Source organism: Vanellus vanellus (genome assembly GCF_965231255.1).
Source record: "Vanellus vanellus genome assembly, chromosome: 12".
Lineage (NCBI taxonomy): Eukaryota > Metazoa > Chordata > Aves > Charadriiformes > Charadriidae > Vanellus > Vanellus vanellus.
In genome coordinates, this window is record NC_138917.1 from 9,278,945 (window position 1) to 9,418,675 (window position 139,731).

Consider the following 139,731-nt stretch of genomic DNA (forward strand, 5'->3'; position numbering starts at 1 on the left):
ATGGGACCCTCCTCCTGCAGTCCCCGGTGTGGGGTGGGCAGGGGGTTCCCAGGGGTTGGGGTGGAGGGATGGAGGGATGGAAGGATGGATGATGCGGTGCATGAAGAGACAGCAAGATGAGGGCTGATTGCCACTCTGAGGCATGGATGAGTGGACAGAGGATGGATGGATGGATGGATGGATGGATGGATGGATGGATGGAGCAATGGGTGGGTGAATGGATGGATGGGGGAATGGATGGCACCATAGATGAATGGATGGGTGGATGGATGGGTGGGTGGGTGAGTGGATGGATGGATGGAGGTATGGATGGATGGATGGATGGAGGCATGGATGGATGGGTGGGTGGGTGAGTGGATGGATGGATGGAGGCATGGATGGATGGGTGGGTGGGTGAGTGGATGGATGGATGGATGGATGGAGGCATGGATGGATGGGTGGGTGGGTGAGTGGATGGATGGATGGAGGCATGGAGGCATGGATGGATGGGTGGGTGGGTGGGTGGATGAATGGATGGAGGCATGGATGGGTGGGTGGATGGATGGATGGAGGTATGGATGGGTGGGTGGATGGATGGATGGAGGTATGGATGGGTGGGTGGATGGATGGAGGCATGGATGGGTGGGTGGATGAAGGCAGGGATGGAGAATTGGAGGGATGGATGGATGGGCTGATGAATGGAGGGAAGGGGCGGATGGGCGATGGTGGGAGTCTGAGCATGGGTGGCTGCACAGGGACAACTGCACTGACGGACAGACGGATGGCTGCCACTGGTCCCTGTGCAGGAGGGAGGGTGCACAGGCGGGGCTGGAGGGGGCCGGACCGCGACAGGACACCCCGGGCTGAGGGCAGCCCCCGGGGACACCCACCCACGGCCGCAAGTTCCCACGCGTGTCCCCGCGGGGCACTGCCTCTTCCGGCCGCCAGGGGGCGGAAGCGGCGGGCGCCGTGCGCATGCGCAGAGGGCGCGGGCGGGGGTGCTGAGGGCCCCGCGGCTCCCCGGCAACAAGTGCTGAGCGCCGATTGGCCGAGCGCCCCATGGGCGTAACGGAATTGGTCCCTCTGCGACCGACCCAGACCGCGGGGCCAGAGCCGGAGCGCGGCGCCAGTAGGACAGCCAATCAGAGAAGGGTGCGCCATGGTAACCAATGGCCGGCTGAGCGCCGCCTGTGGGTAACCAATCAGCGTGCTTCGAGCTGCTCCAGACCCCGCCCCCACGAGGAGACCGCGAAAACGCGCCCCGCGGCGGGAAGCGGGGCGCTGTGGGCGGGGTCTCGCCGCTGCGCAGCCAATGGGGAGGGCGGTCGCGCGGCGGGCCTGCTCCCGGTTCCGGTTCCGGTTCGCTCCCGGTGCCGGTTCGGTGCCGTCGCCATGGAGCCGGCCGAGGCGGAGTTCCTGGCCGAGAAGGAGCTGGTGACGATCGTGCCCAACTTCAGCCTCGACCGGATCCACCTCATCGGGGTCGGCGGGGCCGGGGGGCAGGGACAAGCCCGGGGGCCTGAGGGACAAGGGCTGGGGGCGACTTGGGGACAAGGGCTGGGAACCTGGGGACAGGGGCTGGGGGCTTGGGGACCGAGCTCAGAGGGCCTGGGGGGACAAGGGCTGGGGTCTTGGGGACCGAGCTCAGAGGGCCTGGGGGGACAAGGGCTGGGGGCTGGGGGGCAGCTCCTGGGGCTCAGGGGCTCTAGGAGAGTAAGGGCAGGGCTTGGGGACAGGGTTTGGGGGCAGGAGGAGGGGGGATTTGGTTTGGGGGATTGGGATTGAGAGGCAGGAGCTGGGGAGGTTGAGGGACAGGGGCTGAGGGAATTGGGGACAGGCTGGGGTGTTTCAGAACAGGGAGAGGGGCTGAGAGGCGGCGGGAAGGAGCTGGAAGGTTTGGGGAGTCTGGTGTGATGGGGATGGGGGAATTCAGGGATTGGGGAATTCAGGGATTGGGGGACAGGGGCAGAGGTAGGGGGGAGCAGGTTGGGTTGGGGGCAGGGCAGCCCCCCAGGAGGTTTGGGAGGGGGCAGCGCTGTCCCCCATCTTTCTGGTGTCTTTCCTCCTGGCATCTGAGCCTTGGCTGAGGGCTCAGGGGGGTGACCAGCTGCCCTGGGTGCTGAGCCCCCAGCTCTGGCAGCGGATACCAGGATCTGCCATGCTGGTGGTGTGAGCTGTGCTCCTCTGCCGCGTGCCTCTGAAAGCACCTCGGCCTGAGCCCGGGGGGCTGCGTTTCCAGGATAGATGTAATTTCTGGCTATAACTTCTGTGAAATGCTTTGAAATAGAAAATGCACTGGAAACATTAGTTATTACTTCTCAAGGGAGGGGTGGAAAAGTCTGAGAGCAAGAATTATGGAAGTGAGAGGAGGAAATTCAGAAGCTATTTGACTGAGGCTTTTCAAAATCCCCTGGAAGCTCACTCTCTCTGGAGATGGCTGAGGCCAAATTAGCAGACAAGTACTGCGGTGTCCTAGCCCTCAGTGCTGCCTTTCTCTCATCTTCAATTTGTCCTCCAGGGAGATCTGGGTCCTTTCAATCCTGGCTTGCCGGTGGAAGTGCCTGTCTGGTTGGCCATTAATCTGAAGCAGAGGCAGAAGTGTCGGCTGATTCCTCCGGAATGGATGGACGTTGGTAAGGATGGCAGCTTTGGCCCTGGGCTTCAGGGACTTGAGCAGAAACACAAAATAAAAAAAAGATCTCTGGTTTTCACCATTAGTGGGAAGCTTAATTCAACAAACACAAAGTAACTCTGAGAGAAGGGTCTAATGTTCCACCACTGAAATTCTTTATATTTACAGATGTAATCTTCCCAGTTAAGTCAGGTGTTTAACTTCTGTTCCTCTTGTGAGGAGGAAGAACAAGGGTTAGATTGAATCCCCAGTTCAGCCACTCATCCTCAGCAGCAGCTGTTGGTCTTTCTGAGCAACACTCGCATCTCTCACCAGGGTTGTTCAGAAAGAGCTTTAGGAACCTCTGGTGTCACTCTGAGGAGGGAGACCTTGGAGAGCATATATATGTTTTAATCACTGGTTCATTTATGCCATTAAATAATTTTCCTCAAGGGCATCAGAAATGGGATGTCGTCTCGCTCTGTAAAAAGTGAGAACCGTGGCACTGTCCCTTGTGTCATTTCAAGGGAAACTGGGAATGACAAGAAGTAAAGACTAATGGAGTTACAGTAAGAGGGAGACCTGCACCAAGCATTCCTGCTTTATTCATTTGGGGGGACACACTCTAATGTACGCAAGTGCTTTGCAGGTGAAGGGACCATCTCCTGACAGGTGATTGGTTTGAGGATCAAGCTGGTGTAGATCCAGCCTTCCGACATGGTGTGCTAAATGCGGCTTAGATGTCCCTGTGAGCATCCTCGTGTGCTTCATTACAGCAGCCTTTTTCTGTCTGCACACTGATTGAAGCTTGGACATAGAGTTGGTCCTACAGAAATGACATGTGGGTTTTCCTGCAGGGAAAAAATGTGCCTGGACTGTTGAAGGTCTGGTAATGCCTGACTGTTCCTGGTTATATTTTAGAAAAACTGGAGGAAATCCGAGACCGGGAACGTAAAGAGGACACCTTCACTCCCATGCCCAGTCCCTACTATATGGAACTCACAAAGCTGCTGTTAAACTAGTAAGTAGGAAATGTATTGTAACAGTTTCCGCCTGAGTACATGCTTGCATAGACAATTTTTCAAGCTTTCGTTGGCAGCAACCCCAGAGGGCGGTGGGAAAGTGAGAGTTAATGGAGGTTTATTTCACAGCGTGCCAAGATCTCGTTGCGGCAGTTTTCTCATGGTAACTTTGCATTTCAGTAACTTGGGGATTGCTTGTTCTGCGGCCTGATAATTGGGGCTGCGCCGCTTTACTGAGCGGCAGCTAAGCATAGAGGCCTTGAGGATCGGCAACACATTCCGTGGCTGCAATCTGTTCAGCAGCCTAAACCCTCCAGGCTTCTTCCTTGGCTCTCCTTCAGGAGGAAAGCTCCTCTTTCCTCTGCCTGAGAAGCAGGAGACCAGGGATATTCCGAGTCTGAACTCCTGCCTGCTGAGGCATTTCACTTGTAAAATGTGCTGGCTGGTATTATTCTCAGCGCGGGCTCTTCTGACTTTAAGCCCTCGATTACGATGGGGTGGTCATTTAAGCACTGGCTTTTCCTCTGGAGAAGACGCTATTGGCGTGCGGCTCCTTCCCTCACGCTAGAATAACTCTGACAGCTCTGTCCGTGTGAATTGATCTGATCTCTTGAGGTCCTTATGGCAGCGCTGAATTGCTTTAATGGGAGGATGTGGCACAACTCGTACAGTCCTTTCAACTTAATACTCTCTGATAGAGCCACAAGAGCACAGAGCGGGGGCTGTAATCGCAGCTGAGTCCTTTCAATTCCCTGGCTGCCAGTGACTTTGGCCGGGTTATTGGCCCTCCGTGTACCTTGTACCAGCTGGGCAATTAAAGAGCAGAAGGATTCTAGTGAGAACCAGATGCTGCATCAGAGCTGAGCATTCCTGGGTAAATAAACTATCCCAAAAATCCCAGCAGCAGAAGTACCAGGCTGGATTTTAATGTTGAGTTGCAGGTTTTTTCTCTGTAGCAAACTGCTCTGCTTATGCCTCAGAGGGCTGAAGAACTGCCAACATTACTTACGCCGGTGACATAACGTACGAGTCCCTCGCAGCCTGTTCTGATCCTTTCTCCTCCTCTAGTGCCTCAGACAACATCCCCAAAGCCGATGAGATTCGAACGCTGGTGAAGGATACCTGGGACACCCGGATAGCCAAACTGCGGCTGTCTGCGGACAGCTTTGTCAGGCAGCAAGAGGCTCACGCCAAGGTGCGGCGGGGACACGTGGGGAGAGGTTTGCCAGCTCTGTGCTGGGAGGATTCCAGATGCCGTGTGATTGTGTGGGCTTGTGACTGATGAGAGCTGCTCGTGAAAATGCTGGTTGGGGCATGTTTTTCCTGGGCTGTGGGTATGTCAGTTGGGAACTAAAGCCATATGCTGAAACCTCCCTTTATGGGCCGGTTGCAGCTCCCCGTGTGTTATGGAAATGGTGCTCTCGTTGCTCGTGTGCTGCTCTTGACCGGGGGTGGCAGCTGGGCTGGTCCCTTGGGATGTCACCGAAGGAAAAGCGTGGGCTGCAGAGCTGCTTTCTGAGTTCCTTGTCCTCTGCTGCGGCAGGCCTGTTTCCTCATATTCTGCTATTTTTCTCTTTTAGCTGGATAACTTAACCTTAATGGAGATCAACACAACCGGGACTTTCCTTACTCAGGCCTTAGATCACATGTACAAGCTCCGGACTAACCTTCAGCCTGGCGAGAGCGCCCGTTCCCAGGATTTCTGAGGTACGAGCCAGGCCAGCCCTCAAACCTCCCAGGAGAGGGCAGTGGAAGGGAGCAGGCTCCGTTCCTCACCCTTGGACCTTCATCTGGCCAGCCTCCACCTCTCTGCTCGCATCTCCTGAAGCCGCCTGAGCCTCGTCTCCCCTCAGCTGCGTGCAACCCCTCCTCAGCAACAGCTGCGCGCAGGCAGGGGAGAGAGCAGGCAGGGGAGAGAGCAGGCAGCCTCCTGGCCGGACAGGAATCGCTCCAGAACTGCCGACGGCACAGGAGCATCCCTGTACACTTACACGCTCCCTCTTAGCAGAGGTCGGCCTCTCTCTTGGGTTCAGAGATCTGCTTGGTGCAGGTGGTGGCTTGCCAGCGCTAGGCTGCTGTCTGATGATGTCAGGCGGATCTCTCTGCCCTGGAGATGTGGGTGTACTTCATAGAGGGAACTTCTGAGGGCAGCACAGGCCACACACTGGCTTGAAAGCAATAAATTTCTAGGCGGTGCTTCGCCATGAATTTTCTCAGAGCCTTGAAAAAGGGGAAGATGTGCCGGCAATGAGAGGTGTCTGCTACTCTGCTGGGGAGATCAGCTGGGAAGCAGATCCATCTGCTCTTTGGAGAAGGACAAAAGAAAATGGCTTTCCCTCTCCAGAGCCAGGCTGTCTTGTAATATCATGTGTCTGCCTTTTTTTTTTTTTTAATCTGAAACTGGGTGTATAAAAAATAAAAAAAATAATAATTGCAGCTGAGTGAATGGCATCAAATTAGTCCCTGTGTTCCGTCGCACGCTGTGCATCAAGCGTACACGGGTTAAACAATGCTTGGAAAAACCCGCAGCTCTCCTCCTTTGGCTCCGGCCCCGTTCCCCTGCGGCAGACCGACAGGCAAGGGCAGGATCCTCGCCGGCGTCGGGCTGCGTTGATGGCAGATGTAATTATTACGGGCGAGGGGGAAATGCCGGCTTGAACCCAACGGCGGCAAGCCGGGAGCGATGCCCTTCCTCGAGCATCTGGGCCAGCCTCGGCGCGGCTCCTGCCTGCCATCTGTGCCCTGCCTGCCTCCGCTGCCTCCCCCGGCGCTGCCCGCAGGCAGAGGGCTCTGACAAGGTGAGGATGGCAGGAGCTGCCCCCGGCGAGGCTGGGGGGATGCTCGGAGCAAGGCTGCTTTCCCATCGCCGCTGGGGGAGAAAGAATCCTTTGCCATCATTGTGGAAGAGTTTATTATTTTTTTTTTTTTTGGATGTTTTCAGAAATTACAGCAATATATTCATAAATACCTAATTACTACATTCAACAAATATATTACATTACAATTAATTCAAACAAGTACACTTAGAACATGTTTAGGGTTGTTTGTTTTTCTTTTTTTCTCCTTTTGGGGGATTTTTGTTTTGTTTTCTTTCACAGCATCTAAACTGCCCCCAGCGGGTTCTGCCTTGCCTTTCCCTCCTCGCCGCCCTCCCAGGCTCTGGCGCAGCTGCTCGAGCGATTCTGCACGGGGTACGTACAAACAGACACGACCGCTCACCATGGCCCCGGGGGGAATAATTCTGAGAAATTGGTCCAAAAAAACGTGATTATGGGCTGGTGAGGGAGGGAAGTCTCAGTACAGGAGCTGCTACGAGGCGAGGCTACATACCAGCCAGGCTCCTGCCCACGGCCTCGTCGCAGCACGGCGGCGGCAAGGGATAAATTGCTGATGATTTTCCATCCCTGGCTTCTTCCCTCCCCCAGCACACGGGAAGGGAAGCAGCAAGCGTATTTTGCCGTGTTAAAATTCATTGTGAAGCCCAGAGTTGGCAGCGGCGAGGCCAGAGGCTGGCGATGCAATTGGGGATTTAAAAAAGATTAAACTAATTTCTGTCACAAGGGCTTTTTTGCTTTTTAATCTTGCACAGCTTTTTTTTTTTTTTTTTTTTGGTGAAGCCAATGGGAGACCGGGGGGGGGCGAGGGGGACAAGGGGGGGGGCTAATGCTTTCTTTGCGAGTGCAACAAGGGAATTTAAAGCAGAAAGCAGAGGTCACCTTTTCCCATAGATGTGAGCTTGTCTCCTGGTGAATTAAAAAAAATTAATAAATAATTTAAAAGATTTTTTTTTAAAAAAAAAGCCTCCCTCGGGAGTTGGGGGCACGCGATGATTAGGAAGTGGCTAAAAATGGCACTGCGTTGGTGCCAAGCCTGAACCTGCCGCTCTGACCCAGCGCGGCCGTCGGGCTTCACCGCGGCGCTGCCGGCAGCGAGCCGCAGGCAGCTCCTGCCCCTGCCCGCCGGCGGGCACGCGGTACGGGCAGCAAGAGCTCGACCTGGCTTGTCCCCGTGGTGCCACCAACCCCCATGCCACGCCACGGACCCCACGGGCAAACCCTGGCTCCCCCTGCCCAAACTTCCTGAGCGCCGCTCTGATTGTCTCGGTATTTTGGGGGGGGGGGGAGGTGGGACAAAGACACCCCCGTGCCACCCGTCGTCCCCAAACCCTCCATCCCTCCCGGCGCAATTGTTTTCTATTTCTAATTTGGCAGACGGAGCCCACAGAAGGCTGAGAAACTGCCCGGCACCACGACACCCATAAACGCTCAGAGGGACCACAAAAAGACTCAGAAACCAAAGGAAAATGAGTAAAAAAAAAAAAAAAAAAAACAAACAAAAAACCCACAAACAACCAAAACCAGGAGGTTGAGGGTGGTGGAAGGACTTGGCTCCGGGTTCCCAAGGGGACTGGCAGAGGGACAGCATCTGCCCCACTGGAAAAGGGGATTTATTTTTCCTGGGTTTAAATTCTTTTAAAACACTTCAGTATCTTTTCTGTCCTGACCAGCAGCAGTACAAACACCAAAAGCTAGTTAATCTTTTCGCCGAAAAAAGAAAGAAAATAAAAAGGGTGAGGGAGAAGGGACGGAAAGGGGGGAAAAAAAAAGCCAAAAAAAAAAAAAAAAGCAGAAACATATTAAAAAAAAAGGCAAGCTTTTTATAACAATAATTAAAGTAATAAAAACATACAAAACTTTTTTTTTTAATATATATATACACAGTACAAGGCTGAAGCACCCTTTTTTTTTTTTTTTTTTTTTTTTTTTTCTCCTCTCAAATCACAAAACCAGGGTGACTGGCTCTGACAAGGAAACCCCGCCGGGGCCCACCGCCGGCGCGTGTCTGTGCCCCTTCCCCGCCAAACAGGAACAAAAAGGTACCTTCAACCAGTTTATTGACTTTATTGTTTTATAGCGAAGTGCATTTCCAGTGGAAAGCCCCGGGATAGGGGGTGGGGAGGAGGTCCCGGTGCCGTGCCGGGGATTGGGGGGGGGGACACTCAGCTACTGCCGGCCAGTGGTCCCGCACCCGGCCCCCCTCCAGCCTTAGTGTTGTCGGTGGAGTCTTTAATCGTAATTTAAAAAAAAAAAAAAAAAACCAACGAAAAAAAACCAACAACAAAAAAAAAACAACAAAAAAAACCCCAACCAACAAAAATTCAGCGCTATAAAGTGTGGGTGGGTGGAGGGGGGGGCCGCAGTGCCCTGTCCCCCGGGAGGAGAGCCCGAGCCGGGCTGGCGGTTGCTTGCAGAGGGCCGGCGGCGCAGGAGGGGACGGGGACGAGGATGGGGTCTGCTCGCCGTCGGGTGGGCTCCCGGCTCCCGTGCTCCTTTGCTTCATGCATGGCACATTCTCCGTTTTGTTTTTGTTTTTTTTTTTTTTTCTCTGTTTGTTTTTTTTTTTTTTTAATTTTATTTTTTTAGCTTCAAACCTCCCAGTGAAAAATATTAAATATTCAAGGTAATAAAATAGATTATTATTTCTAGACTATATGTTCGGTCTAGCCCAAGGAGCGTCACCTGGGATACCCCTTGAAATAACCCCTAGACCACTGCATTGCAGGCAAGGCAAGGCACTTCCGCAGGTGATCCAGCTCGGCTTGCAGGCGCTCGCGCTCCGAGACCATCTTCTGCTTCTGGGTCCTTAATTCCTGCAGGCAGCGAAGGGGAGAAGACACAGTCAGGGCAGGCAGCGGGCAGCCTGCGGGCCAGCGGTGCGGGGAGCTGGGCTCGCCTGGATACCCCATGGGGAATGTGGGGTGCCTGGGGGGAAGGGCAAGGGGGGGGGGGCACTGCAGGAGGATGGGGCACTGCAGGGGATGGGGCACTGCAGGGGATGGAGCACTGCAGGGGATGGGGCAGTGGAGGGGATGGGGCACTGCAGGGGATGGAGCACTGCAGGGGATGGGGCACTGCGGGGTTGGGACACTGCGGGAGGATGGGGCACTGCAGGAGGATGGGGCACTGCAGGGGATGGGACATTGCAGGGGATGGGGCACTACAGGGGATGGAGCACTGCAGGAGGATGGGGCACTGCAGGGGATGGAGCACTGCAGGGGATGGAGCACTGCAGGGGACGGGGCACTATAGGAGGATGGAGCACTGCAGGAGGATGGGGCACTGCAGGAGGATGGGGCACTGCAGGGGATGGGACATTGCAGGGGATGGGGCACTACAGGGGATGGAGCACTGCAGGAGGATGGGGCACTGCAGGGGATGGAGCACTGCAGGAGGATGGGGCACTGCAGGGGATGGAGCACTGCAGGGGATGGAGCACTGCAGGGGATGGAGCACTGCAGGGGATGGAGCACTGCAGGGGATGGAGCACTGCAGGATATGGGGCACTGCAGGAGGATGGGACATTGCAGGGGATGGGGCACTGCAGGGGATGGGAGCCTCTGTGGGAAGACTGGGTGCCTCTATGGGAGGACTGGGGTGCCTCGCCGAGGCCAGGTGCTCAGGAGGTCGGGTGCCTCTCCGAGGCAGGGTGCCCTGGCCCCACTCACCGCCATGCTGTGCGAAAGCTGCTCTGCCGTCAGGCTCAGGCTGTAGTGCTGGGCCTCCAGCCGCCGGCACTGGGTCTGCAGCACTTGGCGCTCCAGGTTTTGTTCTGCAAGGCCCGAAGGAGAGGGGGGTGAGTGCCAGGTCCTCCGGCTCCCTGCACGGCACAGGACCATGCCCAAGCACGGCGGAGGATGCCAGCCCTACGCGCGGCTCTGCCCAGTGAGCGGTGACTGCCTCCAGCACCCCAGAGCATCCCCAGCCCCTGCACTGCTTGCGGGGAACCTCCGGGTCCCCCTGGGAAGACGCTGGGCAGCTGTGAATACATGGATTTTTCACGTATACATCAATTTTCACCAGCGCCTGTTGCTTTCGTGCTGCTCCTGCAGTGCCAGGGAGCCACCAGTGCTTCCCCAGCCCGTCCCAGCAGGACCCGGAGATGCCTGGTCAGGGTACGGAGTGGTTTCACCAAAGGGAAACTGAGGCACGAAGTGGGGGCTTACCCTCCCTGCCCCTCCCCGGAGCCCCTCGCATCCTCTACCTTCTATATGTTCCTGGTAAGCTTCAAAAATTGCCTCGATCCCTTGCCACTTGGGCCTGGGGTAGTCCTCCTCCTCTTCCTCCTCCTCCTCCTCCTCCTCCTCCTCTTCCTCGGAGGCTGAGTCGTGGGGCAGCGGGGGCAGCGCCCGGTGGGGCAGCGGCCCCTCGGCCGTGCCGTTGTGCGGGGGGGCAGCCAGGCGGCTGGACGCCTGCAGCTCGGGGATGTTGTAGTGGATGGAGGCGTCAAGTTTGTGGTTCTGCTCCGCCGTCAGCGCCGCCGTCCCCCCTGCGGGCACCGAGCGTCAGCCCCCTGCCCACCCTCCACGTCCCCCTTCTCACCCACTGCATCCCCCTCCCCAGTGCTGCCCTCCCTGAGGCTGCATTGAGAAAGATGCTCACCTTTGAGGTATGAATTTGCCACCCCCGGGCCATTTTGGGGGTGGGGGGGTGTGCAGCATCTTCCATGGGTTTTTCATCATCCCCTGTGCGCTGGGGTAACTTTATTTTCCTCATTTATTGAAACAAATGAGTTTAGAGGGGGGGATGGAGCCGTATTAGCCCAGCGCCTTATTTTTAGCTTCTTCAATATGCTCCTGGGATTCTCCAGCAACAAGGCTGCTGGTGGTTTTCCCATTCCCAGGGGAATACGAGGGGGGGTCTCCTGCCTGTAACCCGCCCCCCGCCAACCCTGCTGGGATGCTACCCCGGTGGTACCCACCCCGCTCCCCCCATCCCTGCCCGTTACCTTTGTGCTTCTGCAACGCCTTCTGGGTGGACTGCAGCACCGACTCGTGGAACTGGTGGGCGAACTCCTCGGCGATGAAGGGCTCCCAGGGCTTGCTCTTGCCGTTCATGCTGTGGGACAGCGGCACCGGGATGTCCTTGGGGAGGGGACCCCTGACGTAGCTGAGGATGCTCAGTGCCTTCTTCCCAGGGTGCCCATCGCTCAGCCGGGGCTTCTCTGCCAGCACGGCGGCCGACTCCTTAGCCCTTGGTAGCTCTTGGGATCTCAGCTGGTCTAACCTGCCGGGCTCTGCCGTCTTCTGCACCTCCGGCACGGAGACAGCAATGCCCACGGGTTTATCCGGATCCAGCAGGAGCGGCGGCACCGGTGGCTCTTTGGGTAGAGGAGGAGCAGAGTCGGTTACCAGTGGGGCTCCATGTCACCCGCAAAGCAAAGCCGTGCCCCCCATCCCGTTGGGCAGGGGATGCTCCCAGCCAGCCTAGAGCCAGGGGAGGACCAGGGGGTGCTTACCGGTGGTGGGGCCGCTGGGGCTGTCCCGCGGGGAGCTTTTCACCACCACAGCGGCTGGCGTGGTCTTCTGCTTCATGGCCTGGAGCATCTCCACCAGCTTCTCCTTGTCTGCGGCATGGGAAGCTGAGGTTTAGTGTAGCCTCTGCTCAGCAGAGCAAGCTCACGGCCCCAGGTGGGACCCCTCCATGGCACCCCCAAACCAGGGAACCCCCCCCCCAGCTGGGGCCAGCCCCAAGCGTGCGCGGGGCACAGCTGTTACCTTTCCTCTTCTCGGCGCTGATGTGCGTGAGGTTGAAGATGGTGAGGAAGCGCTTCTTCTCCTCAAAGTTGGGGCTGTTGTTCATTTCGTCGGGGCTGTAGCGGGTGGAGAGCGGGAGGCGCGGGGAAGGCGTGCGGCGCTTGTTCTGCACCGTCGGCGGCGAGGGGCTCCTCTCCCGCAGCATCCGCCGGCGCTTGCGCCGCTTCTGGCTCAGCAATTCCTCCTTCTGCTGCTGCGTGGTGAGGCCGAAGAGCTGCAGGAATTCCAGCTTCTGGAGCGCCGAGGGGGAGAGCAGAGCAGGGTCACCCCCAGACTGGTCCCCATCCTCATCCTCATCCCCATCCTTATCTCCATCCCCATCTCCATCCCCATCCCCATCCTTATCTCCATCACCATCCCCATCCTCATCCTCATCCCCATCCTTATCCCCATCCCCCTGGTGCCGCTGCAGCCGGCTGGGGATGGTGGCTGCACCGCAGTGCCAGGGCCGGGTGCCCAAGGAGGGGCTGCTTCCCAGGGGGACAGGGGACAGTGAGTGCCAACGGTACCTCAGAGGACGTGTCCAGCTTCAGCGGGGGCTGCTCAGCCACACAGCGGAGATGGGCCCGCACCTCCTCCTCGTCGCTGTCGTCGCAGGAGTCATCCAGGTCGTAGTAGTAACCTGGGGATGGGGAGAGGCTGATGTGAGACTGGGGAGACCATGAGGACCCTGGCAGGGACCCCAAGGACCTGCTGGGACCCCAGGGAATCTGCTGGGACCCTGGGTGACCCGCTGGGACTTCAATGGGGACGGGGGCACAGCAGGGCGATGGTGCAGCAGGGTGGGATGCTGGGGGTCCAGTGGGGGTCCCAGCAGGGTTGGGGGTGTAACCCAACGGAGCCCTGTCCCCCCTCCATCAGCTGTGGGACCCTGAGGGGCATCGCCCACCCCTGCTTCCCCGCTCAGCATCGTTGTGGGGTGGGTTGTAGGGGCTCAACTGGAGGCTTAATGGGGCACAGCCAAGGGAAGGCTGCGGCTGAGCCCCCCATCCCTGCTGGAGGGGGGATGGCAATACCTGCCCCCCCGCAGCGCTCCGTCTCCTCCTCGCCGCTGTTCTTATCCCCGCTCGCTCAGTCCCATTAATATTTAAAGCCCGCTTATTAGCCTCAGTTCATCATTTATTAATTGGGCATGTCTACAGCGGAGGATTTACCGAGCTGCTCGGCTTGCGGGAGCGTTTGCATCGCGGGCTGCCGGCATCCCCAGGAGACCCACCGGCCGCCGCCACCACCACCGCCGCCGCCACCGCCAGGTCCCGGTGCTGGCTGGGGGGTGTCCCCCCCGGCGCGGTGCAAACCTGGTACCTCACCTTTCTCACGGGCTTCCCGCCGCCGGCGCTCCTCCAGGTCGAGTTTGCTGACCAGCCTGCGGTGCTGCTGCACGAACTCGTCGTAGATGTACATGGGGTCCTGGGCGCGGGGTTGGGGGGGCCGGTAGGGCGAGCTGGGCTTGGTGGCCTCGGCGAAGGGGGCGGCCGGGGGTCTTTGCTGGCTCAGGATGCTCTGCGTGGACTTCTCCAGCTCAGCTAGGAAGGGGGCGTGGGTGAAGCTCCCATGCTCCGAGGCGCTGGGCTCCCGTCCTGGGGGGTATTTCTCCAGACCGTCCCTCTTCCTTGCCCCCTCCTCCAGCTTCTCGGGGCAGAAGACCCTCTCCACCTTCACCAGCGGGACGCTCTGACGGCTGGGCTCGAAGGGGGCCGGGTGGCCGTGGAGGGCGTGGGGCTCAGGAAGGCGCCGGGGGGGCTCGGGGGGGCTCTCCATCAGCGAGACGGGGTTCCAGAGGGATGTGGTGACGGGGTGGTGCTGGGGCTTGGGGGAGATGAGCGGTGGGGGCCCACCAAAGTGCTGCCCCGGCTCCCGGCCGCTCGGCTCGTGGCGGCTCGATCCCGACCTGCGGAGAGAGGAGAGGAGCAGAGAGGTGAGGGGCTGGTACCACCACCGGAGAGCTGGCTACACCCTGGCACTGGGCTGCTTTTGGGGAAGAAACGTGCTGGTTAGGGCCACCCAGAGGTGTTTTTGCACGTGTTGTGCCACCACCCCTGAGGACCCCAGGCTCGACCCCCCCCCCCACGGCTGCCCACCATGGGGACAAGAGAGCCACCGGTCCTGGCACATCCCTGCTCTCCCCGCAGCAAGGGCAGCACCTCGGTGCAACCCTCCTCCGACAGCCGAGAACGGAGCCAGCCCGTTAGTGGGATAAATATTTAATGCGCCCAAGCTGTGCATTTAACGCTTTTCTGCTCCAGCGCCCCGGACCTCCGCGCACAGAGCAGCGAGTTCAGCTCAGCGCCGCCGTCCGCCGCCCCGGCACCGCGTCAGGAAGCATCGCCTGCCCTGCCGAGGATCGGTCCCTCTCCATCCCCGCTGGATGCGGGCAGCCCCGGGATGGGGATGAGGATGGGGATGGAGCATCATCCCCTGGCTGCAGGTGTTTTGGGGTGACCTTGCTCTCTCCTCTCCGGTTTGGGGCGGGAGGAGCGGGCAGGGAAGGAAGCCTGCGGCGGGCACTCGCCTTTGTGCCGCCCCGCGATCTGCTCCTTATTATCCTCGATGAGCTGCGCTAATCCCCTGGATACCCAAAAATAACAAAGGGAGACAGCAGCAGAGACAGCTGGATGAGCCTGCACTGCTTAGAGCGCTCAGCAACGGCGCTGAGCAAGCCCCCGTCAATCGCGGGGTGCGGGCAGGATCCTCCGCTTCCCCCCCCAAAACTGACTGCAGTCGGGGTGAATGCCCCCCCCCCCCATCCCCCAAAAGGGCATCCCACCGCCGGGGTCTGCTGCACGGCAGGGAGGTGCAATTAGCGGTGCTGGGTGCCCGGGCAGCACCTGGCCACTTGCCGCTGGCCCCTGGCCACCTCCCGGGCTCGTCGCCTGCCGCCGCGCAGATGTCGGGCACCGTAACGCTCGGCGCTGCCAGCGCAGCCGGCCTGGCTGGCACCGCACGATGGGGACCTGCTGGCGCCGGCTGAGCGTGGCGGCTTCTGCTCCCGGGGATGTGCTCACGGGCACGGCGAGGGGATGCTGGCTACCAAACTGGGGGGGGGGGCTGGAGCTGGCTAACGGGGCAGGGGGGGAGATGCACAGCCACGGGGCAACAGGGGAAAATCCTATAGATATTACAGCAGGGATGGGTGGGACGTGGGAAAACGCAATTAGGTTTTAGGGGGAAACTGCATCTCCGGTGCGGGGCTGGCAGCATCCCTACCTGGGGTGCTCGGGCCGATGCTCGGGTTCAGGCTGGCTCGGGGTGCGCCCCATGTCGAGGTGCTGCTCCAGCACTTGTTGCCGAAACTCCGAGACTTGGGATTGCCGATCTTCCTTCTCCTGGCGCAGCCGGCGCTGCCGGGCCAGCCACTTCTCCTCCTCGTTGGTGCGGTGGATGAGCAGCGCCGTGGCCGCGCTGCTCCCCGGCAGCGGGAACACGTTGTGGTTGGGGATGAGGCTGGGCACGGGGTGGTGGGAGGTCGGCGGTGGGTGCAGCGGGTGCTGGATGGGCTTCGGCGTCGGCAGCACCGAGTCCTTGAGTTTCTCTGGAGCGGAAAAAGGGTGCCGGGGAGTCAGGGTGCAGAAAGCCGGGGGGGGGGGCTACCCGCGCCCAACATTGGCTATCAGGGTATTTCGGGGTGCACAGGGTGTTCCCCCTCCCCCCCCCCAACCTCCCAGCATCCCTGCCTGCACGGGGTTGGGGGGGGGGGGCGCCTGCTCGCTGCCAGCCCAGCTGCCAGCCCTGCCGCGGCACCGGGCACATCGCCGCCCCGGACCGAGTCAGATGGCACAGGCAGCGCGTGCGCCGCCTCCCCGGGAGCCGCGGCAGCTGGGCTTTTGGCGCAGCGAGCTGGCAGCCGGGAGAGCCCGGCTCCGTCCTGAGCCACCTCCCGGGGCCACTGACCCCCGCGGCTTTGCCATCTGGAGGGGAAAGGGGACTCGTGGCAAGCTGCGCCGAGGGCGGCATCCCCCCCAGCGTCACCCGTGGGGACGTTACCTGCTCTGCTGGGCACCAGCGGCTCCACCGGCTTGCCCCGCTCCTCGGCCGGGTGCCCCCGCAGCCCGTGCAGCTCGGCCACGGGGAGGAAGGGCCCCTCCATGGCTTTCACCATGCTCAGCTCCTTCTCCCGGGCACGCTCCCGCTGCCTCTCCAGCTCCCGTTCCCGCTCCTTCTCCCGCTCTCGCTCCAGCTCCTTCTCACGTTCCCGCTCCCGTTCGCGTTCCTTCTCCCGCTCCCGGTCAGCTTCTCGCTCCCGCTCCTTCTCCCGCTCCCGCTCGCGCTCCCGCTCCCTCTGCCGCAGCTCCTCGTCCATTTGCAGCCTGCGAAGAAAAACCAAAAAAAAACCCAACCCCCAAACAACCCCCAGGCGCCTGTTAGCATCCCCTGGGATGCCCCGTACGTCCCCCCGCCCCGGCCATCGTCCCCCCCATACCTCTCGGCGGCGAGGCTGGAGATGCGCTCGGACTGCAGGGCGGAGAGGGAGGAGTGCGAGAGCTCGGGGGGGTACCGGACCCCCGAGAGGTGCAGGTGCATGGCCGAGGGGTGCAGAGGTGGCAGCGAGCCCGGCGCCGGCAGCGGGTAGAAGGGGGACCGCAGCGCCGACAGGCAGTACGACTCGTCCATCCTGGGGAGACAGGGATGCTCAGCCGGGATCTGCCACTCAGGGGGAGGAAAGAACACCCCCCCCCCCCCCAAATCCCCCCCGCCGGGAGCGATCCCAGACAGGATGGGGGCTGCCTTCTGCTGGGAGAAAGGCTTGGGGAGCCCCAAAGCGCCCTCAGTGCAGCCCAAACATCCTCCCCGGATCAGGCTCCCACCTCCCCAGCCCCTACGGCTCGTCCTCCGGCCACCGGCATCCCCCGGGGACCCCCAGGTCTGAGCTCGGTGATGCCCACCTGAAGGCGGGGTGCGGGAAGGGGTGATGCGTCAGGTAGCTGGGGTGGTAGTAAGCGGCAGCGGTGGCCGGATCCAGGCCAAGGGGTGGCAGGGAGGACATGCGGAGGTCCTCGGCGGTGTGGTAGGGACGGAAACTACGCAGGTAGTCCTCGGTGACGGCGCTGGGAGGCACCACGTGGTGGACCGGCCGCTGCAGGCTGGGGGAGCAAGGAGATGGTCACCATCCCACCCTGTCCCCCTGGGGAGACTTCACCTCCCCTGGGATGCTCGGTGCGACCAGACCTCGCAGGGGATGCCTGCATCCTGCCACACCCCCCCCCATCCATCACCGCCGGACTCACTTGAGAGGAGGGAAGCGGGAGTCCTGGACCACGGAGCTGGGGGGCAGCCCGAAGGAGTAGGGTGTCCCCAAGAGGTGGGAGGGGACGGTGGGGCCCCCCGCTTTCTCCTGCGTGAGGGGGGGCTCCGAGATGAGGCGCTCGCGGCCGGCACTGCTGCTGCTGCCTCGCGACCCTGCTTCTTGCTGGAAGGCAAAGAGGCGGAAACGCCGAGCCGGGCGTTAGGGGACGGCAGGGACCCCACAAAGGACAGGGGGGGGTCCCTGCTGTCTCCCCACCCCGCGACACTTGGCGGGTCCCCAGCATGCCCGCAGGGTCCCTGGCTGAAAGTGGTACCCAGGGGAGGATGCATCCTCCCGCATCCCCGCTGTCGAAGGGTGGGCCGGAGGGGTGTGAGGGTCTGGGGGGGTTGAGCTACACTGGTGGGGGGGACCAGCAGGAGAGGGGATGCTGAAGCCGGAGCAGCGCTGACGGCAGGACACGTTACCTGCCTGGAGATTTACAGGCTGCTTTGTTCTCCAGAGCTATTAATCATCCGGGGAGGATACAGACACAGCCGGTGGAAATCCAGCTGCCCTTTGATAGAGGTCATAAACCAGGGGTCAGCCCGGCACCCCACCGCCCCGCGGACAGGCCGGCATCAGCACCCCTACCCTGCCGCAGGACCTCAGCCATCTTCCATCAGCCCCACATCCCCGGTGCCGGGATGAAGGTCGCTCCCCGCTGGCACCTGCGCCAGCAGTGGAGGGACCCCCTGGCAAGGGGGGGGATCCCTTGGGGTGATGAGGGACCCTGCAGGGTCCGACAATAAGGTGGGTGACCTCCAGCAAGGCAAGGTTGGGTTTAAAAATGATTATTTTTCATTGCATCTTCTCCATTTAGCAGCTGGAGGAGGAGGAGGATGGCGGCAGCCCGTGGCATCCCCCCCGTGCCGTGGATGCCCTCCCCATCCAGTCCCGCTGCCCGGGCCACGTCACAGGTCGTGTCCCCCCCCCCCGGTCATCGGGGACTGTCCCAAGGTCACCCAGCCGGCACAAAGGGCGTCCCCCACCTCCTGCCGCCTCCGCCGCCTGCATTAAGGCTTATTGTGCGTGCCAGGCGCTGCTCTAATTACCTTCCCGTCTCGGGGCGTCACGCTGCGAGCGTGGCTCTGCCAGACAATAACCCACGCTCGGTTAACCCTCCCCCCCTCCCCCCCTCCAAGGGGGTCACTGGGGAGGAGGTGACACGGGGGACACGGGGGTGGGCAGCACCCAGACGCCCCACGCACCCCTCCGAGCGCCCAGAGATCGCGGTTCAATTTATTTTTCTCCCCCCCCCCCCCCCCGCCCTCGGTGTTTCTCATCCCCTCCCATCGCCTCTCCGCTTTGTGGTTTAATTAGTCTTTCCAAGTGGCGTAATCCCCCCGGGAATCTGCTTGTAGCGTACGGAGGAGAGGAGAACCACTAACGATGCTTCTTAATTAGCCAACCTCCCCCCCACCCACCCCCACCCCGCTCCCTGCTTCTTCCTTGCGCTGCTCCCCTCTGGATGGCAGCCTGGGGACGATGGCAGCCCGGGGACGATGGCAGCCCAGGGACGATGGCCCCCCAGGGACATGGCAGGGAGGAGAAGGGACAACATAGGCGGGGGGGTGGGGAGCAGACCCGTGGTCCCTCGGGAGCAATGTGGCAGTGCGGCTCCTGGCACCTGGGACCACAGTTGGCACAATCAGTGCCGTGCACTGCATCCCACACCCTCCATCCTTTGCCGGGGGGGGGGGGGGGGGGGGGGGGGCACTGGGCACCCCCCAAACACCGCCATACCTGTCTGCCCTCGCTCCGCCAGACCCCGTTGACCGTCTTCGTGGGGGCGATGGTGACGACGGGCGGTGTGCTGGGCACGCTGTGCCCCCCCGGGGGCACGATGATGGGGCCCATGGGGCCGCGCTTGGGCGTGCTGGCGGGGGAGCTGTGGTTGGTGGCCGGCGAGGAGACCGGGGATGACTCACTGCTTATCGAGGAGCCTGAAATTAAATTAAAAAATAAAATAAGTAGGGGGAAAAAGGCAGCCCTTAACCAGCTGAAACAACTCCCTAAACAAGCTGAAGCCATCCCACACCATTGCCGGTGGGATGCCCTGCTGCAAGGAGCAGGGATGGGGCACAGGGATGCACGCAGGGCAGTCAGCATCCCTCCAGCCCCCCAAACTGGACCGCCACCCTCCCATCCTGGGGAGCCCTGTCCCGAGGGAGGTTCCCTCTGGTGCTAAAAGGCTTTGTCTCGTTTGGTGGGACGGGCACCCTCTTGCTCCCATCTAATAGGGACTGCCAACCCCCCCCCCACCTCCTGTAAAGCCCTTTACGGGCACGAGCCCTGCCCGCGCCCTGGCACCAGTGACACCGATGCGATGCCAACCCCGGGCGGCCGTACGTTCTCGAGCCGAACCCACAGACTCCTTAATCCGGCTGCAAAAGTCGCCGTGCACAAGCCGGGGCACTCGGAGACGCTGGGATGAAGGAATCGCTCCCGGTAACCCTTGGGCAAGGCTTTGGCTTTATTTGCATAATACATCTGTATTTTAAATTATACCCACCCCGGGGATGCCGGCGGTATTTGCAAGGGAAAAATAAAAACAGAATTAAAGCGGAGAGTGAGATGTGGGCAGGAAAGCGGAGCTGGAGCAGAAACACAAATTCAGCGTCAACGAGGGCACACGGTGCTTGGTGCCTGCTCCCGCCGCACGTCGTCTGCTCCTAAAACCCAACCAGGCAGCTTTGGGGGGGTCCTCCTGCCCCCCAAACCCCTGCTCCCACCAGCCTGGAGTCTGGACCAAGGGAAGGTTTCTGACATGCTGGCATGGACCGGCTACTGGCCATCAGGGGGATGGCCCGTGGCCACCACGAGATGCCAGCGGAGAGGTGACGATGCTCCTCATCCCGGCACCGAGCGTGCAAGGCACCCGCCACCCACCTGCATCCCCCTCCAAAAGCCCCACGCGCTCCTCGCCCCCAGCGCCAGGGTACCACCGGGAGGGAGCCGGGACGCGGCAGGAACCAGGAACGCCGCAGGGAAGCAGGAGCGTCCCCCTGGCAGCGGGAAGGGATGCTCGGCATCGCAGAGGGGCCGAGCGGAGCAGCCCGCCGCCGGCCGCCCTGCCTCATTAATTATTCCCGAGTCGCTCCGAATCGCTTTCATTTCAAGAGCGGCAGGACTCGGGGAAAGAGAAAGGCTGCCCGCGACAAAGGAGGCCGCCGATACGGATTTGACACCCACTGAAGTCTATCTTGTCAGCGCAAGGCCAACAACAATTAGCAGCCTAATCCCCTCTGAGCTGGGAAGCCATTACTCACCACGCGATAGCGTTAACAATCAATACCATCACAATGAGCCCGGCAATTAATGAAGCTAAAGTCTTACTTCAGAACCTTAATTCTCGCTGTGTGGCTTTAAACGGGAGGGTTTGTGATCGTTATAATTAACTGGTGGTATTCAGCCAGGAGTTAGTCAATGAAACTAATCTGGATTGGAGATGACAAGAGGCACAGTGTGATGGTGTCACCTTTGTTTTCTGACCTCCCGCTTTCCGCTCGGCGATAGCAGATTAGCAGCCCAGGCTGACAGGCAAATGTAATTAACAGCTGAGACCCTGAAGGAGGAGGGGGGGGGGAGGAAAGAAAGGAAGGTGGGGGAATAAAACCCACCCTGCAGACAGCCCGGGGTAGGACGGGAGGCAGGAGCCCCCCGGCCAGGCGATGGCTTTGGTGGCTTCTTGGGGCTTCGCTGGGATGGAGTGGGTTGGGATGAGCCCCTGCAGCTGGGGATGCTGTGGGGGAGAGGGACAACCCTACGGACACTCCAGCTGCGGTACAGCCACCGGCACCTCCGGCAGCGAATCGGTTACTAGTCCATAAAGCCGGAGGAAAAAAAAAAAAAAAAAAAAAAAAAAAGCCGGCAATCCAGTGGGCATCGCCCCATCGGCTGCATCTGCCACGGCGGAGCATCTTCCCGTTGCGGGAAGGGAAGCGGGGTGAGGATTTGGGGGCAAAGCAGTTCATTCCCCAGGGCTAAAAAACACGGCGTGGAGAGAAACCCCCTTCCCGACACCCACCCCTGTTAAAATCCTCCAGGATGAGCCATTTCAGGCACCCAGATGGGTGAGAATGGGGTGGTTTGGGTTTTTTTTGCAAACAAACTATGCAGTCATTAAGGGGAAATCCAAAGGGAATGTGGCTGCTTCTCTCCAGTGCCACGAAATCCATGCCAAAACCCACTGACGTCCCTTCGGATGGGCTGAGCAGCACGGTGGGGGCACAAGCTGTGGGGTGGGGTGGGGGGTGGGGGAAGAAAAGGCAAAATAATCCCCCAAACCCAACCGAGCGCCCCGAAGGAAGCGGATGGGCTCCGGAGGAGGCAGCCGGGGAGATCCGGGAGCTCCCAGCGAGGCTGAAGCATCACCGAGACCCGGTCCCCTGGACATGGTGGGGACCCACCATCCATCCCCACATGCTTCCTTGGGACCAGCTGATGCCCAGAGGCTTCGGGTCACAGCCGCGCCGGGCTATTTTGCGGCTGGTGGGGCAGGGGGGGGTGCGAGGAGGGTCTTGCAGATGGAGTTTGCTAAAAGGGTCTTCCAAAAAGAGCCCTGCAAAAAGGGTCTTCCAAAAAGGATCTTGCAAAAAGGGTCTTCCAAAAAGAGCCTTGCAAAAAGGGTCTTCCAAAAAGGATCTTGCAAAAAGGATCTTCCAAAAGGGATCTTGCAAAAAGGGTCTTCCAAAAGGGATCTTGCAAAAAGAGCCTTGCAAAAAGGATCCTCCAAAAAGGATCTTGCAAAAAAGGTCTTCCAAAAGGGATCTTGCAAAAAGGGTCTTCCAAAAAGGATCTTGTAAAAAAGGCCTTCCAAAATGGATCTTGCAAAAAGGGTCTTCCAAAAGGGATCTTGCAAAAAGGGTCTTCCTAAAGGGTTCTTGCAAAAAGGGTCTTCCAAAAAGGATCTTGCAAAAAGGGTCTTCCAAAAGGGTTCTTGCAAAAAGGGTCTTCCAAAAGGGATCTTGTAAAAAGGGTCTTCCAAAAGGGATCTTGCAAAAAGGATCTTCCAAAAAAGATCTTGCAAAAAGGATCTTGCAAAAAGGATCTTGCAAAAAGGGTCTTCCTAAAGGGTTCTTGCAAAAAGGGTCTTCCAAAAAGGATCTTGCAAAAAGGGTCTTCCAAAAGGGATCTTGCAAAAAGGGTCTTCCTAAAGGGTTCTTGCAAAAAGGGTCTTCCAAAAAGGGCCTTGCAAAAAGGATCTTCCAAAAAGGATCTTGCAAAAAGGGTCTTCCAAAAGGGATCTTGCAAAAAGGGTCTTCCTAAAGGCATCTTGCAAAAAGGGTCTTCCAAAAGGGATCTTGCAAAAAGGGTCTTCCAAAAAGAGCCTTGCAAAAAGGGTCTTCCAAAAAGAGCCCTGCAAAAAGGGTCTTCCAAAAAGGATCTTGCAAAAAGGGTCTTCCTAAAGGGTTCTTGCAAAAGGGGTCTTCCAAAAAGGATCTTGCAAAAAGGGTCTTTCAAAAGGGATCTGCAAAAAGGGTCTTCCAAAAGGACCCTGCAAACGGGGCCTTGCAAAAAAACATCTTGCAAAGGGTCAGACGACTTCCCCCAGGGACCAAAGTTCCTGAGCGGTGGGCAATGACCCAACAGGGAGCACCGCGCAATGGAAATACCAGCGCTAAATACTATTTCACTGCAAATTGACAGTGCCACCAGTCTCCCGGTAAAATGCTTCGCATCCCAGGGACAGGCTGCCTCCCCCTGTGCGTACGGGACATTCCCAGCGATTCCCACCATCCCCACGGCAGGAGGGACCTCGGGGTGCCCCAGCACTGAGGCAGCGGCTCACCCTCCCCCATCAGGAGCTGCACCCCCGCATCCGAGCAGAGGAGGAGGATGCGGTGGCCGTGCCCCATCCCGGGGGCACCCAAATTTGCCATTTAGCTGGGCAATTTGGCTGGGGAAGGAACAGATTTGAGGAGCCTCTGGAAAAAAACAGCATTTCGGTGAAGCGTGGTGGGAGGGAGCGGGGCTGGGGGGGGGGGGGACAGGGAGGGGGCAGGAGGGTTCCCCCCGCCGCGCTCTCCCAGGCTTTCTCCCGGGGTACGGCAAGTGATACGGCATTTGGATTACTCCGGCTGAATTGAATTTCTAAACTGCCCCCTCGAGACATGACGCCGGGGAAAGACATTAGCTCGGGAAATGGCGAGAAAACGCCGTCCGCCGGCTCCCGGGTGGCCGCGGGGAAAAGCACTGATGCTCAGCATCCCTCCAGCTCCTTGTCCCCGTCCCCATCCCTCCGTCCCCTACCTCTGGGCTCCTCGGCTTGCTTGGCGAGCTTGCGGAGAGCGGCGGCGAAGCTGGAGGAAGGTGCTGCCTGGACGGACAAAGTGCTGCTGGCGGCCGGGCTGCCATTGGGGACGATGGAGCCGTTGAGCGGCGAAGGGGTGAGGGGGCTGACGGTGGCGGTGGTGCGGGTGGCGGTGGAGAGCATTCCTAGGGACGGCGACTTCGGCTCATGGCTCATGCCTGCGAAGAAGAGCGGCTCGCATTAGACCAGGGATGGGAGCGGGGAGAGAGGATGCCCAAATTCCCCCCCTCGCCCTCCAGGAGCAGTAACACCTTTCCCTCTGGTTCACCACCCCAAAATACACCCCGAGTTCATGCAATGACGGGGGGGAGGGCGCGAGCCCCGCACGCTTAAGGGGCGGCAGCTTATCTAACGAAGCCAGCGCGCCCGGGCTGCCAGGGGACATGGGGGCCAGCGGCTGCCACCGGCGTCCCACGGGCACACCAACCCCGCAGGCTGGGCTGCTCCCAGGTAACAGCTCAGCGGAGCCCCACGGGAAGGGAGAGGGTGTTTCGGGGCGACACGGGGGCTCCAGCGTCCTGAAGGAGGTGGGGGAGGAGGGGAGCAGCCCCCTCACTCGCATGGGTGCTACCAAAACGCAAAGCACCACCGCTGCCCCCCGATTGCCACCACCGCACCCCCAAATCCCTGCAACCTCAAATCCCCAATATTGCATCCCTGGGTGCCCGGAATCGCACCCCCAAATCCCCACCCCTGCATCTCTGACTCTTCACCGTTGCACCCCCAAATCCTCCCCACCGCACCCCTCAAATCCCCAATGTTGCGTCCCCCAGTCCCCGTCACCGCGCCCCCAAACCCCCACCACGGCAACTTCAACCCCCACTGTGGCACCTTCAAATCGCCACCACCGCACCCTCAAATCCCCCACGTCGCACCCCCCACTTCATACCCACGTCCCCACCATTGCACCTTCAAATCCTCACCATCGCAGCCCTATTGCACCCCCAAGACCCTACTACAGCACCCCCCCACCTCCCCACTGTTGCACCCCCAAATCCTCCCCATGGCACCCCAAGTGCCCATCGCCGCACCCCAAAGCATAGAGGTGCCATAGGGCACAGCGACCCCTAAGGGGGGGGGAGGGAAGGGGGGCACAGATGCTGCTGAGCGGGAGGGTGTAGCCCACCCCATAAACCCCCCCGGCTGTCACAGCCAGCCGTTCCAGGGCTCTCCACCTCCCAAAACAGCAACTGCTGATGTCAGGGCCCTTAAAATAGACTTCCAAGCGAGCAGCTTCATTAACACCAGCCTAAAATTAGCCCCGCTCCCGGGTGGGCAGGCGGGCAAGGGGGAGTGGGGGGCGGGGGGGCCAGGGGCAGCCCCCTCCTACCCCCCCCCCCCCCGAGTTCCCAGTGAGACTGGAGGCAGCTCGAGGCACTGGCGATGCCGAAGACCCCGGAGCACCCGGCGGCAGAGGGTGGCCGGGGAGAGCGGCGGGAGCCGTGGCGGGGGGGCCACGAGTGCCACTCAGCGTTGATTAATCTTTGCCCCCCGGCCCCAGGAGAGGCGGCCGGCGCGGCGGCGCGCGCTCCCCTCTGCCCTCATTATACAAGCATTTATTAACTCCGGTGCTCTCAGCCATTGACTGCCGCCTTGTCGACACGCTCGGCTCATGTAAATTCATTACCAGAACAGCTGGGAAGCCAACCCGCCGCGCCAGCCTGGCCCGGGCACCCCCGGGTTTTGTACCGGCCAGCGGACCCCCGGATGAGTGACTGGGTGCCCCCCATGGAGAGCAAGACACCGGGCTCTGCCTGCAGCGCCATGCACCCGTATACCATCCCCAGGGGGCTGCGGCACGCCAGGCACAGGTTGGCATCCCTTGGGCATAGCCCGACAATGCCCCACATTCCCCCGAGCACAGCCCCCCATTCCCCCCAAGCACTGCCCCGCATCGTCCCGGCACAGCCCTGCATCACCCGGGCACAGACCCCATCCCTCCTGTGGGCACAGCCCCACATCACCCAGGCATAGCCCCACATCCCGTGGGCACAGCCCCGCATCCCTCCGGCACAGCCCCACATCCCATGGGCACAGCCCCACATCACCCAGGCACAACCCCACATCACCCAGGCACTGCCCCACATCATCCGGGCACAGCCCCGCATCCCTCCGGCACAGCCCCACATCACCCAGGCACAGCCCCGCATCCCATGGGCACAGCCCCACATCACCCAGGCACAGCCCCGCATCCCATGGGCACAGCCCCACATCACCCAGGCACAACCCCACATCACCCAGGCACAGCCCCGCATCCTGTGGGCACAGCCCCACATCCCTCCGGCACAGCCCCATATCCCATGGGCACTGCCCCACATCACCCGGGCACAGCCCCGCATCCCTCCGGCACAGCCCCACATCCCGTGGGCACTGCCCCACATCCCCTGAGCACAACCCCGCATCCCCCAGGCACCGCCCAGCATCCCCCCAGGCACAGCCCTCCAGGCACTTCCCAGTGCCCCCCAGCTTCTCCCCAGCTATTAACCCCCACATCACCCCCCGCCCCAGTCCCAATCCAAGACTGGAAACGTTTTGCTAACCAGCCGGCGGGGGATTAGCACGCTCACGCACGCTTGCCGGGACACGGCCAGGGTGGGGGGGAGGCTGGCGGCAGAGCATCACCCGTGTGATGCTCAGCTGATCTCCGCGGCCCCAAACGCCTCCCAACAAACTCATGATCCCTCTGGGATTTGCCGGGTGAGCTCCGGGAGCTCCAAGCCAGCAGCTCGCCAGGAAGCGTGCGGGGAGCTCGCGTTCCCCCCCAAGGCTGGCTCGCTCACCCAGCTGTGCCGCTGTCCCAGCCGGGCTCCAAACCAGTTTTGCCGCTCCTGCCCGGTGATAAAATCGGCGCCTCCGCCCCAGCTGGGGCCTGAGCAGCGCCGCTCACCCGCCTTGCCCCGACGGAGGTGGCGTCCGTCTGTCCGGGCGTCCCTGGGCTGCTCCGCGGGAGAACTGCCAGCTGGGGAAACTGAGGCACGCTGCGGCGGGAGAGCTGGCCGGGCACGAGCATCCGCGTGGGGATGAGGGTGTGGGACCACACCGTGCCGTCCCTCCCCCCCCCCCCCCAGCATCCCTCCAGCATCCCGTCACCAGCACGGCGTGGGTGCCACTCACCTCCACGGGTCACGCCGTCCCCGCGGCGGCTGAGGACGCTGTGCCGCCCCACGGCGAGGTGTGCCCTCCCCCAGCTCTCGCCCTCCTCCTGCCCCTCCCCGGCCGCTTTTCCCGGCAGGCAGATCCATGCGGAAAAACAGGTCAAGTTCAGAGCCTGACAGCAGCCCGGGGTCACGCCAGTGGTTGCCTCACCCCGGGGCAGGGAACTGAACCCCGAAACGGGGCAGGGTGCCCCTCCGCTGCCCCCAGCCCTGTGGGGGTGCAGGGAGAGGGGCTGACACCCCCCCCCCCGTACCTACCCCGGGGCGCCGCTCGCTGCCTTCGCCCCTGCAGGCAGGCGGCTGCTGCCTGTACGCCTCCATCCCCCCCAAAAAAAACAAGGCAGGCGGAGCGGTGTGGGGGACGCAGGCATCCTGAGGCCACGGGGGAGGTTGGGGACCGGGGCCCAGGTGACGTGCCACCCCATTCCCGTCCCCCATCCCTCCCGCGGCATGTGCCCGGGCACAGCGGCGCAGGGAGTGTCTGGCATTCCCGGTGCCTGCTGGCTGCCAGCCCGCGGGAGCAGGCAGGTCCCTGCCCGGTGGCGGGAGGAGGAGGAGGAGGAGGAGGAGGAGAGGACAGAGGGGCCATCGCCGTGTCCCCCTCACCCTTCTCTGTGCCACCCCCCATCCTGGCGGCATCCCTTCCTGCGGTGCCACACGTGGTACCAGCCACGGGGTTGGCATCCCCGACGGGACAGGACCCCAAGTCCCCGGCTCCCGCAGGGGCAGGGAGGGGTGTCCCTGTCCCCATCCTCCCCCCGCCCCGGCTCCCCGCATCCCCGGCGCAGGGCTGGGAGCTGGGAGCGTGCCATCTTCTCTCCATCTGCTCCTGATGACGCTGGCGGGTTTTTTGGCAGCGGGAGCCTCCTCCGGCAGCGAGAGCAGAACCAGTCTGGCTGCCTGGTGGGGCTGGAGACAAATAAACAGGCGGGCAGGCAGGAGCGGGCAGCGATGGGGCAGGGATGGGCTCCCAGCACCCCGAAACCCCCCCCGGGGGGGTCCTTCATGAAGGAGCGTGGGGGGGAGTGGGGGGGGGGTGGCTCAGTACCGCTGCATCCCCATCCCCGTCCCCGCTGCAGGCAGCTGCCGGGAAATGCGGCGCAGGCAGGTTTAGCACCCTGGTTTACAGCCCACCCTCTTCTTCACCACCCCCCCCTCTCGCCCCCCCCAGCACCTTGAAAGGCCCCTAATGAGCATGAAGTGCCCTTCAGAGCAGATTGCCATTGAACTCAACCTGCACCAGCCGCCCGCTTTAAAAGCAGCTATTTTGAGCTGCCGGGCTCCCGAGCGCTGGAACTAATAATTTATTACCAAATACGATCAGGCAGCAGCTCCAGCCCCTGGCAAATGGAGCGGAAAAAACCCCCCCCGGCGCGGTGGGGAGGCCAAGGGAGCGGGGAAGAGATGAGCATCCCGCATCCTCCTCCGGGCCGGATCCGCACCCCGCTACCGCAGGACCTCGGCTCCGCCAGGCTCGCGCTCTCAGCTGGATCCCCGAGGAAATTCGGGGTGATGCTCCATGGTCGTGTGTGTCCGTCATCGTCCGTCCCCCCCCTCCTCCTCCTCTTCCTCCTCTCCTCTCAGCACCTCGGCTCCCGCTCCCGAGCCGCATCCAGCTGCACGCTCCGAGCGGGAACAGCTGCTTCGCATGGATTTTCAATGCTAATGGCCTCGCATTGTCGAGCCCCCCCCCCCCCCCTCCCCGCTCCCCGCTCTGCCTGAATGCAGCAGGCAGGGCCCTGGCTGCCTGTGCGGGCAGGAGGGAGGGCAGGCGGCCAGGGGCAGCACGTGCCCATCATCCCCAGTCCCATCCCGTCCCCCCCCCACTACGCACCCCGTCACCCCCTCAAGAGCCAGCAGGCAGGGGACAGGCAGGGGACAGGCAGGGAGGACCACCTCCTCTCCCGGTGATGTCCCACTGAGCCGCCACCGAGCATCTTCCCCCCTCCTTATAAAACAGCTCGGCCGCCACACCTACAACACGCTCCGTTAATCAATTAATTGATCGATCAGAGCCCGTGCCTCCTGCCCTCCCTCCCCACCGCCCGGCACGCAGCTGCAACAAAGAAAGGTGGCCAGGCTCGGTGTCCCCAAGTGTCCCCCGGGACGGAGAGATGCAGGCACAGCCTCCCTCCATCTTTAGGGTCCTCAGGGCAGAGCCCGGGACCCACCCCAGGAGCATCCCCCACCTTGGCTGGCTCCCCAGCACCCCTGGAGGGGTCCAGATGGGTCCTGCGGGGCGAGGAGCACCTTGCCGGCCAGGGGCAGGATTTGGGGCTCCCTGGGGAGCCCGGCACGGCACCGAGAGTCCAAGTGCGCGGCGCTATTAGCCCGCTGGGTCGCCATCGATCACTCCTCCATGGACCATTGATCCGGCAAACGACAACAAGCAAACTAATAAGCGCTCGTTTGGAGGGCGCAGCGCCGAGGTGGGGTCGTGGCCGGCGCCATGCGGGATTATTTTTCCCCTTTCCTTCCCTCCCCGTGCGCAGCCCAACCAGCCCTGGGTGCTTTTTTAAGCCTGTAGGAAACCGGGCCGGTGAAAGATTGACTTCAAAACAACTTTCTTCCCCGTTTCTGCCCTGGCAGAGCGAGCTGTGGGCTTCAAAAATAAAGTGCCTGTGGCCAAAGGATGCTGCTGGCCCCCCAAGCCCCTCTCTGCAGCATCCAGGTTGGGACGGGGGCTCCTCTCGGCTCCCGCTGCCCAGACCCTCCCCCCCCCTCCTCTTTGCTGCTGGGGGCTGAGCGGCTCCGTGGGACGCGCGGGTGGGCGCCGGGCATCCCGCGGCACCGCTGGGCATCGCGTGGGAGAGAGCTGGGCATCGCATTGGGGCTGCCGGGCATCGCACGGGAGGGAGCTGCCGGGTACCGCAGGGGGCTGCCGGGCACTGCACGGTGCCGTCGGGCACTGCGCGGTGCTGCCAGGCTTCGCACGGTGCTGCCGGGCACTATACAGTGCTGCCCGGCACTGCTTGGTGCTCCCGGGCACTGCACGGCGCTGCTGGGCATCATCTGGGACAGGGCTCGGCACTGCACGGTGCCACTGGGCACCGCACGGTGTTGCCGGGCACCGCATGGTGCCATCGGGCATCACATGGTGCTGCCAGGCATGGCATGGTGCCTGCGGGCATTACACAGCGCCGGTGGGCGCTGCACGGTGTTGCCAGGCATGGCACGGTGCCGGTGGGCACTGCACGGTGATGTTGGGCACTGCATGGTGCTGCCAGGCATGGCACGGTGCTGGTGGTCACTGCACGGTGATGTTGGGCACTACACGGTGCTGCCAGGCACGGCACGGTGCTGGTGGTCACTGCACGGTGACGTTGGGCACTACACGGTGCTGCCAGGCATGGCACAGTGCCGGTGGGCACTGCACGGTGACGTTGGGCACTGCATGGTGCTGCCAGGCATGGCACGGTGCCGGTGGGCACTGCACGGCGGCGTCGGGCACCGCATGGTGCCACCGGGCAACGCGTGGGTCAGAGCCGGGCATCTGCCGGTGCCCTCGAACCTGGCACGGCGCTACCAGGGCATCGCACAGGCCAGGAGCGGGCAATGCCCGGTGCATCCAAGCCGCCCTCCCGTCCCCGTCCCCCGTCCCCCGTCCCCACGCCGGCAGCTCGGTGCAGCCCCGCCGCGGGCAGCGCAGGCTCTGCCGTCAGCGGCGCATTGTTCTCGGCGCGAGAAGCCCTTGCCCAGCAGATGGCAGGTATAACAAAGCAGCTTGCTGCGGCCAAGCCAATTATTTATCTAATTATGATTTACCACTTAACCACATGATCTTTCTGCAGAGTTGTGGGCAATTAAAACCGGGGTGATTATGTGGATTATGCAAATCGGCTGGAGCCGAGCGAATAAAATTGGAGATTAGAGTTTCACGCAGGCTGGATCTCGCACGGGGCAGGTCCTGGCGGGGCAGGGGGCTGCGGGCAGGGGCGGGGGGGGCAGGACCCAGCCGAGCCGGGGGGGCTACGGGGCAGAGTTAGGGGGTGCCGGGGCAAGGGGAGGGGATGCCTCCCGTCACCCCGCTGCCTTTGAGGTGCTCCGCCACAGCCACGGGGGTCCATAGGCAAAAGCCGTCCCCCATCATGGGGGTGGGCGCCCGTAGGGGACCCCCCCCACCACCACCACTGGTGGAAAGCAGCCGGTGACTCAGGCGGTGACAGGGATTCCCCAGCGCCCACCCTGGCTGCACCCCGAAAAGGGGGAGGGGGGGTGGGGGGGGTGTTACGTGGCGCAGCCCCCATCCCTCGCCTCATCCGCGGGCAGCTAATGAAGGGCTCCGGGGGCGACGGGTATTAATAACGGGTATTAATAACGGGTATTAATAACGCCGCCTGGCAGATTACTCTGCCCGCCCAGCTTGATACGAGATTTATGCATGGCGCGAACTCCGGAAATACAGAAGTATTAATGGTAATACCTCGTGTCCTAGCAAAGGTCACCGGCAATCTCCATCAATCCCACCGCGCCGCCGGTAAAGCCGGGGGTCCAGGCGGGATGGGGGGTGTCCCCCCCCTGCGCTCCCAGGGTGTCCCCCCCCGCACGCGGCGCAGCGCCGCGGTTTATGACGGCGCAGATGGCCCGGCACGGGCCAGAGGGAAGGTTTTACCTTGGGATAAGAAAATAACACCGGCAAATAGCAAATTTACTGCACGTATTTTCATTTTCCTAATACTGGCACCATCTGGTAGCAATCGGTGCCCCGTGTCACTGGCTCTTTATTTACAAGATGCTGCGGAGGTCTTGGCAAGACCTCGGCTTGCTCCTCACCTGGGAGCCCTGGGTCCCCTTGCAATGTCCCACGGGGTCCCCAGGGGACAGCCCAGGGTCCCACCACCACCTTGATGGGTCTCACCGCTTCCACGAAGCCCCCCAAGCAATGGGCACCAGCGAGGAGGGTCTGAAGCAGCAGTGATGCCCGTGGACCGGGACTGTGCCGGGGATGGGCACAACATGCCACCAGCAGCGTTGGGACGGCTCCGGCACATTCTTCGTCACGGAGTTAGATCAACCAAAAACCCAAGTTCGGCGCCAAGGGGAGCAGACCCCCCCTCTCCCACATCAGGATTTAGGGTGATTAGCGCCGGCGATCCCACGTGCCGGTGCTGAGAAGTCTGGCCGGTGCCCCCGCGCGCGCAGCATCTTCCCTTTTCGCCTACAGTAATCCTCAGCCTTTCGAGCAAATTATTAAAATTCACTTATATTTAATCTGCCTGCTGGAATTAATTGAATTTTTACGCTTGGCAAATGTCAGTGGGTGCGCGCTGCCTCCCAACGGGGACACGGCTGCAGGTGCAGCAGGCGCAGCCCCGGGGTTTTACCCCTCTCCGGGGACAAAACCCACCCTGCAGCATGGGACGGAGCGCTGATGGCACCGGTGGCCCCCGGTGGCATCGGGGGGTGGGATGCACAGGTGCCACTGCCCTACCACCTCTGCGGGGGATGCTCAGTGGCACAGGGCACGCGCCCCCCCCCAAACCTGCCTCCCTCCACAGGGCGTGCGTTAAATGCTCCCCAAATCCCACGGGATTCCCACAGCAGCTCCAGCGGTGCCTCCATGGCTCTGGAGGGGACACGGGGACCCCCTCACTTCCCACCCCACAGCCTCGCCGGAGCGTGCCAGCACCCCGCCTGGCACCGGGGTCCTCCGCTGGGCGATGAGAGCCTTCCTCCCCTCCCCGTCATCCTCCTCGAAAATTGCCAAAGCGTCTAATTTGCCCGCCGGGAAGGCCGAGGGAAAAGAGCCTCTATTTTGCCGGTAATAAGCCCTCCAGACAAAGGCGGGATGAGCCATTCAGCGATGGGAAGGGGGAAGGGTCCGGCCCCATGCCGGAGCGGTGCTGGGGGCTTTGCAGGAAGGCAGAGGTTCCCTCCTGCTTGGGGGAGCCGGCACCGGGACACGCACGGCATCCCGGCATCATCCCGGGAGGACCCGAGCCCACGCGCCCACGGGGTCCTGAGCTCCTGGATGCGTCGTGGGCTGGGCAGCATCACCGGCCACCACGCTGGGGACACTCCTGCTCTGCGAACTGGCACCAATACCCAATTCCCACGCAGCCTCGCTCTCCGTTCCCCCGGGGACGGCCCCGGTCCCTGTGCAGGGACGTTCTCCCCATCCGCTGGCTTTGCACCGCGATGGAGAAGTTCACGGCCGGCGTGAGCCATGGGGGACCCCGGGCCCCGGCAGGCAACTTCCAAACTTGACTGGCGCTTGCCCCCTTCCACCGCCCGCCCGGGATTATCATAAATTAAGACGTAATTACTCCATGGAAATTTACAGCACAAAGCTGCGGCGCTAACAAGTGTGTTTGGCGGCACCGGGGGGAGATACAAAGCGCTATTGTCTGGCGGGCGCCAAAAAATCTGCTCTGCCCCCAAAACGCCACATCCCAGGGATGGGAACGGGGACGGGGACGGATCGATTCCCATCGCAGCCTTCCGAGCGCCCCAGCGAGCCACGTGCGTGCCCCACGCGCCGTGGGGATGCAGAGGGGCACGGTGCCCGAAGAGGAGGGTCCCCAGCCCACAGGGGTGGGTGAGGGTGGGTGAAGGCTTCCCGGCATGACGGGTGTCCTCCTGCCCCGCGCCGAGCGGTGCCGTGGCTCTGCTCCCCGCCGGCAGCTGACGGCACGGTGCCGCTAACCAAAAAACATCTCCTTTATCCCCTTGAATAACTCTGCACCCGGTCAGCTCCCACCCATGGGTGCTCCCACCCAGCGAAACCCCAAGCCCACCTCTGAGACCCCTTTCACCGGGTTCTGCACGCATAGGGTTAAAAATAAATGCCTTGGGGACCTGGGGGGGAACGACACACACAGGGGGACCAGTACCAGCACTGGCATGTATATGTGTGTGTGTGTGTCTGTGTGTGTGTGTGTGTCTGTGTGTCCCGGCGCCTCCGGTGCCGCCACGCTCCCCCAGCTGCCACGCGCATTAAAAAATAATAATCAACGTGGAAAAAAACAACAACACAGCGCGAAAAAATTCAGGCGGCTAAAACAAATCCAGCAATAAAGGAGCCGGGGATCCTCGCAAAGCTGGCTGTGCAATTAAGCAGTTTTCTGCTGTACGCCGATAATCACCTAATTATACTATTAATGACAGTTCAACCTGCTCGGAAATAAAAGGACATTCTTCCATAACAGGATGCCAGCTGTTTGTTACAGATGTCAAACATCTTTAAAGCGTTATTATTAAAAGAAGAAGGGAAGGAGAAAGCTCGGTGATGCAGAAACACAGCATCCTTCCCCCGCAAAGCCCCTTGCGGGGGGCTGGGGGGGAGGTTGGGGTGTCAGCCCCCCCTTTTAATGGCGGTGAAATAATCCGTCGGAGGGGTGTTGCGGCGGGGGAGCATCTTTCCCACCGACGTTTGGAGTAATAAATACCCTGCGCCGGCTCGCAGCGAGAGGTGGCGGCGTTTAATTAAGCACGGCGTTTGGGAAATAAAGTTAAAAATTAATAATAAAAGGCGGGTTGGGGGGGGGAGGGGAAGAGAAGAGGGGGAGATATGTACCCCGCTGCCAGGCTCGGGGCAGGGTTGGCCCCGTTCCCCCCCCCGCCCCGGCTGCCGGCGGTGCCTCGAGCGCGGTTGCCGCCGGCGGTGCCCGCGCACGTGCCACGGTGCCGTGCCAAGGAGGAGCGTCCCCGGCAGGTGCCACCAGCCGGTGCCAATGAACGTGAAAAAAAGGGGGGGGGGGGACATGCCATAGAGAAAGCAAGCACCTGCTCCCCCCTTCCACCCCGAAAACCCCGTGTGGGTTTGAAGGTGAGCGATGCCGCAGCACCCCGGGGACCACCGGGCATGGGGGTCCGGCAGTACCGGGAGGGAGATGCCGGGGGGCACGACTGCACGGCGGTGGCGGGGAGGCAGCAGAGGTACCCCGCTTTCATGGCGGGCCAAACTCCCGCTGGGGTAATTACACCTCGGCTGCTCGCCCCCGGTGCCACCGCGGCTCTGTACCGGCACAGCCAGCCCCGGGGGGGGGCTGCCAGGCGCCCACCCGCTGTAGGGCGATGCCGGTGCCGGCGTTACACACCCACCCGCGCAGCCGCCTGGCTTTACACCCTGTCCTATATAGCTACAGGCAAATCTGCCTTTAAAACCATTGGGAACCAGGCTTAGCTCAGGAATAAAGAGATTACGGAGGGGGGGGGGGGGGAGGGCAGGAAGAAAAGAGGGAGAAAAAGCGGGTGTCTGGGAATAATTTACCCCCCTCCAAGCCGCGTGGCTACTGATGTCCCGAGTACTAGCGGGGCCGTGGCACGAGCAGGATGGCTGCAGACAGGCACCGAATTTTGGGCATGCCCACCCACCCGCTCGGAGCTGGAGGGCTGCGACTGAGCCCCCTCCCCGGGGCAGGACCCCCAGCCCTGACCCCTTGGCACACACCGGGCTGGCACCGGCCCCTGCTTGCCAGATGGGACCCAGCAGGGCAAAACCATCTGGGAAGCGTCACCCCGAGCCCCGATCCGGGCAAGAAGCCCCTTCTCCCCCCTCCCCTGCACACAGCCCTCGCCTGCCGCCCCCCCCCTTCCCCTGGCTCCCCTCTTCCCTCCCCTCCCCTCCTCAAACCATCACGGGGAAGCTGGAAAGTGGTTGACATGGTTGCCATGGCTACCGAATTTAGGACTGGCGAGGAGAGGAGGAGGAGGAGGAGGAGGAGGAGGATGGTAGGGTGGGCAAGGAAGGATGGCGGGAGGGTTTCCCGGCACCCCAACACAGCCCAGACCCCCCAGCATCCCCCCAGCATCACCCTCGAGCACCCCTTGACCACACACCCAGCGAGGATGAGGAAGGGCAACCCCCAACCCCGGCACCCAGCCGGGGGCTGCCAAAAGTGTGGGGGGGGAGGGGGGTTCAGCTCTGAGCACCCCAAACCCAGCCTGGGGGCGGCTGTCCCCGCCCGGTGCTGCCAAAAGCCGCCGGTGACTCACGCCTCGCACCAGCGGCACCCGCCGAGCGGGTGTTTACACGGCATCACCCAGCTCCCTCCATCTGCTTTGATCCACGGGCTAAATATTACCGGCCCCGGTGTAAAAATAGGAACCATTTGGGAAGGTCCTGAGTCAGCAGCATCCGCCGCCAGCACCCGCCGCGCCGAGGCACCCAGGGCCCCGTCCCGCCTCGCCGGGGAGCCCCAGGGTCCCTCCAGCACCTAAGGGATTTGGGGACACCCATAGAGAGAGGGAGGACCCCAAAAGGCTGTGTGCATTCAGCTGCCACCCTTGTGCCCACTGGAGCAGACTGCCAGGCACTCCGGGGATGCTCTGTGTCCCCGAGGGGTGCCGCTGTCCCCAAAGGATGCTGCTGTCCCCACGAGATGCTGGCACTGGCCACAGGGTGACGACTGCACCCACGTATCTCATGGCAAGCCAGCCTGAGCATGGCCCCCATATGTACCGACGGGGAATGGGGTCCCTTCCCTGGCCCCCCGTTCTCAGCTGTGCCTGATGCTGGGTCCCTACCATGCCTGGTGGCCCCTGGCAGCCAGCTGAGCCCCGTTGCACATCTCCAGCCCTGTGACCACAGGAGTGCAGGGGACAGAAGCATCGGTGACCAGAGAGATGGAGGGGACAGAAGCATCGGTGACCAGAGGGATGCAGGGGACACAGAGGAGCCAAGCCAAGCCAAGACAGCAAGCTGCCGAGGAGCGTGTCGAGGAGCGTGTGACACCGGCCACGGCCAGGCAGTCCCTGAGGCGATGACAGTCCCCAGCAGGACTCACGCCGCTGAGTCACCGCCACCAACCCCAGCGCTCGTGAAACCCCTGCGAGCCCACGGCACGGGGGGAGGTGGGGGGGTGGGGGGGTGGAAGGTCCACATCTCCCATCTGCTCCCACCCGACCTGGCCCACCAGCATCTCCCAACGCCCCGGCAGCTGCTGCCGGCGATTTCTCTGCTTGCCAGCGCCTCGAACATAATTTCCCCTAATTGCTTTAAATCTCACAGCCTAACACTTCCGTGCTCCTCTCTTGTCTCACTTCTCTCCTCCAATATTTTTATTTCCTCTCCGAGGCGGCTGGAAAGCGAAGAGCCGGCCGGAGCAGGGTTTTCCAGGGCACAGGAATTAGCAACAACGGGCAAAGCCAGAAGTTTCACGCAACAGGAGCCACCGCCGGGAACCCTCGCTCGACCGGAGCGTGCTAAATATGGAATTTAAGGGAGGAAAAAAAAAACAAAACAAAACCAAACCAAAACCAACCCCCAACCCGTCTCCCTGCACCTGCAGCCCTTGGAGGAGTCCCCACCGGGGGGGACGGCACCGAAGCCGGGCAGGCGCAGCTGAGAACCAGCAAGGAGCGGGCAAGGGGATGCTGTCGGGGATGGAGGGGGACAGGGAGCAGGACCCCCACAACTGTCAGGGAGAAGGACACGGGGTCGGAGCGTGCTGGAAACCAGTGGGATGCCACAGCCAAGCAGGTCACCCGTGTCCCCACCGTGGCACAGCCCTGCGGAGGGGGATGTCACACCACAACCTCTCCTGAGGTGCTGGGGGGACACGGACGGACGACACCCCCCAAGTTCAACCCCGCTGCCCCTCTGCCACCCCTCCCGGCTCGGCTTCGCGCGCTCCGGCGCAGGCGCGCTTGGGCAAACCTCTCGTTCCTGTAACAACTGCCACATGCAAAAGCCATTTCCTGAAACAAACAACCTTCCGCGGGGAAACCGCCGTGCGGGGGTACGGCCCCCCCAAGAAGAAGGGGGCCCCCCACCTCCGCCGCCGCCCCCCGCCTCTCGGAGTGCACCGCCGAGCGCGCCCCGAGCTCACCGCCTGAGCCCACAGCCCAGGATGGCATCCGGAGCGGGTACCCCGAGCGTGAACCCCAAGTGTGCACCCCAAAAGCAGCTCGAGCACCCAGCCGGAGCTCACAGCCGGAGTATCCTGAGTGTACAGTCCAAGCCTGCACCCCAAAAGCACCTCACCCCCCACCCCGAGCTCGTATCCTCAACATACCCCCTAAGCGTGCAGCCCGGGCAGGCACCCCAAACCCGCACCCTGGGCGCACCCCACAAGCACGCACCCCAACCCCCCCACCCCCCCACCCCCGGCGCTCTCAAAACACCCTAAACCCCAACACGCACCCCACACCCCCCGGAGAGGGGGTCCGCCTCCCTCGTCGGCTGCCGCGGGGGCCGGTGCTGCCGGCGGGGGCGGCACAGCAAACTTTGGTGCCCCCCCCCCCCCCTCCCCTCCCAAGTCCCCACGCTCGGGTGGCAGTGGGGCCGTAAGTGGGGACCCCCACCCCAAAACACAGCACACCCAGCATTTTTCCCCATCCCTCCTTGGCCAGACCCCCCCCCCCGGCTCCTCGGGAAGGGGAGAAATCCCCCCGGGGTGGGGGAGCGGCAGCAGGAGAAGAGGGGGGGATCCAAGCACCCCAAAACCCCAAAGAGCCTTGCAGCGCTGCACCAGGGATGCTTGCCACCCCCCCCCCGCCCCCAAGCTCGCCGGACCCCCAAACCCTTATTAGATGCTGGGAGAAAGTAACTTGACCCCCAAACCGCCCTCGGCTGCCGCTAGCAGGGGCAGACAAAGGGGTGTCCCCAAGCTGAGGGGGGGGACCCCGCAGGGAGCCCCCCCGAGGGGAAGAGGGGCCGGCGGCAGCATCGCTCGGTGCCTTACCTGGTAAGTAATAGAGAGGTGGTTTCAACCCAAACATGATTTATGTTACAGTTCCATTGCGGCCAGGAAAAAAAAAAAAAAAAAAAATTTAAAAGACCCAAGGTGAAGAGGATGTGTCAGGAAGCAAGGAAAAAAAAAAGAAAAAAAAAAACAAAAACAAAAAACACCAAAAAATTATCACCAAGCCACACGGAGGGGGTTGGAAAAATAAACCAGAGGCGAAAAAATACGGTGGAGCGGGGAGGAGGAGGAGGAGGAGGAGAAGGAGGAGGAGGGAGGAGGAGGAGGAGGAGGAGCGGGGGGGAATCAAGTGCGGGGGGGGGGGGGGGAGCTGACGGGGAGGAGGAAAAATAAAAATTGAAACAGCAGCGAGCCCGGGGCGCCGGCGGGGTGGCGGTGGCTGTCACCGTCGGGGCCGGGGCAGGAGCCCGGCTGCCATGGCGTGCCGCCCCCCACCCCGGGGGGGGGAGGGAGGGGGGGGTGTTTCCTGCCGCTTGAGCCCCGAGCTGCGAATGGCAGGCACACAAAAAGCCGAGGAGGAGGAGGAGGAAGGACTCTCGGCGTGGAGGGGGGGACGCACCACCCTGAGCCGGCTGGTGCGGGGGGGGGGGGTGTCCCCGTCGCGCCCCCCCGAGAGAAGGGTGCTGGCGGCGTGGGTGACCCCACGCGGGGTTGCGAGCCGCCCTCCCTCCGTCGGTCCGTCCGTCCGTCCGTCCGTCCCGAGGCGAGCAGAAAGCCGAGGCTCCCCCCGGGCTGGCGAGCGGGAGGGCGGGCGAGCGGCAGGCTTGCCCCCTCGATCAATTTTCATGCAAGAATCATTATCGGTAAATTGGAAATCTGGCTCCTTGACAGCAGATTTGTCTCCCCTAATGAAGGGGAGCGGGCAGGAGAGCGGCAGGCAGCTGCCCGCCCCCCGGCACCCCCCGCCTGCCGCTCACCCCCCCCCCCCCTCCCCCCCGAGGGCTTCAACCTCGGCGTTTTCGGAGGGGGGGGAGCGAGCCCCGGGGCACCCCGGCAGCCGGGAGGGCAGGAGAAGCCTCCTTCCCCCTCAAACCCCGCTCCTCCTCCTCGCCTACAGGCAGAATAATTTTTTTTTTTCTTTTTTTTAATTTTTTTTTTTTGTCGGTCTTTTCCGGGATGCTGTTTTCAAACAGCTGCCGCCGAGGACGGGGCGGCGGGGGGGGGGGGTGGTGTGTGTGCGTGTGTGTAAAATAAAAATAGAAAATCAACTCCCCCCCTCCCCAGTCGCTTAAAGAGGAAAAAAAAAAAAAATTAGGAAATAAACACTAAATAACCCAACTTTCCTGCCTGCCGGGAGCTGCTGCAAAAAGCCGCCTGCCCCCCTCCCCTCTGCTGGGGGGTGAGGTCCCACCGTCCCCCCACACACACACACTGCACCCCCCAAACCCCCCGCTGGCCCGGCGGGGGCTGCCATGAGCCGCCCGATAGGATCTCCCCCCCCTCCCCTCCCCTCCCCTCCCCGCCCGCCCCATCCCCTCTCCGCTGATGCATTAGCAGCTCCGGGAAGACATGCTTGCAGGCAAATAGGGCTAATAAATGCTATTACGGGGAGAGGGAGGGAGGCTGGAGATCCTGGCTGCACCATAGTAACGAGGGCCCGGCTTAATTTGCTTTAAGCAAACGATCAGCCGAGGCGGGGTGGGAAATGAAAAAAAAAAAAAAAAAAAAAAGAAAAAAAAAAAAAAAAAGGAGGGGGGGGGGGCTTGGGGGGAGCGCGGGGCGATTGTATGGGCGCGCTTGTATGGTCGTGTGTGTGTGTGTGTGTGTGTGTGTGTCCCCTCCAGCTCCGGCCCTCTCTTCCCAAACTACCGGCTGCTTTTAACACCAAAGTTCACGAAGGCGACGTGTGATATCTCGCCCCTGCAAGAGAAGCCACATCCTGTATGATAATGACCAGCCCTTCAAACAGCTTTAAAGATACAGGCCATTCCCAGGCCCCCGCTGCCTGCCCCTGCCTGCCCCTGCCTGCCCCAGATCGGGGGGGGGGGGGCACGACCACACCACACTGGGGGTCCCAGTATCACGCCAAGCCCATCCGACCCCACGGCGGGGAGATTGGGGGGGGGGGGGGGTGTCGATGCTCGCTGCAAGCGAGGAGGGATGCGGGGGGGGGGGGGGGCTTTGCAAAAGGTCCCCTGGCTGCAAATGCACACATGTGCACGCTTGCATGTACACGTGCATGCACGCACTCGCCTGCACGCACACGCGTGCACACACACACACACGTGTGCAAACGCACACGCGCCCTTTCAGCCCCAGGAACACACTTAGCGATGATGCGAGCCGGTGAAAAACTGCACCTTCCTCTTCCTCCTCCTGCTCCCAACCCCCCCCCCCTCAAACATTGCTTTTCTAATTCCAGGTCGAGGGGATTATTATTATATCTTTTTTTCTTCCTTCCTAACCTACATCTGTCAAGATCGGCGCTGGGAGTATTTCTGGCCCCGTCCCCTGAGTCATCAGCGCTCGCGTCCCGCTCTCTCCCAGGCGGCTCCCCTGCGCCGCCGTGCTCCCAGCCGCAGGGTGCTGGGTGCTGGGTGCTGTGCCACCGCCACCACCCCCCCGCCTCACCAAACCCACCCCCCACCCCCCCTCATCTCTGCGTTAGGAACTGTCACTTATGGGGTGACACGGCTCTGGGTATCCACTGCGCCCTATAGTGTGGGTGCAAGGGGGGGACCCCTACCCTGGGTGGGAAAGGCTGTCACCGTGTCACCCTATATCACTCAGGACCCCCCCCATTCACTACCCCACTCGCAGCCCCCACGCTTTCATAGGGGTTGAATTTGCCGGGCTCGCGCAAGCACTGGGGTCCCCTCCTCTGCTCCCCCCCCTCCCCCCAACCCACCCCATGGCATGAGCCGTAAAAATTAATTTGCAAACATGTCATTACACAATAGCTGTACAGGCAATAAACCAGTAATTACAGGCGGCTGGGGGAGCGGGCAGGCAGGCAGGGAGGGCAGGCCTGCCTGCCAGCTCGGGCTTTGGGGTTTTGCCTCCCCCCCCCCCCCATCCCCCCCTTCCCCCCCCCCTTTGCTCCCTTTGTTCATTATGCAAACGAGAATTGCTTCACTCCTGGAAGTTGGGCTCCACTTCAAAGGGGCGCGCTGCCTGCGCTGCCTGCGCTGCCTGCGCTCCCCACCCTGCCAAGAAAGCCCTAACACCGCCAAGCACCCGCCACCCCAAACCGGGAGGCCCCCCCCCCCCCCCTCCCCGTTGCTTCGCTGGGATGGGGAAACCGAGGCACGGCGGTCGGGCAACCCCATTGGGAAACCAACCCGGCCCTTTGCGACATCGGCCCAACCGAATTATCCGCCGCCCTCCTCCTCCTCGGTTGTCCCCGCTCCGCGGGCGATGGCAGGCACGCACCGGCGGCGAGCGTCGCCCTGCCTCAGTTTACCCACTTACCACCCCCGCGGGAGACGGGACGCAGGGCACCGGCGTGAGACACCCGCCCGGCCACCCGACAGCCGGCTCTGCCGCGCCTCGCCCCTCGTTAGCGGGAGAGCTTGACGAGCCTGACCCACTTCCCCGAGCGCCGGGAGGATTAATTGGTTCCTCGCTCGCGCGAAGCCGCCGGGAGCTGGGGCAGGTGCCAGGCGGGATTAGCAAAGCATGAGAGCGCAGCTCGCGGGGCCGGCCGGGCGAGCGCGCCGCCGGCCCTGCCCACGCCGCCCAAGCGAGCCGGGGCCATGGCGGATGGGCATCGGGGTGCCACCGGCACGCTCGGCCGCGCGCTCCCCTCACCGCGGGGATACCGCGCGGTGAGGACGCCCGACACCTTCGGGGATGCGCCGTCTCCCCACGGGGTGTCCCCAAGGAAGGGGAGGCAGCCCTGCTGGGGACATCCAGGCTGCGGTCCCCAGCGGGATGCCCACCCGCAAGCAGCCCACCTTAGGGAAACTGAGGCACGGTCGGGCTCTGCCAGCCGGCGCCGGGCTCCACCGCGCTCCCCGCGACCCGGCACCCCGAAAGCATCCTCCAGCGGGGACGCACGAGCGAGAAGAGGAGCGAGCGGCCGCCTCTCGCCGTAAATAAGCGGCTCGGCGATGATTTCCTGCTCTTGTTGACCTTTGACTATGCAGAATAAAGACATAAATCCATATTTTAAACCCATCTGAGCGCCAGCCAGGCCCACAAAGCCATTTACAGCCTGCGATTTGGACGGGGCAGTGAGCAGGAAAGCGATGGTTTCTCGAGGTGACATTCCCCAGGAGGGAAATGAAGTGTTTTATTTGCAGATATATAGGGCACGGTCGTTCCTCTGCTTCCCCTTCCCTCCGCCCTCGGCTCATAAATAAAACATACGGCCGCGTAACCGGCTAATTACGGGAGGATGGCAAAACCCCGCCGGTCGCTGGGAAAAGAAATCAGCTTTTTAATCAGCCCACTTTCCTCCCCATCAAACTTAAGGAGAAACGGGCGTTTCGGGTGCCGGGATGGATGCGAGACTCTCCGGCGGCTCGTAGGCTCCCGCCGGGGTTGTGCGCCCCGGTCCCTCGAGGCGGGTTTGGGTTGGGATGGAGAGGTTCGAGCTGCTTCTTGCAGGTTTGTTGTTTTTTTTTTTTTTTTTTTCCTCCCTGGCTGGGAAAAGGATGTCTTTGAAAAGTCTAATTGTTCCTTACACATTAGATACATTAATGAGGTCTCTGATCAAGCGGCTGGCTCTCCGGCAAGGAGGCTTCAAGTAGCAATTTTCCATTTGTGTTTCAAATTTTAATGAATGTTCCTGTCTCCGGCTGCGATGCGCGGTGATAATCCGCACGGCTCGGGTCAGCGCTGGAGCAGGGGCTGCCGCGCGGGAGGGCTTGTACAAGGGTTTGATTTCTTTGGGGAATAGTTCATACAAAAAATGGTAATGGCAGAAGACAGTCTTCCTTCCCCCTCGGCTGCCAGAGCCCGAGAGCTACAAATCAGAGGGTTATTATTTCTTTCCGATGTCCCTAAAGTATCCTATATCTTTAGCAGGAGAGTAAAGTTCAGCCCTGATAAGATTGCGGCGCTGGGTGAGACGCGCTTTGCCTTTCCTCCTGCCTTTTTTTTTTTTTTTTTTTTTTTTAAACTCCCTCTCCCTCTATCCCTGCGGTGGCCGGAGGGGTGTCCCCAGGGCCACCAGCCAGCGGCCACCCAGCCCACCCCAGGGCCACCCACGGGCAGGGCTGAGCCCCCATCCCATCCCATTCCCCCCCCCCACCCCCCCGCATCCAAGGGCCGGATCCGGAACCCACCCCGCCAGGACAAGATTTTTATAACCTTGTTTTGGCATGCCTGCCATTAACTTAATTTAACATCCATATTGCCGCTACTTAATTAAATAGATGAACTCATTTTACATTTGCAAGTCTTAATTCATCCTGAACAAAATTGGCCGTGTTTCGTTCTTTCTACGCTACCAGCTCCCCGGAACAAATGACTGCCTTTTGTAGTTAACTGCTAGTACAGGTTAAAAGCTAATTAGCAGCCCGGGTTGGGTGTTAACTTCCTTATTTATCACCCGGCGCCACTCGATTAGCGAGGGGGCGCGGGCTGGCACTTCCTTGTCCATGCGTGGGCCCCCGCTTCTGCCGGGGTGGTGCCCGTGCTCCTCGGGCAACGGTGCTGCGTGCCTGCAGCATGCACGATGCACGGCGCTCGGCGCATGGCGCGTGATGCACGATGCATGGCGCTCAGTGCGTGATGCACGGTGCTCGGCGCATGGGGCTCGGCGCATGATGCACAGTGCTCGACGCATGGCGCGTGATGCACAATGCATGGTGCTCAGCATGTGATGCACAGTGCTTGGCGCATGATGCACGGTGCTCGACGCATGGTGCGTGATGCAAGATGCATGTGCTTGGCGCATGATGCACAGTGCTCAGCGCATAGCGTGTGATGCACGAGGCATGGTGCTCAGTGTGTGATGCACGGTGCTCGGCGCATGGGGCTCGGCGCACGATGCACGGTGCTCGACGCATGGCGCATGATGCAAGATGCATGTGCTCGGCGCATGATGCACAGCGCTCAGCGCATAGAGTGTGATGCACAATGCATGGTGCTCAGTGCGTGATGCACAGTGCTCAGCGCATGGGGCTCGGCGCATGATGCACAGTGCTCGACGCATGGCGCGTGATGCAAGATGCATGTGCTCGGCGCATGATGCACAGTGCTCAGCGCATAGCGTGTGATGCACGAGGCATGGTGCTCGGTGCATGATGCACAATGCATGGTGCTCAGTGCATGATGCACAGTGCTCAGCGCATGGGGCTCGGCGCATGATGCACGGTGCTCGACGCATGGCGGGTGATGCACAATGCATGGTGCTCAGCATGTGATGCACAGTGCTTGGCGCATGATGCACGGTGCTCGACGCATGGCGCGTGATGCAAGATGCATGTGCTCGGCGCGTGATGCACAGCGCTCAGCGCATAGAGTGTGATGCGTGAGGTATGGTGCTCAGTGCGTGATGCACGGTGCTTGGCGCATGGGGCTCGGCGCATGATGCACAGTGCTCAGCGCATAGCGTGTGATGCGTGAGGCATGGTGCTCGGTGCATGGGGCTCGGCGCGTGTGATGCACAATGCACGGTGCTCGGTGCATAATGCACAATGCATGGGGCTCGGTGCATGATGCACGATGCTCAGTGGATGGCGCGTGATGCACACGATGCACGGTGCTCAGCCTCTGCGCAGCACATGGGGCTTGGCGCATGATGCATGGTGCTCGGTGCGTGGCGCAGGGTGTTTGGTGCAGAGGGCTCGGCGCATGACGCATGGTGCTCACAGCATGAGGCATGATGCTTGGTGCATGGTGCACTAGGCATGGTGCTCAGTGCATCACCTGGCAGCACGGTGGGGCAAGCTTGGCAGCGCGCAACCATCACCCAAACACCCAACCATCTTCCAAACACCCAACCATCACCCAAACACCCATCACCCAAACACCCAACCATCTCCCAAACACCCAACCATCACCCAAACGCCCATCACCCAAACACCCAACCATCACCCAAACACCCAACCATCACCCAAACGCCCATCACCCAAACACCCAACCATCACCCAAACGCCCATTACCCAAACACCCAACCATCTCCCAAACACCCAACCATCGCCCAAACACCCCAGGAGAGCACCCTCCCAACCCCGCCATCCTGCCAAGCCATCAGGGGCTCTGCCACCCCCAGCATAACCTCCCCTTAGATATTTGGGGAGAGATCCCGAAAACAAGCGCCGCCCCGGTGTTTCAAGCGCGGTGCTCCCACCACCGCCGGCTGGCGGGGTGCCAGCGCCAACCGGCGACGCCTGCACACTGCCAGTAGGAAACGGCGCGGAGGTTCCCCGCATCCCGCCTGCACAGGCTGCGGCGCGGCGCTGCGCTGGCTGCGGCGGGGGGCACGGGCAGAGCCGGGGGACGCGGGGGGGACCCGCCGGCGGGGCAGCCGGGGGATGCTGAGCCTGGCAGGAAGCCGCTCCGGGAAGGCTCATCTGGTTTGACTAACAAATCGCTAACTGCTTCCCCCGAGGCAGGTGGAAGGAAACAAGCTCCGTGGCTGTAAACAACCCCCCCCACCCCCCCCCGACCCCCCGCTTCCCACCCACGGCCCCCCACAGCCCCTCCAGGCACCGGCCAGGGGCAGGTTGAGACAGGAAAGTGCTTGTGAAACACCACCACCACCACCCCCCCCTTATGGTCTGACGCAAGCTGCGGTGGGGAGACGGGGGGCCCCCCCAGCCCTTGCCCGTCCCCCGGGGACGCTGGCACCCCGGGCAGGGCGTGGGGTGACGCAGAGCTTGCGCCAGCCCCAGCGGGACAACACCTCGCCGGCGCCCGCCACGCCGCCCCGGCTGCTGGCGTGACTCAAGGGGCCGAGCCGGTGCGGTGATGCCAGGAGCAAAGCCGGGTGACACCGCCGCCGTCCCTCTGCCAGCATGAGCCAGCAGCGGGGACGGGTACACCCCAGAGGGCAGCGTGCCCCGGGAGAGGCGACCTGGGCAGCGGTGGCAATCGCCATCCCCGGTGATGTCCAGCCGCGGTAACGGGGCCGTGGCGGTGGCGGCGTGGTGGTGGCACGGGGACGATGCGGCAGAAGGGGGACCGATAGGCATCTTGCCTGGCCCCGTAAACCGATCTGCCCCCGCCTGCTGAAATAACAGCGAGGGGAGGCAGCTCCGGTTACCGGCAGCGCCAGGGGCCGGCTGGGTGCCAGGGCCCTTGGCCAAGGGCCAGGCGGCTCCGTGGGCGCCGAGCGGGGACCCCCGTACTCCCTTTCCTCCCCCCCCCCCCTTCCCACCGGCACAGCACGGAGCTGCTCATCCCGCTCCCCGGCGTCACCACCCCGCCGAGCTCCCCACCCGGTATTTCAGGTCTGGCACCCAAGCCGGCGCCTTGGGGAGCCAGCGGTCCTGCAAGGACATCACCCCCGCCCCGGGGCCACCACCATGGGGACGGCACCGGCTGCGCCGTGTAGCAGCAGGAATAATTCCCTCCCCATGGCACACGGCGTTATCCCGAGCGGGTTTTTGGCCGCATCCACCCGGCAGGGAGAGGTCAGAGCCCGGCAACACCGGTACGAGGAGCCACTACGGCCAAAAGCAAAGCCTTAAGACCAGATCCAGCCCCTTCGGGAAGAGGGATAAGTGCTTTCGGGTCCCCTCTCTCCCCCCGCGACCCCAGCAGGACCCCATCCCAAATCCCCGCCATCAGCAGAAGCAAAGGAGCGGGGCCGTAAGGAGCGAGGGTGATAACAGCCCTCTGCGCCGGCGAGATAAATAGCCCCAGCAGCGCCAAGCTGTACTCGGCCAGAAGCTAATAGGGGCTGTCAGGGCGGTTTAGAGGAGCAGAGCATCGTTTCGGGGCCCGGCTGGGAGGACGCCGAGGGGAAGTGACAAGGAAGCTGAGCAGAAAGCGACAGGCAGTACACAAAGAGCATGTCCTCTGTAAGTGGCGATAAACCTTGAAAAAAAAGAAAAGCTAAATCAGTTGTTTAGCCGATGTACCACATGCTGACAGGGCAAATGTGAAGGCTTTTATGGCCACATGGGTTTTCATTTGCAGTTATTCATAGCGGAGCCGGGCGCTTTATCTCACTTTACATTATGTGCAACCACAATGCAGACACTCGCACCGCAACGCATTGCCTCCCTTGGAAAATATTAATATGTAAATGTCAGGCTCGGGAGGGCAGCAAGGGAACGGCGGGCTGCGGGAGCCGTGCAGGGGAGATAAAACCCGTCCTGAAAGGCGGGGGGCGGGGGGGGGCGAAGGGGACCCCCACCCCGCACCCGTGGGTGTGCAGGGTTGGGGGGAGCGGGGGAGGCAGGGGCACACACGCGTGCTCGGCTGGGCCGGAGCCGCGGCAGCGGGGAGCACGGCGCGCACGTGGTCCCCCCTGCGGAGCGGGATGCGCGCGCGCACGTCCACGCGCGTGTGCACGAGGCGCACGCCCTGCGCAGAAGGGGCTGCACGCGCGCGTGCACACGCGCGAAGGCGGCGCCTCTGCCGAGCGGGATGCGCGTGTGCATCGCCAGACCACCTCGGCAGGCGGACGGGTGCGCGCACCCGCATCCCCGCGCTGCCCCTACAAGGGGCGCACACGCACCCGTATGCACCCTTGCACACCCTTGCACACCCGTGCAGCCCACCGCGGCCCCCCACCCTCCCTCCCTGCCCGCCAGCCGGGGGCCGTGCCCGTGCCGGGGGGAACGCGTGGCGAGGCCGTGGGCCACGGTTTGGGAAGAAGCTTTTGCCTGGGCGAAGCGCGCCGGCGCGGCGTGCCAGCGCCTGCAAAGCCCCGTCGGGCAGCGCTCCAGCCATGCCTGCTGTTCCCGGGCTCCGTTCCTCTCCCAGAGCCTCCAGCCCCGGGGGTAGTGCCAGACTGACAGCCTGGAGGCTATTTATTCGCAGGCAGAGGCAGCGGGAGCTGCTGGCGGACGCAGGCGCCTTTGTCCTACCGGGAAGTTCGCTCGTCGCCTCCCGGGCTGCTCCCCATCACCCCCCCCCCCACCACCACCCCCACTCCGGGCTCCTCTTTCCGCCTCTGTGCCCCGATGCACCGTCCGACCCCGTGGAGGCACCGGAGGGGTCCCAACCCCGATGCCCACCGTGCCACGGCAGGACTTGTCACAAGGCCGCGGCAGGAGGGGATGCCAGACGGCTGCCACCATCCCCGGCACCCCTCGGCATCACCCGCTGCACGGCCGAGGGTCCGCAGGTGGCACCCCAAAGGTGGTTGGGGGGCAGGAGGAGAGGGTGGGCACCCAGCCCTGGGCATCGACGCTCAGCACCGTGCCAGACGGGGTTGCGGGGGTCGGGGGGGGGGGGGGGGGGGGGCGGCATCTCCGCAACGTGGCCCCCCCCTCGGCCGTTACCAGGAGAAGCGTTGGCAGCCAGCGCTGGCACGGGGACAAGCCCGGGAGGGAGGCTGCCCCCGAGCACCTCGGGGAAGAGAACAATCCCTGGGCATTTCTTTTTTGGCAGGCCCCGGGTGCCCCCCCCTTCCACTGCCTCCAACCCCCCCCACCCAGTCCTCCTCCCGCGCTCGGGCGCTGGGATACAATTAAATCAGTGTTCTGCTAACAATCTGCCGGCTAATAAGACATTTTCCTCCCTCTCCCTCCTCCCCCCCACTCCACCCCAATCCGTGTGTGATGGGAGCGCTTTGATATGAGAGTGGACTCTAATGGGTTCGGTGTAAGGGAGCCTTAATTTATTACGTGCCTGTAATTGATGTTTGTATAAAGTAGCTCTTACAGCTCCTCAGAGCGGGAGATGAAAAGCAATCAGTCAGCCATTTGCCTCGAAAGGAAGGAGAGAGGAGAAGACAGACAGCAAGAGAGAACCAGACGTACTCATCAAGCCCGGAGAAAAACCCAGAAAGCGAGGGAACAAAACAAAATCCCCCCCTCCCGTTGCAGCCTCGCCAGCAGCTCCGGCACCACCGGCACCGCTGGGTACCACCGCCAGCATCCCTGGGTATCACCGCCAGCATCCCTGGGTACCACCGCCAGCATCCTCTGCTACCCCCACCAGCATCCCTAGGTACCGCCACCAGCACCCCTGGGTACCACTGCTGCCCCGGCACCCCTGGGGCCGGATCCTGCCGGGGATGCTGGGGACGGGCAGCCTCACGGAGCCGCGCCAGGGCAGGATGCGGCCCCCTCCCGCGCCCGCGGCACACGCGGGGCTGATTAGGCGAGGCGAGCTGCGGCAGCCGGTGCTGAGCTGCTCTAATGACGGCGGGCGCTGGGGAGTCACGTGCCGCCCAGCGCCGGCTGGGGAGCCGTACGTCACCGGCCCCGGCAAAAAATCGGTGCTAAATTGAATCAATCCATCTTGGAAATGGCTCTTGTCAGCCGGTGTCAGGGAGAGCGTCTGCGGGAGAGGGATCAGGCGGGGGCAGGCCGGCGAGGGCCAGGCGGTCGGCACCGCTGCCGCGGCACTGCCGGCTCTCTCCTGGCCCCCCACGGCGCTCACCAGCCCCATACAGTGGGTACGGGGGTGCTCCCGCTGCCACGGGGGGCAGAGCGGGATGTGATCCCCATCCAGCCGGTGGGGAAAGCAGAGCCCAGAGCAGACTGCATTGCGCTGTGCCTCAGTTTCTCCACACAGGGCATCCCGGGCCTCTTCTAGGGAGGGAGGGCAGCTCCACACCGGGAAAAAGCCCCAGGAGGGATGCAGGACATCCACCCCCCCATGCCCATCTGCACCCCAACACCGTGCCCAGGGCAGAGCGTGCCAGGCTGGGAAGGATGATGCCGCACCAGGGAGACAAAGACACCGACGCCTGACACAAATATAGATGGATCCTCGCTGTACGAACCCCGCAGCCCGGCAAATTAAAACGTAGTGCCAAAGGGGCGGGGGGACGGGGACGGAAACGGTCCCGGTGATTGATTTTCCATCCCGACATTCAAACCAACTGAATATGTCACCCAGACAAGCCCTCGGAAAGCCGCAGCATGCCCAGATTTATCCTCTGCTTGGACCGGAGACCATCAATCCCTATCCATCCCTGGCGAATGGCTTAACGTCGCCGTCTTCCCACCGCGGTGCCCATCCCATCCCGCTGTCCCGGCATCGCCATGGCGATGCCGGGACAGCGGGATGGGATGGGTACCGCGGTGGGAAGACAGGGCGCAGGAGTCACCACCGTGCCGGGAAAGGGGATACAGGCAAGGGGACACATACCCGGGCTCCTAACGAAGGCAATTAGAGGGGAAAGCATCCCTCGCGCCGCTTCTCCTAATTAAGGACCGACCAATTCCCCAACCCGCCTGTTCCCCGGCTCCGGTACAGCCTGTTATTTACCTGCAGCTAATAGGTTGGGCGCAGCTAATGATAGTCTTGTATCAAATGGCTGGATCTTGGCTTCTGACAGCTTTAAAGACCCGTCTCGGGGACACGAGGGTTTCTAATTACGGGGTTCGTCACAGGAAGGCTGGGTTCAACGCCAGTCACTCTCCCCGGGTGACATTTCTGCCCGGATTGGAAATCTAAACACAGCCCAGCCGGTTAAGGTTAAAAATACGGCGCTCGACAAGACAAGGGATCATAATTTGGGTCACCGCCGGGTTTAATTAATTGGAATGGAGCAATCAAAGCGCCGCGTGCGGTAATTACAGCCCGGGTTGGAGCGGGGCTGGGGGAGGCGGCAGCGGTGCCTGGGCAAAGGGATGCGGGGGGGGTGGGGGGGGTGGGGGGGGGGATGCCCGGCAGGCATCGCCCCGGCCCCGGGGGCGCAGGCAGGCATCGCGTGCAAGGAGCCAGGGAGGGAGATGCTAAGGAAGCGAGCCGGGAGCTGGCAAGCACGCCATCCCCAGCGGATCGCACGCCGGCCCTCACGTGAACGCCGGCCAAGCGACGCCGGGTCCATCCCCGGTGTCCCCGTCCCCACGGTGCCAACAGGGACACAGCCCAGGCTCCCAAGCCACCGCCGCTGCTCTGCCGGGGCCGCGACGAGTGATTTATTTTCACCAATTACCGGGGCATTTTTCCCTTTGCCGGGACCACGCTTAATTGATTGGAACCTATTGAAAACAAATTAACCGTCACCGGGGTGCAGGGACCTGTTTACAGCTCCTCCGTGGGACGGTGGGGAGGACGGGTGAGTGGCTCCGGCACACTGGTGATGCCGGTGAGGACCAGCAACGGCCCTGTGGGATTGGGAGAAGGAAGGTGGGACAGCCCTAATGTCCCCCAACGCTGCTCACTGGCTCCTCCGCAACGGTTATGGCTGATGCATGGGGAAACTGAGGCACGGAGCAGCACGGAGCCCAAGTCCTGGTGCTTCCTCGCTGGAAAAACCTTCCATGGTTTGAGCAGAACCGAAACGTTCATCCCCCCACCGCTGCCCCCGAGGAGAGATGCTCGCCGGTGACCCCATTAAGCGAACCCAGCTAGCATTAATTTGACCCCATCCACCGCTCGCTAATCAGCTGTAACCGTGGCACCCAGCTCAATCCAAATTGATTTACCGAGGCTGGAAATGGATACAAATGTGATTAAAGGCTTTTTATTTTCCATAGGTCCTCTCTAAAATGATTTAAATCAATTGCTACGTGCAGGGTCCTCCCCCTCCCCGGCCGACCCCACGGCGCCGCGGAGGGGCAAAGCCCCTCCGCGGCGCCGTGGGGTCGGCCGGGGAGGGAATAGCACCCCAATTTCCACCACCCACCCCGCAGCACCCACCCAGGGGGGAGCAGCACCCTAATTTCCACCGCCGACCCACCCGTGCCCCTCGCCAGACCTCGAGCATCCTTTACCGGCGGGATGCCGGCGCGCCGGGCGGCCCTGGCGAGCGATCAAAGCCCATTAGGCTGAGCGCCGATGCGCGCCCGTTGTTCGTCAATTATTCAAACAATAATTGCACCCTTATTTAAAGTCTAGTCTTGCGTGCGCGGCACTGCAGGCTGCCAAGGCCCACGTTAGATTTACACCCCCGGCGCGCTCCCGTCGCCAATTAATTAAGCAAACACATTCCTCGGCACGCTCTCAGGTGTGCAACCTGCCCCAGCGCGGTTCATCCCGGCACGGCGCGGATGCCGGCGCCATATCCCCGTCTGGCCAAGGGGTTTCAGCCCCCCGGAGGGGTTATGGGGTCGTTATTAGGGCTCCTCGTTATTAGGATCGGAGCTCTCTCCGGGGATGGGGACGGCTGCTCTCGCCCTGTACTCCAAAGCTGATTAAAGATTAAGCAATCCCCTCGTCTACACTTTTCTACAAATTTCCCCTTTGAAAAAAAAAAAAAAAAAAGGAGGAAAAAAGAGAGAAAAAAGGAGGTGGGGAGGAGGGGGCTGACACTGGCATCCGTGATTAGGGGCCCGCTCGGTCCCACCGGCACCTAACGAGGGGGGAGGCTGGGAGTGACAGTCACCAAGAGGTCAATTCATTCATCTGGCCATGTTATTACAAGTCCAAATTTATTGTCACCGGGCCACATTAGCGCTGGCACCGAGGACGCGAGGTTGCACCCCTACTGAATAAGCAGATAAATGAAAGACATCTGGAGAGCAGAACGGAGGGGCAGATTATTAATGCTGAAATTTAGAAGCCAAGGTCTAAGCCACGAATCCATCAGCGCAACCAGTTATGTCCAATAAATTAGGAGAGATAAGGATTGAAGGATGGTATATTAAAGGCAACATTCATTTCTGAACTGGCACGAGGGCTCGAAGGCATCCCTCCCCCCCCCCCCGGCATTAACCCTCGCTGGCCGGAGCCGGGGCGGCAGTGGCTGGGGAGACGGAGCCCGTGCCCCGGTGATGGGCATGGGTCCCCGTGCAGAGCCCACCCTGCCTAATTCGGGGGTGTCCTCGGTGGCCACAGGTGGGTGTGATGAAGGAGCGTGCAAGATGCTGGACCGCGCGTGAGGCAGCAGACACGAAGGCGGAGTGTGCACAGCGACGGAGCCTGCACGACAGCGTGCACGCCGACGAAGCGCGTGCAAAGACAGAGCGCACGTGAAGATGGGAACGTGCAAGATGACGGAGCGTGCACAACGACGGAGCACGCACAAAGATGGAGTGTGCAAGATGACGGAGCGTGCTCGAAGACACAGCACGCACGACGATGGAGTTTGCCCGACGGAGAGTGCGCAATGACGGAGCGTGCACGCGTGTGCGAGAGGCGGGCACGGGAGAGCAGGGCACGCCACGGCCGCTGGCTGGGGAGGGCAGCGGGTCCCCAGCCCTTCCCGCAGCCCATCCATCCTGCCCAATTAAGGGGCTAATGGGTCTGCGCGGCTCCGTGCAGCCGCAGCATCTGTGACCTTCGCTCCAGCCTCTCCCCCTCCATCCCTGGGCTGGGGTTCAGCTGGCCCGGACGGTCGTCTGGGGACTCGTTACCAAGGGGGATGGGTAAGGACCAAGAGGACAGAGCCTGTCCGGGAACCCCAGCTCCGGGCTGGATGGCTGTCACCAGGAATTGCCCCCCTCCCGCTTCCTCCTGCCCCTGGTACCCGGCTGCCCCCCACCCACAGCCTCTGTCACAGCCACGCCGCAGGTCCTGCCACTCCGGCACCTCCCTGTTCTGCCTGCCTCAGTTTCCCTAACGCCATCGCAACAGGAACGGCAAGGTCTGGCTCCCCGGGGACAGCTCGGTCCCCATCCCGCTGACCCTGGGGGTAACACCGCAGCCCGGCACCCCCATTCCCGCAAGCCAGCCACGGCGGGTGCATCCCCCGGGGAGGTGAGGGGACCCGGGGAGCCGGGGGCTCGCGACCCGCTCTGTGGCACGGCAGCAGCACGGCGCCGGGGGCGAGCGAGCATCTCTGCGGCATGACGCCTGGAAAGGAAAAAAAATCAAGATTTTTTGCTCCCAAGCAAGCAGCTCGGAGGGGGGGGGAGGTGCGGGGTGTGTGATTGCTTAGCAGTGGGGACACCCACATTTGTCTCCCCTTGGCACCCCAAATCCGGCATATTTGGAAGGAAAGGTGTGGGCCAAAATGGGGAGATGATGGTGAAATGGGGGGTTCCCTGATGCTGGTCCCTCCTGGCCCAGCAGCAAAGGGGTGTAGGGCAGGAAGGCATGCAGGGCCCCCCAAATGCTGACCTGGCCCCCATAACATCGCCCGAGCACCCTGCCCAGCCCCAAGCCCCCCCAGCATCTATGCAGCTCCAGCCTTCCCAGCGCTCCCAGTTCAGCGGCCCCACTACATCCCGCAGGGACAGCAGCATGGCTCCTGGGGGGTTTCGGCGCCTCTCCCCCTCCCTGTGGCGGCTCCTGAGCAAATTTCGACCAGCCTCATCTGGCAGCTGAGGGATTTGGGATTTGTTTAAGCTCTTTTCACCCGCTGGACTTTAATCGGCGCGTTTGCCTGACCTCCACCCCAGTGAAACCACGTCCGTGCCGGCGGTGATGCCGGAGGGTCCCGGCTCGGGGTGATTCCCAGCGCCAAAGCCCAGGGCTGCCCCCGGCCCTGGGCCAGGATTAGCTATCAAATAACTTTGCATTTAAACCCTTTTTAACAGGGCTGGAGGTCAGGAGGGAAAGGGCAGAGGTTAAGCCTGGCCGCGGCCGGGCACTGACCCCGAGGAGGGGGACGCCGGGGAGGGGACGGGGCGGCACGCGGGGCCGGGGGGTGGGGGGGGGTGCAGGACCCTCGCCCCCGGCCATGCCACCCACCCGCTTCCCCTCGCACGGTGGGACCGGGGAGGGGGCGGCCGGTGGGGACCCCACTGGGGGCGTCCCAGTGGCACCCAGCCTCGCCGCCCCCATCACTTACTGAGGCTCTGCAGCAAAGACGACCAGCTCTTCATCTCCAGCATTGCGGGGGGCCCGAAACCGGCCACTCAGGCCGCCGGCGGGGTCCGGCACCGGCCGCGCACTCCAGCGGCGGGATGCACAGCACCGGCGATGAGCCGCCGGCGGGAGATAGCGACCATTTTATTCCCTTTTAACTCTGCCTGCCTGTCTCCGGCGCGCTCGTCCTCCCCCTCCCCGTCGCCCAGGGCTGGTCCTGAGTTCGGGGAGCTTTGCTTTTCCCTCCCTTCCCTCCTCCTCCCTCCTTGCACTTGATAGCAGCCTTGTCAAGGCTGCTAAGTTGCTGCTGACCCCTGCCCCGCCGCTGCTAATTAAGGCTGCACAGTGACAGTTCAAGTGCCTCGCCGCCAGTTTGCAGCACCGCCGCTTCTAATTGGAGCCGCTTTTTTGTATTTCTCAATAGCCGCCGTGGCGGGGTTCAGGGGGGTCCGGGGAGGATGGGGGGGTGGGGGGGGGGTTGCACCCATCCCGGGTGGTGGCGGTGCCATGGGGGATACAGCCCCCTGCCCGCACCCGTCGGCACCCCCCGACATCAAGCTCCCACGCGCGGGCAGAAATTCTTGCAAAGGTGATGGATAAAAAGACCCTGAAGTCAGGAGGAAAATGGGAAGGGTGAGCGATTCCCCCCGGGAGAATGCCCAGGCTGGGAAGGGGGGGCTGTGCCTCCCGATGTGTTTTTGGATGGTGATGAGGAGGGAGGAGGGCAGCGGGCACGGCGGGGAGCCAAAACACGCGGCCGTATCTCCCTGCAGCAGAGCAGGGGCTGGCTGGGGCGCGGGCGCGGGGTATCGGCCGGGACACTTGCCTCCTGTCCCCGTCCCTACCCGCAGCCCTGGCCACCCCCCTTGGCTGAGACCTTGCAAAAAATCGTGACGCTTGTGGGCACCCTGGGGAGCCGCAGCACGGCCGCACCGGGGTTGCAAGGGCACCCCAGCACCTACCCCAGTCCCGGGGCTGTGTCCCCCCCACCGGCCGTGTCCCCCCCTCCCCGGCCTGTGCCAGCAGCCTGATGGATCTATTGTGTCGTGACAGACGAGCTGTTTTATCGCGGCGAGGGAGCCAGCGCCAGCCGTCGTCCTGACCCCGCCGGCGGGCTGAGGAGAAACAGAAGAGGGCTTGTATCATCTCGGCGGGTCAGAGGGCAGGGGAGGCAGCCGGCCCCCCCCTCCGCGCTGCCAAATTCCTGGGATGCACGCCCGGGCAGGCAGCTGCGAGCGGCCCCTGCCCCGCAGGTGGGGGGCTGGCAGGGTGTGGGGACAGCCCCCCCGCCTCCCCCCAGCTCCCCTGAGTCCCCACGCTGCCCACCCAGCCTCTGCCCTTGTCACCCCCTGCCATGGGGGCTGCTCCTTGAAATGGTGTCCCCAACGTGCCCTATCCCACAGCACTCCTGAACCGGTGTCCCCAACCCGCCCCATCCCACATTACCTCTGAACTGATGTCCCCAACCCGCCCCATCTCTCAGCACCCCTGAACCGTGCCCTGTGCGGGGCACAGGCTGCCACTGCAGGGGGATATGGACAGGGATGCTCAGAACCACCCTTATGCTCACCCACAAGAGCCACCCACCCATCCACCCCACCTAAAACAGCGAGCAGGGGGGGTCACCGTCCTTCCCGTGCCACCCCAAAAGCCGGTGTCACCTCTGTGCCGGAGGGACCGATCCCGCTGGGCTGACGTCCCCGGCACCGGGCACAGCCAAGCCGTGGGAGCACGGCAGTGCCAACCACGGGGGTCAGAGCCCATCTCTGCCCCCATCGCCCCAGCACCAGGGGTCTGCCCGGGGCAAGGGGGGAGCAAAGCCCCCACGGGGGGTTCATCAAGCCGCCCCCCCCCCCCTCCTGGCAGCCTTTGTGCCGCCTCCGAGCCGGCACCTCCGGGGTGGACGCATTAAAGGCAACACAAAGCAGAGCCGGGAGGCGTTTCGGCTGCAATTTTCTCTGCTCCATTATTGACAAACAAGCTGCTTCGCGCAGGTGACGGCGAGGCCAGCGCGGCAGCTGGGGCATCCGTACCGTGCCAGCTGGCCTGCCCCGCTCGCCACACCCCGAATCGCTTCGGCTTCCAGCACGCTCTGGGTCGCACGCATCCAGAGATGCCATCCCTAAAAAAAAAACCAAAAAACCAGAGGGGAAAAGAGGCAGCCGGGAGCGCACCGGGATGCAGCCGAGGTGGCCGGCCGGGTGCCGGTTTCGCCGCCGGGCAGCCCCTTTTCCCCGGCCGGGGTGGCTGGGCGCAGCGTGCGGCGAGTCTGTCGTTAGCGCCGTGCCAAACCCAAAGTGGCTGCTTCGAAACGGCAATCCAATAAAAGTGCTACTTGTCTATTTATCATCCTCAGGGCTTTTTATCACAGTGCAGATGGCTGCTACCTTCGCAAGGCACAGCAGTGTGCTGGCACGCGCCCGCCGCACAGAAGCTCGAGCGCCGCAGAGTCTGTGCTTACACCTGCGAGGAGCCGCCGGGCCGCCTGCTCCGGCTCTGCCACGACACCCCCCTTTTACAAGCCGAGTCCCAGCCCGGATGGTGTTTGCACCGGGCATTTACACCACGCCACCTTCACCGGGCATCGGCACCATGTATGTTCACCGGGTGTTTGCACCGGGCACGTGCAAGAGGTATTTGCACGGGTTTTTCACACCATTTTCACACCAGGCACTTAAACGGGGTATTTCCACGGGGTGTCCGCACCCTTTCCCCACACCAGGCATTTGCACGGGGTGTTCACGTCGGGCATTTGCACAGGGGCTCTTTGCACGGGGCATTCGCACCTTGCCCACGGCAGGGGGGGGGTCGGAACCAGGTGATCTTTAAGGTCCCTTCCAACCTAAACCATTCTATGATTTGCACGGGGCATTGGCACGGGGTTTTCGCACCGCTTATGGACACCAGGTATTTGAACGGGGCACTTCCACGGGGTGTTTGCACCGTTTACCCGCACGGGGTATTCACCGCCGGGCATCTACCCCAGGCGTTGGCGCGGGGCGTTTGCAGCCTGCCTCTGCTGCGGGTTATTCGCACAGCGCATCCCGCAACCGGGCGCTGGCACCGGGCACCGGCAGCCCGTCGGTACCCCAGCCTCGCCGTCGGTGGGCACCAGCATCACCAGTATCACCAGTATCACCAGCAGCAGCAGCGCGGGTGGGAGCCGCCGGCGCAGGTGATTAAAGCCGTAGTAAGTGTCTGTCTGCACGCGGGAGAAAACACACCTAATTACCCCTCCGGAGCCGGACGGGAGGGAGGGAGGAGCGGCCCCGATCGCAATCGCCTAATGAAGGGTAAAGGCGGGGCCAGGCCTGGCGCGGCCGGTAATTAAGAGACGGCAAAGCCACCGTGGCAGCGGGACGGGGTCCCCCCGCTGCTGGCGGGTACCACGGAGACACACACCCCCCTCCATCCCCTCGGGAATCCCTCCTTGGCGAGTCCCTAAGACGGGGCGGTCGCATCCCACCCACGCACCGCGACCCCAAACCACCCCCCCACCACCACCCCCTCGATGCCGGTACACGCCGCCCTGCCCGCGGGCACCGGGGAGGCACCGTTGGATGGGGCGTCCAAAGAGTGCCGCTGAGCGGTCCCCGGGGGGGGGGGGAGGTAATGGGGGGTGAGGGGGAGGGCAGGCGCCGCTGGGGAAAAAAAAAAAAAAAAAAAAAAAAAGGCGTCTTCGGGGCGGCGGGGGCGGCCCGACCGGCCCCACCTCTTGGCACCGGAGCCAAAGCCACCAACCCACGCCGGGCCGGGGCCGGGGCCGCTGCCGGAGCGGGTCCGGCGGGTCGGGAGCGCCCCGGGGGCGGTAGGGGGGAAAAACCGCCGCGTCGCCCCGCCTGCGCCCGGCGTCCGCTGCACCGCTGCGGGGACCGGTTTCACACCTCCCCCCCCCCCCGCCCGCCCGCCCCGTCCATCCATCCTCCCCGGTCCGGCCGCCCCAGCCGGTTGGGAAGCGGGCGGGCTCGCCCGGGAACGCCGCTTGCATCAGCCCCGGCACCGCTGGCAGGCAGGTACGTGCCGGGAGGACGGGCGGTACGCCGGGGGCCGGACCCTGGGAGAGATGCAGCGGGGGGGGGGGGGGGATAAGGGCATCCCTGGCACCGCGCCGCAGGGACACCCCCCGCATCCTCCCGGGGGACGGTCAAGGGCAGGCGGTGACCCCGCAGGAGCAGCCGTGGGGACCCAGCCCAGCTCCCCCCGGTCGTCTCAACCCTGGCACGCCGCATCCGCAGCCCTTGTCCCTGGCATGGTGACAATCCCCGGCGCCTCGCTACAAAGTGTGGCACGGTGGCAGGTGGGGGGAGAGAACGGGGACAGGGGAGGATGTCCCCTCCCTCTCCTCTCCCTCTCTTTTTCTCCTTCTTTTTTTTTTTTTTTTTTTTTATCAAAGCTCTCCAGAACAAAGTACACACTCTACCTCTTCAAACCCACCACCATCTGTCCGTCCGTCTGAGCGCCGCAGCCCCGCCGTTCGGAGCGGCCGCCTCCGAGCAGATGGTGCCAGGGGAAGGACAAGCCGCTGCCATGCAGGGCCTCGCCGGCGGCGGGTCACGGTGGCTCCACCGGCCCTGACCCCCCCCTCACCCCCCAATCCTCCCCAGCACGGTAATTACCCACCAAGCCGAGCAAACAGCCTGTGCCGGGTCATTGTGCCGGACACCAACAAAGGGCGGGCGACGGCGGGACCTCCTGACCCCTGCCAGCCCCTGCTGACCCCTGCCACCCCCTGCGCTCCGCCGTCCCCTCTGCCAAAAGAGCAATAAATCAAAGGGACAGGACGGGGACAAGCTGGCAGGCGGGGATGGGGATGGGGATGGGGATGGAGACTCCCTTCACCACCAGCACGTGGGTGCATCCCCTGCACCCGGGCGATGAACCCCGGCTGCTCTGCAGCCCCCCCGGATCAGTGAGGCCGTTCAAAGCATGAGAGGGCGTCCCCCCATCCGGCAGAGGGGACATGTCCCTGCTGCCCTTGGGGACAGGCGCGCAGCCCGTGTATGCTTCCAGGCTGAGCATGGCAAGGCTGGGGGGGGGGGGGAGGGAGGAGGGGTGGTGAAGGATGCTTCTCCACCCCACACCCTCCGGTCACAGCCTGTTAATGGGGAATTTCATGGGTGCGGTACCGCGGAGCCCGGTCGGGAAGCATGCCGGAGCCATCTGCTCGCAAGACCCGGGGGCTGTTGAGCCGCCCTGACCTCAGCGTGGCAAACAGTTTGCAGGAGCAGATGTCGCACCCTCCCTCTCCCTGGGGCCACGGGTGCGTCACCCCTCCACCCCCCCCGGGCCCGGCACCGCCACGGGTCCCCCACACCTCGGGGTGGACCCTTGTACTGGGCTGGGGCAAAACCAGCCCGAGAGCAAAGGCGCACTGCAAAGACCTGAGAAACTCACTGCAGGAGTGACACCCCTTCGAGGTGGGGCTCCGTTGGGAATTTGGCCAACAGGGCAGCGGCGCAGAGGATCCCTGGTCCCTCCCGGCACCCCGGGCACCGCAGCCACGGCCGCCCCCACGCAGCCGGCTCAGCAGGCTGCCACCACGTGTGCCACCACCGTCCCTGGCTGTCCCGCCGGCACAGGCGATGGGATTTGGATAAGCCGGCTGCGCCCGACTCCCAGCCCGCGGAGTTCATGCCCTGCAAACCCCCTGCCCTGCAAAGCACCGCACAAAGGCAGCCTGGCTCTGCCGCCGCACGCACGTGGCACGACACGGCACGGCACAGGGGCAAAGGTGCAGGCGCTGCCTCTCCGGCAGCAGATCCCGGCCAGATCCAGCTTGGTTTCCCGCAGGTCCCCGGGAGTGGCTCGCACCGGTGTCTTTCGGACTGATTAAAATTCATTCTGCATGATTTAGGACCTAATCTCGGTGAAACTCCACAGCGCTTTATTAATAGCGCATTAGCGGATAATTCATGCATTCGGATGAAAAATCAGCCTGTGTTATTCTCGGGGAGGGGGGACACGGTGGGGGGGGGGGGACGACACGGGACGACACACACACGGGTGCGGGGAGGGGGGCACCCCGCTCGCCCAGCCTCCCGCACCTCCCCGCCGCCGCCGCATCCCGGCGAGGCAGCAGCCCTTCTGACAACTGCCACCACTCATTAATCTTGACGAGTTTTCTGCTGAATATTCTTCCACGGGCTTTCAAACCGTTCACTAATTGCAATTAATCACTTACCGAAACAGATGTCAGGAACAATGGAATTGGGAAGTCTGGAGGCTTGATAAAGCTGTCAGAGGAGCGCGCTCGTGTGGCGGCGGGTGCCAAAAGGCGCCGGCAACACCTTCCCCCAGCCATGTGCTGGGGGGACCTGGTGACCCCCCACTGCCCGCGCGGCATCTGTCCACCCCGGCGAGGGAAAACACGTGACAACGGGACATGGGGGGCTCTGCATCCCCGGCAGCTACCGGCGGATGGGATGGGGACGCGGGTACCGGTTTTTAGTGATGGGAGGTTGATAGGAGCGGCTTTGCCAGGGCTGCCACGCTGGCACCCACACCCGCGGGGAATAGTGCGGACCCTATCCGGCACGGCTTTGCCCTGCGCCCGGCACCGGGGCGGCTGGGTCTCTCCTCTCCATCGGGAAAGCTGCAAGGAGCCCCAGCGGGGTGTCACGTCCGCCGTGCCTCGCGCAGGCGACGGCACGTTCCCCGTCCCTGCCAGACGCCGCTTTAGCACCAGCAGGGATCCAACAGCCTTCCCCGGCGGGCGCGCCGCGCTGTTTACCCATCACACATGAAAGGTGCCGAGCTGACAGCTCCAGAGACGGGAGAGAGCTCCGGGAGACAGGCTCCCGGGCGCCTTCGCTTCCCATCCTTGGAGACCCCAAAGGCCACCCCACAGGTGACCCCAGCAAGGGGCAGCCCCCAAAATTCCCCAAGGAAAGAGCCTCCAGCTTCACCGGCTGGTCTCTGTACACACCCCCATCTCAGCCACCCCTCCGGCTTGGGGACATCCTTCGGGAAGAAGGTTGGGGACGTCTTTTAGGAAGAAGGTTGGGGACAGTCTGAGAGAGGGAGCGCTTTCCCAGTCCCCCACAAGGCAAAGGATGCTGCACAGCCTGAGGCCACCGAGCGCAATTAGCCCCCAGCCACAATGGGGACACTGCCGCGGTGACAGCGATGCAGGGACACGAGCACTTTCCCAGCAGGCAGAGCCCAGGGGACCGGAGCATCCTTCCGGGGCTGGCGCGGTGCGAGCCAAGCCCGGGGCTTGTGACCGGCGCGGCCCCGACACATGTTACAATAAATATTCCGCACAGACACCGTTCCATATGTATGATCCGGTGGGGTGATGATTTTTCTACTGATCACTGGAAGTGACAGCTGTGCGGAGAGCAGGAGAAACAAAGGCACCGACTGCTCTCCCCGTTACACTCCGCTAGCGACATGATGGTGTGACACAGAGCGGCAGCATCTGGTGGCGCGGGGACCGGCAACCGGGACGGGACGCCTGTTAGCGCCGGGCACAAAGGGGTGGCGAGAGGGATGGGGTGGCAATGGGGACGGGAGGGAAATAGGGATGGGGTGGCAATGGGGAGAGGGTGGAAATAAGGATGGGGTAGCAGTGGGGATGGGGTGGCAATGGGGACAGGAGGGAAATAGGGATGGGGTAGCAATGGGGAGAGGGTGGAAATAAGGATGGGGTGGGAGTGGGGATGGGGTGGCAATGGGGAGAGGGTGGAAATAAGGATGGGGTGGCAGTGGGGACGGGATGGAAATAGGGATGGGGTGGCAGTGGGGATGGGGTGGCAATGGGGACGGGAGGGAAATAGGGACGGGGTAGCAATGGGGAGAGGGTGGAAATAAGGATGGGGTGGGAGTGGGGATGGGGTGGAAATAGGGATGGGGTGGCAATGGGGAGAGGGTGGAAATAAGGATGGGGTGGCAGTGGGGACGGGATGGAAATAAGGATGGGGTGGGAATGGGGAGAGGGTGGAAATAAGGATGGGGTGGGAGTGGGGACGGGAGGGAAATAGGGATGGGGTGGGAGTGGGGATGGGGTGGCAATGGGGACGGGAGGGAAATAGGGACGGGGTGGCAATGGGGAGAGGGTGGCCATGGGGACAACTCCCATCAGCCCTCTCGTGCTGCACACAAGCGCCCAGCCCCTCCACCCTGCCCCCCCGTCCCCCAAAGCGGCCACGGGACGGGGTACCAGGGAGCACCCGGCCATCGCAGCGCCCAGCCCAGGCATGGTCAATATTTGCATTTGATTTGCAAGCGTTTCCTCCCCCCAGATAACGGCGGGGCCGCGGCACGTACAGGAGGGAGAAGCGCCGGGTTCGGTTAATTATTAGCGAACATGCAAATTCCCCCTACATGAGATAACAATAAACACCGCGATTTCAGCGAGATAAACAGGGCTTTAAATTTCCAGCAGCCTTTACTGGTGTAAAAATAAGCGTCCCTTATTTATTTAGCTCCTTTGAGAAACCACATCAGTCCCCAAACACAGTCTTTTACTGTCAAGCTACAGTAGAAGCCTTTATAGGCAGCGAGGATCCTGACAGCTACCCCTAGCACAACCATCTTTTATTCATGCTCATAATATAAACTGTATTGCCTCGGAAACAAAAGGATTTAACTCGCTGCTGGCCGGGTGGCAGCGGCCGAGCGGAGGTCTCCAGCGGGGGCACGTAGCTGGCATGGCTTTGCTCCATTATGGGGACATCCCGCGGGGCCACCGCCTCCTCCCGAGGACAGCCCCCGGGACAGCCCCCCTGCCCCGCTGCGTCGGCCCATCCAAGGCTAAAATAAAGCCAAAATAAAAACGCCCTACCCGACCTCGAGCCATCAGGCAGCGCCGCCTCGCTCCGTGGCTCCGAATCCCACCCTGCCTGCACGGAAGCGGGCAGAGCAGCGGTTACAAGAGTGGTTCGTATTTAATAATGCAATTTATATTCCACTCTCAACATAAACTATTGTAAAGGCACACTAATGTAAAAATACATCTGGCTTGTCAATAGTTTATCTTCTGGATCTGCATCTAAATCCCTGGGCATTCTTGACTTATGGCTGCACCAGTGTCTAATGAATAAAAAGGTGCAAATTATAGGCCTTGCTTTAATGCTCATCATAAAATTAGATGATAGTTGCAAAAGCTGCATTCTCCTGCCCACAGTGCAGCAATGGTAAGCTATAAATAAAGTGTATTTAATGTATCCCAGCGCTGCGCAGAGCCAGGAAACAGTATGTTACTGCACAGCCTTCAATGGATCCGCCACGAGTTCAATGAAGTGATAACTGATCCATCATGTGAATTTATGTTAACTGTCTGCTCGCAAAGTCACGGCCCCAGCACTGTAAATAGCCGACAATCCTTCCAGCCCGGCCTGCCTGCCAATAAACCTGTCACCGGCAGGCTGGGAGCAGCCACCTTAGGACACCGCAGACAAACCATTCCGCTCTTGGGTTTCCTCTTGGTTTTTCCATCCGTTTGCCCCTACGGCCCATCACCGCCGTGCCTCGGTTTACCCGCAGCCCGCCCCCCCCCCCCCAACCTCCCCGAGGCTTTCTAACCCCGTGCGATGCTTTTCCACCTCCCCGGAGCTGTCACATCAGGGATGCGGGAAGCCCAGATGGGATGCGGGGGGGATGGCGGGCGCGTGGGTGGGATGGTTCCTGCTTGGGTGACAGGCGAATGCTGGTGGGGTGGGGGGGGACAGGCTGGAAGCGGAGCCCCCCCCCCACAGTTCCTCCACCGTGCTGGGATGCAGAGCCAGAAGGGCACGCGAAAGGCAGGGGGGGTCACTTCACCGGTGGGGGTACCTGCAGCGTGCCTGGAAAGCAGAGGCGTGTGTCCCAGGGCTGGCATCTGGGAAGGATCTGGGAATGTCCCGGGAAGGAGATATCCTTGGGAAGATGTGGTCCCCAGGAAGGAGATATGCCTGAGAAGGAGACGTCCCCGGGAAGATGTGGACCCCGGGAAGGAGACGTTCCCAGGAAGATGTCACCAGGAAGTAGATGTCTTTGGGAAGATGCCCCTGGGAAGGAATCATCCCCAGGAAGGAGACATCCCTGGGAAGCTGTCATCTGCAGGGAAGCATCCCTGGGAAGGAGATGTCCCCAGGAAGGAGACATCCCTGGGAAGGAGATGTCCCCACTTCAGGCAGCCCAAAGCCAGGCAGACCCCCATCCCTCCACGTCCAGCCCACATCTCCCTCCACGTCCAGCCCACATCTGGGGACACATGGACAGGCCTCAGCCAAGGGAACCGGGAATGGTGACAGTCACGGGGAGGCACCCACCGTTGGAGAGCAAGGTGGCAGCCCGGGAGGGCGCAGGGGACACTGAGCCGGCGGAAAGCAGCGTTTGCCATCACCCAGCTCTCATTAACGCGGTGCTGAGCAGCCCCTAATAATAGCAACAGTAAATTCTCCTAACCAATTCGGGTCCATTTCTATAAATAATGTAGAATCTTTTTATTTACTGACAGGTTGTAAAAGTATCAGCGAGAATAATGTGAAATCAGGCGCCGCTGAATAATTCATGGCAGCAGCTCCGCTCTCCCCGTCCCCGCGCTCCCCTGGCCCCGGCGTTTACACGACAGCACCTTGCGCCCGGGTTTATCTCATAAAAACCAGGACTAACGACCTGGCACTAATTCTTTATCAACTGGGACTTTTACGGCGAGGGGAGGAGGGAGGAAATAGAAAGAAATAAAAATAACCCCGGGTGCCCCCCATAAAAAAAGCACGGGCCCATGCGCTCGCCTCCGCACGGAGACGGCGATCCCCGGCGCGCTCAGCACCTCCCGTCGGCGATTCCCTCCGGCCCCCGGAGCCTCTCCAAAAATTAGTATTAATTAGCAGCGCCCTCGGCTCCACACCGGCATCCCAAGGCAGCGAGCGCAAGGAAGGGCAGTGCGACCCTGCTGGGACACGGGGACACCAGCAGGACCCATGGGGATGGTGGCAGGATGCTCGCTGTCCCCATGCCACCCCCAGGGATGCCGGCTCGGGGCAGCAGACCCCCCCCCCCCTCCCCGCCCGCAGGCAGATAGGTTAAATTTGGGCAGGAAAATCAGATCCTCAGGGCAAGCTAATCCCTGTAACAACCTGATCCGGTGTCCCTCATCCCTCCTGCCACCGCTGATGGGGATGGCGGGGACCCCCCCTGCAGCCTCCCCCCCCCCCATCCCCTCCCCAGAACAATACCTATCCGCCGCTGTTTTGATGTGCGGCACAAAGCCGGGAGAGCTTTCCATGTAACATGATAAAAGCAAGTCCCCAGCCAGCACAATTATTTGATAATTCTCCCTTAACACCCATCAAATTAAAGCAATGTCCAAGGGCTGCCTGAAGTGGCACTGATAGGTATTAAACTTTAATGAGATTTAATGGCACTGCCCTACTTTTTAAGCGCTCGGGCCTACGTTTATGAACATTTAATTTCCCGGGCCCTGACCTCTTTTTTTTTTTTTTTTTTAAATTTTTTTTTTTCCTTTCCCCCCCTTTCCCGGCGCCCCCCCGCCCCCCCCTGCCCACCCGCCCGCCTGCACAGCTGGTTTCTGTTAGCGCTGGCGGCCGGCCCCGACCCGGGATGCTCGGGATGCTCGGCCGGCCCCGAGCCGATAGAAATCTCCAGGCGCTGCGGGGTGAGATGTTGACTGGAGCGGGGAGCCGAGACGCAGCGGGGAGGGGGAGCCCCGGGAAAGGCGGGAGGGAGGGAGGGAGGCGGGTTGGGGGGCAGATGTGATTCACCGGCAGCGAACGCGGTCAAATTTATGGAATGACTTAATTAATTTGCTCCCGGAATGACACAACGCCGCGGGTCGGACTGGTTTGAGGGCTCTCGTCCTGTTGCTCGGTTGCATTCGGTTTGCGAACGGGTTTGGTTAAACACCCCTTAAAAACAGGCAGCTCCCCTACTGCAACCCCCCCCCCCCGCTGGGGCAAATTTGGGGGGAGGGGTTAGACCCCCCAATCCCCCCTGGGACCGAACGCAGCCCACTGATCCAGTTTGCTGCTGCCCTCTAGTGTGTACAGGACAGGCCAGACCCGCTGTCACTTGTCCCCCTCCCCACATGTCCCCCCGGCCCCTTGGCCACACAGGATGCTGTGTCTCAAGTGGGGACGGCTGCTGAGATGCTCAGAGCCCCGACAGCCGGGGTACCAGGGAGCATCACTCCAGCACCCCAGCCTGGAGCCCCGCCGGCACCCCAAAAACCCATTAATGGGGCCGGGGGCATAGACCAGCACCAGCGAGCACCACGCATCACCTCCTGCCCCGTGGCACAGCCTCGGTGGGATGCAGGATGCCGCATTTCCCTCCACGCCGGGATGCAGGAGGGGTTGGGGTACCCAGGTCGGCATCGGCATCCTCCAACAGGAGGGGCTTGGTGGCTTGGGTACCCACCATCGCCCACCCCAGCGCGGCACATGGCATGAGGGATGAGCCCAGGGTTAGGGAAACTGAGGCACGCACCAGCGCGACCAGCTTCTGCGCTGGGAAATGTCCCTCTCCCACCTCCTAAAACCCTCCCCAGCACCCACACCAACCGCAGGGCGCCCAGCTGCAGGAATGCAAAGGCAGGGCAATAAAAGGGAGCGTTATCAAGCCCCAGCAGAGCCAACAGTCCGCGCCGAGGCGGGGAGGAGAGCGGGAGGGAGGGAAAGGAGGAGAAAGGAAAGAGGAGGAAAAAAAAAAAAAAAAAAAAGAAACCCACCCTTAACCCCGAGATCACTTATCATTCAGGCTGCATCACGCATCTTGAAAGTGCAGACACAAAAATGTAATGTCATAACATTCGCAGTTCAATAACCTTTGCTTCACGAGACGGCTTGAACTGTCAGAGGAGCTGGAAGGTAAATATTTCAGCGCACAGGCACTGAATGCAAAGGCGTGGGGAGGGGGTGGGGGGTGGGGGGGGTCGGCCTCGGCTTCCCCAGCTCGCCTCGACACGTTCAAATATCCCCTGCCGTAAATCCCGGCCGGCGCTGGGGAAAGGCCGTGGCGCGGATAAAATACGAGCAGATATAAAGCCAGACACCTTTATTGTTCGGCAAAGTCTTCCAACAAGTTATGAACCCGCAGCTTGACCCTAACCCATCATCTTGTTATACGGCGGAAACAAAGCCGGTGCCGGGAGCTGGGGCTGGACCGGGGCGGGATGCGGGTAGGAAGGAGCAAAACCCATCCTGCCTCCTCCACGGGGGATATTCGGCTGCAATTTGCCCCCCAGCCCTCCCTGCACCCCACATTTATCGCGGTCCCGCTTGTGCGTGGCTGGGGAGAGGCATCGGCTGGTCCCTCAGGAGCCAACCCGGTGTTAGCCCCTTCCAACGAGCCTCCCCGATGGGTTACGGCGGTGCAAAATCCCCGCAGCCGGGGTTAACGGGAGCAGGACCCCAGTAAAGGCAGCGCCTCGCTGCAGGGTTAATGGGGACCGCACACTGTGCCGTGCCGTGCTGTGCCGTGCCGGGTGGAAGGAAGGAGATTACATGGGTGGGAGCGGGCAGGGAGCAACGGCTGCTGGGGTTGACAAACCGGCTGGGGATCCAGAGGTTATCGGGGCGAGCAGAGATAACCCCCAATGGGGAAAGTCCCATCCAATGGGGCTGGAAAGCCTGGTGGTATGGTACGGCATGGTGGGTACCAGCAAGTGCCCCGTGCATCCAAGAGGATTGCACAGCGCGGCACGGAGGGCACCAGCGCTACCCTGTCCACCCAAGGGCATGGCATGGCACAGCAGGGATGGCATCAGCACCACCTTGTCCATCCAAGGGCATGATATGGCATGTCACGGCACAGCACGGGTGGCATCAGCACTACCTTGTCCATCCAAGGGCATGGTACGGCATGTCACGGCACGGTGGGCACCAGCACTGCCCTGTGCATCCAAGGGGGCTGCACGGCATGGCACAGCATGGTGGGCACCAGCACCACCCTCTACGTCCAAGGAGGCGGCACGGCACGGTGCGCAGCAGCATTGCCAAGCACTTTGCACAGCTCACGCATGGCACGTGCTGCGTGGACCCCCCCGAGATCCAACGGCGCAGCACAGCACGGCACAGCCGGCGCCAACCGGAGATGTCTGCCTGCGGCTGGGCTGGCTCTGCCAAGGGGCTTTGCCAACCCCCGGCACCCCAAATTCTGGGGAGCAGCAGAGCCATAGGGCAGGGAGGCCATGGCACCCTGGCGGCGAGTCCCAGGGGAGAGGGGTGGCGTGGGGCCCCGGGTGCAAGCACCCGAGGTGCCAAACCCCGGCATCACCGCTACACCCCGGGGGAGGCGAGGAGGGCGGCGAAGGGGGGCCCGGCCGCGGCGAGGAACAGTTAAACGGCCCCCACCCGCACGGGGCGTGCGGCAACAAGCACCGTCGCACCCTCCCCGAAACACCTGCTAACGCCGCGCTGGCACGGGGCGAGCGCGCCCGGGGCGAGCGGGAGGAGCGGCGGCAGCGGCGGCGGCGGTGGGGAGCGCGCCAGGGCCCGCAGCAAGAAGCGGCATGTCTGCCGCTTGGCAGCACAACAGAGAGCAGGTGACAAGCGCGCCGGCGGTCGCTTTATTACAGGAAGCGAGCACGCAAGCATCTGACGCCGCTCTGCCCCAAGAGAAAAAAAAAAAAAAAAAAAAAAATATATATATATATATACACCCCCCCCTCCAAAAAAAAAAAAAAAAAAAAAAAAAAGAAAACAACCCAACCACCCCCTTGAGAGGGGCCTCCCCCTTTGCAAACCCCACCGCAAAATTTGGGGGGGTGGGGGATCAGGCTCTGAAGCCCCCCACGCCGGTGGCATGGCAGCCTGCCCCCCCTCCTGCCACACATCCCTGCCAGGGCCAGGCAAATCCCAAGGGAGTCAAAATCCCCACGTGCGTGTGTGCAAAAACGTTTCTCCTCGGAAAACGCTCCCCGAGACAACAAAATTAGCCCTCCCCCCCCCCCCCCCCCCCTTCCCCCGCCCCCCTTCCAGCTCCCGCGCCGACCCGCTCCTCTGACACAGCAATTAGCGGCAGGCATTAATATTTAAATATCGCCGGCTCGGGAGAAGGGAAATCAAATAAAAACGCCATCGTGCTGGGAGCGCATCGAGCTCCCGCTCCGTCCGCCTCAAAGCCCGCCGTGCTGGGGGGGGCGGGGGGGGGCCCACGCTGGCCGGGGGGGGCGGGGGGGGGCGCCGCTGGAGCATCGATGAGAGGAGATCCCCCCTTCGTGGGCCAAACCAGTGTGAGCACGGAGGTGGCGAGCAAACGGCGAGCGAGCGGCGGTGATGCTCGCACCAGCCGGGGGGGGGGGAGCTGCAAAGGGCCCCCCGACCCCGCGCTGGCCACGCTTTAAGGGGGGGGGGGGGGGGGGGGCACGCAGGGCTCCCCGCTCTCTCCCAGCCCTAAAAGCACCCGCAGCACCCACCTGCAGGGTGCTGGGGATGATGGGGGGGGGGGGACGGGACACGACACGACATGCAGCTTGTGTGTGTTGTGTCATCGTGTGTCGTCCCCTCCCCCCCTCCCCCCCCGCCCCCCCCCCCCCCCCCGAGTCCCGCGGGTGCTAAGAGGCGGCGTCGGTGCAGCAAAGAGGATTTACTGCTCAACGCAAAGGGGCTTTAGAGGCAATAACTTTCCCTCCTCTTGACTTAAATGGATTTTAAACTTCAAAAAGGATAGAGGGGGCAGGCTGCCAAGCGGCCGCCCCCAAAAAGGGCCGACCCCGCGGGCGCTACGGCGGGTGCTGGGATGGGGGGGGGGGGGGGGGGAGTCACCGAGGAGGGGGGGGAGAGGGGGGCTGCGAACCGAGCCGGGGCCAACGGCCGAGGCAGATAAGGGCCAAGGAAAGGGGAGGGGGGGGGGGGGGGGGGCATAGCCGCCTGCCCTTGCAGAAGGCCCCGCGATAAGGCAACCGCCGTTATCGGCGCGGGAGTGCCGGGGCGCGCTTCCTCCCACACCGCCTGGCAACCGCCGGCAGGCAGCGGGGTGCCGGGGCTGGTGGGGGGGGGCACACACGCACACCCCCCCCCCCCACACACACACACACACCACACACCCCCAAACCACACACGGGGCGGCCCCATGGCCACCGAGGCACGAGGCACGGCAAGGGCTACTTCAAGGGTAATCCCCCTGGCAGCCTGCCCGGGCGGCCGCGGCGTGCCAAGCGCCGTCCCCGCTGTCCCTTTCCCGGAGAGGGGAGTCGGGGTTCGGCGGTGCTGCCCTGTGGCCCCCCACGGGTGATGCAGCCGAGCAAGGCCTGCAAATTGGGTTGGGTCCCCCCCCCCTCAGTGGGACGTCAAGGCAATTCCCACCCACCCCCAACACCGGGATGCCAAACCTTGTCCCCGGGACTGGCATCGCTGCCGGAGCTCGGGGACGGAGGTGTCACCCAGCCCCCCGACCTCCCACCGGCTGCTGCCGGACGCCAGGGTGAGGGGCAGCACATGGGGGAGACGGCTGAGGGGGGGGGCGGGGGGGGGAGGCAGAAGGAAGAGCAGAGATTAAAAATAATGTGTGTGTCCCCCCCCCACCTCGAGCTGCCCCCCAACCTGCAGCCCCATCCCGAGCGCTGGCACATCAGGAAACAATAAAATGTCCCCTGTGTCCCACGGCGCGCACACACCCCCCCCCCCCTTGTGCCCCCCCCCCGGGCAGCCTGGCCCCCCGCCAAAGCCACTGTCTCTGCTGTAATGCTCCCTGCCCTGCAGCCAGCACACACACACACACACACACACACACACACACACTCTCACACCCAACCCTCCACACCACCACCCAAAAAAGGCCCCCGGGTGTGCACACTCGTGCGTGTGCACGCACAAGTGCAGGCACAGGGGTGTGCAAGCGCACGCTCACCTACACGCACACTCGGAGGGGGGGGAGCCACACGCTCACTGCACTCCCCCTGCACCAACAGCAGCCAGCGTGACCTGGAGTCGTGCAATGCACGCACATGCATGTGCACACGCATCCCACACACACACACTCCATGCACCCACCGCCCGACCCAGCCCCGCGGGAGCCGCTGGCCTTGGCCCCGCCACGCCGCCGCTCCGCTCGCCCCACTGTCACACCCGACACCTCCCCACCAGGTGACACACACAACCAGGCTGCCAAGCGCACACGCAGCCCGGCGCACGCTCGCCTCGCCCGCGGGAGCACACCCACAAACCACACGGGCTCACCCCGATGCTCGCACGGGGCCGCTGCGCAGGCGCGCCCGCGCTTGCAGGAAGAGGTGCTGCCTTCCCGCTGCCTTCACCCTCCATTAACTCCCTCTGCGGCTCTCGGCCCAACGGGCACCCACCCCAGCTCCGTGCCCCCATCCCGCGTCGGGATGCTGTGGTCCAAAGGGCTCAGTGCTGCTGGAGGAGGAGGAGGAGGAGGAGGAGGAGAGCCGGGCACTCGCCCTGCTGCTCTATGGGCTGGCAGTGGGGACAACGGCGGGGCGCTGACACCAACTCCACCGTGCAAAGTAGTCGCTCGGACGCGGCACAACATCGGGCACAAGTGTGGCACGGCTGCGAGCTCGGCGCGGTGACCGGCCGGGCCCCGGGGCGAAGGGCAAGGCAAGCGGCGCTGGCAGGGGTGGAAGAGCGAGGACGGAGCAGAGCAATAAACACGGCGGCAAACGATGAGCCGGGCGAGACGCCGGGGCCGCGGCATCACCCCGATGCGGCATGCGGTACCCGGTGTCCCCACGTCAGGCAGCACGGTTTGTTTGGCAACGTGCTCCCTGCCCAGCCCCGGTCCCAGGTGTCCAGAAACACGGATAATAGGAGAGCTGCTCGCTTCGGTGGAGCGGTGTGTAGGGAAACTGAGGCACGGCCCTGCGGCAGCACCCCACACACTCGGCTCGGGAGACAGACAGCAAGGCAAGGAGACGCGCCAAGGTCGGTGCCACCGGCTGAGCTCCCAGCACGGCCCCGTGCCCCCCCGTGACCCCCCAGCCCACCAGCCAGGTCCCCCATGGGAAACCCCCGAAGGGTCTCAGTGGCAATGCAGGACATGGGGACGGAGCACCTCGGCCGACGTCGGACCTTGAGCCCGCAGCACCCAGCGGGTCCCATCTCCCCCCAACATCCCTCAGGACACGCAGCAGCTGGTCCTCCAAGCCCAGGGTGACCTCTGTCCCCGACACCATGGGGTCTCCCAAGCCCAGGGTAACCCCTATACCCCAAACAACAGTGTCCCCCAAGCCCAGGGCCACCTCCGCCCTTCATGCCATTGGGTCCCCCAATTCCAGGGTGACCTCCAACCCCCATGCCATGGAGTCCCCCAAATCCATGGCGACCTCCATCCCACACACAACAGAGCCCCCCAAGCCCAGGGCCACCTCCAACCCCCATGCCATGGAGTCCCCCAAATCCAGGGTGACCTCCATCCCACACACAACAGAGCCCCTCAACCCCACAGCGACCTCTGTCTCCCACACCGTGGGGTCTCCCAAGCCTAGGGCCACCTCCACCCCCCATGTCATGGGGTCCCCTAACTCCAGGGCGACCTCCACGCCCCATGCCATGGGGTCCCCCAACTCCAGGGTGACCTCTGTCCCCCACACGATAGGGTCCCCCAACTCCAGGGTGACCTTTATCCCCCCACGCCAGGGGGTCCCCCAAGCCCAGGGTGACCTCCATCCCCCAGCCCCAGGGTGACCTCCGTCCCCGACGCCGGAGCCCCCCCAGCAGCAGAGCCGAAGGGGCTGGGGGAGGGTGGGGGGAGGGAGCACACCAACCCCATCCCACCCCTCCAGCACAGCCGGTCACCGCAGCCCCCAACCCGGGGCGGGGGGCAGGACATTCCCCGTTCCCCCCCCCCCCATCACGGCGCTGAAACGGGAAGGGAGGTACGGGGGAGGGGGGGAGAGAAGCACTCACCCGTCGGCCGCGCCGTCCAGCGGGGGCTGCGCTCCTCCATGGGCAGAGGGGAGCGGAGAGAAGCGGAGCGGAGCCGAGCCGTGCCTTTCACCCCCCCCCCCTTCACTCTACCGCTCTCCCCCCCCACCCCCCCCCGCCGCTTCCTGCTTCCCTCGGCGCCCGCCCGCCGCCCCGGGAGCCGCACGGCTGGAGCGTGACTCACCGGGGGCCGGGCCGGGCAGGGCAGGGCCCCGACGGAGGAGCGGGGGGGGGGGGGGGGGACGCGACGGGAACGGGACGGGTGGCTGGCACCTTCCCCCCGCCCCCGGGGACGGAGGCACCGAGGCGGGCGGGGGGGGGGGGGGGTCCCGGTGCACCGGGGATGGGGGACCCCACCTCACCTCCCCGCGGTGCAGCATGGGGGGAAGGTGCCCCCCCACGAATTAGGGGGATGGGGGGGGCCGGGGGGGGGTGTCACAGCTGTGACCCCAATACACAGGCGTTCCCCCCTCCCTGTGCCAGGGGGACCGATGAGGGGCAAGGGTTTAGGGGTGGCATCCAGCCCTTTGACCCGCCCCCCCCCCCAAAAAACTGCCTGGACCTCCAAACAGGCTGTGGGACACGCCAGAGCTCAGAGGTGTCATCCCAACCCACTGCCCGACCCATCATGGGGGTGGTCCCGAGTCCGGACCCTGCAGAGATAAGGGGTGTTCCCTCTGTTCACCCCCCGCACCGGGTGCAGGAATGGGGGACAGCACTGTCCCCCGCGGGTGGGGAACGTGGTGGGTCACCCCTGTGCCACCCCACCGTCACCCTGCGGGCTCTGCCCGCACCCGAGTTCGGAGACACCAGTGAAACGAGCGGGGTGGGGCTCAGCCCACTCGCAAGCGGAGCAAGTTGCCGATCATTCCTTTACCGGCCATTACAAGCCGTGCCGGTCGGCTCCGCGTGCCGGACAGGCTCGGACAGGCAGGACCCCGACTTTCCCCCGGCACAAGGGAGGCTTCGGCGAGGAATTTTGTCCTGGCGCTGCCAGCCATGAACCAGCACCTCCGCAGGAGGAGGTGCAGGCCACGGTGGGGGCATTCAGCCGTCCCCAAGCAAGTTGCCACACCAACACACACACCCCCCCACCACCACCCAAACCCCTTCCCGGCTCACCCTCGCCTCTGCTTCCCCTCCATCCTCCTCCTCTTCCTCCAACAGGCCCCGCTGCCACACCACGCCAGTGCTGCCCGCGGCGCTGGTGCTGCCCGCCGCCTCCCCCAGCCCTCCTCGGCGGCAACGCCAGCGCTTTCTTCCCCCCCTCCCTGTCTCCCTTTTCCCATTCTATTTTAAATTTTTATTGCATTCTTTTTAAAGAATACAGAGGAACAAATGCCCTTATCAGCAATTCTCACAAGGTATAAAGAGCCGCTTTTATCTCCCTGCCTTTACTAATCTAGAGTGAGCCAATGCCTGTTAATTTTTTAATTTTCCTAGTGAATGCTTTTGTGGCTTTGTCAGCATCCATCCGCACAGGCACGCTCTCCTCCACGTCACAGCCCGGCGACCCTGGCACGGGATCGCCGCCGTTGCCGGCAGAGCGGCGGCAAGCACGGCTGACGGTTTTGCAACCACGAAGGAGTTTCGTGTGCCGGGAAGTCCCGTGTGTCACGCCAGCCTCACCGGGACACTCCGGGACGTGCCATCGGCTGGGAAGCCACCAGACACGGCGGTACCTCCGAGGACGCCAGCCCCAGGGGCAGGGATGCTGCCGGAGCGGGTTCCCATCCTCGGCACAGGGATGGATTCCCGCACCAAGCTGCCCAACCGTCACCATCACCCGCTCTGGCCGTGGGGGGGGCACAGAAGTGGGGGGGTGTTCACCCTCGTCCCCCCCCCGGGGAAGGGAGGGCGGGCGCAGGCTGCCCGCACACCGGGGCTGGGAGCGCCGGCAGCCGGCCGCGGTGCGCAGATGAGATGTGGCAGGCGTGTAACAAGCCATTAGTCACTGTCACCTTTGCCCGGCAGCCACTGGCAGGGTAATAAATCCCGAGCTGACTCCGGCGGGCCCGTTCCAGGCCACGGCTCCCAGCTTGCCTCCGCGCCGCTGCCGGCTGGGCTGTGAGCAGCTTGCAAATGCATCCTGCCCCCCCCCCCTCCAACCCCCCCTCCCCAGGGGACACAGCACCTTGCGGGGTCCCAAACCGGGGCCAAATCCCCACGGGGCTGCTCGGCGGCCGATGCGGGCCACCGTGTCCCTGGGAAGTGCCCTTCCTCGGGGACATGGAGGGGGTCACGAACGTCCCCCCCCAGGCAGCCCCCTCACCCCGTGGAGGCGGCGCTGGCTGTCCCCGCTCCCTGCCCGCTGCACCTTGCGGTTCCCAGCTCTCCCCAGCCCAGCGCCAAGAACCGGCATCGGCAGTTGCTGCCAGATCAAAGCAGCCTGGCGTGGCGCGGCGCGGCGCGGCACGGCACAGCATGGCACGGCGCGCCTGCCGGGAAGGGCTGGCAAACAAGCCGGTCCAGGGAGGCGGCAGGTGGGAAGCATGCGTGATACCTCTCCCAAAAATGCTGCTGCTCCTGATGGACGGGGAGACCGAGTCCCAGGAGCCGCAGCCCAGCCCAGCCCCAAGGGCCCCCCCAGCTCGCCGGCGCGGCCAGCCCAACGCCGCAGCTCTTCCCGGCGCCCACGGCCTGACTCACGGCCCCGGGGACGGCGGGCAGGGACCGAGGTGCCGTCGGGGTCACCTTCCCAGCGGGGCTGCGGGTTTCGGAGCCCCAACCCCAAACCGCTGGGCGCTAGCCTTTGCCGGGAGACCCAAGCCACGGCGGCACGCCAGGCTGGCGGCGCACCCCGCGGTGGGGCAGGGGACAACCCTCAGCGATGGCATCCCCTGGCATCACCTACTTGTGGCTCCAGCGTCTGCACCCTCCGCATCCAAAGCCGTCCGGTGGCCGATGTCCGGAGCAGCGCCGCCACCCGTCCCCGGGCTCTCCCCGGCGCTGGCCGCCCGGTGCCGGGGCTCGCCGGCTGCAGGCTTGGTGGCGGCTGTCTCGAGGGACGAAGAGGACACCTGGAAGAGAAGCAGGACAGAGACTCAGCGCCTTTCCCTACCCAACCGGCGCGGGTGGGGGGCACGGGGCGGGGGGTCAGGGTGCACAGACACAGGATGCTTTGTTTTCCTGCCGGCCGGTGCACGTGGCCGGCGCGGGGAGCCGCACGCCGCTCGCCAGCCAGCCCGCGCCGCGGGGCTACAGCTGGATCCGGCCGATGGCTCCCAGCGCGGCCAGAGAAGAAAGGCTGGAAGGGGGTGGGGGGGGAGAGGACATGAATCAAAGCGGCGTCCCCTTGCTCGCCAGCGGCAGCTGGCCGGTTAGGCAGCTCCCGATTACTCAACCGGGCAGTGTTTACTCGAGATCAACAACCCCCCAACGCCTTCCCCGCCGGGCGGGCGAGGCAAACACGCCGCAGGGATGGGGACGGCGTTGCCGCTGCTTCTCGCTCGGTTTGGGGATGGTCCCCCTCTCCGACCCTCGGCATCCCCGGGCGCTGCCGTGGGCCCCGTGTTTGTTGTCGCCGTCAGCTTCCCGCGTCAGGCGCGCCCAGGCACACAGCTTGGGCTGTCACCGCTGCTGTTTATCTTTAATAAAGCGACAGCCAGCGACGCCGCGAGCATCCCGGCACTGCCACGCCGCTCCGGGACAGACACACGGACAAGCCGGCCCCAGGTCCAAGCAGGTCCCCAGGGATGCTGCACCCACCCCAGGCATGGCGGGATGCGGGTGACCTCCTCTCCTGCCACAGGGGTCACCCATAGGGGACACCCCGCTCCCGATTTGGGGACGTCAGGGTTGCAGCACAGCGAGGGTTTTATGTTGATCCCGTTTTTCTTGGGATTAGTCCTATAAACGTGGAGAGCCGAAGCGCGATGGATGGTAGGTGAATGTTTTGCTGGGAAGCCCTTAGACTCAATGAGCCACGCACGCGAGCGGACATATAAATTTACCGTTCGCTTCCTGGAAAGGTTTAATTTATGGAATCCATATGGCAGTGCCGCACAGCCGCGAGCGCTCGGCACATCCCGCAAGGCCTCGGGTGCCACCACGTACTGGCTCCAACTGGCGGGGTGCCACTGGCTGCCCCGACAACGGCGGGATGCTCTTCTCTTTTCCCAATGATTAATAGAAGGTGACTTTCACAGCAGGCAGGGGACAAGCTGGGGGACCAGTCCCCATCCCTGAAAGCTTGGTACGGGATCCCTGAAGATGGCAGGGACATCTCCCCAGGGTCCCAGGGGGGCGATGCCATACCACCGCTCCTCCTCCCGGGGTGATGCCACCGGCAGCAGCAGGCACCAATCCCCTACCTGTGGGCACGGGAAAGGGCTGGGGCGCACTTTGATACCCGGAGCAACTAATCATTAATTAGCATTAATCATCCCCCGTCATGCGTCGCAGCACCATTGAGCAAGACGCAGTCAGGGAGCGGCGAGCCGGGCCGGGGTCGCTGCGAGGAAAGGAGGATTTCGGGAGCGGTTGCTGGGCCGAGGCTGGCACCCTCCTGCTCCCCGGGGAGCCCCCCGGCAGCCCCCCCAGACCCCAACCCACCCATCAGCCCCATGGCAGTGGCAGCCCCTACCCCTTACTGTTTCCCTACCGTGGGACGCCAAAGATGCAAAAGCATCAGAGGTGGGTCCTACCTGCCCAAGGGGCAGCCAGGATCCGTCACCCCTCACCGTCTGTGCCCCCGGGGACCCCCCCAGGCAGCAGCCGGAGCCAGCGCGGAGCACCGGCCGCCTACTTGCTTTAACTTCACCCCGCGCTATCTGTCAGCAAATCATCCCCGGTTACACAGATAAGGAATAATTGATGCAAAGGAGCCATCTGTTTGCGAACACTGAATATCTGCTCAATTAGGAGGGATCTGTCCACCCAGATAAAGCATCTCGGCAGCCCCTCGGAGGGGGGGGGGGGGAGGAGGCGGGGGGGGCCTTCCTCCCCGACCACGTCCTCAAAGACTCACCCCCAATTAGAGGTGAGCAGGTTGATTTGGGTGCTAATTTGCTAAGCAGCACCCCGAGGTGCTCAGGCAGAGGCCGGGAGAGAAGGGTGATCTGCCACCAAGCACCAAAATTCAAGGGGAGGGCTGGAAAGCCCCCCCCAGGTCCCACCGTGGTGATGCTCAGCCCGTCCCGGCGTGGGGCTTGGGGAGATGCACGTCCCCATGGGCGGAGAGAGGGGACCGGCCGGCTGCGTCTTCCAAACGGTGCTGAGCTGAGACCAGCCCGCTCATGGCAGGGGTGGCAGTCTGCAGAAACACACCGAGGAGCGCGCACACGGACAGAGGGACTCGGGGATGAGCCCGCAACAGCTCCCAGCACACACCGGTTGTGCACAGCCCTGGCAGGGACCGGGGCCAAGGGGCAGCGTCCAGGTCTGGGGTAGGTGTCTGGCGAGGTGACATCAATGTGACATCGTTATGTGATGAAAAAATTGAGCTGGCAGGCAGGCAAAGGCCGCACACCCCGAGCAATCGCCGCCCAGGGAAGACGGGCAGGAATGGCAGGGCAGCTCTGCAGGTGACAAAACTCCAACCGGAGCCGGCACGGACCGTCCCATGGCACGGCGCTCCCCCCCCCCCCCCCCGTATCACATCTGCCTCCATCTTCCCTGGCAGGACCTCGGTATGAAGGACACGGAGAGCTTGAGCAGCGTTAAAACACAGCCGGTGGCCTCGAGGGACAGGCAGGGAGAGGAACTGCCAGACCCTGTGTCACCTGTGCCCCCCACCACTGGCATGGCAGCACCGCGGTGGCCCCATTTGCCCTCAGCTGGGTGCCCGGGGCCAGCAGCTTCGCAGCTGGGGGACACGATGGCAGCAAGGGCAGGGAGCGGTTGTCCCTGTGTCCGTCCCTCCCTGCCAAGGTCACATTCCTTCTGCTCCTGTCACGGGGATAAATACCTGTCACGGCGCTCAGCTCACCCCCCCCGGGCTTCGGGATGGCGGTGACGGAGCGGGAAAGCAAAGGGCCGCGGTGGCTCTCCGTCGAGGGATCCGGCACGCAGGCGGCCACGCCGGTGTGTTTCCCGTGCCTTCGGGACACCAGAAAAGGCAGCTTCCCCATTCCACCTCCCCTGCACCCCGCCTGCTGCCAGCAGCGCGGCACCCGCAAAGCCCCAACCTCCACCTTCCCGGGCGGCAGCACCCCGAAAAGCCCCCGTGCTCCCGGCAGCCGGGGCGCCCGGGGCTGGATGCGGTCGTGGCGCTTCGCCTCTTGGCTGGCGTCACCCCGGCACCGAGCCCGGCGAGCACCGGCACAGCTGCACCGGCGATGCTTTTTGGCACAGCCTGCACGCATGCAGGCAAGGACCAAGGTGGGGAGGATGCTCGGTGTAGGGGGGAAGCAGCGCACCCCAGCACCCAACTGCAAGGCTGAAGGGGGGCGGGATGAACCCCCACCGCCCCCCCCCGCTGCGAGGTGGCAATCGGAATAAAAGGCCTTCACCTTCCTCCTCCTCCTCCCAGTGACCTGAAACCAGAGGGTTTTTCCCAGGGGCTCTGGTGCAGTGGGGGTCCCCGCCGGTGGCACGGCAGGGCTCGGCACCCCCGTGGGTCCCTGCCACCCCGGTGGGTGCCCGCAGGAGGGGCGGTGGCCGGATCCGCGCATCCCCGCCGCCGTGTTTAAAGTTTCTCAGCCGTGTTTGCTGGCGGAAAGTTGGAACCTGCAATTACAGCTGTGCTAACCCCTCATTAAAAAGGGGAAGGGGGGGGGGGGGGGCGGGGAAAAATGGGAAAGAAACAAAAGGCTCCAGAGAGAGACACACACACACGGTGCTGTTAACCCTTCTGAAGCTACAGATGTGCCCAAACCAGGTGAGCCCCCCCCCCCCCCCCCCCCGGCAAATTAATACGGCTGTGGGGACACGTTGCAGCGGTGGCCGGGGAGCCGGCGGTGACACCGTGTACAGGGGGTCAGCCCATCTCCGCAGCCCACCTGCATCCCCCCCCCCCCCCCACCACCTCCTCCAGGTCCCGGCGCAGCGGCGAAGCCGGGGGTGTCGCGACATGGCCCAGCCCGCGTGGGCACGTTTGTCACCGTCGGGGCTGCGGTTCCCGCTCGCTCTGCAGCAGCGACGCCGTGACGCCTGCCGCGGGAGCCCACACAATATGTTCGCACTCATCTCGCAGCTGCCCCCAGACAGCCCGAGGTGCCGCGCTCCTCCCCGGCGTGCGGGGGCCGGCGGGATGCCGGCGGCGAGCCCAGGCGGGGACCGGCAACGGGGCAGGCAGGCAGGCAGGCATGGAGGGGGCTGGAGACTCTGCGGTCAGGCTGGATGCCACACGGAAGGGGGAAGACGACGCCACATTGGGGAGACGATGCTGGAAACGCCGCCAGCACCAGGGAGGGATGCACCACACACCCCTGAGCATCCTGACCCAGGGACCAGGCTGTGCCACCAGCCCTGGGGACGCCGGGCAGGGGGAAAGGCCTGACCCTGACACCCCCCCCCCCGTGTCACCACAGCCCCCCCCGCACCGCGCCGGCAAAGCAGGTTTGCAACCCCCCCCCACCGGCATGGCGGAGGAAGCGCCCGGCGGAAGCGGGTGCAGCACCGCCCCGCTCGCTGCTGCTTTTTGGGGTGGAGCGTGGCGGCCCCCAGGAGCCCGTCCCCAGCAAGGTGACCCTGCACCCACTGCATCCCCCCTCCTCGTGTCCCCATCCCGGGAGATCAGCAGGTCCCCCTCGTCGCCCTCCCACCCTGCCAACCCCCCCAACCCTGCAGCGACACCATCTCACCCGCCGCGGCCGCAGCGGCTCTGACAGCCAGCTAACGAGCTGCAGGCAGCAATTTGGGTTATATATAGCCCCAAAGTGACTGCATCTAATTGCTCCAGCCCGCGCTGGCCCCGCCGCGGGGTCCGGGTGCCGAGGGATGGGGTGGGTGGCACGCGCTCGGTGTCGTCCCGTCCCCCCAGCCCGGCCATCACCCCGTGTGACCCCCCGGGCCCCCCAAGGCTGGCGGGGCGCAAGCATCGCCCCATCCCACACCGGCTCCGGCATGCAGGGCTGTTCTCACCGGCTTTGTGCCGGGCCATAAGCGGCTTTGGCTAAAGCCGCCGTCCCAGCCCGTCCCAGCCAGGGGCCCTAAGGAGCTTTTGTCCCCTCTCATTAAGGGGTTTCGGCCGGGGGGCCACGGGGTGCAGCACCCGGCACCCCCTCGCCACAGCCTGCGGGCTCCGGCCAGCTGCTCCGGCATCCCCGGGAGGGAGGGAGGTGGTCCTGCCGCCGGCCCCCCGGCCCTTTGTGGTAGCCCCCGTCCCCTCGCAGCAGCTGCCAAGCGAGGCGGCGGGCGCGCAGATGCAGCCGGGGTTTGGGGAGGGGGGGGGGGGGGGAGGTGGGAGTGATGGTGGTGGGGGTGTCCCCCATGGCAGCTCCCTACGCCGGCGGGGCGAGAGGCGGCCCCCGCACGCAGCCGCCGGCGGGGAGGGGAGCCGGAGCCGAAATTGTTTGCCAGCTTCCTCGAGACGGCACAATGGAGGGCGCGCAGGCGGATCCGGGGTCAGGGGTGAGAGCAGCAATAAGTGGTTTATGCCTTTTGTGAAGAGGCTGAACTGACAGCTCGCTGGATTAACAAAGACGTCCTCTGTTCCCGGGCAGGTCATGTGGAAAGCGCTGCGCCGACCCCTGTCACTTCTTTTTTTTGCAAGAACAGACATTTGTTCGCCAGCGAGCGGGGAGGTGATGGAGGGGGAGGCGGAGGAGGAGGGGGGGGGGGGGGCACGCAGCCACTCGCTCCCGGCTTTCCTCCAGCCCTCTGGGGCTCTGGGCGTGGGCAGCGACGGCTGCTCGCCGTTTCGGCAGCCCTGGCCACACCGCGTCCCCTCCCGTGCCTCAGTTTCCCCAGGTTGTGGGATAAGCCACGGCTGGTGGCGGCGATGCACGAGGTGCCGGGGGACGTTGGCACCTCCACCCTGCTGCCCAGGCAGTGCTGGGTCCCATGCCACACCGAGAGCCCCCCATACTCGCCACCCCGTCACCCCAGGACGGACATGGATGGACAGCAGGGCTGGCGGCAGCGTCTCCGTTCCTGGCACTGAAAGGGGAGCTGGCCCTGTGGGTGACAACCGGCCCTCTCAAATCCACAAGGATTTCCCCAAGGCTGTGCAGCACAGTGCCCACGCCACCATCATTAGGCTCCAGAGTAAACAGCTGAAATAGTGCCATTCCACACTGAGACAAACTACCCTGGCCAGACCACCGACCCCCCCTGGCCTCACCTGTCCCTGCACCTCCCATCTCCTTCTGCCACCGTGCCACAACCCCAGCTCCATGCCACTGCTGCTTGTGTCCCCCTGGGACATTGGGACCCCAGGCCAGGACGGGAGGGATGCAGCTTGCTGCAGAGCAGCATCCGCCACCCAAATCCTGCAGAGACCCCACGGGACGCGCTGCCACTCAGCCCCGGGGCCCTGCTCCGTCCCCCCGTGCTCTCCATCCCCATCTCAGGGACACCGTGGCCCTGCAAGCCAGCACGGCACCCAGTTCACCCACCTCCAGCTCCGGAGCTGCCGGGCAGTCTGCGGCCACCGTTCCCTCCCCGCCACCCTAAATACCTGCCGCGGGGAGAGGCAGCTGCCCCCAAGGGGCTTTTCACTCCGGAAAATCCCACCCGCCTCACAGCGGCTCATGTTTTCGGGGCATTCCCACACGTGCAAAGCCCCGTGGCGAACTTGGGGGTAAACTGAGGCAGGGGGGAGCAGCCGGGTTGGCGCTCTGGGGAGCAGAGGGACAGCACCGTGCGAAGGGACCTCAGCTGGGGGACCCCATCCGATTCAACGGGGGGGGAGGGGGGGGGCACATCACGACCACGGCACCCACGGAGAAAGCCCTCGCCTGCCTCAGTGTGGGTCCCGGCGAGGGCCACACGCCGGCCAGGCAATCAGCTTGCGACGCGGTGGCATTAAAGCCTCAATCCCCCCTTCCACCCCCCACCCCCCCCCCCCCCGTGTCCCCCTTCTTCATCCAGGCGGGCGGCTTAGCGCGCCGGTTCTCAGCTCCCGCCTGCCATCTAAAGACGGACTTACCGCCAGGTCCGGCGCTTCGTTAAGCCGTAGATTAAACGCGCACCATCTGCAAGGGGAAACTTTAATGCAGGATAATACCTGCAGCACACGCTCCGCCGTGTCACCGCGCGCCCCAGGCACGCCGGGCAGGTGGGCACCGAGCCCCTTCGGTGGCACGATGTCCCTTAGCGGTGCCATGCCCCTCCTCAGCGGGGATTTCAAGGGCTTTGCACGTGTGAGTGGTACCCAGGCTGGATGTCCCCCATCCTCTCTGCTGCTGTCCCCTCCTGGCACAGCCCCGCAATGACCCACGCCTGAGCTGCACCACCAGCCAGCCCCCACCCCCCCGCCACCGACCCTTGTTCTCCCCTTGGGGCAGCCACCCCCGGGCAGGGGACACCCAGACGCTCAGAGCGGTCCAGCCACCACCCCACCTGGTTAATTACTTTAAGTGATTATGAATCTCTTCATCAGGACAGCAGATTAGACCCTGCAGCCGGGGAGCTGTTTTCCCCCATAGCTCTCCCCCACCGGGGGATGACATGGTGGGGGGCATTCTGCCCTGCACCCATTTTTAGGAGCAAATCCCACCTCTCCAAGCCCACAAAGGTGGCCCAGGTGCCCTCCGCCCCACCACCCCCCCCCCCCCCCCAAGCTTGGGGAAGCCCCGAGGGATGCCCAGGCCAGCAGCATCACCCAGGGCATCGTGGAGACATGGGGTCACTCAGGCTGCCCCTAGTGATGGGGGAGGGGGACAGAGCTAGGCTGAGTGTCACCCAGAGGCGGGAGGGGTGCCGGGTACCGCTCAGCAGGGAAGGAGAGATGCTGGCGGGGGGACAGCGCACCCCAAAGGCAGGTGGGGGAGGACGGGGCAGCTGCCTGCCGACTCAGCGCCCCGATGAATTACACCGGATTACAGGTCCCTGCTCAGGTCATCGGGGAAAGGAGCCAAGGAGGCTTTCCGCCTCCCGGCCCGCTCCTGCCGGAGAATTTACGGCCAGGACTCCGTGACGGGCTGAGTAATTAGTGCCGGGAGGGAAACGGCTGAATCAGCATCCAGCAATCGGCACCAAAGGGATGGAGCTGGAGAAGGGGGGATCCTGCAGCCCCCAGCTTGGAGGGGGGCTGCGGGACTGACAGCACCCCCCCGGGATATAGGGGGCAATGGGTGACCCAGCAGTGCCTGCCAGCAGGGGGGTCATCCCTACGGCTGTGAGCACTGGGGGAAAGCTGGCTAGCCCAGCATCCCATTCCCGACACGCTCTGGCTTAGCATCTCCGAGTCGGTCCCTCGAGGTGTCACTTTGGGAACACCCTGGGATGCAGCTATGGCACGCAAAACCCCCCCATCCCACTCACTTAAACACGAGCATCGCTCTGGTCCTCCCTTCACGGCCTGGATGCTGCATCCCAGGATGCTCGAGCCGCGGGATGCCCGAGCATCCACCCAGCGGTGCCCAGGCAGCCCTCGGGCCTCCATGGCCATGGATTTACCGGGGTTGGGAACAGCAGGGCTGACTCCCCAGCAGAGCCGGGCCCCTGCTCCGCGGCTGATTACAGCCATTTCCCTGCCCGTTCCCCCTCCCGCTGTCTGCCTCCTGCCTCCGTCTGCTGCCTGGTTTTACGAGGGCCATTTCCAAGAGGTCGCTGGAAATAGATTTTTATCACCTCGTGATAAATATCGTTTACGGTGACATTACTGCTCGGAGCAGCCATGCGGAGGAGGGAGGAGAGGCGGGCAGGCGGACGCCCGCTCGCAGCCCCCAGCTCCGCGGGGCACCGGCTGGGCCCCTTCTCGTCCCTGTCCCCATCCCCGCAGGTTCGGGCAGTGCCAAGCCCTGACACCATCCATCTATCCGTGCGGCGCGAACAGAGGGAGCCGCATCATTAGCCCCGTGCGCCATTAAGCACTTAAAAAGCCATAGGAATAAGCCGCGCCATTAGCTGACAAGCGAGCGGGGAGGGGAGGGACGCGTGGCAACAGCGGGGGGAACCGAGCACGGACCGGGGAATCTCGCCACCCTGCATGCCTCAGGGTGCCCACAAACCCCTTGGGAGAGATGCTCTGGTCCCCCTGAGAGCTTCAGTGCACCGGGGGAGGGGAGGCAAAACAGCCACCCTCCCACACAGCTCCAGGATGGAAAACCAGGGGCTTTCAGAGCCGACACGTCACTTCTGCAGGGGTGAAGCCACCAGGCACCTCTCCAGAGGGACTTTTCAGCAGGGCAGGGTGAACCGGCTGCCCGCTCGTCCCCTCCGAGACTGCCCTGGCCAGGGTCCGCTTCAGGGACGGAACCGCTGCAGAGAACTGCAAACTCGTGACAGCTGTGGCTCCAAGCCCCGGGTGCTGCAACCCCGCGCGCCGCAACCCTGCGCAGAGGTGACGGGGCGGCCCAGAGGAGCAGGGGTCCTGCCCCGGCCGAGCCCGCAGGCAGGATGGCTGCCAAGCTGTGCCCGCAGGCAGCTGCCTCTGGAAAAGGGCACGGCAGCGGGCAGGGGGCCAAGGCCAACCCGCTGCCCACGCCAGCCCCGCCACACACAGCGCCGGGGGCCGGCCACCCCCGGAGGGGGTTGGTGGGGAGAACAATTGCCCCTTTCACCGGCGCGGAGGTGGGGGTGTCACCTGCGGGTCCCCAGGGCGCCCCCCATGCAGGGCAGCCCCGCAAAAACAGGGGTGAAGAGCGGCAGCGCGCCTCGCCGCGGCGCCGGCAGGGAGAGCCAGGCTGCAACACCCGGCAAAGAGCAACCCTCGCCCGTGGGCAGAGAGCGCGGCAACGCCAGCCCGTGCCAAGAATCCTGTTTTTTCTCCCCAGCCTCGGCACCGGCTCCCTCGGGCAAGCCGCCTCCTTCCCCGCTGCCTCAGTTTCCCCGGCACCCGAGAGCCGGCAGGGATGCCGGCGGCACGGGCAGGGGGTGGGCAGCCACGGGGGGAGCCCAGCCCCGTGTCCCGGCTGCTTCTTGCGACACTCGGCGCAAACCCGTCGCGGCACGAAGCCCCGGCGTCTCGCTTGGCAAGTGGCCCCGCGGCGTGGGGCCAGGAGAGAGGGAGGGAACAGAGCTTTGTATGGGGACGGGCCCCGGCGAGACAGCGGCAGCGGCCACCTGCCGCGAGCTGCCGCGGTGGCACAGCCCCTCCTCTGGTCCCCACATTCAGCGGGCGGAAAACAACCCCAAAAAGGGACAGCCCGGCCACCCCGGCGTCATGGGGGGGCTGCCTGGGGACAGCCAGCCCTGTCTGCGAGGACACAGGGTGCTGGTGGAGTGGTGTCCAGCCTGTCCCTTCCTCCGCAGCAGGGACGTCACCCTGCGGCCAGGACATGTGCATGGGTCAGCTGGCAATGCCACCGTGCCATTGCCCCGGCTGAGGCCATGCCAGCAGCCAAGCGCTGTCCCCAAGTGCCAAATCCCACCCCAGGACATGGGGCTCCCTGGGCCACAGCATCCCCTTGCATCCCCCCGGGGCCGAGGGGTCCCTCATCTGCCAACCCCATGGCAAGCAGCGTGCACGGGGTGCCCGGCAGCAGGACGCGTACCGAGCCAGCTGCGCTCCGGCACGCATAAAAGGGGGTTTGTTCACCTGGCGAGCGGCTCAGCGGCCCCCGGGGTTGGCCCCCGCCACCGCCTCGTGGCTCCCGGCACGCAGGAGCCACCGCCGGAGCCAGCATGCCCTGGCAAGGCCACCTCCCTGGCGGTCGCGGTGACCTTACGTGTCACTGCAGGGAGAGCCTGTGCGCTGCCGCCAGCCCAGCGCTTGGCCCGGTGCAACGGCTGCCGCGGCCAAAGCAGGGCCGTGGCTTGGCACCCACCCTGCTTGCCGCCCGCCCGCCCGCCGCTCCCACCGCCCATCCTCTCCCCGGGGCTGGCAGGGAGGCAAGCAGGAGCCGTAGGAGGTGCAGACAGACAGACAGACAGCAAGAGCACTGACCCCCTCCCCGCGCTGCCCCAAACCCTGGGGTGGAGGTTTGAGCATCCCCTGCCCACGCCAGGATGCGGAGAGGCAAGGGCAGCGCCGGTGATGGGCAGGCAGGGATGCTGCCTGCTGCTGCCCGCTCCCAGGGTTACCCGGCCACCAGCATCCCCCGGGGACGGACGGCACTAACCTCGGTACACACCGTGCTGAGCACCCGGGGGTCAGAAGAGGGGGGGGAGCTTTGTCACCCCCCCCCAACATCCACAAATGCAGCCCGGCACTGCCAGGCAGGCAGCAGCCACATGGACCAAACCCCTTCGCCCCCCTCCCAAGCACCGCTGCCCCCCTCCCCTCTCCCCGAGAAGCCAGACCCGACCCCCCCCCCCCCCCCCCGAGGATGCTGCAGCCCCGGGGCAGCCCCTCGGTTGGGGTACCCCACCCCGTGCACCCCAGGCGAGCTGCGTATGGGCCTGCTGGGGCGCAGAAAGACCATTTTACTACTTTTTTAAAGAAAATATATATATTAAAAAAAATAAATAAACCCAACCAAAAAACAGCAGAGGGAGCGTGGCCCCGCCAGCACCGCGCAAAGTTTGCAGCAAGTTGCGCAGAGCCCCCCCCCCCCCCCCCCCGCGGGTACCCACGGCAAGTCGGGGTGCTGCGGGGGTCCCACCGCTGTCCACCCCCCCCATGTACTCACACCCACCCGTAGCAAGAACCACCCCCCGGAGGACACCCCCCACCCCATTTCGGGACCCCCCCCACCTCGCAAGTTGGGGGGGGGGGAGCGCCACGCAACAAGTCCACGGGGGGGGGGGGGTGTACATCCTCCTACACACCCCCCTCCCCGCATGTCGACCCCCCTCCCGCGCTGGCGCGGTGCCCCCCCCGTCCCCCGTCCCCCCAGGGCAGGGTTTTTTGGGGGGGTGGGGGGGGGGGGTACAGGCATCTGCCTGCCCTGCACCTACCTGGTGCGGTGCCGGGGTGCGGGAGGGGAGCGGTGACCCCGCGCAGCCCCGCCGGCGGCAGCGAGCGGGAGGAGGCAGCGCCGCGCACACGCACACGCACGATCAAATCCCGAGCCGCCGGCGAGAGGCGGGGGGGGGGGGGGGGGGGGGGGATACACGGTGAGAAGGGGGGGGGGGGGGTGTCAGGGAAATTAATAACCGAGAAAAAGGCACTTACCCCCCTCCTCGGGGCTCGCCACCGTGCCGCGGGGGTGGCTGGAGGGTGGCGCTGGGGAGGATGGAGGGGGGGGGGGGATCAAAGGCTTTGGGGAGGGGGGGGGAAACGGAGGGGGGGGGGGCGTGCGGGGTTGGGGGGGGGGGTGGTCTCGCCAGCCCCCGCTGCCTGCCACAACAAAGAGCCAGACACAACAAAAGCAGCATATGGCCAGAGCCGCGCGGGGCTGTAAATTAAACATAAAGGGAAGATTAGATAATTAATGAGCGCTCCCGGGCCGGCCTCGGGGGGAGGGGGCTGCCTGCTGCGGGGAGCCCTTCGCCCCACGCCCAGCCCCGACGGGAGGGGGGGGTCGGGGGAGGAGGGAGGGATTGGGGGGGGGGGGTGAAGGCAGCGCAGGGGTGCCGGGGGGGGGGGTCGGGGGGGGCACCTGTTGGGAGGGGAGGATGGGCAGCGGCCGGATCCAGCCTCGCCAGCTGCTCCGGGGCGCAGCCCAGCCGCACCGCCAGCGCCTAAGAGGATTAGCGGGGGCGTACCCCCTCAACACCCCCCCGGGAAACAAGCCTGAAGCTGCAGGGCTTAGGGGGGTGTCCTCCGTCGTCCGTCCCCCCCCCCGCGCCGTGGGGTCCCACCCCTGCCCCAGCATCCCCGGGGTGGGATGGGGGGGGGGGGTAGCATCCCTGCTTCCCGCCGCCTCGAGGACCAGGACCCATGGCCACGCATGGATTTGGTACCCGGAGGCATGGACCAGCATGGTCTCCCTTGCCCGGGGGTCGTCCTCGAGTACCCGCTCCCCCCAGCAGGCAAAGTGGCTCCTGCGCTGCCCTTTGCAATGCCCAAACCCGGCCGGCTTGGCAGGAGGGGAAACCGAGGCAGGAGGGTGATGAATCCATGCTGGTGGGTCAGATCTGCACAGGGGCAGATTAGGGCTGTCCCCAGCGAGCCCTGTGACCCCAAGACATCACTGCCGGCATCTCTCGGTGGGCCGGTTCCCCGGGCAGGTGGGAGGAAGGGGTACCCCGGGAATGGGGTGCCAGAAACACCGTCAGGCTCGGCCCCGGCCAGGGGAAAGAGTTAATCCCATTATTGGCAGGCTCACAGATGGCGACTGCACCGATTCCCCTGCTTAACAGATTTAACAGATAAGGCGGGAGGGAGGGAAGGAGGCGGGGGAAATCCTACCCCCCAAATACACAACCAGCAGGGGCATGGGGGGCAATAAACACACCCCTCCCCGCAAGCCGTGAGAGCCTGCGAGCACCCCGGGATGCTGCGCCTCTCCCCACGGGCACTGCACAGCACGCCCGCGATGCCGGAGGGTGCAGAGGATGCAGGATGCGGCCAGCGTGTACCAAATCCTTTGCAAACATTAAGTCCATCCATCCTGCCCTGGACAAGGGGTGGAAGACAAGGCAGGGGACTTGGGGACAACCAGCCTGCATGCTGTCCCCTCGTGCCAAACCCACTGCCCTGGTAGAGCACCCGCCCCCCCCCCCAGTTTGTCCGGGAGGTCAGGGGCCAGGTCCCGCTTCCCCAGCTCGGGGATATTTAAGCAGCTGCTCCCAGTACATGGGAGGTAGCATCAGAGCCCGGGCGGGAGCCTGAGATTTAGGGAGTGTGGGAAAAGGCTGGAGGGAGGCCAGGGACGGAGAGGCTGGAGCATCCCAGAGCAGGAGAGGAAAACCAAAAAGGGATGGAGGAACAGATGGATGGATGGATGGATGGATGGATGGAGGGAGGGAGGGAGGGAGGGAGGGAGGGAGGGAGGGATGGGCAGATGGATGAATGGAGGAATGGACAGAGAGATGGATAGAGGGATGGATGGAGAGATGGAGGGAGGGATGGGGGGATGGATGGAGGGATGAACGGATAGACAGAAGGAGCCAACAGTTCTTCATCGCTGCGACACCAGTGTGTACCCACCAGACTCCGCCTGAACGCTTCCAGCCCTGCCATGAGCCCAGCAGGGCTCAGCGACCTTCACCTCGCCTCCATTTCTCACCACGGCCCCCCCCCGCAGCTCCCGGATAACCCCAGCCGCAGCTGCCAGGTCCCGGCGGCGCCCAGCCTGGCCCCAGTGGGCAGGATGAGGCCAGCAGCCTCCAAAGCAAACCTGCCCGCTCCGCTTTTTAAGCTGTTGCAAAACACTGCGCCTTTGATTCTGTGGGCGGACGGGTGGCTCAGGGCAAACAGCGATGCCCAGCATGGCACCCTGCAAACTAATCCCCCCCACCCCCCCCTTCTCCGGCCACCCGCACCAGCCCCCCCCCCCGCCCCCCTCATCCCCACTGGAGGGGGGGGGGGACACCCCAGGGATTGGGAGGGCACATGTGAGACATCCCCTTGCAGAAGGCTCCGCGTTGCCATGCCGGAGGTTGCCACGGCAATAGGAAAATGGGGAATATGGGTGGAAAAGGGGGGGGGAATGCAATCCCGCAGGGCTGTGGGGGCAAAGCACGGTGCTGCTCCCCCCCCTCCCCAAACCTCAGTGTGTAATGGGAGGTGGGTCGGGGTGCCATGGCACCCCCCCAACCTTCTGCGCCAGGCAGGGAATAAGGATGCACCCACCTCCCCATCCAGCCTGGCCCCTCTGCTCGTGGCTGGGTGCCTCCATGCCACCCCCCTCCCACTGGCATCTCGCCCTCGGGGGCTTCTGGCAGGTTTGGGGGCACAGGAACATGGGCACAGGAGCGAGCGTGGCCCCGGCATCCCGGGACAGCTTCTCAGTGGCAGTGACAACAAAGCAAACCCAGCCAGTGTCTAACCCCCGGCAAGAGGGGACCCAACCCCAAAGCCTTGGGGACACACTGCATTCAGGGGTTCGGGCTACTGGGAGGGAAGCGTGAAAGCCCCAGTGGGCACCCTGTCCGTGCAGGATGGGGCCCAGGGCAGGACTCCAGCAGGGTCAGGGTTGCCGGGAGGGAGGGCAGGCTGCTCCCCAGCAGCACCGTGCCTCAGTTTCCCCTGCCATTAAGGCCTCCCCAGCTGCAGGCAGGACCGCTACAGGCAGTTTTACTGGTAGCCGCCCAGCCCCGTGGCTCACTTGCCCAGCCGGGACCAAGACGCCAACGCTGCCTTCGAACCTGCTCATCCAGGAGCTCCGGCACAGCTTCTGGCGGACCTGGTTGAGCCACCCCACCCGTTGGCACAAGGGAGAGGGCGTTTGGCGTCCGGAATGCCAGCACCCCTCTCCCAACCTCCCGCTTCTCGCTCCAGGCACCCGTTGGCTAATTTGGGAACCCGTTTGTGCCTCCTGAGCCACCCTGGGGAGCCCCGACCCAGGCAGGGGCTGCCTCCTGCCTCCACCCCGCATCAGAGCATCTTCCCTCTGCCTTCTGGAAGCAGCACAGCCAACCCCCCCCCCGTACCCACAAACCAGCTGGGTGATGAGCCACAGAGGTGCTGGGCTGTCTTTGAGCTCTGGGGGTGGGGGTGGGGGGGTCCCCACAGCCAGGCAGGCAGCGTGGCACCCCCCAGCCGCCCTCCCTGCTGCCCGCACAGCAATTTCCATCCATTAGAGATGTGACGATCCATCAGCTGGGAGCAGACAGGTTGAGGCTGGGAGCTGCCTTCCCCGTGCCAGCCCAGACAGCGCTCCCAGGGGACTAATACCGGCATGTAAATATTAGATACTTTTGTCTCCTCTGAGACCAATTACACAAATCGTGGCAGCTCCCGCAGGACTCTCCGCTTCTACTTACTGTATCATCATTAACAGCTTATTAGAGAACAGCTGCTCAAAGAGGGGGGAAAAAAAAAAAAAAACCCACAGGAGGAGAGACAGCGAGGAGATGCGCATGTAGGAGGACAGGCTGGGAAGGGTGACCTCCACCCTGCCCTGCCACCCGGGGACACCCGCACTCATCCCCGCGGTGCTGCTGGTGTGCCCAGCCCTCTCTGCAACCCCAGCGCTGGGACCAGTCTGAAAATCCTGCTGGGATCCACTGCAAGCTTCCCGGGAGGTGCCAAGAAGGGGGCAGAGGGATGGTCCCCGGTGGGGGGGGACAAAGCGTGTGGATGGCGACAGGAGCGAGGTGGCTGCAGGACCTCCAGGGAAAGCAGGAGCCAGAGTAAAGCCACCAAAGCAGTCCAGCACCCCCTGACCAGGGGCATATTAGGGCTGGAAGGTCCCTTTGTGCCCAGGAGGGAGGTTATTCTTCTGCCTTTGGGTGCCTGTCACCCACAGCAAGTCCTCCCCGGGTGGCAGGAGTGGGGGGGACAGCTCTCACGTGGGGGGGAGAGGGGCAGGCGGGGGATGCTGGGGAGGGGGCAGGAGGCTGCAGGATCAGCCCCGGCGTGGGGTAATGCTGCACAGGGGATGCCCCTCTGTCCCCCGTACTCTGGGCTGGGAGGACAGGAGGTTTAGGATGAGCCCCACCGCACAGCACAGCCTCCCTGAGGAGGGTGCACTCCCTAAACCAACCACAGCATCATTAAAAGGTGCGGTTAATTGGGAGCCGGATGCTCCTCGCCCTCCTCCCAGTCCCCTGCGGGTGATGCTGGCTGGGCTGGGAGGGCAGGGCTGGTTTTCAGGGTGCCATATGCCTCCCCCCCCCCCCCTTCCTCCAAGGGGCGACGCATCAATCACAGCCCCGACATCCACTAACGATGTCCCCTGCGGCCACCGAGGGCAGCCGGGGTCCCCAGCGGGGGGGCAGCGGGTGCCTCCGGGGCCACCCCGGGGAGCCCGTGGGCAGGTGGCCGGGGCAGGTGGCCCTGCCGAGTGCCATGTCCCCGGCAGGATGTCACGACATGCTTCTGGTGCGCTCTAGCGTCAGCCAGCATTAATGCATTGCCGGCACCGCGCAGCGGCACCGCTGGACACACACGTGCGGGGACATCGGACCCCCCCGGGGACAGGGGCGGGGGGAGGACACGGACACGACCACCAGCTGCACCTCACCCCTGCACGGGTGGCTTTGCAGGGCTGATGTCCCATACCTGGGGGGAAGGAGGGGGGGGCAGATGTCCCATCTTGGGGGGGAGGGGGGCAAAAGCAATGCCACCACCCTGCATGGGGGCAGATGCTTTGCAGAGCGGGGCCCGCACGGCAGGAGGGGGGAGTGGGGCTCCCCGGGGCTTTGGGGGGACGGCGCGTGAGCAGGGAGGTAGCAGCTTCCCGTCTGATTGCTAATTATCCTCGTTATTCCGTGTCAGACACTTTATGAAGCACCGAAGTGATTTGCTCTTTCCCTGTAATTAGGCACGTTGCAATTACCATCTAATTCAAGTTCAAGCTCCACGTCCTCACGACCTTCCCGGCCTCGACACCATGTCCCCGCTCGTCTCTCAAAGCCCCCCCCCTCAATGTTCCCCCCCCCCCCCCCCCATGTCTGTCTCTCCTGCGTGCCAGAGGGGAGAGGGGTACCACATCCCTGCCTGATGGGAGGATGGGGCACAGAACAGCCCCACGGTCCCCCCAGCTCCCCCCTCCTGAGCTAAATGGGATGCCAAAAGCCCCAAGCCAGGTCTGCTGTCCCCCTCTCAGGGACAGGAGGGTGACAGCCCCCACCACAATGCCCCTGAGCATCCTTGAGCACTTTGGATTTTGGCCCGGCCACAGCAGAAGGGCTGAGCCCCCAGACCCTGCTCCCGCACAGCTCTAGGCCAGCTGCCACCTCGTCCCCATTAGCATCATTTCAGACCCCACAAGACGTATGTAAGTGCTCCTGCCACATCCAGGTCCCACCCTTAGCTCCCATTCCCGGGGGGACAACAGCACAGGAACAACCATGCAACAAAAAACCCCAAGAAAATCCAAAAGGCTTTTTTTTTTTTTTTAAAAAAAAAGCTGGAAAAAAGAGAGCAGGAGCCCAGGCAAGCCGTGACTCGCTTGAGGGTTTCCTCTCCCTGCCTGGCCCACAGCGTTTGCTCCGGGAAGAACCGTGGCTCCTTTCAGAGCATCCTCCCGGCAGCCCCTGGCCCTGACCAAAAAGTGCCGGCGGTGCCGCAGCACCGGGCACCGTGCCGTGCCAGGCTCCGCTGCTGCACCCAGCAGCACCGGAGTCACCGCAGCATGATGCCCTCCTCCCCCCCCCCCCCCCTCCCAGTAGCTAATTAATCCTTCTGCTCAGGCAGAGCTCATTAGCGCTGGTGCAGCGCGGGGCTGCTCCGGCTGCCCGGCACAGCCGCCCTTCCCGGTGGAGAGCAAGGTCAGCACGAGGGACCATCCGGCACTGGCACCGGCACCACCACGTTTGCCCTGGGCTGTGCCTCCCATCCCCCTTGACAGCCTTTCCTGCAGGCTGGCGGTGTTCTTTCAAGCTTGTACCATAGGAAAAAAAAAAAAAAAGAAAAGAAAAAAGAAAGAAAAAAAGAAAAAAAAGGGGAGGGGGTGGAGAAAAGGCCCACCCCCGAGCGCGAACGCGAGGGAGACGCGGCCAAGGAAAGCAGAGGAGTCAGCCAAGTGCCTCGCTCCGTGGCAGGCAGGGCGCGAGTGGGCCGCCCTGTAAATGTTTTGAATTTCCAAAACAGGAGGGAGAAGCCAAGAGCTGCCGAGTTCCCCCGCACGCCAAGAAGGACAAAGGGCATCCCTGAGCGGCGGAGGCACGGGCAGGCGCCCAGCACCCCGGCTCCCCCCCCCCCCCCCCCTCCATCCCATCCCGCCTCGCCCTCGGCCCCCCGGGATGCGCAGCGCCGGGGCGATGCGGCGTGGGGGCCCCCTCCGGCTCGGCTCTAATTATAGCCGGGCAGAGGAAGCGCGACGGTGCCGGAGACGATGGATGGGCGGCTGTGGGTGGGATGTGCACCCACTGGGACAGCCCGGAGCAGAGCCCGGGGCAATCCGGCGCGTGGCAAAACCCCCAGCTCCCTGTCCTGGCAGAGCAGGAGCCTCCCAGCTTGCACCCCCTTGGAAACCCGCCCCCTTCGAGGGCCAAATCCATTGGAAAAAACCCAAAGCCAGTGCTCCAGGGGCTCTCCTCGCTGCAGGATGCTCCGACGCTGATCCCTGCCGCACGCCGGAGGGAAATCCCAGTGCCCACCCTGGCTGCTGGCAGGGATGCGGGGATGCTGCATGGGTGGTCCAGCCCCTCAGAATAATCCCTTGTCCCGAGGGGTGATGCTGCGCCCCAAAAAAAACAACCAGTGCCTGCCCCATAGGAAAGAAGAAAGGGCCGTGGGAGGTGGGGACGATATCCATGGGAATGCCAGCAGCGCAGCTCCCACACTGCCACCCCCCCCCCCCCCCCCGCAGATTATAACCTTGCACGGATTATAATCTTAAATTATAATCTTCAGAAGACCCAAAGCCCCATCTGCCTAATCCTGCCCCCCCCCCCCCAGCATAAACCCCCCAGGTTTACATCCTGCATGGGGGGAGCGAGGCCGCCTAGATGCCAGCCCTGCTACTGGGGGGAGGGAAGTGATGGGGGGGGGGAGGGGGGGGAGAAGCCAGGGAGCAAGCCCCCCCAGCAAGGTACCGCCGGGTTAGGAGCAGGCAGGGAGACAATATAGGGACTATGCGGCCTCCTCGCCGCCAGATGTGTGTTAATAAGGCAGCTGCCCCCTAAGCTAATAAGGTCACTTACTGGCTCCAGCAAGACGAGAAAACAAGCAGGGGCTTGGCTGCGGTACAGCCTGACTTGGCACTCGCCGCGCGCCGGCTTCCTGAATTCTTGCCGCTTCCAGAACAGCGCAACGGGGTGGAAAAAAGCAGATATAACCCCCCACCACCACCAGGAAAAAAAAAAAAAAAAAAAAAAAAAAAAGCAGCCCTCCCCCCCCCCCCCAGCCCACCCGCCTCCAGCATCCCCAGCGCTGCCCTTCATCCCCAGGGAGGGGGGCTGGGGTGGGGGCCAGGTCCGGCACCCCGCTGCAAGACGGGCTGCGCAGCCCGGTGGGGGCAGTGGGATGATGACACCCCCACCGGGGTGTTTTATTCCCTGGGGAAAACCTCCCGGGAAGGGCTTGGGGTGGGATTCCTGCAGCACTTTCCCAGCACGTTGAGCAGAGCAGCGGCCCCCCACCCCCCGCCCCCCGTCTCTCTCCCTCCCTCGCCTGCCCCCGATCATGGCGCCTACAACTCCCTTTGTTTTAATATTATAAAGCGAGCCAGATGCCGGCTTTAATCCCCTCAGCTGGTGAGGATTTGCAAACACATTAGGAGGCAGAGCCGCTGCGCGCCGGCCCCTCCGCCGCTGCTCCCCAGCCCCACGGCGCGTCGCTGCGCCCCATCTGCTGCCTCCGAAAGGGGATCCCGGCCCCTAATTGCCTTCTCATGTCCGGATTAGGAGCCGACAAGGTGTCCAACAAGGGGGACATGGGCATCCCCTCGCCACTTGCGGTTGGGGAGCACTGGGAGGGCCTTTTGCTTCTCTTGAAAAGTCCCCACCGGGAAGTTTGGGAGGATTTGCCTCGGGCGACATGATGCCAGGGTGATGGGCGCAGCGGGGAAGAACGCCGCAGGGCAGGCAGAGGGTGGCCAGGCAGCCCTCCTGCTGCAAGGATGATGCTTAGCATCTCTGTCGCAGTGGTGTAACGCCGCAGCTGCCGGACCAGAGCATGAACCGGCTCTCCCGCATCCCTGGCAGATGCAGGATGTTTCAGGCAAAGTCCTTCCCGCAGAATTAGCAGGGAAGGGATTTTCCTCCTGACCTCCATCACTGCCAGCTCCCGCTCTGCAACGCCCGCTGCGTCCGTTCCCCTGGGTCTCAGCACGCCAGGCTGAGATTAAACAGGTACCCGCGGCAGGAGCCAGAGGAGTCGCTCCGAAGTGTCGCATCCCATAGGAGCGGCTCTGAGGCTGGATCAGGAGCCAGGCATGCGTTTGCCTTCCCTCCCATCAGGGGACCGTATTTATCCTGTGCGGCTGACAGCATCCAGGCGAGCTCCCCTGCACCGCCGTCCCGGCTCCCCGGCACACGTGGACCCCCGCGCAGCCGGGAGGAGGGAAAACAGCCTCTGCAAAGCCGGGAGAGGCGGCTGCAGAGCCCCAGGAGCTGCAGGACAAGGGGGATGCGGTGCTGGAACCATGTCCCAACCCTGCAGCATCCCAACGGGGCATACTGCCACCAGCCAAGGCACCCCATAAAGCCCCTCCTCGCCCGAGCGCTGGCTTGCAGCACACCCTCACGCCTTCCCAAAGGCTGGAGGCATCCTTCCAGGCACCCCAATCCAGGCTGGACTTTGTGTATGGGGGGGGGACCAAACAGCCCTCAGCCCTGCAGGGACCAAGCGTTCCCCCAGATGCCGCTCCCGGGTGCTGCTCGACGCTCCAGGGAAAGCACCGCTCTCCACCCCAGCGCTGCCGGGGAGTGATGGGCTGCACCGGGGCCCCCGTGGGAGGTTGCTGCTCCGGTTCCCCCAAGGAAACAGTTCCAGGAACACACACACACACAAAATCTCCCTGGGCTGCCCCAGACCCCATATTAGCACTGCAAAGGCAGTGGGGCTTTTTTGAGGGTGTGTTTTGGGGGTTGTTTTGTTTTGTTGTGTTTTGTTTGGGGTTTGGGGTTTTTTTTGGTTGGTTTTTTTTTTTTTTTTTTTTTTTTTTTTTTTTAGACCAGGATCTCCTACATACCACTTAGCAGCCAGGAGTTCAGAGGGAGCAGAGCTCAGTGCTTTAAAATGACGCCTCGTTTGCCAAGAAATAATCCCAAGGAACAAAAAAAAAAAACAAAAACAAAAAAAAAAAAACACCACCCCACACACCACCAAAAAACCCAGACTCAGAAGATAATTAACTCCACAAAGCAGCGACCCAGAGTAGCTCAAATCTTCACTGGAACTACCAAGTCTGTGCTCCAAGGGCTTATTTCTTGCTGTCTGCAACACAACGGCACCAGCACAGGGATTTTACTACATCCCCCCCCCCCAAACCCCACTGGCGGATTTGCCCCCTCCCCAGCACATTCGGTTCACTGCCCCGGCCAAGCACGGTGGGGGGTCTGGCCCCACATGAGACCCCACATCTCCAGGTGGGGTTGCAACGGGGTCATTCTCCATCCCTACGGGTTTGGGGGGGGCTGCAATAGGGACATTGAGGATGCGGGGCTCCATCCCTGGCTGCTGCGGGAGAGAGGGTACAGGAGCTGGAGAGGGGGCAAAGGGATGCTGCCGGCCCCCCAACACCCTTCAGCACCCCCTGGCAGGGAAGGAGCTGCCTTTCAGGGTGTCCCCCCCGCAGACAAACAGCAAGAGAAGGCAGAGCAGCCCAACCCTGGGGGTGCATTTCATCCCCCCCCTCATTCCCTCTCCCACCTTTGGGGCTTGGCAGAAAGGATGCTCCACCAGGAGCTGGCACCAGTGACCCTGGCAGCATCATCCCTCCCCCCCGGTATCGTCACCCCCCTCCGTAGCATCACCCCCTGCCCCTTCCTGCCACTCGACAGGGAGGGGAATAAAAGAGAGAAGAGCCGAGAAAAAGCGGTGTGGAGCCAGCCCTTCCCGCTGCCGCTCCCCCCGGCATCCCCCTTCCCCTCCCGACCGCGAAAAGCCAACGTCTCCCCGCGCCCCTCCAGCCAGGGGATGGGAATGTGGAAGCAATTGCACTTGGCAAGGCAGCAACAGTGAGTCAAAAACAGTTGTTTGGCTTGTCAGCCACCCAGGCCCTGCAGCACTCTTGTTTTCCTTCGCCTGCCTTAACCCCTTCCAGCCCCAGCCCCTCTCCCCAGCGGGACCCGCAGCCCCCAGCCCCGCCGTGGAGAGGGTTTGGATGCCGGGGAAGAGCCTCGTCCCACCGCCCCCCTGGCCATCCCCTGGGATGACGGGCAGTTCCCCGGCGTGAAAACCCACAGCGAGAGCGTGTGCCGGCCACGCGCCGAACCTGCCGTGGTGCTGGGAGGTGCGTGGGGCTGGCACCGGGCAAAGGGACGTCCCAAGGCCACCAAGGAGCAGGAGCAGGATGCTCGGTGCTCCTGGAGCATCCCACTCGCTCGCCCCAGGAGATGCAGAGAGCTCCTTGCCCCTGCTACAGAGAGCATCCAAGATGCCTCTTGGAAGGGCGAGGGGACACGGCCACCTGTGTTGGGGACCCTGCGCAGCCCCATGGTGGCCGGACCTCCCGCGCGGAGCTATTTAAAGCCCTGAGCACAGCCTCCCCTGTCCCGTTTACGACAGTTAAGCACATCCCAGCCTGCTTCCCACCAGCTCCTCCAGCCCCTTCCCTGCCGGCCATACAGCGGCAAAGCCAGAAACACATCCAGAGCTGCATCAAGGGTCTCTTCTCCATCCCCAGGTCATCCCTCACACCCCAGGAGAGGGGACCCAGGCCAAGCACTCAACGTCCCCCCATCCGGGAGCATCATACGCTGCTGGGACCCCATCTCCATTCAGGCCACCACCGATTCGGGGCAGGGTGCGGGGACACCAGGACCCATCTGCACCCCCTCCCCCCCCATCCATGGAGGGATGGCCATAGGGGTCAGGGCATCCCTCCGGGCACCCAGCCGGGACACCCACCCCTCTGTTCCCCCCAGCTCCACACCCCAAACTGGATCCAGAGAAGGAGACGAGGGAGCATAGGGAAGGGGCTGCTCCCTCTCTCCATTATGGGGTGGCCCTCCCCGCACCTCCACGGAAAAAAGCCCGGGCAAGGGGATGGATGGGGAAGAGTTAAACCCTCCCGAGCCAGCCGGGGAAGAAAAGCAGAGGGCAAGCTTGCACGCCCGCCCGGGAGAGACAAAGCGAGATGCTGGAGCCAAGAGATGAAGGCGAGGATGCGATAAGAGGGGGAGCCGGGGTGTGTGCGCTGGAGCGAAGGGAGAGGGGAGGAGGAGGAGGAGGAGGAGGAGAGGTGGGTGATGACCAAAGTCATTGAACATTTTTTGGCACGCCTACCCCCGAGTATCCTGGCCGTTGGCCCAGCTCGGAGCTGAACTTAAACAAACTCCTGTTGCAGCCATCTGCTTGATTTTAAAATAAATCAAACAATCTGTTGAGCCGTGGGTGATCAAATTTCCATCTGTGCGGACGCCTGCTCGCCTCCTCGGAGCCTCCGCTTGCCTCTACCAGCCAAACACTCCTGGCAGCATGTGGCCTCCCTAATTCCTCCAGGAAAGGGAGAAACCGGACCTCCCCCCCGCACCCCGGCCCCCTCCCAGCCCTTCCCCACCACCCTCCTAACTCAAACCAAGTGCTATTTTTACAGCCGCCCACCAAACAGAGACGTACGCCGGGTTTAAACGGGAGGAAACCAGGGCTGGGGGCGAGATCCCAAGAGGTCTCGAGCTTCTCCATTGCTGCCCACGCCGGGGGGGGAGCGGTGAAGGGGAGGGGGGATTCCTCATCCCATCCCCATTCCATCCCACGGGTCCGAGGGAAGGAAAAGGAAAAAGGGCAGCAGCTGCCGGCAGCGGGACCCTGCCTGCCCCGGCACTGGGGACCGCAGCACAGAGGCCATGGACCAGCCAGAAATAGCAGCTGCGAAGCAAGCACCACGCGGCTGTCCCCAGGACGAGGACATCAGGCGCATGTCACCTCCGGGTGCTCGGGGGTGCCCTGCTCCCCGGCCATCTCCTCCGGGCAGCGTCCCAGCCCTCCAGCCCACCCAGAATCGCCCCATCCTGAGGGTTCCCCCCCTCCTCCCAACAAAGCCAAGGGGAGGCAGCACCACCTGTATATTTAGGCACTCGCCCCAACCTCCCCAAAGTGCCAAAAAGGGGGTGGCATCTCCCTGCTCTGCTGTCTCTTTGGGTGCCACACAACCCCAGCTCACCCTGGGCTGCCCTGGCCGCAACCCACCCACCAGCTCCGCACGTGGGGATGCACGAGGGAGACGGCACCCACCACGTCCGTGGCCTCAAATGCCCTCTCATCAGTCAGCCCGTTCTCCAAGCCAGGGTCAAACCTCTGCTGGCATCACCCCGGCTTTGCCCTCCATCCCCCGGAGCCCTTCCTTCCGCTCCGAGCGGAGGGCGCCGGGCATCGGGCCAACATGGCCAGAAATAGGGCAGCAAGTGAGGCGGGGGGGGACGACACACACGACACAGCAAAGGGACGAAGAGGCGAGCAAAGAGGGAGGAAAAAGGTTGTGCGCGTGAAGGAGAAGGGGGTAGGATAAAGGATGGAGTGGGGTTAGGGCTCGCCGGACCACAGCAGCTCGGGTGCAGGAAGGTCAGGCTCCCTGTGCACGGGGAGGGGAGGAAGGACAGGAGACACAGCAGGATTTACTCCTCCTCCAGGGCTGCAAATATCGGGGTGACACGTCGCCGAGGGTCCCCACGGCATGGCCTTGTGGAAGCAGCAGCGAGGAAGAGGAGGTGCCCGGGATGCCCAGCACCCAAGCGCATCCCTGCCAAGAGCCCGAGCCAGCGGCAGAAGAAACCTCCCCCCCGCGGGATGCTGCCAAGCCAAAAGCCATCCCGGCCAGCCCTGGGCCAGGCTCGCTAAGCTACTTCACTGCTGGAAATAATGGGGAGACGGTGGGAGGGGGCATTTGGGACCAGGGTGGTCCCCGCCACAGCCCTACGTGCTTCCCAGCGCAGGCTCTTGGGAGGGAGTGAAGGGGTTGTACATCCCAAGCCCAAGCCCAAGCCCGGGCTCTGGGGATGCAGGATCAGGCCTTGAGAGCACGAGGATGGGGGGATAAGCAAAGGAAAACCATCCGGAATAAATAAGTGATGCAGCAGCTTGTGTGCCCCAGCGCATCCCTGTGCCACCAGCCACCCAGCCTGGGGACAGCCCCGTGGGAAAAACTGCTCCCAGGGGAGTCTCCGTCCGGGGGGTGGCTGAGACTGGAGGGGGTGTTCCCCCAAAAGCCGCCCTGCTGTGCTCCAGGCAGGCAGGGCAGCTTCGCAGCAGCTGCATGGAGTAAAATCCCAAAAGGATACATGGCAGGGAGCAGGTTACACAGCACAAGCGATGGAGGGAAAGAGGAGGGGGGGGGGGGGAGGAAAAAAAAAAAAAAAAAAAAAAGACACAACAAAAAAAACCAACCACCAAACCCCTTTTTGGAAGAGGAAAGGACTGACAGGACCTGGCCGAGAAGCAGGAGAAAGCCCAGATTTCCCAGTTACTGTGCAGATGTTCTGGACTGAAAACAGAAGACGGCAGGAGCGAATTCATCTCCCCCCTCCAGAGACGCGGCAGCCAGGGCATCTGGACTCTGTCTGCAGGCAGGAGAGGCGGCTTTTCCCCCCCCCTACAGCTCCCCGGGGAGCCCTCCGCGCCGGGGCACGCCGAGCCCCCCCTCCGGGGTGCCACCCGCACCCGAGAGCCGGGGGGGGGGGGCAGCGGCAGCCAGGGCCCCGTCCCCGCGCCGGGTTGACCTTGGCACAGTTACCTCCCGGGAAAACTGAAGAGCCTTGTCTTCGCCGTGTTTTCACTTCGGGATAACTCTCGGAGGAAGGGGGGGGGGGAAGAGATGGAGAGAAGAAAATCCAGCTGTTTTAGCAGTGAAGACAAGGAGGGAGGGCGGGAGACGTACACACATATATATATATATATTATTTTATTCCTGGCCAGGGTAATAACTGAAATCACTAGCACTTGATCACCACCCGATGAAAAGCTTCACGGCCGACTGAAGTCAGCCCGCTTCCAGAAACATGCTGCAGGCAGATGGGAGGTGACGGTGGCAATTTGCTGCTCGCCCCACACCCCACACGTGGCCCCCCGAGACGCCTTGCGCAGCTGTCTGTCTGTCTGTCTGTCCGTCCATCCCTCCCTCCCCTGGGTCTGTCCGCCCCGCTGCGGCCGCAAACCGCCGCGCGAGAGGCTGACGCCTTGGCTGTCACCAAAATGTTCCCCGGTCCAAGGTCCCCACCAGCGACCGCAGCGTCCTAAACTGGCTCCCTGGGGACCGAGGTGGCTGCTGGTGGCACCTCCCTGAGCCACCGGCTGATGCGCTGCCCCCCTTTCAAGGAGGGGGCAAAGCCTGGGGGGAATGTTCAAAACTATTTTGGGGTGGGGGGGGTGTCAATGGGGGAAACCACCCAGCATAGGACTGCGGTGGAGCCTGGGCTGTGCCATGGGATGCAGTGGGTCCCACAGGGACCCAACCCCGGCTGGGGCTTGGAGGAGCAAAATGACCCCCCACGATGGAAGTCCCCAGCCCCAAAAGGTGTCAGGGACACACCGGGTGCCAGCATGCCGGGACGCAGCCTCAAGGAGGGTCACGGAGGGGCAGCAGCCCTGGGAACAGCCCGGGCTCGGTGCTGGGTCGGCCCCGGCATCCTCCCTGGCTGGAAACCCCCACCACGCTCCTGCCCTCCGGCCACAGCAGGCAGCTGCCCATCCCCATGGCAAAGGGGGGATGCTCCTGGCTGCAGGGTCACCACCGCCCATCTCCCCTAATGACCGTCCCTTGCACCCCTGCTGGCTCTCAGCCTTGTTTTAGCTCTGAACGAGAAGACAAAATTTCACCGGGAGGAGCTGGGAGAGAGCATGGGGCGCAAACCGCCCCCTGCGATCCCTCCTACCCCCCTCCGCATCCCTCACCGGGGGTACCGGGACCCTCCCCACGCACCCCCGGTCGAAGCCAGCCCCGAGACCCAGCACCCTGCCACTCACCCCTGCCAGCCACAGCAGCACCCGGCTCTCCCCGGGTACCGGGGCGGGTGATGCCACAGCCGGCCCTGACGGAAGCCGGCGGGAAGAGGCAGCGCCGGACCAGACGGCAATTTCCTGAGTTTGTGTGCAAGGGCTTGAATAACCCCCGGTAAATCCCGCGGCGGTTCCCCGCCGCAACCGGGAATGGCCCGTCCAACACCACCGCTTGCCTATAGGCACCGAAACGGCGTCTCGGTAAGTTCTCCGGCCGGAGAGGAGGGAGCTCCTACATCTGCGGCACGATAGCACGGACACCCCCAGCCCCGTTCGGCACGTGCCGCCGGCGTGCGATGCGAGTGCTCGCCCTGCCCCGGTGCGGGTCACGGCACGCTCGGCACAGGCACCTCGCCGCGGGGCCGGCAGGTTTGAGAAGGAAAGCCGGGGCAGCTGCTGCTCCGAGCGCGCCAGCTCCACGGGTAAACAGATGACTTCAGTCTCCTGAGAGCGCCTAAAGCCCGGCAGCACTTGCACTAACGTGGAAGGCGGGGAGGAAAATACAGAAAACAGAGGGGAAAAGCGGTGTCACAAGCGTGCCAGGCTGCAAAGTGCACCCAGATGATGCCCTCCTCCTCCTCCTCTTCCCAAACCCCCTCCCGCGGCAAAAGAAGCCGCCGTCCTATTCCTCCCTGCTCTGCTACTGAAGATTCAGGGGGGAGAGGGGGAAAAAGTCGTGCCGAGGCCAGGCCAGCTGCACGGGGCTGTTTATCCGGCGCGGCGTGCGCCGGGGTGCCGGGAGAGGCCGGCATGGCCGCCGGCACCATGCCGGAGCAGCTGCTGACCCGGCAGCGGGGAGCAAACCGCGACCTGCCCGGGCTGGCACCGGGGCTCCGGCATCTTCCCCGCACCGCAGGGACGGGAACTGGGCTGTGACAGCTGGGGGGAAAGATGGCTTTTGCCAACAGGGGTGCAAGGAAGGAACAGCACCGCATCCCCGAAAGCCGGGCTGGCACCTGCCGGTGCTGCAAAGAGCCAAGGCACGCTCGAGGCACCGCTGCCGGAGGGGGGGGGGACGGACAGGGACACCCAGGGCTGTCAGAGCCCTGGGCTGTGGCCCGGGAGGATTGTGGCACTGGAAGGTCTCCCGTCACCAGCTGCTCGCGGCGGAGGAAAGCCCGGCGCGGCTGGGAGCCTGCCACCGCCAGCCGAGCGCCGGGGTCTCCTCCTCAAGCTCCCACCCTGCCCCCCACGCACCGGGATGCTCCTGCCCCACCACCCTCCTGGATACGCCCCCCCAAGCCCCAAGACCTGGCAGTCCCCAAGCAGGGCAGTGTCCCCCCCATCCCGACACATCAGAGGGACATTTCCATGCCATCCCTTCAAGCTCAGGACCCCAGCGTGCGGCACGGCTCTTTTGCTGCGGGGAGGAAGGGCAACATCTGGCCAGATGTTGCCCAGCAGCATGGGACCAGCGGGAGCTGTTTGGCTGATGGCTCTTCCCAGGGAGCCTCAGGGAGCACCATCCTCTGAGCAGCACGTGCCAAAGGTGCCGGCAGGGAGCGAGCAGAGCCCCCACCACCCAAAAAAAAAAAAAATAAAAGCATGGCACAGACCCAGGCGGTCCCCAAAACCTCATGGGTCCCCAAAGCCTGCTCAAGGGGATGGAGACAACTCCTTGGCCCCAGCTCAGCCCCTGAGGACCACGACAGCGGGGGTGTTGGCACAGGACCTAACTGGTGCGCCGGGGGGGGAAGGGGGGGGGGCAGAGGTCGGTGAAAAGCCATCACCGAAGCGGTTGCAAAACCAGTCACCCGCACTGCTACTGCGGGGAGGTTCCTCCTCGCTGGGAAGCAGCCAAGGAGCATCCCGGGCTGCCCTCCGCGACCGCGCTTCCCGAACGGCCGAGAAAGGCCAAGTATCTGGACAAAACATCTGTCTGTCCGCAACAGCCAGAGCCGTCCGTCCCTCTACCCCATCTCCCGACTTGGCCGGGGCTTCGCACGAGGCGCAGACAGGGAGGCTGCTGCAAGATGTTTCGGCGGTTGCGAAAGCGTTTTCCTCGCAGGGGATGAGAGAGGAGCCGGTCCTTCTCCCGAGGATGGCGGGGGGGTGGGGGGGGGAAACCGCGGGTGATATTTCGGGGGGCGCAGGCAGGGTTTCCTGGGCAGCACACGTTTCAGGCCAGCGTTTTTGGCAGGTGCCCGCAGAAGAGAGGCAGCGCTCGGGCTCCACTGCTGCTTTTGGGAAAGGCAGAGAGAAGGCAAGGGGTGAGGCCTGGGGGTGGGGAGGGGGGGGGGGGTGGGTCATGGATAAAAAATAAATATATAGCAGCCAGCTGGTGAGCTGTGGAGTCAGCACAAGGTCTGGAGGACACGGCGGCTGGCAGCGGCGCGGGAGCCCTGGTATTTCGGACAGCTGGTACAGCAAGGTCAGCCTGGCCAAAGCAAAAGGCGCCTTTGCTGTTCCCCTCCACGGCCCCTTACCACGGTTGAAGGACGTGCACCCCCCGACCGGAGACCCGGGGTGACGAGCCACCGGCCCACGGGGTGACTCTGAAACAACCTAAGCGGCGGGTGAGGATGAGGAGGGACGGAGGGGCGCAGGTTTCCAGCCCGGCTGGGTACATACCAAACCCGCCCTGACCTCATCGGCAGGAAAAAGCAAGCGGCACATTTTCCTCGTGTTGTTGCTTTGTTTGCCATCTGGGAACACGATCCGGCGGGAGGCCGTGCCCCAAGACATGAAGTCATATCATGATTATATTGCCACCTCCGTGCCGGGATTGGGAGCTCATCCGAAAATGCCAGACCCCGGCCGGCGTTAGCCGCGGCGGGCGCTGCGGAGGAAGCTGCTTTGCTGAAAGACAACGCGAGCCTCGCTAAAAACATCTTTACATAGACATATGCCGCAAACAAACCAGGTTTATCCCAGTCAAGTTGGCTTAAAATACCTTGGCCTGATTTCGCTCCGTATCCACTAGAATCAGCGATGGCAAAAATTGGCACGAGCACAGACGTTACCACCAAAGCCGACCCGAGCTGGAAGCCGAAAAAAATACGAGCGAGACTAGTTCTCCTCCTCCCTTACATTGAAGGGACAAGCAGAAGGCTGACGCAGCTCACACGTGAAGCCCGGGCTGGGGACACGCGGAGGAGCCATCAGTTTGGCAGAGAAAGCGCAACCACCCAAAACACTGCCGTTCCCTAGGAGGTTTTTGGTTTGCTTGAAAATTAGTAAGAGATGCAAACGAGCCCGAGGTCCTGCCCGCCTGGCCACAACCTGGGACCCTTCTGGCACGGGTTTCTTATTTCTCATGCTGCGATACAGCCGAATATCCGTACCCTCACCGGGAATTTGGCCCGGTGCAATGCGGGAGGAGGGTCGGGCATCACCCAAACCACGCCGGGTTTGCTTTCACGGCATCCAGGAATTTCTGCTGCTGCTCAGCACCAGTGGGACAAGGTTTAGTCAAGAACTCAAGAACTCTTTGACGTTGGCCCAAATACTTTTTCAAAAGGCAAAAAGAAAATGCCCACCAACAGCTGTAAGCTCGACGTAGCGTTTTGGAAATGCAGCCATGACCTTTGGAGCTCGTAACCTGAAAAAAAGGGGCCAAATCCCCAGCTGGGCTAACGACACCGCTGCCAAGCAATCAATGCGGCGGGCTCAGCCCCAGGAGTCTACCTGTGCCCTGCCAGGCACAGCCCCGTGCGACAAGACCCGGGTGTCCCCTGCAAAGCAGGAACGGGACATGGGAAACACCAGACGATGCTCAGAAACCAGCCTGAGGACGGAGCCGGAGACACGGCGGCAAGTTCTGGGTCCTCCCGAGGAGCGGGACGGCACCGGCTACAAATTTTGCACCGCATCGCACAGCACCCAAACGAAACAGAAAGAGCTTACGGTGGGATCTGAGAGCCTTCCAGAAAGCTGAACATATCTGCAAAAAGTTGCATGCAGAAGAAAGAAAAAGAACCCAAAACCCAACGAACAGAGCTCACTTACACAGGTACGCAATTGCAGCAAGAGCGGCGGCAGGCAGAGATGGGAAAAGTCGGAAGGGCAGGGGAAGCTTTTCCGAACGTTGGCAGGGAGAAGGCACCGGGGCAAGCACGGAGAACACCAACCAGGTCGAGCACAAGCAGCCCTTGACCTGCGACCGCCGGTGACGCAGCGCTTCGCCCCTTTAGAGAGGGCAGGAGGGCTCGAGGGGCGGCTTCAGAGGCCTCTTCAGCAGGCACGGCCGGCCGGGGACACGGGTCAGCATCACCTCTGGACACCGGCCAAGCCTGGGCATTTTACGGTTTATTCAAAGCAATCGGCCTCAACACCTGCTCTGCTCACAGTGGTGGCCCAAGGGTGACAAGCCAAAGGACACCCGTGCTGGGGTACCCTTACCAAAGCTCAGCGTTGTCCTTTTTTCACGGTGGGAGAACCCAAACCCACCCCACACAAGCCAAGAGCGGCAGGGTTTCTGCAGCAGCCCCTCTGCCGGGCAGTGCTTACCTCCAGGAGATCCTCCTGCAGCAGGCAGGACCACAGGCACCACCACGCTCCCATGGAGCATCACCTGCCCCACTGCTTCCTGACACTAAGCCAGCAGCAGAGGCACCACCCCACCCTAAATACTGGAGCCTCCATCCTCCTGATGAGCCTCAGGTGCGGAGTTCCCTCCTTGGCACCTCCAAGCTGTTCGAGAGAGGACCTGAGCCCCATCCTGCTCTCGCTGTCCTGCTAGGAGAGGGGGATGTGGGGGCGTCTGGTGGCATTTCGTGCGTTCAACCGGTGCCTTGCACTTTGAGCCATCTGGGTCAACCACCTGCAAGCAGGACAGTAGCAAACCACCAGCTCCACGCCAACCCGGGGTGCGTGGGAAAGCAAGTGGAGCCAAAAACTGAAGTTGCAGAGCTGCAAGGAACAGGGAGATGGTTTTAACCCCACAGGCTCATTCTACCCTGCCTGGTCCCATCGGAACGGGGACCTGGGTGTCACACAAGAGTGAAAGGCTCATCTGGGGCGACTTCCAGCAGGCAGCGTGACGGAACGAGGGTACAGTTAAATTAGCCAAGCACCCTACCCAAGCATTAAGCCACGTTTTAAATAACCTTGACATCTGTGAGGTCTCTGCCTGATGGGAAGTATATGGAGACGGGGAGGGAAAAGGCAAGAGGACCTTCTGGCCAGCCAGAGTCACCACCAGGACGTGGCAGAGCCCAGCAAAGTGAAATGGTCCCTGGACCAGCCGTGCCCTCCCCAGGCAGCTTCCCGGTGGAAGAGCTCTGCCGTGCCTCCTGCCACCCTGCCTGTTGTAGCAGCCCCTTAATTTGCTCATTAGCAAACCCAGGAACAAGAGGGAGGAACTGAATAGCATCCCTTCCCCAGGACACCCTCCGCGTCCTCCTCCTCCCCCTCCGCCTTTCATAGCCCCACACAAAAGCTTTTCAGAGCTGCTCCAGCCGGAGACGGGGCTGCAGGCAGGAGCCCAAGGGGGAGTTTGGGGCTGGGGCCAGCGGGGGACGAGGACTGGCACGCCTGAGAAATGCCGGGCTGGGGGGGTGGTGGTGGTGAGGGGGGGAACTAATGAACCCTGCAAGAAGCACCTCCAAGTACCCAACGCTGGCATCCGAGCTGGGACAGAATTGCCGTCCATAATGTCCCCGTGACGTGGCCTGGGGACACTAATGGGGCAGAAGAGTGAACACGGGGCGGATGCTGCCCCCTTCACTGGCTGCACCCACCCGGGCTCTGATGGAGCATCACCCCCCTGGGTTAGCACCATGGGATGCTTGCCTGACTCCCAAGCCCTCCATGGCCACCAGCCAGCAAGGGCTCCAGCAACTTGCAAATGCCAACAGACCAGGGGACGGACAGACAGACAGCGTGGCCATGACCCCATGGGCATCACGACCCCATAGGCATCGCAACCCATGCGGCCCCGCACCAGCTCCAACATCCACAAAGTCTCCACCATCTCAGACCCCTCCGCACACGGCAAGTCGCGGTGGCTGGAAGCAGACCCCTATGCGGGCGAGCCGGAAAATAAATCATCTGCATCCATGAACGACCTGCAGTGATGTTGGAACCATCCGCTTCGGGTCGATGGAGCCTGGGGAAACCGCCCGAAAGCAATGGCTGCTGGAGGATTCCCATCTCCAGTGCCAACCCAACCTCCTGCACCATCCTGGCACTCTCTCTGTCGGTGCCACGCGGCGCCGACCCTCCGGTGCGTGCAGCTCCTGCCCGGTGGCTTTCCAAGCAGCGTGTCCCCCTCCCCCTCCGCACCCCCCCTCTCTCCCCCCCCCCCCGCCCCAGCTCAGGAACCAGCACGGCTGAACGGAAAATCATATTTGTAAGCAGCCAAGGGAGAGCGACCCGAGAGAAAAGGAGCGCTGTCTTGGAAGGGCTGGTTTACATTTCTAAAGAAAATGCCAGCGCTTCGGAGAGCCGCAGGGTCCTGGCTACGAACGGAGCCGAAAGGCTTTGAAAACGAACTCGGGGATGAGGATGCTGGCACTTTACGGAGTCCGGCCCAGGGCCTGGTTTGCAGATACAGAGCAGCGGCTCTCCAGCACGCTCCTGCAAGCTGGAAATTTAGGGACAAAAGCAGTTATTTCCCCATCCCACGAGAAAGGCAAGCTTGCCATTAGTAAACCTTCGCTCTGCCATGCTGCTGTCTAGGTGATGCCCCCCGAAGCACCCTGCGTAACCCTGGTGGGAGGTGCAGAAAAAAGCAACGTGGGAAACTGGCAGCGCCCGGGCGATGACACCCATGACACCCTTCGGGGCGGCAGGGCTCCGTCGCGGCGCCTCGGGGGGCGTGGGGGGATGCTGCCTGGGGGGGTCCCTCGCTGCAGGATAACCAGAGCAGCACAAGTGGGGGGGCACCCAGCCCCTAGCCCACACACCAGCCCCCCAGGAAACCCTTTGATTAAGGCGCCTTATAAAACCGGAGATAACTTGGGAAGTTTCCTACGGTGGCGGAGGCCACGAGCTCCTTAGGGCTTCCCGAGGATGCTGCCGCAGAGGACAGGCTGTCCAGCCCTCCCTCCCCTCCAGCACCTCTGATCACCATCGACGGCGAGCGATACGGGATCAGGATTTCCTCCACGCCGGCCCCCACCTCCCTTGCGCAGGGCTGCGAGCGAGCAGGCGCCAACACCGCAGATACACGCTTCTGCAACAGGACAGGTCTTGGCTCTCCCCACCTCTTGGAAGGATTTTTATCTGCTCCTTCACAGCTTGACAGCTCCAAAAGTTCATTGCTAAAGGCACCCCATCCATCAGCGTTCACCCCTAGGGACCAGACCCAAAAGCAGAGCATCCATCTATGTCACCACTCCCCCTCCTCCTCCTCCTCCTCCTCGATGGGAGCTGGGAAACTTCAGGAGGGGAGGGATGGGGTCCGGGCCAAGCGCCTTACCTTGGGGAGGAGAGCCGGGGGTGCCACCGCCAGCAGCTCCGGCGGGGTCATGCTCTTGCCGGCCAGGACCACGGCACCGCACTCGGCACAAGCGCCGATGGTCAGCTGCTTCCCATCATCCACCAGCAAGCTGTTGGCCACGCGGAGGGTGTAGAGGAAGACGGGGAGCCTGGCCACTTGAACCGCTTTTAATCCAAGGCATCGCTTCTTCTCCTGCCGGCAGAAGAAGCAGACGAAGGTCTCCACTTTGTATTGCCGGGACCAGGCGCTGCTGGGGTGGTGGGAGTTCCTGCCCTCGTGCTGCAGCCACTGCCCCAGCAGGTCATGGTAGCAGAGGACGCAGGTGGCCACAAGCCCGGTCGAGTCGGCCGGTCTGGCCCGCGGGGCGGGTGGGTAGACCGTCAGGAAGGGGAAAAAGGGCTCCTTCTCCCCAAATCGCCCCGGCGGGTTGACGTTGAGCTGGAACTCTTTGCCAGCTCCCAGCTCGGCCCCGCAGATGTAGCAGACGGAGGTGGGACCGGGCTTGATGGTGGGGTGGCCAGCCAGACCGCTGGGGTCACCAGCGGAGAAGACCTGGTGGTACCTCCCCAGGAAGCTCTGCACCGAGGTGATGAGCTCCTCGTTGTGGCAAGCCCTGTACATGGCCCACAGGTCCTGCAAGACCCCGAAGCACTTGCGGCAGCTGCTCACCTCCCAGTGCTTGTTCAGCCCCTTGGCGCTGGGTGGGCAAGGCAGGAGGCTGAGGAAGGGGAAATGCATGGTGCTCTTCGCATTGCCGTTGGTGATTTTGGCCGCCACCGGCCTCGCCTCCTTGCCGCACTCCTCCCCGCAGAGGTAGCAAGCCTCGGGGGCCGGCGGGACGCCCACCCCGTCCTCCTTCGGCCCTCGCCGGCCCTTGGCGGGCATGGCACCGGCGTTGAGGGGCACCACGTAGAGCCGCTGCAGCACGGGCACGTTGGCCAGCTCGAAGCTTTGCCACTGCTGCATGAGGGAGGCGAAGCAGCAGGGACACACCAGGGTGCTGCCGGCGGGCGAGAGGGGCTGTGCGCCCGGCGGGGGGCTGTGCAGCCAAAGGAAGGGGAAGAAGGGGGCCGGCGAGGTCTTCTCCTGCTTCTGCACGTGGACGCGGTGCTGGGCGGTGGGTGACAAGGGGCTGCCGCAGATGTAGCAGGCGGTACCCGACGCCCAAGCGGGCCGCTGGCTGCCTTCCTCCTCCTCCTCCTCCTCCTCCTCGCTGGTGATGTTGATCTCGCTGTCCTCCGAGGAGCAGCAGGGCGGCCCCCGCTTGCCCACCGCCGCCGGGGGGGTCCGCACCGCGCCGCCCGCCCCCTCGGGTTCCGACAGCGGCTCGGCGTCGGAGAGCTCGGAGAGCTCGGAACCGGCTGCCGGCCCTTCCTCCTCCTCCTCCTCCTCCTCCTCTTCCTCCTCCTCCTCCTCCTGGCCGGCGGGGCGGCGCGGCGGCGCGGCGGGGTCCCAGCCCGTCGCCCCCCGCCGCAACCCGCTTCCCCCCGTCGCCACCGCCGCCGCCGCCGCCGCCTCGCACTGATGGGGCCGCTTGAGCCAGTACATGCGCTTCTCCACCGGCGTGCGGCTGCGCTCGAAGGAGTCCCACTGCTCGCCCAGGAAACAGCGGCAGACGGCGCAGACCAAGGCGCAGCCCTCCGCCGAGACGGCGCGGGCGCCGGGCGCCGGTTCCTGGTGCTGGAGGAAAGGGAAGAAGGGTCGGTGGTCGCGGGGGGGTCGCACTTGAAGCTTTAGCTCTTTGCCGCGGCTGATGCCGCCGCCGCAGATGAAGCAGCAAAGCGGAGGCGCCGGGGGTTGCGGAGCCCCGGGGCCGCCCGCCGCCGCCGCCGCCGCTTCGCCGGCCGCCAGCGCGGCCATCAGCCGCTGCTTGCGGGAGAGCGGCGCCGCCGCCGCCGCCGCCGCCGCCGCCCCCGGCCCCGCCGCGCTCATCGCCGCCCCCGGCTCATCCCGCGGCTCCGCCGGACACGCAGGCTCGGGGGGCGGGTTTGACGAGCGCTCCCCCCCCCCCCCCCCCCCCCCCCCCCCGGTTCTACCGCCCGCCTCCTCCCGCCGCGGAGAAGGCAACGAGAAAGACAAAAAAAAAAAAAAAAAAACAAAAAAACAAACCTCCAACCAAAAAAAAAAAACCCACCACAACAAAAAATATCCCCAAACAACAACAACAACAGAAAAAAAAAAATAAAAAAAAGGAATAAAAGTTCGGTGCGAAAGTTTGGGTCCCGCTGGCGGCGCGGAGGAAGGGCGGCTGCCCGCCGCCTCCCGGCCCCGGCGCCCCCGGCCCGGCTCCTCCCCGGTGTCCCCCCCCGCGCCGCGACCTGCCTGCGAGGGGGGGAACCGGGGGGGGGGGGGGGGGGGAGGAACGAGCCGCTGCCGCCCCCCCCGCCCGCCCGCCGCCAGCCCGGGGGTTGCGAAGGGACCCCCACGGGTGGGGATTTGGGGGGGTGGGGGTATTTAGGAACCCACCCCACCGAGGGGGTTTATAACGGGCCCCACGCGGGTGTTCGCGCACCAGCCCCCCCACGCGGGGCGGCCCGCCCGCGGCGTTCCTCCCCCCGCCATTACCGCTGGTTCACCCGCGGCCCCCTCCCCACGCCAGCGCCTTTTGTGCGACCCCCCCCTTCCCCCCCCCCCAACCTCCCCCAAAGCAGCGTGGAAAGGCACCGTGTCCGGGTTCACGCCGGCAGGACGGATCCCACGGCGCTTTGCCGAAAGCACCGGCCGCGTCCCTGCCCTTTACGGCACTGCCCACCAGCCATTAACTCAGTGTCCCGACCACCGATCAGCCCCGGTAATTTATTTCACATTTTAAAAAGTCCTGCTGCTGTTCCAGTTCAATACCAGATTCTATTTCCCGCTCGGTCCTAAAATGCTGCATCGCTTTGCCACTCGCTGGTAAATAGCTGATGTGTTCCCAGCCGGAGTTGGCCACGTTTCAGCGACGCATGCAATAATCCCGGTATATCCTTACCTGCCTTGCAGCCTGCGATAAGATTTAATGCTTGTAAAGCACTTTGCTGTCCTTGGACAATAGGCACCGCGGAAGTGCAAACTGTACCGAGGTCCAGCCACAATTAAACCTGACTTATTAACCGCCCGAGCATCTAGTCAGCATACCCACCGGCTTGGCACTGCTCTCCCGATTAAAAAAATATATATTAACAGCCGTAAGGATATTTTTTCAAGCAGTTATTTTATGAAGAAGCCCGCTCCCGGCAGAACTGGTGAGTTTGAGTTCATGGCAAGTCACTGCAACGTCCCCGCTCCTGTCCTTGCAACGCCCTGAGCCTGTCCTGCTGAAGGAGGGTGCTGTGCGGGATCAGACCCAAAGAGGCAAGGTCGGTAATTGCAACGGGACGCAGGGACAGAGGGACAGGCGGGACCACGGGCTGAATGCCTGAGCCACGCGCCGGGACACCCGCCTGATGCGGAGAAGCCACCTTGTCCCCGCTCCTCGTCACCCCTCGGTGCGAGCACAGTCCTCGCCCTCGGGGCACCCCGGCTGTGTCCCCCCCCCCCTTGGGTTGACCATCCCTTGATGTCATCTCCCACCCGGACCGCGGGTGACGGCGTCCAGCGCTCCTCGGCAACTGGCCCTGAGATCAAACAGATTGTGTGACATCAGCTGGAGCACGGGCAGGGGGCAGGAGGGCTCTTCGGGGACCCGGATCCAGTTTCCACGCAGATGGCTCCAGCCATAAAGAAGCTGGGGGGGTGGGAGGCGACACACAAAGCGGGGAACACGATACCTTGGGAGAACTGGCTCTACGGGGCTTTTTTCAGGGGTTTCCAGAAGACAGCAGGGCCTCGTTATATTTTATTTATTTATAGGCCTGATGTGGCGGCGGCTCTATGCACCGAGGGCGGCGGGAGCGCTGCGCATGGCGGGCTGGACATGACTCAGATGTTCTTTAAAGGTGCATGTGCTCTCTCAGTGTCACCCCTTTTCTCGGACGGGAAAGGGCCCTCCGGGTGGGATAGGCTCCCTGACCCTGGGCAGCAGCACCGGGATCGGGGAACGCTTCACCCCACCAGGGCATCCTTCGCTGCTGCTGCCGCCTCTGGGTTTCTCCCCAGGGAGCGGGATCAGGGACTGCCCCCCATTGCCCGGCCGGAGCTCCCTGGGGAGACGCAGCCGCCGGCTCAGCCCACCCTTCAAGCGCGGCCAACAGATGCTCTCCCGCCTGCTCCGCAGATGGGCGAGAAAACAACGCGCTGCATTCAAGGACCAGAGCTCAGTAGGGCCGGACCCACCCCCCTCCCCTTTCCCACCCTGCCCCAAAACACCAACCCCCCCCTCGTGCGGCTCTCCGGAGGCGCCACAAGCCCCTGGCTCCCCCCGCATCCCCGCCGGGACACAGCCTGCCTCCGAGCGGCTTCCCGGGCCTTGGCTGCGCACGGACAGAGCAGCTCATTTATCAACCCTGTGCCGCCCCGGCCCTGCGGTTGCTGTTTGCAACAGAGAAGCTGGGAGGGAGAGAAAATTTCTCAAGTCGGCCTCGGCAAGAACTGAAAACATATGCCCTGGCGGCAAACGCGTCCCCCGGGGCGCGCGGGGATCCAGGCGAGCCTAGCACAGGATTTTCCACCGCGGCTCCCGCCGGCGCGCGGTCCTCCTGCCAGCACTGGCGTTTTAAAGTGACCTGAGGGTTGGGGATGGTGACAGCCAGGTCCGCTCCTCCGAGCCCGGTGCCGTGGGGACGGCGGGATGCAATGCAGACGGAGCGGGACGCGGGGCAGGATGGCTCCTCTCTCCAGCTGGATGGCCGCGGTCCAGGCTCAGGAGGCAAACATCCTCGCTGCGCCCATCTCAGACCTCCTGGCTGGCTCGCGGCACAGAGTTGTCCCCCTTGCACGATGGCAAACCCCAGGGAGAGATGTCCCTTACAAGGCAGGGGACGGACAGCCGCTGCGTGACCATATTGCGACAGGGCTCGGTGGCGCTGGTTGTGCAAGGTGCTGTACAAACAGCCCCGAGCGGCCTCGCGGTGCGGTGCGGCGCTCCCCTGGCTTGCATCGAGATGGATACCCGAGCAGCCTGCCCGGTGCTGGCGCCATCCCCATCCCCAACCCCATCCCCATCCCCATCCCCATCCCCATCCCCATCCCCGTCCCCATTCCCGTCCCCTTCCCCGTCCCCGTCCCCGTCCCCGCTCCCATTCCTGTCTCCATCTCCACTCACGTCCCCATCCCCGTGGCCCCTCGGGCACCGCAGGGCGATGCCCAGCAGCACCCACTTTGCAGCACACCGGCAAGGTGCCGCTGCACCCTCACGAGCGGGCACGTGCTGCAGATCCCCCCCCCCCCCCCCCCGGTCCCCAGGACCAGGAGGTTAATATGGAAATTACCAACTGCTTATTCCTTCCAGCTGTTGCTGTGAGTCATCAAGTGCCTTAAAGAGCATTTCAAACAACACAGTGCCTTCGAGACAGCGTGACTGTTCCCCCAGCCACCCCCTCCGGATAATCCTCCGCGGGGTCTGGTGTTTGAAAAGGGAATATTTCTCCAAGGAGGCAATTCCCAGCCGTGCACGGCCGGGGAGGCAGAACAGCCGCTGCTTCGCCGCGGCGCCTGACCAGGCTCCCACCTCCGACCGTGGGCTCCCAGCGTCCCGCCGGAGAACAAACCCAGGCGGGGAAGGGCTCCGTGCTGGGCAGCCCAGCCCGGCTGTCATCCCGGTTCAAAATCCAACGGGGACGTATGAATGCCACCACATGCAGACACGGGGGACGATCCCTGCTGTGCCACCCGGGGAAACTGAGGCACAGGGCGGCCAGCCTGAGCACCGCGGTGTCACCTGCCTGGGGCAAGGCTGGTGGGACACGGCCGTGGAACACCGGGGCACTGGCCTGGTGTTCAATGACCTTGAACTCTGTGCTCAACAGCTGTATTTTTCTCTGCAGGCTTCTTTTTTTTTTTTTTTTTAAGAAAAGGCTGATCTCTGCACTCGGTTGGTGCTGCTTTCTCAGATGAAAAAGATAGGGCTGGTCCATGGAAACAGTCAGGGTATACCCTTTACCTGCTGCTTTAACCTTCCTTTGAATTTTTTTTTTATTTCCATAATTGATTTTTTGGGGGGTTGTTCTATTCCTTTTGCTGGAAAAGCCCAGCCAGGTTTTCTCCTGCTTCTAAACTATTTCCCCTGGTCCTTCGCACGGCCGTACAGGTGAGTCAAGGATGCTCTCAGCCAAGATCGTGGCTGGCGTGAGCAGGAACATCTGCCTCTGTGCAAGCCAAGCCTGAAATAAACAAAAAATAAAAATCCCCAACCCCCAAAAGACCCAAGAAAAGCTGCGGGCGGGCGACAGGGAGCTGTGGGGCGAGCAGAGGGGAGGGGGAGGCAGCCATCCTGTGCTGAAACCGCAGCCCTGGAGTGCAGCATGGCGTCTGCAGTGAGGGAGGACGCAGGGTGGTCCATCCCTGGGAGAGAGGGATGCTGCTGGGATGATGCCCACGCGGCAGGACGGAGAAAGGTGACTCTGGGGAGAGGAGAGGAGAGGGCCACCGACAGCCACCGTAACCCTGCGGGGACACGCTGCGGCTGAGCCCGAGCCGCTCTGCTCCGCCAAGCGCTTTCGGAGATGCTGCAGCAAAGAAATTGCCGCTCCTGTGACAGCCAGAGGACAAAGCCATCATGGGGATGCATTCGGCGCCTGGTCCAGCGGTTTCCAGTGGTTTGGTGCGAGCAGGAGCCCAGGGGACGGTCCGGAGGCGCACAGGAGCGTGCACACGCTCGTGTGAGTGCACAAACACGCGTGGAGATGAAGCAAAGACCCACCACCCCCAGCCCCTGCTCCCAGTCCCTGCGTGGGGCATCCAGCGGCATTAACCTCGTACCGCACCTCCCGGCTCACCCCCGCCGGGGCCGGGCGCTGATTCACCCGGTGGCACCGTGCCCCGCGAGGCAGGAGGGAGCCACATCCCCTGCAAGGCACAAGGGCCGGGTTGCTTTTTTTTTTATTTTTTTTTTTAATTTTTTTTTTTTCTTTTCCTTTCCAGAACGAGCTGCTCTGCAAATGCCAAGTCCTGATGCCAAAGGGCCGTGTCAACAAAGAAGAATGAGTGTGGCTGTTAGAGGCTGCTATTAAAAAAGGGTGGGGAGGAGAGGGAGGGGGGAAGGAAGAAAAGGGTTGTCAGTGCAAATAGTAGCAGTTTGCACAGCAGTAAAAATTCAGGAGCCCCCGCAGTGCCCTCAGGGGCTCACACCAAGTGGGGACTCTGCACCCCAGGGTCCATCGGCCCAGGGCACAAACCCATCCCAGCGACTTGCCATCCCCGCCACGGGCGGCACAAAGTGTTTTCCAAGCTCAAAGTATTTTCCGAGCCCGCTTGGCCACCGAGCCCCGATGCAGGAAGCCGCGGCGGGGCCTGTGCGTGGCATCGGCTCCCCGGCACGCGGCGGGGCAGGTCGAGGTCCTGCCGCGAGAGTGCCAGGAGCTATTTCTAGGCAAGCCCTGGCCGCTGCCGAGTGGGATGGGAGGGAAGGAGCCTCTCACATGATGCTGAAGATGCAACGGGAAGACACGGTCTCCGGTTTCAGCTTTCTATTCCCAGCCCGTTATTCACCAGTCGAAGATGCCATCTGTCCAGCCGCAGGGAGCCGGGGTCGGAGCTGGTGGAGCTCCAAAAGAGCCCAAGGGAGTTAGATGCCTTCATCCCCCCGGGAAGCAGGCGCAGGTTATGGCTCCTGCCCAGCCAAAAATCCCTCTTGGCGTTGTCTCTCCCCCCTGCCGATGTCTGGTACCCGGGATGTCAAACCCAAGCGGATACAGCAGTGCCTGGGATGCTCAAATCAGAGTGCCTGGGATGCCCAAGTAGCACTGCGTGGGAAAAGGCGACACGAGCTGTATAAATCCAGCAGGAGAGGGAAACAAAGGCTGAGTCTTTCTCCTAAATCCAGATTGAAAGTCTTTTTGAGGTTAACGTGCCAGTTTACTCTATTTTGACTTTTTACGAAATACTCCAGTTTACTATTTTTGACGCGCACCCTGGGCTTTCCTTAGCCCTAATTTTACTCCCACATCAGCCCGCACCCTGCCCGCTCCGCAACCCACCCTTCTGTGCTCGTCTCAAAAGGAAGGCTAGGAGGAAGGCAAACTTCCCTGGAAGGCCTGCTTTTTAAGTATTCCCCCCCCCCCCCAAGAAAAGCAAAAATTTGGTCAAAATTGAGATGTTCCCACAGAAATTGGTATTTCCCGATGGAAAAACATTCCATCAGCAAAAACGCTGACCTGCTCCGGTTACAGCCTGGTCAAGGCGATGAGGCAACGCAGCTGGGAAAGGAATTAAAAGGGAGCTGGAGAGCTGCTTGGCTTCACCGCATCCCGCGGCCCCGGCTGCGAGCCGGCAGCGAGGACCCCGCTCCTCCCCAGTGCTTCCCGGTAGCGGGATGCGGATCGGCCGGGAGGAGCCGAGCTGTCAGCACAGCACTCAGGCAGCGGCACCCTGGGATCCCGGCACCGGAGGTTGTCACCCCAGACCCCATCATCACCCCAACCCTGCTGGCATCCCGTGATGTCTCACCGGGGTGCGAACACCCACGGTCCCCGCTCCCCCAAAGCCAAAGCTGCTTATCTGAAGCTCAGGCGAGCCAAGGGTACCAGATGTCCCCAAGGATGAAGGTCTGCAAACAAACGGAGCCCAGCCCGTGCTCGTTATTGGGAACATCTTGCAGGATTTAGCGAGCTGCGGGAGGAGATTAGCAGACCAAGGGCTGGGAGCTCAGCAGGTTCGCCACCAAGGCTGCGGATCAAGGGCTGCCGCCGATGTCTTCGCTCTAAGAATTGGTGGAAGTGCTTGTTCAGGAGGTTCTCCCGCGCCTTCGGGTGGCCAAACGATGGACGGGGTTTGTTTTCTTTCTTTTTCGAAGGCAGGTTGGTAAACGCAGGCTGGAGCGGATCAGGAAACAATCGTCCCTTCTGCAGCCAAAGGGTGAGAAGAGAAACTTCGGTATCGGAAAGATTTTTGCTGGCAATAACAGGGCAGAAGCCTGCAGCGGTAACCACAACCCGCGCAGGGTCTGGCCCTGCCGCAGCCAGCACCGATGCACAGGAAGGGCGCTGACCGTGCAGGTGAAGCGGGTGCTGGTCCCCACCACCCTGGACTCGCCTTCCCTGCGTGGTGCTGGATCCCATCAGCCTCGACGGACACATGCCCTCGGACACAGGATGCAGCCGTCACGCCTGGGGAAACTGAGGCAAAGGAACTGATCAGCAGGAACGTGAGCCCAGACCTCCCAAATTCCCACAACTACCAGCTCACCCCTTCCCTGTACCGAGCCCTCTCCCCCCCCGTGTCTGTCCAGAGACACCACCAGCCCCCAGAGCCCCTGACCCAGCTTGGCAGGTACCTCCACGGCCACGAAGCTCTCCATCTTCCCGCAGCTTCCACGTGAGCTGGGCACCTCCTCCTTTGCCAGCTCCTGCCCAGTCTGTCCAGTTACAGTGCGTCCCTGTGTCCTGCTAATCGCTTTCCCAACCAAATGTGGGTTTCCAGCAGGGATTTGCTCCCTGCAGCCGCACGGATGCTCTCAGCACCCAGCGGTCCCTGCCCTGGGGACCTCCAGCCATGGGGTGTTTAATGGGCAGCGTGGTCGGACTCAGGAGCACTGGTTACGATGGGGATACTGAACTTCTTGACCTGTGCCCAGTTTGCCTCCCACGCAAGAATATCCCCTTCGTGGGAGAAATTGTGCCTGTGTGTTTCCCTCTGACTTCTGCTAGATGCATCCATCCCAAGGGATGCACTCACCCTGCCGGCAGGAGATGAAGCCTCATCCCACAGGGCAAGGGCACCATCATCTGAGGGGACTCCATGCACACCCGGCCCCAAATCAGGGCGCACCAGGGATGGGGTCCCCATCCCGACCTCTCCCCATTCCTCCCCGCTCCCACCCTCGCAGTACATCAACGCCAGCAACCTGAACTAAAAGCAAGTTTATCTTAAAGGCCTTTTAAAATACATATAAAAAAAAAATACAGCTTCATCGGAAAGCCTTTTTTTTTTTTTTTTTTTTTTTTTTTTTTTTGGGGGAAAGGTTTATGCGTCCCTGGAGACCTCTTCAATAAAACGCGTTCTGGCTCTCCGAGCGTCTGACTGCAAATCAGGTTCCAGCCGTTCCCTTCCTGTGCCGACCTGCTGGAGTCGGCTGTTATTCTTGGCAGGGTGCCTCGAAGGAAGAAAAAAAATCTCCCCCCCCCCAACTCCCCCCCCCAAGCTCCCAGCGGCTGGGAAATGCTGATGACATGACACCTTCCAGCATTCTTCAAGGTCAAGAGGGGAGGGAGGGAAATGAAAGGGGAGAGGGTTTTTTTTGTTGTTGTTGTTAGCGTGGGTTATTGCTTCGCTCAGGCATTTCCCTTTGATGCTCGCTCCTTGTTACACAAGATGTTGCAGGCTCGCCCTGCCGCCCGCCGAAGCGCCGGGGGTACCAGCTCGCCCCCTTCCCCACCGGCGCTCCCGAAGGCGTTTTAGCACCGGCACCGCGTAGGCTCGGCTTAAACCCAAACTGCTTTTAACCTCCTGCGCATCCCGAGGAGCGCGGCATTTGCTCCGTCTCACGCTGCCCCACGGAGCTCAGCGCCCCCCCGGGACTGCAGGCACACGGGGCACCCCGACAGCCCCGGCCCCGCACTCCCTATTCAAAACTGCGCAAGCCAAAAGGTGCCTCTGCGGCATCTCCCTGCGGTACCGGCTCCCGGGGTCCCCCATGCAGAAAGCCCCAAGCCCCGGGGCGCTGCAGCGAGCTGATAGGGATGCGCAGCATCCTTCAGGGTCCCCTGCCGCAGGACTTGTACTCCAGCAAATAGAACTTGGCACCTCTCTCCTTGAGATCCAACAAATCTCTGCTAATCCCCCTACTCCTGGCTGCCAAATCCTCCTCCTCGTCCTCCCCCCAGCGCCAAGGTGCCCAGCTCTTCAAGGCAAGTTGCACGCAACCATTAATCCTTGCGGCAAGGAATCGCCCTTCTTGGTGCAGCTGGTATGGAGGGAACGGGCGCAGAGGATGAGCGGCAGCACCGATGCCATGCACGGCCAGCGCTGGTGGCACGGGAGGATGCTGCGCCCCTCAGATAGATTTGATGCCCCAACTCTGGGCTGATGTGGTGCTGCCGGAGCAGATGGGTCTGGCCGCTGCGTCCCTGCGGATGGATGCTTTTGGTCTCCCACTTTCCCAGACCACACTGGAAGGAAGATCAGGAACTGTCCAAGCACAGGGATGAGGGGAAGCAAAGCAGATGCCAGCAGTGGTGGCCAGGGACAAGGAAACAAGCCAGGGCCAGTGATGGGCTGCTCCCCATGTTTGCACACAGGCTCGGGATGGGGTGATGCCCCTGGTCCCCTGGGAGCCCCAGAACATTGCTCACATCCTCACAAGCTGCATCGCAGTTCCTGCGGTTCAGGATCTACCCCGGGAGGACCACACTCCTCCGGCTCTATGTCCAGCTGAGCTCTTGCTGGCACACTGGTCCATGAGACTGCCAACGATGCTCAAGGATCATCTTTAGGAGCAGACATGAGTTAAACTGCCTGCACTGGGGACCCCGTTCCCTCCTTCACCACCCTGGCCCAAAAATGGGTGGTAAACGAGCCTGTTGGCTGTGCTGGATCAGGCCAGGGCTGACGGGGCTCCCACCTCTTTGTCGCCTCTCAGCCCTCCCTCATGCCACACGAACTGGCCCATGCTTTGCAGAGTCCCCTTGGGATTACCAGGGCCACAAGCACCCGGGCTTGCCCTGTGGCTGGCTTGGACAGGAGCAGTGGCGGGTCCCCAGGCCACCCCAGCATCCATGCAGGCTGCAGGTTCCCCTGGAAGCCGGTGCACGGCCGCATCCTGCTCCGAGGGCCGCTGGAGGAAATCCTGGAAGGCCATCTTACAATGCAGCCCTTCCTGTCCCCAAAGGACCACTGCGCACGGAAAAGGCACCGCAGGCTGACGGCACCGGCCGGCCCCAGGGGGACACGGTCCTACCCCATGGCACCTCGCCGCCCAGCCCACCTGGGGCCCGCTTCCCCCCAGGCTCCTGGCCAGCAGCGCCGCTTTGTATTAAAAATACAGAAATACAACAGGAGCAGCGGGTTGATTGCCCGGGGCCCCACCGGAGGCAGAGACACAGGCACAGCCAGCGCAAGATGGGGGGGAGATGCTATCACAGGGGATGCTCCTCTGCTCACCCCGGACCCCCAGCGCTGACGCCTCGGTTCCCCCGCCTGGTGACATCCCACCTGCACGGCAAAAGGGCAATGCCTCACTAATGTCACCAAGTTGTCCCCTCCCTGTCCCAAGCAGCCCTTCTGCTCCTGCCAGCCCCGTGATGCCCCCCCGGGGTACCTGCAGCCCCGCGTTTGGGCCGGAGGCCGTGGCAGGGAGGCAGGGTGGCAGCAGGTCACGTCCCAACGCTGCCTGTGCCGCGGTGACAAGCTCAGCGCGGGGCTCCCGTGTTATTGTTCCCGGTTGTTTTCCAGCGGGGAGGCTGTGGGGCCAGCTGGCTGCTGCCGGGCTGGAACAGCGTGGCCTATTTTAAACCGCTTGCACAAGGAGTCAGCAGCTCCAGCTCGGATTTTTTCCGAACTTTATTTGTCCAAACGCTCCACGGGGAGAGAGGGAGGGAGGGAGAGCAGCTCCCAGCTCGCTCTGCTGCCAGCAGCTCACCTGCGCCAGCGGTGGTCCGGGCTGCCGGCAGCAGCGGTGAGGATGCTGCGTGCATCCAGAGCCCCCGGGCACAGAGGGGTCCCCAAATCCTGCAGAGTCAGCACACAGGGAGAAGCTGCAGGAGAGAGGGACAGAGCATCAAAGCCAGTATCCTGACTTTAAAGAGCAGCAAATACCTGCCTAGGGGCCGAGCGACGGCTCTCGCAAGCAACCCGGAGGGTGGGGTGGCTCCGCTACGCGCTGGGGCTTATGCCAAGCAGCCACGCGTATGGAAAGACCCACTGGGGAGCCAGGGTAAAACCCCCGCGGCAAACACCAGTGGGGCTTAGAAACAGCCAGAAAAGAGGGCTGGAAAACTCTCCTGCTGCCGTGGTGGTCCCAGCCCCACCACATCCCCCGCGCCCCCAGCCACCCTGCTGAGGCTCCTGCGACCTGTGGACAAAAGCACCAAGTTTGCAGCGATTAAACATGGACAAGTTTAAACTAAAATCCCCAGTTTGCTCTTTTCCCCCATCAGACCACATCTGCCACAAACTTTTTGGAAGGGTAACCCTTCCCTGAAGGTGCCAAAGGACCCAGTGACCCCAAAATACAGAGCAGCAGCGCTCGCAGGGAAACACCTTCTCCCCAGCAGAAAGCTCCATATTCCAAAATACAGCCAGGGCATCCATCGCCCAGGAATTTTTTCCATGCCATTTTCTTTAGACCAAGCTGCTTACTAAACCTCTTTATGAAATGACTCCTCCTGCCCCGGGCTGAGGTGAGCTCAGAAGACCCCTTCCAGCTCTTTTGTCTGCAATCCAGCATCCCTTGTGAGGGTCAGCAGCCAACGCAACGTAAAACATGATTTCCTAACCCTGCTGGTGGGAACACACTGTGGAGAACAGAGGGGGATGACTATGGTTTAAAAAAATGTAATTGAGCTCAAAGATTTTTTTTTTTTTACTTTTTTTTTTTTTTTTTTTTTACTTTTTCCCCCAAAGATGTGGGAATTGCTGTGGCCAGTAGAAATAAATTGCTTTTTCCAGGGTTACCGAACCTTTTGCTCGCTGGGGAAGGACCATGCTCCTGCTCGGGGGAACCTGAGTCCCAGAGCAACCTGAACACCAACGCGTGTGTTTTGTAACCATTAAACCACCCAGCTCACAAAACCTACATCTTGGGCTTTAAGCTCTTGGCTGGAGGCCCTTTTGAGCTTTTTAGTTCGAAGAACAGCTCAACTCTTGGAAGAAAAGGGGGGGGGAAAGAATAGTTATCAGCTGTTGAGTGCTAGCTGGATGCGAGAGAGCCGTTGAGCTGCACGCCGGCCGGGTGGACGGCCAGAGAGCTCCACGGATGTCATATTGGCCGAAGGCAATATGTTTATGGCCCCTGGCTGGAAGCCCTTCTGAGAAACCCATCGCAGTGATTTACGGCGCTTCCGATGTATACGAAGCCATTCCTCTTCCACTGACCAGCCCGAAAAGAAAACATCTGCAATATGTCAAAGTCAGCGAGGGGGACGAAGGCGTAAATAGGCGTGTGTGCCGGAGGGCAGGGCGACACGAGTCCCAGCACGTCCCCGTGCCCGGCGCCGGCCGAGTCAGGGCAGAGCAGCCAGTCCCACTCGAGGACACCCAGATCCTCCCCGCTGCCCTTCCCAGGGCTTTCCCTTCCAGCAGCAGAGCTGAGAGGTACTAAAAAAAATGCTTTAAATAAACAGGCTGCCTTTCCCACCATAGCCAGTTAGGGGGGATGGAGCCCAGCTCTCTTTAATGCGGGATTTACCCTGGCGAGCCCGGCGCGTGGGTGGGAGAGTACCCAGCAGCTCCCCCCTGGCTCCGCCAAGCCCTCCCGCCCCAGCCAAATCCAACCCCCACAGCAGCATCCCAGATGTTGAGAGCAGGTCGGAAACATCTTGGCTGCACCCGCACCCTCCTGGCGCCGGCCCCAGGCAGGTGCTGCCGGGAGAGGGGTCTGACCCACGCACAGTTCCTCCCCCCGGGACCCCCACCTTGGCTGCGTGGCTTTGCCATCCATCAGGGTCCGCAGGGACTGGGATGCAGGAGGCAAGTGGGATCGCTTCACATCATAGATGGAGCGGTGGGATGGACAGTCCCCTGGCTCCAGGGCAGCCACCGCCTTGGGGAGCAAACAGCAAATCCCACCATGGAAACTGGATTTTTTCTGTGCAAGCAGGTCCCGGCTATTGCTAGAAGCAATGCATCGGGACAAAAGTGCCAGTGTCCCAGGCTGGGGACAGCGTTTCGGGCCTGACTGCCAGCTGTGCAAAGGAACCAGCATCACCAATGGTGCATGCAATCACCTTGCACAAGGCACAGCTATAACCTGAACATGCACTCAGCTGGGCCCCATCATGTTGGGGGCAGAGCTAAGGACAAGTCTGGCCCCAGGGGACTGGGGGATCTCCTTGTCTGGACCTGCAGTCAGCTCCCATCACACCCACTCGATCCCAGGAGGACTGTGAGCTTCATCCCTCTTACACGTCCTCCACAAAATGGCTCGGACCCAACTGCCTCCAAAGCAGCAGCCTGCCAGGCTGCAAGGTATCTCCCTGGAGCATCGGTGCAGCCCTGCCAGGACCGCTCCAGGTCTGCGAGATGACATCTTCAGCTTCTCCAGTGGCATTAACACCTTGTCCCATTTGGGGGCTCCTTGTCAGAGCGGGCATTACTCCTCTTGGCACCCAGAGGGAAAGGTGACCCTGCAGCATCCTACACGAGACCCAGAGCTCCCCCGATGCATGTCAGCATGGGGATGATCAGGCTGCAAAAGCCAAAAAAAATACAAAAAAAAAAACTAAACCAAAAAAACCTGGAGGGGGCAATCTGCGCCCACTCAGACTCGCTGCATGAGCGGGCAGGTCCTTCACCCCGGGATGGAGAGACAGGGAGCAAAGCCCGTCTCTGCCCCAGTATTAAGAGATGCTGAAAGCTGGGCATGCATCCAGAGCAAAAACCCGGGGGGGGGGGGGGGGAGGTGGCGGTTTGGGGTGTATTCCCCTTCTCCAGCATCCCTCCCTGCATCCCCATTGCTCACCCAGTGCTGGCAGGGCAGCCGTGACGGGAACGGGCTCGGAGGATAGAGAGTCTCGGCAGCGGCCCCCAGTGCTGGGCCACAGATGTGGCCACCATGGCCAATTTCTTCTCTATTTCACTTCAGCAATTTGGGGTGTGGGGGTGGGGAGGGGGGGGCGGCAAGGGGAAGGATTTAAGTCTATTTCTGGGCACCAGAAGTGAAACAGCAGCATAGAAAAGGGACCGCACGCTGCGCCTACCGTGCCAGTGTCCCAGCCTCGAAAGGAGAAGTGGGGGTGATGCTGCCGTCCATGGGATCCCCAAAAACCATGCTCACGCCCACCCCCGGGGTCAGCAGAGCAGCCAGGCGGCATTGCACTAAAGCCACATCCTGAGGCTGCTGACCCCCGCTGCGGGTCAGGGGGATGTGGCAGCCACCGGGTGCGATTGCAGCCGAGCATAACTCTGCCCTGGCGGCTGCCAAGTTTGGGGTTTGGGGTTTTTGCCTTTTTTTTTTTTTTTTTCTTTTATGAGCCTAATTTCATAGGAAGGAAAGAGCCTTTAATGCAAGTGGGTGATTGACAGCCAGCTCCTGGGAACCCTGGGCTGGGGGGTGCTGAGGAGGAGGTGGAGGGGGGGGGGCTCCTCCTTGGCATCCCCCAGCCCCTTCCTCCGCTTCAGCTCCCCATCCAGCCGCTGCTGGCTCAGCCAGGTTGCAATTCCTGCACAGCGGAGGCCGATCAATGCAAGTGGGGAGAGTGCCCAGCCAAACAGTTCCTCCTCCAAGCCCTTTGGAAAAAAAAAAAAAAACACAAAAAAAAACACACCCTCAAAAAAAACCCAAACCCCACACACATAGAAAAATCTGGATCCCACAGGACTCCCAGGCAAATCGCATCCCTGTGCCCCGCCAGTCGCGGAGGAGGAGTGGGTAGTTGATGTCTGCTTGAGCTCCTGCCAGGACCTGCCCAGCTTGCCTGGTTTGGTGCTCCGGAGCTTGAAGATGCTGTAAGCCACTGGGCAGGGGACAGCAGCATCGCCCTCGGCTCTGTCCTGGCCGGTGAGCCCAGCGCCTTCCCAGGCAGCATCAGCCGCAGCCCACGGGTGCCCTGCAAGGCAAACACCCACCCACAGCCTCGACCCGACTTTCCCGGTCCGTGCAAGGGCGCAGATGACCTGCGTGGCTTCACCTTTGCGCCAGGGCAGAGAGATTTGGCCACGGGCGGGAGGCGGATGCTCCCGCCTCTGTGACCCCCTCCTAGATGCTGCCACCAACCTCTTCCCCCATCCCATCCCATCCCATCCCATCCCATCCCATCCCATCCCATCCCATCCCATCCCATCCCATCCCATCCCATCGTGCATTAAGCCCCCCCCCCCCCCAGCTGCAAATACAAACAGCCCCTGGGCGATGCACTAGGGCGAGCAAACAGGGCTCATGGACCGGCCAGCGGATTGACCCCACAGCCCCCAGTTTGGGTGCAGGCAGGCCGGTCTGCCTCCCAACAAAGACCATATGGTTCCAGTCATACCAGCAGCTCCTACACCATCAGATGACGGGCTGCGAGGAGGCAGGGAGGCTCCCAGGGGCCGCGAGGCAGCCCCCGGCGCAGCCTTTGAGCGGTAAATGGCTATATTCTCTTCCCAGCACTCACACCATTAAACACGCGTGCGTTTTCCACCACCGCTTCTAAGAAAGTGATAAGTCAGATTTGGGAGGGCGGGGGGTGGAAATAAAAAGCACCCCCCAGGCAAGAAACGCCAGCGAGCCCCTGTTCCCCCCGGGCTTTATGAATGAAAACACCCTTTGCCTTGGCACTGCAAATTTCCTCGATGCACGTGGGCAAGGAGGCGGGGGGGGGGGGGGAAGAAATCCTGAAATCCTGGAATTATGAGGCTCCAGCACCAATTAGGGCTGTTTACATTGACGTAAAGTCTGGGTGAAGTCCCCACCCCTGCTCCCAGCATATTTATGAAATTAGTCCTGCTGACACTGACAAATGCAGGAGGGAAAGTCCCGGAGAACACGAATCCAGCCCGGCGCTACGTGGGGTTTTTCAAATCGGCGCTGAGACAGCCAGTTCCTATAAATATCAGCCCAGCCCCCCCCAGCCATCCTCACCCCAGCCGGCACAGAGGGGACCCCCGCACCTCAAGCCAGCCCTCCCTGCTGGTAACCACCAGCACCCCCCCACCCCCTCCCTCCAAGGCCAAGACTCCTGGAGAGGGAGGAGAAGGCAGCAGCATACCCGGGGAGAGAGGCTGGGATGCATAGGCAAACCCTCCATGTTTTGGAAAGCCTGGATAAACATGATCCAGGCTCCCCCTCCCTTATTTTAGGGACCTCAGGCCACCATCTCCAGCTGGGAGAGGGTTCGTGGGTGGCTGCAGAAGGAGGGATGCTCTGGGGGTCCCACTCTCCCCCATCACTCACTGCTGCCGTACCGGAGCAGGAGGTCCCAGGCTCCATCAGCGCTGGAGAGTCCGTGGAAAAGAAGTAGCAGCTTTATGCCTGAAAAAATCCCCAGGAAAGCCTTTTTTCTCCCCCCACAAAGGCAAACTATCTGAACCTGCTCCCCACCACCCACGCAGCAGCCCAGACGTAGCGCCGGGCGCCAACATGGGCGTGTTGGATGCGAACCTTCGAATTAGGGAGGTTGGCCAAGCCAAGATATTCCCACTAACGGCTCCTGGCACGGGAGCTCGCCAGGGGCTGAGCAGGATGCGTGCACGGAGGGAGACGCCGCAGCCGGTGCATGGCAGGGGAGCACGGGGGGGGGGGGGATGCTGGAAGGGGAGGCGGGGGTGAGGGAAGGATGCAGAGCGCTGCCAGATGCTGCCACAGCCTCCGCGGAGGTCAGCGATGTTGGGAGGGCTGCAAATAGCTCCGGAGGGAAGGAATAGAGGCCTGATCCAGCGAGCACGCAGGATCGTGCCGGAGGGGGCTGTGGGGCCGGTGCCGAGCACGTTTTGGGGGGTTTTGGGGAAGGGGCCTTGGGTGAGCCAGCAGCAGATGAGTTTCGGCACCGAGGAAGGCACGTGAAAGATGGAGCAAGCGATTCTGGCATGCTGCCGGGCTCAAAACGAGCCGAAATCCCTCGGGAAGGAGATCTAAGTGTGGCGGCAGACGGATCAATGCAAACCGCTCGGCTCACTGCGCGCCAGCGGGGAGAGGCACAACCAGAAAGGAAGCGAAGGCGATGGAGGAGGAAGAGGAGGAGGGGCTGGAGCAGGCAGAGGAGAGCGGGCAGAGCAGGCAGCACAGGCAGCTCTGCCGCCCAACGCTGCTGGCTGCTCCTTCCCACAGCGAAGCCGAGCGGAGAAATGCAAGAGCAGGGAGGGAAAGGTGGAAAAACCCTCGGGCGGTGGGATGAAGAGGGACCAGAAGAGCTGCCGAGGAAATATTAAGCAGGGGGAGCCAGCTCGCAGAAAGACAGTTATTTCCCTTTTGCCCCCCGAGCAGAGCTCAGTGCGAACCTGGGGAACTCCTCACCGCTGTACAGCGGCAAAGCTCAAAGCTCAATGGGATTAAAGTCACGGAATAATTCCTTTTTCAACAAATAAATATCTATTAGGCAGTTACATAGACAGCAAGAGCATCTGTGGGTACATTTATTGTGATAAAAAGCATGGATGTAAGAGGAAATCTGAGGCTGTAGAACCATAACCCGGTCAGATCCGAAGGTAAATTTTTCCTGCTGCCAACCTGATACCCAACCGCTGGAAAAACAAGGGGCTTGCTCAATTTGATAAGAAGAAAGGAGATTGGGAGCAGGTTTTTGCAGCCCGCAGGCACGCTCGATGCACGAGTGATGCTCAGCAGAGCAGCACCTGGGCGGTTCCTGACGCGGCACCCGGAGCATCACCTTCCCCGATACCACAGAGCTCTTATTTGTTAACAGGTTATAGATTCGAAATTCTTTAACATAGGCTGCGAAACAACACGTTTCCCATCTGGCAAAACCACTCTCTTTTGCTAAGGCAGCTCCATACACACGATACCTACACCACGCCGAAGCCAAAAGCCCACACGGAGGGGGGAATAACGGGAACTGCCCCCCCCTTGCAATGCCCTGACGATATGCCAAAAAGCGGAACTTCCAGCAGTTAAACTAAAAATGGCAAATCCCCTTTCATCTCCCCAGCATTATTTTTACCCGGTGTCCCAGCGCAGGGACAGCGCCGCCGTTTCAAAGCTTCGACTTGAACTTAAAAAGCTGGGAAAAGCTCAGCAGTGCCTGTGAGCCGTCTCGGGGTGAAAACAGAGCAGAGATGAGTCACTTTAATTTTATCACGAAATAAGCCCCCGTGCTGGGCCGCGGGCACCCTCCTGGGGCTGGACCTGCTGGGTTTGGTGCAGCCAGAGGTTTTGCTGCAGGAAAAGCTCTCAGGTGTTACTTACCCCGGGGTAAAATAACGCAGCTTTTTCAGCAGCAAAACAAGCTTCTAGCAGGGAAAGCAACCCTCCCCATCACTGCTTCCCCGGCTTATCCACAGAGATTTCCTCCGGCATCTGCTCCGATTCAGGCTGCTGAGGACCCGCAGCCGCTGGGGATGGGTGCAAGGGAGAGGAGCCACATCCCCGTCCTGCCAACCAGGGACAAACCTCCATCGTGGGGAGAGGAAAGGAAGAGCAGGGAAGCCTGGGAACAAGAGGGATGGGATTTCAAGAGCCCAGACCTGGGCAGGCCAAAGACATCTGCCTGACAGGGCTTTGAGCTGGGGCACTGGGTATTCCCACAACAATAAAGCCACGGGGGGGAAGAGGGGAGGGGGGGGGGAAATCCCTTTTGTTTCCCAGGACAGCGGCTGGAGGAGTTCCTGTTCCAGCAATGATATTAGCGGTTTTGCTGTAACACTAATTATGTGGCAGTGGCGATGGGGGAGGGCGCAGCCCTCGTTTTACTTCTTTTTCCTCACTAAATAACTCAAAGTAAGTAAGGAAAGTGCAGGGAAGTTTTAGCACACATGCCCCGTTAGCTCCTGGTAATGATCTTATTTTTATTAAAGCCTGGCCCGGGATGAACGCAGCCTGGGCGAACCTCGGCTTTGATCTGGAGAGGAGGCAGGGGAAGAGGCTCCTCTCCAGCCAGGAGGATGCTGGAAGCTGTGTCTGTGCAAGTACGGTGTGGGGAGGGGAAGAAATACATACCCCCTCTTTCACATTCCCCTGTAGGCACTGGAAAATGGGAATTTTCCTCCCTAGAGGGGGATATAATCTCACTCCCTCCTCCCTGAATGGAAATAGCGGGGTCTCCTCCACCCCAGAAACTCTGTCATGTTGTGCAAAGCTGGACCCAGACCCAACCACGATGCCAAATGCCCACTGCGGTCCCTGCTCGGAGCAGCTAGGGGAGAAAAGTGACTTTTGGGGGATGTCACCCGGACCCAAAAGCTGTGAGTAGCACCCCTGCTCCCTAAGCACCCACGGGAGCAAGGGGCTGCCTCAGCTCACCAGGACTGCTCCCCATATCCAGACTGGGAGCAAAGCACTGCAACATAAAGCAGAAAATATTTGCCTTTTTTTTTTCTTTTTCCTGCAAAACTCACATCACAAAGGGAGACGTCCAGGGCTTCTCTGCCCCGACAGTGGGGTTGTGCCATCCCAGGGGCTGCTGCCCATCATCACACAAACAAAGCATGGATAATTTGGGTGCTGACCCTAGATTTTACCTCCAACCCCACTGGAGAGGGGATGCTGGGTAGCCTGGAGGTGCAGCAACGGATAAACCCCATTGCTTTCACACCATTCCCATTAAACGGCCACAGGTGCAAGACCGGGTGTTACAAACACCATGGAAAAAAAAAAAAATAAATAAAGGAAGCTTCTTGTCCTGCCTCCCAGATGAAAGGAAGGGAAATGAACTGTGAAAAGGAGAAATCAGGGAGTTGAAATAAGTGGCAGCAACCCAGACCGGCTCTGGGCAGGTCGGCACCACCCGGGATGCCCTGGGTGATTTTGTACCATACAGGGAGGAGAACGAGCTGGGGAGGACTGGCTCTGCCTCCAGCTACGGAGCTGACCCTGCTCCAGCCCTGTATGGAAAACAAACCCCAAAAGCTCCCATGCCTCTCTCAAGGCAGCCCCAGCTCTGGTTTTCACGCCTGTCTGGATTTTGCAATAGCAAAGAGTCAATAAGTGGGTCAGAGCATCCGTCCGCGCAGGCAGAGCCGGCCGGGCTGGGGCAGGCAGCTCTGCCCGAGCCCCGACCCACCAGCCCGGGCACGGACATCCTCCCCGGCTCACACCCGGGAGAGGAGGTTGGAGCCACTTACGGGAAAAATAAACGGTGTCTCCGGCCACCCCGGCTCCACGCTGCCAGCAGCGGACAGGGACTCCTTGTTCTGCCGGGGCCGGGAGATAAATCCCCACCCGGGCCCTGCGCTTTGCACAGCTTGAACAGCCCCCTTCTCCCCCCGACCCACCTCTGCTGGTGCTGCCAGGGCCAGGAAGACCCACAGATGCTCCAGCATGGAGCTGGGATGCGAACAGGTCCCACCAAGCATCATCAGGGCAGTGCTGTCCCGGGCACGCCAGCGCGCACGTGGTGTGCGGAGGGGGGGCAACTGTCCTCTCTTTCGGTCCCCAAACCCCTGTGAAGGCTCCAGCCGGCTTTCCCAGCGCAGAGCATATGGCACAGCGCAGGGAAGCGGCGCAGACGGCACCAGCATTGACTCCATCTCAAACCTCCCTGGCCGGAGGCATTTCATCCCCCGAGCAGGGATACGTTCTGCCCCATCGCTGCAAGCGTGGCAGCGAGGGGACGGAGCGCTCCCCTCCCCCCCACCCCTTTTGTGGGTGTTTTCCCCATCTATAAAGGGTTTGGGTGGCTCTTCCCCTCCTCCACGACCTGGGATGGTTTTGTGAATGGGTTATTGTAACCGGATCGGGGAAGAGGGAAGGGAGCAGATGGGGAGCGGGGCTCCTTGTCGGCGGGGGCCGGTGGCCCAAGCCCTGAGCGATGCGGCCAGGTGCTAAAGGCCAAGCCCTGCTTGAAGGTTACCCAGATCAGAGAAACACGAGCTGCAAAAGACCTTGCAAAAAACAAAAAAAACAAACAAAAAAAAAAAAAAAAAGAGGGCAGACCCATCCTTACAGCCCCTCGCCACCGCTAAAGGAGCAGACCTCCCCTCTGGCTCGCACCCATTTTTTTTTTGCCACCCACTGTGTGGGTGCCCCCGGAGCCCGGTGGGGTGCAGGCTGAGCAGTAGCTCCTTCTCTCTCTGCTTTCCAGGGCAGGAGCAGCCCGGAGCCATCCTCCTCGGGCAGTCATTCAATTTTGCCTGCGCTTTACAGAAACCCCCGGGCCAAGCTCTGAGCCCAAATACGGAGGCGCTTTGGCCCCCGTCCATCCCCTGCTAGCGCCTCCGAGCCTGCCCTCGCCCAGGCAGCGCGGCGGCGGGTCCCGGCTCAGCACCGAAAGCAGCTGAGGGGGGCGGGGGGGGGGGGGAACGGGACACGGACACACACGGGCAGGCTTGCACCCCAGTGGTCCCATCCCCAAGGCAGCTGCGCGGGTACGCACGCACCCACCCTTCGGCATCGCTGCCTCCATCCCCCCTGCTGCTCCCCCAGGCAGACACCCTGCTCTTGCAGAGAGGATGGAGGGGAGACCCCGAAGGAGAGGGTGTAGAGCAGAACACCCCCCCAACACACACACATACCAGTGGCTTTACCCTTCGGAGTCGCAGCGGCTGGAGAATTCCAGCTATTCCAGCATCTTTATCTTTTTTGGCTACAATTTCTCTTTCGGCCACGTTATAAATTAAAAGCTGCTTCGCTTTTAACCTCCTCCAAGCTGCACCTTTTAACCTCCCCTCCCCGGGGCCGCCGGCGGGAAGGGGGGGCTGCTCCTTGCCGGGGGCCAACACTCTCGCCTTGGAGGTCTGCCACAAGCCATCGAGCCCGTTTCCCCCCCCCCCTTCCCCAGCTCAGTACGGGGTGCCAACAAAGGCTCCTTGCAAAAGGAGCTTGTCATCACTGATGGATGACGTGGCCGTGCGGCGGCTGGAGCCAGGGAGCCGGGATGTGTCTGCGCGGGGGCTCAGCCAGCCACCTGGATGGCACTAACAGGCTCCCGGCCAGCGACGAGGAGGCTGCCGGGCTTCCGCGGTGCTTCCCGGGCAGGGGGACAACCTGCAGTCCCCGGGGAGGGTTTGCATCGGGAAGGGAAAGGCCGCCCGTGCTGCTCATGGCGGAGACCTGGATCAGGGTCCCGTGGGGACACATCACCTGGGATGAAGGTGGCACGCAGCCATCCCAAGCCCCATCCCAGCTGCGCTGGTGACCAGTGGGTTCAGAGGGGCCGGCCAGCAGCTAGGGGATGACAGGCAGGCGGCTCCACTTGCCAGGCTCCGAGAAATAATTCTCTCCATCCTATGTGGCTTCCTACATAAGGTATCAGTGCTGCTCTTGATTAGAGAAAAGCTTCCCATATTACAGGCTTTTGGCTCCGGGGAGGAACGAGTTGGCCAATTGCAATTATTAAGACATTTAAAGTGCATTTAACCCAGGAGCCCTGATTCTCCCCTTTCAATATAACCACTAATTCCTCCTAAATGGTCTGCTCCGCGCTCCCAACCAGACAAAGGCTTTAATGTTCGCCTGAAAAGGCTTATGGCACAGGCACCATGCACGGTGAAGGAGAGCGAAATGAAAGGCTGGTACAGCCTCCAAGGGGAAATCAAAGGCGACGACTGGAGCTGAGCACGGCTCGGAGCCCACGGAGGGGTGCAGGGTCTGGGCAGGACCACCTGGAACCAACCAGGCTGAGGGCACAGGGTAAAGATGGGCAGGACAGGGAGAGGCACGGGGAAAGGTTTGCATTGCTTGAAGCATCGCAGCCGCAGGAGAAGCCGGCCAAAGTCACCCCCGGCTTAATGCAGCGGCAAAGGGTCACTCTGGGGAGTCAAGGCAGCCAGAGGGGACATTACCCGCTGTCCCCAGGCATCATGGGGATGCTCAGCCCTCCCACCTTCACCACTTCTTGTTCGGGTGAGCAACCAGCTGCTGGAACTGAGGGAGCTCATCCTGCTGCCTTGGGGATCCTGCTCCCCTGGGATACCAGCCCTGGGGCCACCCTGCCAGTGATGGAAACCCGGGACTTGCCTGCGAGCTTTGTGCTATAATCCAGGGCCAGGGGGTTTGTCTTTTTGCTACCTGCTGTCGGATCCGCCTCGGGCAAGAGCCGCCGCAGCGGCAGAGCCCGAGCCTGGAAGCAATGGATTTGTACCAGGGATGAACGTGGAGCCGCACGCTGCAATAACATCACCGCATCCTTGCGAGCCAAGCATCCTGGCAGCCTCGCCAAGGGCTCCCCATCCCCCCAAAAAATTGATGCTCTGGAAGGAACCTGGTTTGGGGCAACTGGCATCCTCATCCCCTCCTCAACACCTAAAATCCCAGGTTGGATTTATCACCTCCGAAGGGGTCCGAGCCCCCAGGGGGACGCTCAGCTGCTCCCATATCCCCACATTTCTTCACACTTAATTCCTCCTGGAGTGAGGGACTCCCAGAGGAGGTTTTTCCCCCCCCCCCCCCCAGCCCTGGCTCGCCTGCGGGCTCCCATTCCCAGCTGAAGTTATCGCTGCGCTTGGACCCAATGGGTAAAACAGATGCAGCAGCAGATGCAAAAGTCATCGGCTCCTTCGGGGCGGGGGAGAGACAGGCCAAAAAAAGCAGAGCAGGATGGGCAAAGGGAAAACAGATTTTTTTTTTTTTTTTTTTTTGGCGCTGGGGTAACCAGGAGGCGGCACGGCAGAGCCGGTGCGAGCCCGGCTGCGCCGGATCCAGACCTTTTCCCTGGGGTTTATTTCCCAAACAACAACAACAAATTGGTTGCAGATTCCAAGCTGGGTGGGGAAATAAAAGGAAATCAAACCAAAATCCTTTGACTGCAGAGATTAAAGGGGATCAGAGGCCAAACACACAGTCAGCACCCAGCTCCTACCACTCACATGATGGAGGCTGCTTTGCATTCAGGCTGTAATTAAACAGCTGTGTTTTCTTTAAAGTACAATTTAGAGTTTGTTCAAACACCAGTTTTGCCGAGTATCACAGGATTTCAAATGAATAGACTTTAAAAAACATATTTTGCAGGGTGGCCTTGAATTTGTGACTGGGGAAGGAAGCAGGAGAATATCGCGGGGTGGGGGAAAAGAGATGGAGATTGCCTGCGGAGCGCACACCCCCCCCCTTGGCAATAAGGATGCGCAAAGCGGGGCCGGGGCTGCCATCCCTGCAGCTGTAGGAGAGGAGAGGCAAACAATCGGCAAGCACAGGGTTAAGGCTCCAACCAGCCCCTCTATTAAGGGCTGAGCACATTTAATGGTTTAATATTAACCGAAGCGTGACAGCAGGATTTCAGCCCAACTGTCTCGCAGCGGCGCGCACAGCCTCACTGAGGGCTCCAGTTCCGCGGCGAGCGGGTCCAGCAGGCAGGGTAAAACCCGATACCGAGCCCAGACAGCTCCAGCATCCCTCTGAGACGAGATGCCAGCAGCCCCTTGGCACGGCCAGGGGGTCCAGCCGCCCCGTGCACACACACGCGTGTGCACGGCGATGGGAAGCAGGACTCTGTTTACAGCAGGTAGCGCTGCCCGGCTCGGCAGATAGTCAATACCTAATTTGAGGTTTAGCTTTTCAACCATTTCCCATTCATTTCAGCAAATGGATTGGAGTCCCACGTCTGCGGGAAGATCGAAGGAGCCCCCCCCACCGCCCACCCCTCTGGCTGGCCAGGGTGGCAAGACCGCGGCTGCCAGACTCTCCCTCCCAGCAGCTCAGGGGCGTTAATGGGAAGTCAATGCGGCAGCTAACGACCGGTCTGGGTTTGACCTTCGTGCAGGCTGATGTACTGAGCTATTTCTTTAGGAAAATTGCAACTTCAGCCTGCCGGCTGGTTCAGGAGGCTAATTGCAGAGGGATCGGCAACTGAGAGTTGGGGTTGCTGGTTCACATCCACTCTGGGTTTTGGGTTCCTTGGTGCTCATCCCACTTCAGCCTCTGAAATACAGACGAGCTGGGTCTGGCTGTGACCATCTCCCACTGCCCCAGCCCTCCTCCAGCACCACTGCAAGAGCTGCTCCACCACCTCCACATCCCACTGCCCATCACCTCACAGGTGGGCACCCATGAACCTCTCAAGGCAGCACAGCTGCAATTTGGGCTCCAAGGCACCATCCGACCTTCTTTTAGGAGTATTATAGCGGTGCTTACCTCAAATCGCATCCAACTGGAGGATGCACAGCATAGGCAGCTCTGCTAACCCTCTAAGCATCACCCTCCAAAGCAGCAGCACCAGGAGCAGGGCCAGCCCTGCTCAGGGCCAAGGTTTGGGCACAGAGCAGCTCTCCCTGCTATATAGCCCACCTGGGAACCTGATGATGGGGTAACGATCCCCACCTTTGCAGCCCGTGGATGGGATGATGATTCCCACCTTGGAGCCCATTGGCGGGCTCCAAAGTGGGAATCATCACCCCATCCACGGGGTTACCATGCCGGGTCAAGCATGAACCCCACCGCTTTGCACAGCAGATGACGAGAAAAGCCCGTGTTTCGCGGGGAAGGACCATCGCACCAACTCGCTGCCGTGGGTCACCCCGGGACCCCACTGCCCCCTGCGCCTGGGGTGCACCAGCCAAGCAGCTCCAGTGCAAAGAGGGTGATTTTTTGGGGACAGCCAGTTGCAAAGGTCACTGTTGCCCTCTGCTGGTCCAGGGACAGGGAGAGCGGGGACAGCCCGGCTCCCACCCTGGGGCCTGGCACCCCGGCTGGCGGGGACCCTGCTGTCCCTTGCCATCACTTGTGCGCTGAATGTACCCGTGCTCAGCCCGGCTGCCACCGCCCCGGCAAGCTCGTGTTGTTCAAGCCCCCCTTGCCGGCAAAGAGCCTTTCTGGTCCCAGGTCTGTGATGTCTCTCGCATACCACTTTTT

The 139,731-nt window shown here is 62.6% G+C and overlaps 2 protein-coding genes across 3 annotated transcripts; one reads left to right on the plus strand and one right to left on the minus strand.

Moving 5' to 3' along the window:
- The first annotated feature begins 1,329 nt into the window (after positions 1-1,329).
- GINS2 (GINS complex subunit 2) lies at positions 1,330-7,405 on the plus strand. Of its 2 annotated transcripts, XM_082489193.1 has the most exons (6): positions 1,330-1,461; positions 2,498-2,612; positions 3,512-3,611; positions 4,681-4,807; positions 5,193-5,319; positions 6,711-7,405. In XM_082489193.1, the coding sequence occupies exons 1-5, from the start codon at positions 1,372-1,374 to the stop codon at positions 5,316-5,318; spliced, it is 558 nt and encodes a 185-aa protein (XP_082345319.1). In that variant the 5' UTR covers positions 1,330-1,371; the 3' UTR covers position 5,319; positions 6,711-7,405. The 2 variants fall into 2 exon arrangements, with proteins under 2 accessions (XP_082345319.1, XP_082345318.1); XM_082489192.1 differs by lacking the exon at positions 6,711-7,405 and having other exon boundaries at positions 5,193-6,053.
- A 1,093-nt stretch (positions 7,406-8,498) lies between these two features.
- On the minus strand, positions 8,499-114,059 carry GSE1 (Gse1 coiled-coil protein; the record flags this gene model as incomplete). The annotated part of the gene is made up of 17 exons (XM_082489233.1): positions 8,499-9,262; positions 10,118-10,221; positions 10,654-10,938; positions 11,398-11,769; positions 11,908-12,030; positions 12,167-12,437; positions 12,715-12,827; positions 13,516-14,096; positions 15,413-15,737; positions 16,190-16,512; positions 16,626-16,817; positions 17,089-17,286; positions 17,431-17,612; positions 19,233-19,432; positions 23,742-23,960; positions 77,012-77,177; positions 112,107-114,059. 17 exons carry the CDS (start codon positions 114,057-114,059, stop codon positions 9,128-9,130), a joined length of 5,742 nt encoding a protein of 1,913 aa, XP_082345359.1. The 3' UTR covers positions 8,499-9,127.
- Between the last annotated feature and the right edge of the window lie 25,672 nt (positions 114,060-139,731).

Bases quoted from the DNA above. Each gene is read 5' to 3' on its own strand.
- GINS2 (XM_082489193.1), top strand. From the start codon at position 1,372: ATGGAGCCGGCCGAGGCGGAGTTCCTGGCCGAGAAGGAGCTGGTGACG. The intron at 1,462-2,497 runs GTCGGCGGGGCC...TTTGTCCTCCAG, and splicing joins ACCGGATCCACCTCATCGGG to GGAGATCTGGGTCCTTTCAA. The intron at 4,808-5,192 runs GTGCGGCGGGGA...TTTCTCTTTTAG, and splicing joins AGCAAGAGGCTCACGCCAAG to CTGGATAACTTAACCTTAAT.